The 114960-nt window shown below is 41.4% G+C and overlaps 1 protein-coding gene and 1 long non-coding RNA gene across 5 annotated transcripts in view; both read left to right on the top strand.

Moving 5' to 3' along the window:
• LOC124877258 overlaps positions 1 to 97 on the top strand; it is a 532-nt gene extending 435 nt beyond the window's left edge. Inside the window, exon 2 of the long non-coding RNA XR_007040483.1 lies at positions 36 to 97. This is a non-coding gene — a long non-coding RNA (uncharacterized LOC124877258). The remainder of the gene's footprint in view (positions 1 to 35) is intronic.
• Positions 98 to 6296: 6199 nt separating this feature from the next.
• Positions 6297 to 112422, top strand: adgrd2 (adhesion G protein-coupled receptor D2). 4 transcript variants are annotated; one of them, XM_047380153.1, is made up of 26 exons: positions 6297 to 6436; positions 6659 to 6732; positions 6911 to 6968; positions 7097 to 7336; positions 7417 to 8046; positions 11593 to 11715; positions 14871 to 14965; positions 23180 to 23470; positions 30060 to 30171; positions 45708 to 45842; positions 46110 to 46218; positions 62105 to 62210; positions 62300 to 62355; positions 62501 to 62627; positions 67137 to 67240; positions 67459 to 67561; positions 67833 to 67986; positions 72671 to 72804; positions 73303 to 73418; positions 78130 to 78250; positions 90143 to 90184; positions 90311 to 90364; positions 90600 to 90747; positions 99772 to 99830; positions 100923 to 100953; positions 109032 to 112422. In XM_047380153.1, the coding sequence occupies exons 2-26, from the start codon at positions 6688 to 6690 to the stop codon at positions 109037 to 109039; spliced, it is 3201 nt and encodes a 1066-aa protein (XP_047236109.1). In that variant the 5' UTR covers positions 6297 to 6436; positions 6659 to 6687; the 3' UTR covers positions 109040 to 112422. The 4 variants fall into 4 exon arrangements, 3 of the variants coding, with proteins under 3 accessions (XP_047236109.1, XP_047236108.1, XP_047236110.1); XM_047380152.1 differs by having other exon boundaries at positions 6340 to 6436; positions 6686 to 6732; XM_047380154.1 differs by having other exon boundaries at positions 6340 to 6436; positions 6686 to 6732; positions 62105 to 62204.
• The last annotated feature ends 2538 nt before the right edge of the window (positions 112423 to 114960 follow it).

Raw genomic sequence — 114960 nt, forward strand, 5'->3', positions numbered from 1 at the left:
ATTTTCCCCTGCTTACCTTTCTACTTATTTTACAGTTGCATCCCGGTTCCAGTCCCCTGCATTCCTCAGTATTGTAAATAAAATCCTTGCCGTCGAACTCTGTCTCCTGATTGCTTTCTGCATGTCGGTCAAAGCTGTTAAAACAATATGACAATGTCTCACCATCTGCTGGTCTTCCGCTGTGATTTTACGTGGCTTCCTACTTTGTGGTTGCATTACTGTTCCCAAATGCTTCTAATTAGCTATGATACCACTAACAGTTAGATGTGGAATATTTAGTAGTGAGGAAATTTCACAACTGGACTTATTTCACAGGTGGCATCATTTCACATCATGGTACTATGCTCGAATACAATAAGCTCCTGGGAGCTAATCATTCTTCAACAGATGCTTGTAAATGGCTGGATTTTCAATACATGTGGTCATGAAAGTGACGGGAAAACCGGAATTCAACGATTTGGAGAGGTGAGCAGATACTCTTGGGAATATGCTATATATATATTGTAAATGCAAACCCAAATTTATTTTTTCAAATTTTTATTATGCCAAATCCTAGTAAAATTACTAACACATTCTCATCAAGTATATTAGTCTTAAATATGTACAAACAGTGGCAACTTCTGTTTTAATGTATATATTTTTAAACCCCTAAACCTTTTAAGAAGTGTGAAAAATGTGGGATCTGAAGCTAACGTTGACTAGGAAAAACTGCTTTGCTTGGCAGGTTTGACAACATCTAGTGATGACTGACCCTTTTTATTTATTTTTTTTTTTCTTTCCATTGGGTAAAAATGAAAAATGTTCGTGGCAAAAATCTATTCAACAACAGACCTTCAAAATAACTGTTTGAACAGTTTAACAATGGAACGGGGATCTGAGGACTTTCATACCAGTTGTTATAGTTGAGAACCTTGAAATTGCGTTTTGTGTAAACCCTTTTCAACTTGGGTTGGACACATTTTAACTTTTCAGTATGAAAAAAAGGTTTAGTTCTTGTTGCTGTCACACAAAGGGACTATGTGGCCTCTTAGTATGTTGATTGCCAGGCTCAAACATTGCATGGCTCAGAATGTTGTCTAGGCTTTCTTCACATATGTTTTCTCAGTATGTTTTCAGTAGTTTCTGAAAACTATATTTCAATACACCTAATGGTGTCATTGACAGCTGTTGGAGGGGAAAAAAAAATCTTAAATCAGTTTTTTGTAAATTACATGGTCCCATTGAAGTTGTACATGAGATTCAGCTGTACAAATCCAGAATTGTTTTAATTCTGGATGTGAACATACAGAGCTATGTGAACATACAGAGCTATTGAAAAAATGTTCTTTATGGGACAAATTAAAAAAGCTTAAACAAACACTTTGCAAATCAATCTATTTATCAAACAAGTCAAAGAAGCTCTGGTCCTAATGTCAGTCAGTCAGTCGTTTTCTACCGCTTATTCCATAGTGGGTCACGGGGGAGCAGGTGCCTATCTTCAGCAGTCTATGGGCGAGAGGCAGGGTACACCCTGGACAGGTCGCCAGTCCATCCCAGGGCTGGTCCTAATGTACTACTACAAAACAAATGGCATACAGGTCCTTCTCAAAATATTAGCATATTGTGATAAAGTTCATTATTTTCCATAATGTAATGATGAAAATTTAACATTCATATATTTTAGATTCATTGCACACTAACTGAAATATTTCAGGTCTTTTATTGTCTTAATACGGATGATTTTGGCATACAGCCCATGAAAACCCAAAATTCCTATCTCACAAAATTAGCATATTTCATCCGACCAATAAAAGAAAAGTGTTTTTAATACAAAAAACGTCAACCTTCAAATAATAATGTACAGTTATGCACTCAATACTTGGTTGGAATCCTTTGGCAGAAATTACTGCTTCAATGCGGCGTGGCATGGAGGCAATCAGCCTGTGGCACTGCTGAGGTCTTATGGAGGCCCAGGATGCTTCGATAGCGGCCTTTAGTTCATCCAGAGTGTTGGGTCTTGAGTCTCTCAACGTTTTCTTCACAATATCCCACAGATTCTCTATGGGGTTCAGGTCAGGAGAGTTGGCAGGCCAATTGAGCACAGTGATACCATGGTCAGTAAACCATTTACCAGTGGTTTTGGCACTGTGAGCAGGTGCCAGGTCGTGCTGAAAAATGAAATGTTCATCTCCATAAAGCTTTTCAGCACATGGAAGCATGAAGTGCTACAAAATCTCCTGATAGCTAGCTGTATTGACCCTGCCCTTGATAAAACACAGTGGACCAACACCAGCAGCTGACACGGCACCCCAGACCATCACTGACTGTGGGTACTTGACACTGGACTTCTGGCATTTTGGCATTTCCTTCTCCCCAGTCTTACTCCAGACTCTGGCACCTTGATTTCCGAATGACATGCAGAATTTGCTTTCATCCAAAAAAAGTACTTTGGACCACTGAGCAACAGTCCAGTGCTGCTTCTCTATAGCCCAGGTCAGGCGCTTCTGCCACTGTTTCTGGTTTAAAAGTGGCTTGACCTGGGGAATGCGGCACCTGCAGCCCATTTCCTGCACACGCCTGTGCACGGTGGCTCTGGATGTTTCTACTCCAGACTCAGTCCACTGCTTCCGCAGGTCCCCCAAGGTCTGGAATCGGCCCTTCTCCACAATCTTCCTCAGGGTCCGGTAACCTCTTCTCGTTGTGCAGCGTTTTCTGCCACACTTTTTCCTTCCCACAGACTTCCCACTGAGGTGCCTTGATACAGCACTCTGGGAACAGCCTATTCGTTCAGAAATTTCTTTCTGTGTCTTACCCTCTTGCTTGAGGGTGTCAATAGTGGCCTTCTGGACAGCAGTCAGGTCGGCAGTCTTACCCATGATTGGGGTTTTGAGTGATGAACCAGGCTGGGAGTTTTAAAGGCCTCAGGAATCTTTTGCAGGTGTTTATAGTTAACTCGTTGATTCAGATGATTAGGTTCATAGCTCGTTTAGAGGCCCTTTTAATGATATGCTAATTTTGTGAGATAGGAATTTTGGGTTTTCATGAGCTGTATGCCAAAATCATCCGTATTAAGACAATAAAAGACCTGAAATATTTCAGTTAGTGTGCAATGAATCTAAAATATATGAATGTTAAATTTTCATCATGACATTATGGAAAATAATTAACTTTATCACAATATGCTAATATTTTGAGAAGGACCTGTATGTCTGAGCTAATACGGTTTCCATAATTTTAAATGAGGTAAAATATGTGAATCCGCCCATATTTACACATGTTCCTGTAAATTACAGTCAGAGCAAATAGCATGAAGTTCAGCAGTTGATTTTGTACTTTTTGATTTACACATTGTTAGTTTCTTTCTAAATGCAAAATATTTAGTTTTTATAAACAGAACCTGAACTCTTAAGTTTTTAACACACATATGTTCAACATTGTTCACAGACTTATATATATGCATATGTGTGTAAATATAAATACATACAACAAAATTATTTAATAGGCTTGAAGTTCTAGAACATTGTTTAAAGTTAAGGCCCAACCCCAGGAACCTCTAACATGTGATTATCATGGGTTTCATATGATAGCTTCTCTTATGCAGCATAAAAAGTTTTGTTTGACAGCTCTCATTGGATTAACCAATACTCAGAACCATGGGAAGTCTGAAGAACTCTGGGCAATTTCTAAACAACTGCAAATTCTAGGATAACCAGTCCAAACAATGGTACATACGAATCAGTGATTCAGGTAGTATCGGTCTAAACCTTGCCAAAGTTATGTAAGAACATCCAGTCTGTTATCTTCATGTGAATGAAAAATGGTTAGGATGTGCAGGAACAACCAACAAATTGTCATGGCTCCAGCCTGCTGGAGTACCAAAGTCCAAGATTATGTTGAAGTCAGCATCACACCAACACATACCAAATGCTTTCCAGAAAACAGTGTTTTGATCAGACAAGTCAAAGGGTGAGTTATATGGACACCACCACTGTGTGTTTGGAGTAGTAAAAGGGGAGGCTTAAACAGAAGGCAACTGGACCTTTTCTCTTTTGTCTTTTTACTTCACATGAAAAGATCTTCATATATATATATACACACACACACACATCCTACATATGTAGTTTTTTTAAGTATTCATATATTCAAGTACTCATAAACACGTGTTGCTTTTTTACTGAAATGTCTAAAAGTAATAATAGCATTAATTAGGCATAGATAGCAATAAGCAACAACTGAGAAGGTTTCCAAAACAGAGCACTAAATAGGTTCTCTTTCTATGGACTCTTGTTCATTAGTTCACACTGTGAGCAGTTGTCTATGGGGAATACTAATTGACTGGCTGTGTCTTAGTGGGTATTTTCCTGGATTACAGGATTCTTGGCATTGAGGTAGTAAGCCTTTATTCCAGAAATATGAGTACTCCTTTGTGGAGTCTGCCTGAAAAGAGAAGGATAACATGCTTAATACCTAGACCATAAGACAACAAAATTTAATAACTGTCCTTGAGTACAATTTCCAGATGTCCCCAAGGTGCCACGTTTTTCTGTTCATACAATTACACCATAAGTATAAACAGCCTGGGAATGGCCAGCCATCATACAGTTAAGGAAGGAATTGAGTTTTATGTGCCAGGTATAAATGTGTTTTGGTGCAAAATTTGTGCATCCACAGAACAAAAGCAACAGACCTTGTGAAGATGCTGGCAGAAGATGGTAAGAGAGTTTCATTATCCACATTAAACCGAGTCCATGTTCCAACATGGGCTGAAAAGCCATTAAGAGAGGAAGAAGCCATGTGTCAGAAAGCGACATAAAAGTTCAGAGGAAGCAAAGCATGGTGTGTTTATTTATATTGTACCATTCATACACAAAGCAATGCAAAGTGCTTTATAGAACATGAATGGGGAGACAGAAAGAAAATTACAAAGATTAAGCATTGCATAAGAAAAGCAGAAACAGAAAAACAAATATTAAAGCCATAAAAGAATCTAATGTTTTAAACGTCTCATTTGTTATTGATTCTTTGAACAAAAGCTGCTGAAACCAAAAAAATATATATTTTCAGTCCTGATTTAAAGGAATCAACAGCTTCTGTACGTTTTAGATTTTTGGGGAGTTTGTTCCAGAGCTGAGGTGCATAAAGATTAAATGCTGCTTCCCCATGTGTAGTTCTGGTCCTGGGAACACTATATAAGCAGGTATCTGGTCCATATCATTTATACTTGTCATACTCATGCTAGTTTTTCTGTGTCCTGTTTTAACAGGAAACCCTTTATTCTGGGATTTTTTTTTTTTAATGATTTAAACAGATTTAGTAACAGACTTAATGTGGTTTATAAAAAAAAAATCATCTAAGTCCAAAACACCAAGGTTTCTCACATGCTCTGTGGTATTTAACCTGAAAAAGTCGAGTTTTACACTAATCTCGATCCTAGCATTTTTGGTACTAAAACAATGATTTTGGTCTTTTCTTTCTCAACTGGAGAAAAATCTGGCCCATCCATTCATTTATGTTATGGACATCCACTCACTGAATGTACCGGACTGGGGTCATACACCTACACAGAGATATAAAGTTGTGCGTCATCAGCATACAGATGGTAGGTGTTGCTGCGGTCATCTATAATCTGAGCTAGTAGGATCATAGAGGTGTCAAACAAAAGTATTTAGAAAATGGCCCTTTAGCAGATTAGTTTGCAATATATTCACTGTATTGAAGTGTATGACATTACCATTATTATAGTTGGAGGAAAAACTGAAAAGCACACAGGCCCTAAGAACACCATCCCAGCTGTTAAGTACAGGGGTGGCAGAATCATAATTTGGTGCACTTCACTAAAATTTCAACAGAAATCATTTTGTTAATCCTAACCTAATTTAAAACAGGAAAGGTTTACTCTTATTTTATGCCAGAAAATGCGAAAAAAAAAGGCTTTATCTTTTTATATAGTGTGTGTAAATATCTGGTATCAACTGTACATTGACCTAATTTAAAAATAAATGCAATGAATGCTTTTTATTTTATGCAGCATTTTTATTTTTAAACAAAATAATTTGTTAAAAACCATTGCAAAAGACAAAAATTTGTTTTTGTTAGGCAATATTACAAGTATTACCAATAGTACAGCAATAATTAACTTTAGAGTGTCGTGTTGAAAGCTTAGATACGGGGAAAGTGGTTTGCACGTCTAGCTTCTTCCTGCTGTTCATGAACTCTCTGTGCCGAATGCTTGACAGTGCTTGCGCAAGTGGAGTTCTTTTAAAAAAATGACCCTTTTTGCATGACAAAGGCAGATCGCTTTAGGCTGCGCATGAGGGAAGAAAGCATGAAGGAGGGTTGAAGCTGGAAGGGGAAGGGGAAGGCAGATGGGGACTTGGGCAGATGCACAGGGAGCACTGTTTTTTTCCCTGAGAGAAGATTGTAGACACTGCAGGACATGGTTGACATTGACACCGAGGTACTGTATGAGGAGCCTGAGCTGGATTTATGTTCTACTGTTGCGTATAGTTGGCACCTTTTTCCAGAGTAACATGAAAGGATGGTGCTATCTTAGAGTATAGAAGAAACACTCATGTCTTGTTTTGTAATGCTATTACTAATGGTGGATTTTACATTGTGATGTTTTTGAAACAATTATTAACCAAAGTCTTGTGGATACAATGAAAATACTTTTTTCTAGGTGAACTGATTCATTTCTTCTGCCTAGAAATGACTGGAACCTTGCTTAGAGTACTCATACTCTTCTTGCTGGAGGTAAAAAATTTCACATTATACATTATATTGAGTAACAGAAGCTATATTTTTAGTTTGTTTTCACATTTTGGTAGGTTACAAAAGAATGATATAAAATACATTATAAATCATAAGTGTGAAAACTGTAGAACATTTTTCTTATGAATTATAGAAGTGAACTGGAACTTTTTCACTATAGGTGATATGTGAGGGTGAGCCAACGCGTGTTGGGCCAGAAACAATGCTGCACCCCCATGGTGAGGGAACAGTGGGTTAATTTATTCTTGCATTTTGCCTCTTTAAAACCTGGGAAATGTATGAAGTTATTAAAAAAAATTTCATCATTTTATCTATAATGTGCTCAATTTTGTGTCTAATTTCCCAGAGCAAGACAAGCTGGTCCATCAAACATCAAGATGGGTGCTGAAGCTGTTTAATGACTCGCTTCCCTTTTCCAGAGCTGAGAGTTTCTGCAGAGGTCAGTTCAGTTCTCTCATCACCCTGGAACAGTCAGAGGACAAGGAAGAAACTGTTGAGCTCCTTCGGCAGATTGGATTTCGCTCTCCAGTCTGGGTCAGAGATCACAACAGATCAGCCTCCAAGATGGTAGCTCTCTCCAGGCAATGTGTGTGGAATTAGGGATCTCCAAGCTTTAATTAAAATTTTCCCCAGACTAAAACTATTTTCTTCTCTCTTTGGATTTAGATTTAGAGTTCTCAGCTCTAAAATTCCCAAAGGAATCCCATGAAGGCTTTGCTCGTGTGACAGTGTCCTTTCCTGTCCTGTCATCTATCAGCGTGTGTGTTCGAGTTCAGTGGAACACAGACTGGAATGATGTATCCACAGTCTTCTCCTATGCTGCACCTGTTCTGACCAATGAGTTTCAGCTACGAGGCAGAGTTGACATGCAAGGTCATATCCACCTGGCACTTATAATCCATGGAAAGCACTTTCCATATAAGGCGTCTTTTGCAAATGATGGTGCATGGCATCACATCTGTGTCACATGGAGCCGGATCAGCAATCACTGGGCTATTTATGTGGATGGGGACAGGAAAGACATGGGCTCTGGAACAGACATGGACCGGGATATACATGGTGATGGTATTCTTATCCTTGGCCAAGACCAAGATTCGTTTGGGGGCAATTTCACAGAACCCTTTTTTGGAAACATCACTGACCTGAATATTTGGAACGTTGCTTTGGAAACCATACATGTCCGTGCCTTAAATTTATGTTTGGCCACGATACAGGAAAAGTTTTTTAGTTGGAACCTCAGCCTCATAAACAGCCATCATGTGGTCAAAGAGGTGCAGGCCTCTTTATTCTGTCCAGGTAAGATAACAATCTAACACCTAAAGCTATAAATTCACAAGAAATATGAGCTTTTTATTGTTCACGGTTTATCAACTACATTTTGTAGTTACAAATTTCACATTTTTTCCCCACAAATTTGGAAAAATTTTAATTCATACCAATACTCATTAACTGATGAAGATGAACTAGAATTGAGTTTGATTTAAAATAAAAATTGAAGTAGAACTTGTCTCTCATCACTCTGCTGCTTTTGAAATTAATGTACAGTAAGTCAATAGACCAAAGAGAGCTACATTTTCAATCTCTACCTAAAGTCAAGTCTAGAAATGTCATTTGCCAGTGTCTATAGACTGTATTTGCAACATTCTACGTGCAGTAACATTTGTAGACCTAATCAGAGGCAATGCAGAAAATCCTGATAAACATTATAAAGAGTTTTTATAAAAACTTTTGTTTACATCAGAGTTAAATTAAACTGGTGATACATATAATAAATAATGTCTTGACAGTAAACCTTACAGATATCCAGAAGGAACATTTACTTTAAGATATTGTTTTTCTTTAGATTTTGTTTTTGCAGCAGTAATGGCTGTTATTTTTTGTTATTTGAAAGTAGGCATATAGGAAGTGGGGTGAAGAAAGGAGAAAGACATGCAGCACAGGTTGCCGGGGCCGGGACTTTAACCAGGGACAGCTGCGTTGAGGACTAAAGCCCCCATATATGGGTCATTTGCTCTACCACTACACCAAGCGCTGCATACAGCGCTTAAGAAGAGATCGCTTTAATTAACATCGCTTTAATTGATGTTAATGATGTGTGGCGTATGGTTGGCTCCCTGGCCCTGGGAAACAAATTGTTTTTTATTGTGTTTTTATAGAAATTTTTAGAAACTCTCTACCATCAACCCTGGCTATAGCCTTTAAAATGCATTGATACAAAAACAAACCTTGTTTTCTAAATCAAATCCAAACAATAGTGGAAAATTTTATATATTACAGAGAAACAAAAATGTACTTTTTTGAATTCCTTTTGCAGCATATAAAATATTTGTACATACATATTTATTGTGTATGACATTAGTTCCAATGCTTTCAATTGATTTATTGAGGAAAGTTTCCTATTTACTTTCACAAGTTTAGCTTTAGCATTTGATGAAAGGATTTTCCAGGTGTGCACTGTAGACTGTAATCTATTGATCTTAAATTGGACAATATTCACCTCTAAAACCAGTGAATCAAAAAATCTAGTTACTCCTGATTAACAAGGCATGCAAATTATAACTTATATTTATAGAGAGAGAATATATATATATATATATATATATATATATATATATATTTAGATATATATATATAGATATAGATATAGATATAGAGATATACAGAGAACTACAAAGAAGCCTTAAGGAAAGCAGCAGCATCCAAATAGCATCAGCCAAATACCTCCAACAAGGTCTAAGGAGTCACCTTAATGGCAAGAACAAGTTCTGGGTAATCACCAGTTATGCCCTGTAAGCAATAAGATACCCTGCTGGGATAATAAGTTGACCAAAGGAGAAAATTCAGACCACAGACCTTAAAACATGAAAGCTGCTCACCATCTATGGTTAATTCCAACCCAAATTCAATATCCGCAGGTTATACACTAAGCACACAGAAGGAGGCAGAGTACTAGTGAGAATTATGCCTTGTTCACAATGCAAGATTTTGACATTTCTGGCTGATTTTTAAAACCTGAGAGACCCCACACGTGACAGTAACAAAATCGTAGATAAAACAGGTTTGGTGGTAAAGTGTGTGGTGTCCAGCTACACAGCAAGCACAACAGACCACACACGAAAGGATTTCACTCACGAACATTCAAATGTCAGGCTGTCGGAAATCTTGCAAACTCTTTCGAGATCAAACGTGAGTTCAGAGTAATTCCCTTCCGTCTGTCCCCTCACTTTCTGATTGGCTACACATCACATTCAATAGGCTGCGTGCTCATTTGTCCTCAAGGAACACCCCACCAGATAGAATATCAAACCAGGCATTAGAGCCAAGATGAAGCATCCAAGCTCCAAGAATACTTCAAGAAGATGGCCCCAAGGGAAGAAGCGCTTTGTAAATGTCTCAGGCAATTGACACTGGAAGTGAAAAAGCTGGATGTATCACCGTTAGATAGATTAGACTAAAATCCAATAGCTAGAGAGGCCCAGATCTCCCACACCAGGTAAGATCCCAGGCTATGCAAATCGGCCCCACAAATAATCCAGCATCTTGTGGCAGGGTGTCAGATACTGCCAGGAAAGAAATATATGGAATGCCATGACCAAGAAGCCAGCATAGTATACAGAAACATCTCTGTGGAATGCAAACTGGAGTAAGACTCACCTCCCAAAGTGGTGGAAAATAAGATCCTGTGGGATTTCTAAATACAAACTGACAAAATGGTAATGGGTCACCAACTGAGCATTGTGATCATTGATAAGGAGCACAGGACAGCCTTTGTGATTGATGTGGCCATCCCAAACGATGAAAACATAATAAAAAGAAACACTAGAAAGTGGAGAAATACCAGGGGTCCGGAAAGAGCTAGATAGAGCATGGCAGGTAAAGGTAATACTAGCACCTGTGGTCATTGGAGCACCCTGGACCGTGACCCCCACACTGGAAAAGTGGCACCAACAGATCCTTGAGAAATATCAGAGATCTCAGTTCAGAAGACCACTGCCCTAGGAACAGAAGAGATATTGCAAAGGAGACCTCCATCTCCCAGGACCCGAGCTTGGGATGAACAATGATATCTCTCTCTCTTTCTGTCTTTCTCTCTTCCTCTCATTCTCTCTCTGCAAATGAATGGTGGTTTGGATGGAGCTGAAAACTGCAGGGTAAGAGTGAATTAATCACTTTTCCCCTTGAGAACCATGGCATCGGACATGGAGGAGCCGATCTTCATCCCAGCCACTTCATATTCGGCTGCGAAACGGCCCAGTGCATGCTGTAGGTCTTGGCTAGAAGAGGCCAGCAGGACCACGTCATCGGCAAAAAGAAGAGACGAAATGCACTGGTCCCCAAACCAGACCCCCTCCAACCCTTGGCTGTGCCTAGAAATCCTGTTCCGCTTCTACAGAGTGGACCAGGAGTTTGGTCCGTTTGGTTTGATATATCTAGATCTATATATAGATCTATATATATAGATATATATAGATATCTATATTTATACATATGTATGCATACATGTATACATATCTATACTATACATATATATACATCTATACCATACATATATGTATGGTATAGATGTATGTATATGAAGGTAGATATGTTTCAAAACATCCAAGCTTGTATTTTGGATTTATGCAAATTGTGTATAAATTATGATGAACTTCTAGTTGCTTCTGTAAACATCACTAAAGGACACTAAAGTTTGTTTCCTCTTTTTAATGAAACGTTTTTTTCTGGTTTTATGTTGTGTGTGTGTGTGTGTGTGTGTGTGCGTGTGTGCGTGCGTGTGTATGTGCGTGTGTATGTGTGTGTGTGTGTGTGTGTTTGTTTGTAACAATTGTAATGTATGAGCAGCTGTACACCAGCAGATGGAGCTACAGGGCTGCAGGACATTGCAGGGCTGGTCAGATCAGCTGCCTCCCTTGGGCTGGACAGACTGCTCCGATTTTCTGCCTTTCATCTGCAGGAGCAGCCCAGGTGAGCCTGTTTTCAGATTTTTTGCAGGGTAATCTATGATTACTGAATACTGAAACCAGAACCGTCCAGGTTAAAGAAATTTAAGACCTGGTATACTTTAGAATAAAGTAATGTATACGTAAATACTTTGTTGTTATTCTGGTTTCAAATGAGCAGAAAAAACAGACCTGGAATGGTTTATACAAGCTTTCTTAATTTCCACTACCTATATTGTTTACTTCTAATTATAGTATTTAGATGGGTAATTCAAGTAGGCCACAGTTAAGATGCCTACTTGATCAAACAGAATTTTAATGTGTTAAAGAAATTTCAATTTAGGTTGAAAAAGACAGATTGGACAATATCAAAGTTGTTTTTTTTTTTTTTTGGTTCCCCATAAACATGGTAGGGTGGATAAAAAAAAAACGAACATGAAGGGTGAATTAGTATTTCACTTGCCACCTGCCCAGTGTAATTACCTTGGCCAATGACTACTCTGATGTTAGAAGATAGACCAAAGTAAATTAGGAAATATATTTGTTAGTTAAAGAACAAGAAAACCTGTTTTTTATCATTTTTGTTAACATGTGAATTTGAATTCAGCACCCCTGAGCCAAAACTTCATAGAACCACCTGTTGCTGTAGTCACAGCTGTAAGTGTTTTGGGCTACGCCTACCATCTTTTGTATATGTGGAGACTTTAAAATAGGTCAACCTCAGTCAGACTGAATCGAGAGCATCTGTGAAGATCAAGTTTAAAGTCTTGCCAAAGATTCCTAGTTAGATTTAGGTCTGGACTTTGACTGGGCCATTCTGACATATGAATATCCTTTAACATAAACCATGCCATTATTGCTCTGGCTGCATGTTTAGAGACTCATGCTGGAAGGTAAACCTCTTCTCAGTCTCAAATCTTTCACAGCTTCTAACAGGTTTCTTCATGGGCCTGTATTGAGCTTCCTCCATCTTCACATTTACTCTGACCAACTTGTCTGTTTCTGCTGAAAAAAAAGGACCACAGCATGATACTGCAACCACCAAATATTTCACAGTGGAGATGGAGATCCCACCAGAGTACCTTCTACCACGTGTTTTTTTTTTTTGTGTTTCCTACTTGGTTTTTGGCTAACATTTCATAGGATATTATGTAGTTTTCTTTCACAATGCCAATCTCCCATAACCTACTAATTATTTCAAGTGCACAACCAATGATGCAATACTTTGACATCCAAATGTTTCACTTTAGATGTAGAGTTGTTTTTGGTCTTTGGCTCTGAATATTTTTCCTTAATCAGAGCCAAAGCCCCCTACAGAAACAGACTGGGTTTCCCTGACCCAGCCTGTCAGTGTAGGGTGCGACCACGTCTTTGTAGGTTTGCTGTTGTGCTATACACTTTCCATTTTCAGAGGTCTACATTAAACAGACCTTATTTGAGATGTTTAAAGCTTGATACATTGTTTTGTTACCCAACCCTATTTTATACCTGTCTGCCGTATTCCTTGTTCTTCAAGAGGCTGACGTTCGCTAATAAACCTCTGAGGCCTTCACAGAACAGCTAGATTTATTCTAAAATTGAATTACACACAGAGGTAGTCTGTTTACTAATTCCTCCCCAAGTAGTTCAAGTAGGGTTTATTTCGGGGAAGTGAAGTGAAGTGAGTGTTGTAACATGACAAATCATCAAAAATCAAAATATGGTTGCCAGGTGCTAAACATATTATTTACTACAACTAACTTTGTACACCCGGTGTATTCTTATAATAAATAATAAATAAAATAAAGTTGTTTTTTTTTATTTCTATTTACTTTGCATTTGTTAAACTTTTGCAACAGTTAAATAGTTTTTGTCTTTTTTTCAAGATTTTCTTCAATGAACCAGTTAGAAGTTTGATCACGCTCTTTCTATTTCTTTCTTTTAATTAGATGTATTTTATTCAATAGAACAAATAGGAATTTGTCCAATTAAATCATCAACAGTCCCTTTAAATATATATAAAATTGTATAAACAACATGCAAAACAATTCTAATTTTAACTGACTTTCATATTTTCTTTTATCATCTCTCAAGGTTGCTTCATAGCAACCCAAAATTGCTTTTTTCGTTTTTTAATTTGTGCATCAGTTAAAAAATTACCAAGTGTTGCATGTGTACCGTGGGATCTGGGTTCATACAGGAAAATTCTAAAATTTAGCAATTGGCTGCAAAAACTAAATAAATCAAAACCCCACTTTTAAGACAAGGTTCACACCATCAATGCTAACACATGTAACAACCCTTGGTCCACATACCAACATCTGAACTACTTAATCCAATATTTTTTCTTTATATCAGATTCACCACTTGTCTATGTTTAGCTCTTAAGAACGTTTGTTTTTTAAATCAAGTAATGTTGAAAGCACACACACATTTTATTCTAGTGTTTATAACATAAAAATGATCTGTTCTTCACCACGTTCTAAAATTAATTAAACATGACCTCAAGTGGATAAAAACACACCACAGATTCCAGTATGTCATTTTTTTTAAACAAAGATAAAACCAAATTGGAAAACTTTGTGAAAAACAAAGTGCATTTCCAAAACTTTGGATCAGCTCAAAATACATAAATACATCAAAAAACATAAAACCATAGAATTAAAATTAGGTTTTTGTTTTTTTTTACCTCAATTCTATAAATGATCCATCCTGGACAGGATTTTAGGTCATTATATAACCAACGCAGAGACATGCAAGACAAATAGGCACACCTGATCACACAATGCATGTCTTTTTGGACTATGCAAAAAATCTGTAGTAATTCTTGTAGTAAACTCCTGTCTACAGGTGATATCGTCATCGTCATCTTTTCCTTTTTTTGTCTACTCTTTAATAAACTGTAACGTGCTAATCTTTAACCAGCGATGGGAAGTATGTTATTTTTACCTGATAAAAGCAAGGACATTTAAATTACAAATCTTAAATTCAGCTGTGCTGTAGCTCTGAAGGATTTTATGCACTGCAAATGGATATTGACGCACTGAAAGCAGACCTTTCATAATACAGGAAAATAACTTTCTCTAATGTATTCTTAAGTATTTTATCTAAAGATTTGTTGTTGAATAATGAGTAATCTAAGCACAATAAAAGCAATTTTTGTTAATAACAAACACAGATGCACTGTTTTCTCTGTTGCAGAGCGGCACCACAGGATGGAGCAGATCAGTAAGTCTCAGAGCAGCCAGCCTTCTGCCTTCATGAATCAACTGATGAAGCTTTCCAACAAAAGCCAGGTAGATTACCCCTACATCCCTATACAGCAGCTGATCCTGAGCATGGCTTCCATCAGGCTTGCTGACAGCAGATAGCTGCATTTAACAGTTCCCGGTGTGCATCCAAACATTGTATCATTTAGATGTAAGCTAGGTTTGACAAAGAGTATGAGCCATTGCTTCTATTTTTAAAATCAAATTACTGAATCATCAACATTCTAAAAACTTTGAAATTCAATTAGAAATAATTCACTTTAAAAAAATGATCATGTCAGTCTGCTTCATGTAAAATAGCAGTTGGTGAGGTATTTTGCAAGCCAAAAAAAAAGGAAAAAGAAATTGTGATGTCGCCATAAATTTAAGTTGGCTGCTTTATTGGAATCTGAAACCTAAAAGTAATAAATTATCGAAACTGCAGCCAGCTTACATAAAGAAACATTTACACAGAAAGACAAAAACTAGTGTATCTCTTTAAAAAACATATTGGTATTTAGTCCAAGGAACAACACTATTTTAGCCAATATGTCATCTGTATAATATGTTGTCTGTTCATACCTAACTTTTGTCATAAAAAAGCAATCCTCTGCACCAGTGAGATTACAAAAATACCAGAATTATAAATAATATTTAAAAATGACATATACAAAAATGATGCAATTGTTTTTTGATTGACAAAAATAGCATTTTCTAAAATTTCTGCATTAATTTTAGTAACATAATTGTGACCACAACAAGAGAGATTTGTAAAAAAGATTATGATTTCACTGTTGGAAACACTAACATGTAGTCCAATAACTGCCTAATTACAGTGTGACCAACATGAACAGAATCTACAAGATTATGTAATGGCTGTGGCTGAGAGAGGGAACCATTAAACATAAGTTGAGCAGAACATGACTCAAAGTTCATGGCCATAGGTAAGGGTAGGAACGTAGACCAACCAGTAAATCGAGAGCTTCATTTTTTGGCTCAGCTCTTCACCACAACAGACAATGCCCACATTACTGCAGCAGCCGCACTGATTGTCTGTAGATCTCCCGCTCCATTCCTCCCTCAATCGTGAACCGTGAACAAGACCCCGAGATACCTCCTCCACTTGAGGCAGGAACTCCCCTCCAACCTGAAGAGGACAAGCCACCCTTTGCCCCTCGAGAACCATGGCCTTGGACTTGGAGGAGCTGATTGTCATCGCAGCTGCTTCACACTTGGCTGCGAACCGCCCCAGCATTGCTGTAGGTCTTGGCTAGAGGGGGCCGCAGGACCACGTCATCCACAAAAAGAAGAGACGAAATCCACTCGTCCCCAAACCAGACCCCCTCCGGCCCTTAGCTGGGCCTAGAAATCCTGTCCATGAAAGTTCTGAACAGGACCGGTGACAAAGGGCAGCCCTGCCGGAGTCCAACATGCACCGGGAACAGGTTCAACTTAGTGCCGGCAATGTGGACCAAACTCCTGTTCCGCTTGTATAGAGACCGGATGGCCCCTAATAAAGGGCCCCTGATTCCATACTCCTGGAGCACCCCCCACAGAGCACCATGAGGGACACAGTCGAATGCCTTCTCCAAGTCCACAAAACACATGTGGACTGGTTGGGCAAACTCCCATGAACCCTCGAGTAGCCTGTAGAGGGTATAGAGCTGGTCCAGTGTTCCACGGCCGGGACAAAAACAGGCTGGACTCTCCTCTCCAATACCCTGGTGTAGGCCTTACCAGGGAGGCTGAGGAGTGTGATCCCTTGTTGTTGGAATACACCCTCTGGTCACCCTTCTTATGAAAGGGACCGCCACCCCAGTCTGCCAGTCCAGAGGCACTGTCACCTACCGCCACGCAATGTTGAAGAGGCATGTCAACCATGACAGCTCTACAACATCCAGAGACTTAAGGTACTCAGGGCGAATCTCATCCACCCCCGAAGCCCTGCTACCACAAAGCTTTTTAACCACCTCCGTGACTTCAGCCTGGGTGATGAAAGAGTCTAACCCCGAGACCCCAGCCGCTGTTTCCACCACGGAATGCATGATGGCAGGATTGAGGAGATCCTCGAAGTACTCCTTTCACTGCCCGATAATGTCCCCAGTCGAGGTCAGCAGCCTCCCACCCCTACTGTGGGATTGGGCGGATTTGGCAACAGACAAAGGTGGAGACCTCGGCGGCCCGATCCCCCGGATGCTTAGGCTGGCTCTAGGGACGTGGAATGTCACCTCACTGGGGGGGGGGAGGAGCCTGAGCCTGAGCTTGTGCGGTAGGTCGAGAGACATCAACTAGAAATAGTCAAGGTCACCTCCACGCACACCGTGGGCTCTGGAACCCATCTTCTCAAGTGGGGCTGGACTCTCTTCCACTCTGGAGTGGCCCACGGGGAGAGGCGGTGGGCTGGGATGGGTTTGCTTGTTGCCCCCCAGCTCAGCCATCTCGTGTTGGGATTTACCCCAGTTGATGAGAGGGTCGCATCCCTGCGCCTTCAGATTGGGGACATGTGTCTGACTGTCGATTTGGCCTACCACCCGGGTGGTAATGCGGAGTACCCGGCCTTCTTGGCGTCCCTGTCAGGGTTGCTGGATAGTGCCAGTCCCGAGGACTCCATTATTCTGCTGGGGGACTTCAACGCCCACTTGGGAAATGACAGTGACACCTAGAGAGGCGTGATCAGGAGGAATGGCCTCCCCAATCTGAATCTGAGTGGTGTTTCGATATTGGGCTTCTGTGGTGTTCACGGATTGTCTGTAATGAACACCATGTTCAAGCATAAGGGTGTCCATCAGTGCACTTGGCACCAGGACACCCTAGACAGGAGGTCGAGGATCGACTTTGTTGTTGTGTCGTCAGACCTTCGGCCGCATGTTTTGGACACTCGGGTGAAAAGAGGGGCTGAGTTGGATCTGCTGGAAGAGGAGAAAGCTGGACAGATTTGGCAGACACAAGCACATAGTGAGAGTCTGCTGGGAACGTCTGCCAGAGTCCATGGCCAGGGATGTATTCAATTCCCACCTCCGGGAGAGCTTTGACCAGATTCCGGGGGATGTTGGAGACATACAGTCCAAGCGGACCATGTTCTCCGCATCTATTGTCGATGCTGCTGCCCGTAGCTGTGGCCGTAAGGTCTGCGGTGCCTGTCGCAGCGGCAATCCCAGAACCCGGTGGTGGACACCAGCAGTAAGGGATGTTGTCAAGCTGAAGAAGGAGTCCTATCAGCTGTAGTTGGCTTGTGGGACTCCTGAGGCGGCTGACGGGTACCGTGAGGCCGAGCATGCCACGGCCTCTGCTGTGGCAGAGTAGATTCTGACATTTTTTCGGGAATCCCAAGGGTCACGGGATTCCCATGGGATGGAAGACAGCATTAGTAAAGATCACGTGATTGGGATGGTGCGGGATAAAAAATTAATGGGAGCAGATGGGAGCGGGAGCTAACCCATAGGAGGGAAAACAAATTAGGATCAATTGTCTTTGCAAATGTAAAACTGAGACTTTGTTATAAACTTTAAGAAAAAAAAAATTGGATCAGCACCGCCATTGTGTAGTTTTTTTCCAAGAAGACTATACTATAATGCAAGTCAAACAAACTACACGACCCACAAGCCAACAGTGCTTCTGATCGACATTTTCCACCTGCGTTCAGAATGGAGGGAGCAAACGCATGTGAAGTGGATGTGGTAAAATTGGATTTGCAACATAAAGTCATAAGGTCTTATCTATTAAACTCATTGAGCTAACAGGAAAGTCGCAAATATTACCGAACTTCAGGAGAGTTGAATATAGCTGTGTTAACACGCAGTATGCTGCTTGTAAAACGTGTTTAGTCATAATCAAATACACCAGTGATTAAGGCACACTTGTAAGGAAAATTCTGGATTGAATCAGCCCAGCATCTCTTCATTCGTCAAACGAAAAGTACCATCACGTGTCAACAAAATTGCTCGCATGTGCACTAAAGATTTAAGAGCCTTTGCCACAGTAGAGGGGATAGGCTTCATCAAGGGAAAATATTAAATAAATACGTTGTGAAATAGAAAAAAATTGAATGTACCATTAAATGTGCAATTTATTTAATACATCATTAAATAATTACAGGTCCTTCTCAAAATATTAGCATATTGTGATAAAGTTCATTATTTTCCATAATGTCATGATGAAAATTTAACATTCATATATTTTAGATTCATTGCACACTAACTGAAATATTTCAGGTCTTTTATTGTCTTAATACGGATGATTTTGGCATACAGTTCATGAAAACCCAAAATTCCTATCTCACAAAATTAGCATATTTCATCCGACCAATAAAAGAAAAGTGTTTTTAATACAAAAAACGTCAACCTTCAAATAATCATGTACAGTTATGCACTCAATACTTGGTCGGGAATCATTTTGCAGAAATGACAGCTTCAAGGTGGCGTGGCATGGAGGCAATCAGCCTGTGGCACTGCTGAGGTCTTATGGAGGCCCAGGATGCTTCGATAGCGGCCTTTAGCTCATCCAGAGTGTTGGGTCTTGAGTCTCTCAACGTACTCTTCACAATATCCCACAGATTCTCTATGGGGTTCAGGTCAGGAGAGTTGGCAGGCCAATTGAGCACAGTGATACCATGGTCAGTAAACCATTTACCAGTGGTTTTGGCACTGTGAGCAGGTGCCAGGTCGTGCTGAAAAATGAAATCTTCATCTCCATAAAGCTTTTCAGCAGATGGAAGCATGAAGTGCTCCAAAATCTCCTGATAGCTAGCTGCATTGACCCTGCCCTTGATAAAACACAGTGGACCAACACCAGCAGCTGACACGGCACCCCAGACCATCACTGACTGTGGGTACTTGACACTGGACTTCTGGCATTTTGGCATTTCCTTCTCCGCAGTCTTCCTCCATACTCTGGCACCTTGATTTCCGAATGACATGCAGAATTTGCTTTCATCCGAAAAAAGTACTTTGGACCACTGAGCAACAGTCCAGTGCTGCTTCTCTGTAGCCCAGGTCTGGGGAATGCGGCACCTGTAGCCCATTTCCTGCACACGCCTGTGCACGGTGGCTCTGGATGTTTCTACTCCAGACTCAGTCCACTGCTTCCGCAGGTCCCCCAAGGTCTGGAATCGACCCTTCTCCACAATCTTCCTCAGGGTCCGGTCACCTCTTCTCGTTGTGCAGCGTTTTCTGCCACACTTTTTCCTTCCCACAGACTTCCCACTGAGGTGCCTTGATACAGCACTCTGGGAACAGCCTATTCGTTCAGAAATGTCTTTCTGTGTCTTACCCTCTTGCTTGCGGGTGTCAATAGTGGCCTTCTGGACAGCAGTCAGGTCGGCAGTCTTACCCATGATTGGGGTTTTGAGTGATGAACCAGGCTGGGAGTTTTAAAGGCCTCAGGAATCTTTTGCAGGTGTTTAGAGTTAACTCGTTGATTCAGATGATTAGGTTCATAGCTCGTTTAGAGACCCTTTTAATGATATGCTAATTTTGTGAGATAGGAATTTTGGGTTTTCATGAGCTGTATGCCAAAATCATCCGTATTAAGACAATAAAAGACCTGAAATATTTCAGTTAGTGTGCAATGAATCTAAAATATACGAATGTTAAATTTTCATCATGACATTATGGAAAATAATGAACTTTAGCACAATATGCTAATATTTTGAGAAGGACCTGTAAGCGTGGCACTAATTACATCATGTTGTCTTTACAATTATACTTAATTATTCAGTGGCACATTTAATTGCATAATAGTCCATTTCATGATGTTGGACCACTTGTTTGCTGAGTATTGGACTATCTGCACATTATTGGACGTCACTGTGCCTCTCCAATGGCATCGGCCATTTTGTATCCAGGACAGCCCGCTACTACATATCCCGTCGAGCACTGCGCGACTGATATGACGAGCGTCCCAACTCTGACGTCACAGGACGCTATATATGAAGGCGCCCATTTTGAACATACGCCTTCAGCTGGAGATCGTGACCTGATCACCAACATCTGAAGCATCACCTGGAGAAGAGTCCTGAGTGGATTTCATTTATTATCTCTCGTTGGCCAACGAACAATTCATAACTGAGGTTTCTGGACTAGGAAGGCCAGAAATTTCACTTTGCCGATCGAAGACGTGAGTTTAACACGTAACTAAAAACACGGAGTTCGAGGAAACGAACCGCCACCGTGTTTGATGGTCAGATCATATTTTTCCTTTTTCGTCAAGAAGGCCAAAGGATGGGGACTGACCGCTTTCTTGGAGTTTAACTCTTCAACCCCCCCCCCCCTCTTTCCCTCTCACTCGCTGCCCCAGAAGCTTCACCAAGTAAAACCCATCTTTTATTTTAATCTTTTATTTCTTTATTAGAAGGCCTGGGCATGGTCAGAGGTTGTAGAGCGATCAGAATTGCTAGTTAGAATCTAATGTGTGCTGGATGATATGTGCATGTAACCTTGTTTATTGAAACTTTGATGTGTTGTGTTGATGTCTGGAGCCGCTGCGTTCCTAGCTTTGTGCTTGTTTACCATCTGAGAGTCAGCGCAAGTGCGCGGTAAGACTGGACTGTTAAAATAACCTCATGGTAAAATTCACCATTTTCCTTTGTCTCCAATCTCACTGCTCGCTAGCTTGCCGCCAAAAAGTTTTATAACGCTTTGCTCAGGAGTTGGGGGACGTTTTATGATCGGACATCACTGAGTACAAGGGAGCTGCGCCCCACCTCCACTCGCCACCACACCCCTTTTTCATATTCTCATTCCTTCTTTTTGCCATAACTGCTGGTTGATTCAATACACACCCATTGCTGTTTGCTTTATTTTGCTTAGTTAGATGTGTTACCCTTGTTATGTAGAATTTTGCATTGCTGAGTAGGTGAAGATTAATAAATATTCACATAGATAAAAAGAGAGCGTTTGGTGTTCATTGTGTGCAAAAGTGATTCGTCAGTCAAGATAAGGTCAAGAGTTCCACACGTTTCGGCAGAAACGGTCGATTAAACAGTGGCATCTCCGGCAATAGTTATTAATTATTACGGAGTATTTGACAGTTGTAATTGTCAAAGGCGTTGAGCCACAATTACAACACCAGAAACATCTCTGGTCTCAATTCATAAATGAGGATTTTGGTTAAGAAATTGATTTTTCAAATAATGATTTTTAATTATAATTATTGATCAAGATTAATCAATCAATAATTATAACTCCCAACAATGATATAATGGTACATTTATTGTTTCTAATGATGTATTAAATAAATAAATGGTACCTTTAATTTAATGGCATATTTAATGTTACATTTCTTTCATGTTACGTTTACTTCAATTATGGGACATTCACAACATTTATTTATTTAATGATAATTTTATTGTTTTAATTTTGTCCAGTTTGACCCTCCATTCTTGATGCCATTATAGGAGGTCATGTCAGAATTTGAATCAGGTGTGCTGGAGCAGACACACATCTAAAACTTGCAGGGAAGGGGTCCCTAAGGACCAGGGCTGTGAACCATTGAGGTACAGTTTCTAAATTGTGAAGCTAATGCCTTTTTGCACTTTTGTTCACCAAGTACAGTTTTCTTGCTAGGTGCATTTTTCTTTTGTTTCAGCAACTTGAAACTTAAAGGTAATGTCATTGTTCAAAGGAAACAATCACTTAATAAATGAGTAAAATACAACTATGTACATTTTGTTTATTCAACTAAGATAGGCATGGTCTGTTTCCTTGTTTGATATTTTATTATTTCTTCATTATTATTATTTTTACTTATCTGGCCTTTACTACAGCTAAAAACGTGGACCTAACTGGTCCTTCAAAGAAATTGCCAAAAGACTAAATAAAGAAAACAAAAATGGGAGTGGCACAGGAGTATGAGTCGTTCTAAATGGGAGCCGGATGGGAGTGGGAGTCAATTTACCAGGAGTGGGATGGGACAGAATTTTGTTTTATGCTGGCCTGGGACTGGGATGGGACAAGACATTTTTCTGTTGGAGCGGGATGGGACAGGAGAGAAAATCCACTCCTGTGTCACCCTCTATGGCAGAGGCAAAAACCCAGGCCTGGGAGGAGTTCGGTGAAGCAATGGAGAAGGACTACCGGTTGGCCTCGAACCGATTCTGGCAAACCGTCTGTCGCCTCAGGAGTGGGAAGCAGTGCTTCGCCAACACTGTTGTTCTAATTCTTCATAATCTAATTAATTTGAATCATTTGTAATTTCATAAAATGCTATGAGCTTAAATGCGGGGTCATTTTAGACTGAATCCAGCATTTTTTCTTTCGGTCTCAGCCGGTGCTTGTACAGCAGCCATCGGGGCTGGACAGCTTGGCCCAGGCTTCGGCCCTGCTCAACATCTCTGTCCAGGCACTGGAAGACACGCAGCAGGAGGGACTGCAGCCAGCGGACATGGTGACGCTCATTCAGCTGCTGATGCTGACTGCTGACATTTCCTCTGAACCGTCAATTTGTGCTGGAAACAGCAGCCATGGCAACATCCAGGAGCTCAGTCAGCACTTCATCAGTGTGGCTGACAGCATCATCAGAGAAGACAATGCAGACAAGTGGCAGGCCATCAAAGAGGTAGTACATTATGTAGAAAGTAGATTTGCATGACACTTACTATTGCTGCCTTACTGATCAATATCGATGCTTGAAATGTTTCTACAGCTGTGTAATCCTTCCTTTTGACATCAGAGATTGGGTGCATTCTTCAGCCTTGACCCAGTCACTGACTTCTTCAGGTCAAATCATTCAAAGCAAATATTACAACAAATGTTGAAATGTTCTGCAACTCTTGCTACATTTAAAGTGTCCTAAAACTTTCTTTTGACAGTATGTTAAGTCAAAATTTGGCCATCTTACTATTTTTTTTTTACTGAAATTAACTTTTCTCTATTGTAATAGAGCAAGGCTGGAGTTGCTTTTTGTTAAAGGAATGTCGTCGTTTTCTTTTAAATATCTGCAAAAATATTGATAGTGTACACAGGGTCTTAGCATTGTTCTCTGGTGCACAAAAAGGTTCCAATGGGATCTCCATTATAAGTAACAGAGTGACAACTGTAACATCACTAGCTGCAATGACCCTCCATGATCTCCACAAAGCAGTAAACCCCACATCCTGCTGAGGTCCCTTCCATATTGTATGAACTGCCCTTTTTGCTGCAACAGGGTCCTCACCAAAGGAGAAGGAATCATACCTTTGATTTGCACACAGGTTTGCAGCTGAAAAACTGCTTAGACTGTAGTCAGAACTGAACATTTACCAGTGAAGGGGAACATCAATTTCATCCATGTCATTAATTTCCATTGGACACATCTTGCTAAACAGGACCAAGGCATCACAGATTACTGGACTTCAACCAAGAAGTTTTAAGGTGTAAATTCTTCTGAATAAAGCAGGTTCAATAATCTTTCAGTGTCCCAGGTTTGATTCTCCCTTGTAAAGTCCAAAAAGGAAACTTTGTGGTGTGGGGGACGTTTTTTGTTCTTTAATCTTTCTTTCATAGATACCAGCCACAGTAGGTCGAAGATCTGGCAATGTCTTCACAGGAAAAAGTTTTTAGCTTTGACCACTTTTTGTCCCATAACCTCAGAAATGTTACATGACTGCATTGGTTGTGTAACAATCCTGCCACATTCAAAGGTAAAAAGGTTTTTTTCCTTTTGCCATCAGGAGGACATGACACTGTGAATGCTTAACAGAAAATCACATGAAAACAAGATTTGTGGTCCTTACAACCTGATCCATGACCCAACAGCATGAATTGAAAACACTTGTATTTTTTTTTCCAGTCTTACGAGTTTGATCAGGAGTGTATAACAACAGGATATGGTTCTGATTTCTGTTGTACTCCTGTCTAAAGTCCAAAAAGGCCAATGTTAGGTTTATTTGTAATTCTAAACTAACTGCTGCAGTTAACCCCTGATCAAATAATGACTTTGAGAAGTATGTTATTAATGTATCAACTAAAGCTGAATATAATCCATCGTTGATCTGGTTCTGCTGAGTTGGTCCAAATTAACTGGAAGCATGGGGATTATTGTGCTATTTGTATCTTTAGTTTTCCAATGAAGCGAGATGGGGTGATTGATCCATATATTTTATTCAGAAGTACAGGGGTTGGACAATGAAACTGAAACACCTGGTTTTGGACCACAATAATTTATTAGTATGGTGTAGGGCCTCCTTTTGCGGCCAATACAGAGTCAATTCATCTTGGGAATGACATATACAAGTCCTGCACAGTGGTCAGAGGGATTTTAAGCCATTCTTCTTGCAGGATAGTGGCCAGGTCACTATGTGATACTGGTGGAGGAAAACGTTTCCTGACTCGCTCCTCCAAAACACCCCAAAGTGGCTCAATAATATTTAGATCTGGTTCACCTTCACTTTCATGTTTCATGTTCATCAAACCAATCTTTCACTAGTCTTGCTGTGTGTATTGGTGCATTGTCATCCTGATACATGGCACCGCCTTCAGGATACAATGTTTGAACCATTGGATGCACATGGTCCTCAAGAATGGTTCGGTAGTCCTTGGCAGTGATGCGCTCATCTAGCACAGGTATTGGGCCAAGGGAATGCCATGATATGGCAGCCCAAACCATCACTGATCCTCCCCTATGCTTCACTCTGGGCATGCAACAGTCTGGGTGGTACGCTTCTTTGGGGCTTCTCCACACCTCAACTCTCCTGGATGTGGGGAAAACAGTAAAGGTGGACTCATCAGAGAACAATACATGTTTCACATTGTCCATAGCCTAAGATTTGCGCTTCTTGCACCATTGAAACCGATGTTTGGCATTGGCATGATTGACCAAAGGTTTGGCTATAGCAGCCCGGCCGGGTATATTGACCCTGTGGAGCTCCTGACGGACAGTTCTGGTGGAAACAAGAGAGTTGAGGTGCGCATTTAATTCTGCCGTGATTTGGGCAGCCGTGGTTTTATGTTATTTGGATACAATCTGGGTTAGCACCAGAACATCCCTTTCAGACAGCTTCCTCTTGCATCCTGTTGGATGTGGTTCGTCCTTCTTGGTGGTATGCTGACATTACCCTGGATACCGTGGCTCTTGATACATCACAAAGACTTGCTATCTTGGTCACAGATGCGCCAGCAAGACGTGCACCAACAATTTGTCCTCTTTTGAACTCTGTTATGTCACCCATAATGTTGTGTGCATTTCAATATTTTGAGCAAAACTGTGCTCTTACCCTGCTAATTGAACCTTCACGCTCTTATTGGTGCAATGTGCAATCAATGAAGACTGGCTACCAGGCTGGTCCAATTTAGCCATGAAACCTCCCACACTAAAATGACAGGTGTTTCAGTTTCATTGTCCAACCCCTGTATATCTGTGTATCAGCTAATCACAATACCACATTCTGCTTTTATCTGTAACAACTTTTTGTTACATCCTGCCTAATAAGTGCTGTAGGCCAAGCAGCAATTTCTTTAATGAACAAGCAAACCGTGACAAGAATCTGTGCAGTGCATTGTTTTCTGTTGATCAAACTTTACAATTGTTTTCTCAAGGATATGTCTTACTTTGTGGAATTCAGATGTTAAGTAAAGTAAAGGGAACAAGGGCATGTTGAATGATTTGACAAAAATCTGTGAAACAATGTAAGTCTGAGTTAAACAGGGCTCTCATGACTGCCATGCAAAAAAAAAGTGAGAATATCAGAATAAAAACTAATGCACATCCAGAGTTTGTTACCCTCACACTAACAGTAAAATGTGTAAGCACAAAAACACTTATCCATTAAACAGTCAGACATGATTATTACATTTTCTATTCAGTTTTAGAATAAGATTTCATGTGTGTAACACACAAAAGACTATTGTTATCAGAATGAAACAGTTTATCCTCTTAAGCCTAACCCCCAGTACTGGGGGTAGGATTTATTTAACTCTTGTTTTCTTCTACTTTCTTTACTGCAAGTTCTATAAGTTGAACATTAACATATGTGGTATCCACAGTAAAAGTAGAATCTTGGCTAAAAGCTGATATAAACCATTTCTACAAACACCAAAAACAGTTAAAACTAAAGGCAGAAAAGAATCTGCCATCAGAAAATAAACTCCACAAAATGACGTAACCGCAAAACTCGGTCTCAGCCGTTCACCTCCTAGCTTCTACACACACAACCAGCATGTCTGCTGTAAACAGAGAGCACACAGATTCCAAAAAATACATTTTGTCACAATCCACCCAGGTTTTATTCAACCAGCAGCAAAAGAAGGCCACAAATATCACTCCCATTTGAAAAACATAATTATTAACTAAATGATTGTTTAGGTAGAGTATGTCAATTCTCAGAAAAATTCAGTTAGATTTGCGCATGTTATTTTGGGCTCAAACTTCACAAAACCCCTTTGGGCTTAAGAGGTTATCTCACTGTTTGTCTACTTAACACAGACAAAAATAACCCTCAGAATAACAAATATAGGTCTGCTCCTCTGAGAAGTGCAAAAATGAAGTTCCATGTATTGCATCTATAACCCTTGACATTCACATTTACATTTTGTCACATTATAGGATTGAAATTTGGTTATAAAAAAATATCCAAAACACACACTGTTCAATCCATCATCTCAAAATGAAGAAAGAAAAGGAGAAACTGCAAACCTACCAAGACATGGCCACCCACCTAATCAGACAGGCTGTGCAAAGTGAGCATTAACCCAAGGAACTACCCTATTGTAAGGATTATGATTATTGACTAATTAATATTTATCAAGAATTATAATTTACAATCATAGTTTGAGAAACATTAATTTCTTAACAAAACATCTTTACTTACCAATCGAGATCAGAGATGTCCTTTGGTGTTGTAATTGTGGCTCAAAGCCCTTGATAATTACAATTATTAAATTCTCAGTAATAATTGATAACTATTACTAGATGTCACTGTTTAATCAACCGTTTCACTGAAACGTTGGGGAACTTTGACCTTATTTTGACAGACAAATCACTCTTGCTCAAAATAAACACAAACACTTTATCTTTCTCTACGTGAATATTTATTAAATCAACAGCCCTGATACACCTCGCTATTCAGATTCAATAATCTTCACCCAATCAAGCATGCAAAATTCTACACAAAAGGGGTAAAATATTTGACTAAACAAAATAAAACAGCCTTGAGTTTGTATGAAATCAAACCAGCAGTTATGGCAGTTATGGCAAAATACAAGAGAAATATGGTGCTGAACGAAGCTTTGGGGCGGCTCCCTCCAGTCATAAAACCCCTCCAAAGTTGGAACTCAGCAAACAAAGGATCATAAAACTTTTCGGCGGCAACCAGTGGAAGAACACGAAGGTGAAGACAAAGAAAATGGTTGAGTTTCACCATGAGGTTATTATAGCAGTTCAATTTTACAGTACACCAGTACACCGGGTTTTCACACAGTAAGACACAACTTGCGAAGCTCGGCGGCTTCAGAGTCCAGCAATAATCAAAATTCAATGGTGGGCATCTCCGGTCCCCTTATATAGTCCACTGTGGCATCAGAGCTGCGACGCAAAGCCTGCTGGGAGTTGTGGTTGCAGCTGCAAATCCTACTGGGAGTTGTGGTAGCAGCTGCAATTCCTGCTGGGAGTTGTGGTAGCAGCCTATCTTGGGGTACATAATGGCAGCTGACGCTGGAAGGCATAGTACCGCACATATGGTCCAACATTCAGCAACAAATGGTCCAACACTATGGTAACTCTGGAGGAGCAGCAGAAGTTCAGAGCACAGGTGGGGGAATCAGTTGACAGGACAACTATTAGTCAGTGTGAAGAAGGATGGCGCTAAATACAAGGCCATCTAAAAAGAAAAATGTTAGAGGCTGCAAAAAGACTTGTGTGAACATTTACATCTAGTGGGACAACAACCCTAAACATACAGCCAGTGCTGTATGTTTAGGGTTGGCTTTGATCAAAACATATCCATGTGTTACAATGGTCCAGTCAAAGTCCTGACCTAAATTTAATTGTGAATCTTTTGCAAGATTTTATACTGATTTTACAGACATTTTTCATCCAATCTGACTGAGCAAAAGCTTTTTTGCAAAAAAGAATTAGTAAAGATTCCCTCTCTAGATGATGTTGTAATCATACCCCAAAAGACCTGCAGATGTAGTTGGAGTGAAATACTTTTCCCATCCCCAGTCATGTGCTACTTTGTGGTGGTCTATCACATAAAATGTAAATAAATACAGCAAACGTTGAGCGTGCAATGTGACAAAATGAATAGTTTTAGTTGTGGTAAAAGTACATCAAAGGACGAGTTCTTGGAAGGCAGAAAATATGAAAACTTGGGAGATATTGGGAGATAAATTGTGTGTTCCTGTTTGGTAGAACACTTTTAGATGAAGCTCTGCACATGCTCAGAACTGGTTTCCAGTTAAAACCATTAGCATTGCACTGGTGGCACCTGCAATGTGGTATATCAAGCTCTAAACACTAGAGGGCAGTATGCTTCTGTAAATGCAACTGAAAATGTTCTAAGATCATCTGAAATGATGGACACCCTAGTTTATAATCTTCCTAAAAGATATTGCTTAATCATTCAGGTTTTGCTCTACTTTCTCACTAAAACTGTGAGTCTAATCCAGTTCACAGATGGTACATTGCTTCTTTTTAGTCTGTTTGGTGTTTTGTACTTATGCACCATTGATGTGGGGAGTATATAGATCCATGCAAAAAGTGCCTTATGTGAAAAGTTGTATGTCTCTCAGCGCTTTGCTTTCCTTCACCCTCCGCAACCCCCAAGCCTCTTAGTGCTCCAAGGCCACCTCAACGCATCCTCAATGGATGAGAAGCACTCTGAAATAACCGAGTCTGCACTCACCCACAAACCTCCTGCGCTCTTCTCCCAGCTCTGTCTCCAAGGCTCAGCTTTTAGATGGGCACACTGAAATCAGAATGAGGTGTTTGGAAACAGACAATGGCTAAATCTATGAGGCATGCATTATAGGCCTGTCTGTTGAGCTTTGTGGGTCCTCTTCGGCTAATCTGCAGACTCTTACAAACAGTTAAAAGCACTGGAAGTATTTTTTCATTGTGCTGCAATGAATGGTCATTTTTTAAAGTGTCCTTAGGTTTGATGAGTGTGTAGATCTGGGCAGGTTCGGTGAGGGCTGCTAATGCTGACACACTGGTGCTCTTTGGGTTTCAGGTAGTGAACGGTCCCATGGACGTTGTGAAGAGTATCGACCGGATGGTGACCCGATTGAGCCCGAGCTTGACAGCAGACACTGACCATGTGACCATTCACAGCCCAAATATCAGTGAGTTACACAAATTTCCTGGAGAATTAATAACATTTTTATTATTATCACAGAATTTTGGTTTTGGATCTGGGTCTATCATCAAATAGATTTGACAATGCACAGAAATGCAATTATGTAACAGCTGACCTTTTAAAATGATAAAAATCTATTCACTAATCCAGACAGAAATGCAGCGTTTCAACAACAATTAAAAGACCAATTCACAGGGTTTTCCCAAAAAAGCTATAGATTCTTTAATGCACATTTTATGTTTGCTTTAGTTTCAGACCAAAAGGCATACCGAATGATGCATCTTTTTGCAATAATGGTTTAATGAGGCTGAAAAGTGTATAGTATTTGCTATCAAATTACTCCCTGGATTGTAATCAAACAAATACCTCACTAATAATAATTATTAATCAACACCATAACATAAATCTTATGTGTGAAATATGTTCCACTATATTCCGAGGGATGGAGGAATACGTGTTACCTATCTGCTCACCTTTTCTTATAACATACAAACCACACGCAGATATAGGGCAGTATAAACCTACTATATGTAAGAAGCATATATGACATGTTTAGCTCTGTAGTGATTATGTCATATATAGAACTGTTTTATATTGATAAAAACATATATAGCACAGTGAGCAATAGATCTGGTTCCATTGTCCATGTTGAGTGTAAATGTAACACAAATTTAGATGCACTTTTTAGTCAATGTTAGACCAAATTTACATGGAGCAGCTTTGCCTTTATAAGTTAATTTATATTTCCCCTACAATCAATAAAACAATTTCATAAGGATAAAAAAGTCTATAAATCAAAGCAAATTAGGGAAACTACAAAATAATGAGATATTGTGGTGTAATGAAATGTTTGAAAAACAAAACAGTATTTCCGTTTATTTTATAGCTAAAAATGGAAGACTAATGGTAAATGTCAAGGTTATGTTTGCATATTTGTACCTACAGACAGGTAGAAACAAAGTGCATTTTATCTAATGTGCTGGTGAACAGGCTCGGTCATGACGACAATACACTATTTGCATTTTATTTGGGAACCTAATGTCAATTGTTGAACATGAGTCAACATTTCCATTCCATTCCATTGCTCACTGAGATGCCCTCTTAACATAGACCTGATGCAATGTTAGCAGGATTTATCTCACCCAGAAAAGGAACCGAAAGGAACTTTTTTAATTACTTTTTCTTTGGATTCATCTTAGGTGGGTGGCGCTGTAAATTCAATTTGCTGAGTGATGAGAAGAAATGAAATCTATGGCTTTTTGAAAGAAGCCAGATCATGTGGATATGTTAATTCTGCTATATGGTTTCAGATGATAGGTGGCAACTCTCTTTAGGGTTTCTCGTACATGTGTATTCTAATACTGTCACACATACCTCCCACAGTAGGAGAATGGTTCTGTTCTGTGTTTCTTTACATGACAGTACTCGGTTTTAGTTCTGTATTTGTGTTTTGCTTTACAGTGAAGGAATTCTTAATCTATCAAGTTGCTCTAATTTGTATAAATTCTTTTTGCCCTTTGCCTCACTTGCTTTTGATAAAAGAAACAAATTCTTCAGTTAGTTAAACATGTTACAAAAAACGTACTGCTTAAACATTCTAGATTTGAACATTTATTTTTGTTTTCTATCTTTTAGCCTCTTTCTTATAATTTAACCTAAACACAGTCATGACATTCATGTCATTTTAGTGTTGGTGTGACTTTACATCCTCTAAATAAAATGTATTTGTTCCAGATATGTATCTCCATCCAGAATGAGAGCTGAATTACAATCAGAAATGCAGCAGACAAACAGAACAGGTTGTGTATTAAATAAGCAGAGCTGGTGTGATGTCAGGATGTGCCAGAAATGGTTAGGTGCTGGCTGTAGGGTTCTCCCACTTTAACAGGATTTCTTATCTCTCCACAGGTATTTGTTGGCTTTAGCTTTCCAATGGTAGAAAAATGTGAAAAAATAAGGGCTACTGGCGCCTAAAAACAAACATTTACAAAACAATCACTTACGTATGTCATTTCATTCACCCTTGGGTTAATGTCATATATCATATTTGAAGTCAATCAATTGTAACGTCTAGTATCCTGGAGGTATACATTTGTGTGCACAGTGAACTGTGCAGTTGTGTGGCTCAGTTTGCAAAGACAATGTGCATCCGTTTGTTTTCTCCTGGATCAGGAGAAAACAAACGGGTGAATTTCTTATAGACCTGAGTAGAACAATTGATTGATGTTATCTCTATTATTACAGGTTCTGAATTTGTGAACAGCTGATGTCACTGTGTTTGTTTATCTGCCAAATATGAAAATTGTATAGGACATATATCTCTATTGTACCTGTCATATATACATTTTTCTTCAATATATATGATTCATACTAACGTACATATGGAGTTTAAACGAAAATTCAACATGGAAGACTCACCACCCCCACCACGTCCAATCACTCCTCACTGGCTGCTCCAATCAAGGGCAGGTCCGCACTCCTCCTCAGTCAATCATCTCCCAGGGCATCACTTTTAAAGACCCTCTGCATGGAAAACACTGCTCTTCTGCTGTGCTTCAACCCTCTGCATGGAAAACAACGCTCTTCTGCTGTGCTTCGACGATCAGCTGCGACATGTCCGACTAGTTTCTGGCAACTTGGTGGTTCCTCGTACTGTTTGTGACGAATTCCGCCCTCTTTCCTCCTCCTCCGCTTGTAGGAGTGTTTGACTGGCCTCCTGCCTAATGGCCCCTTTTCCCCTCGTCTCAGCTCCGGGCATGTGGAAAGCGCCTTAAGAACTCCTCCAATCCATCTACTAAGTGTTGCTGAAGTCGCCCTGCCTTCACCGCGGCTCCTGCCGCCGCGTCACCCGGCCCGGTTTCTCCAGTGGTTCTCCTCCGATCTCGTCTCTCAAACCGATCTTCCCGCTCCCCAGGCTCCGACGTCTTCTTCTACGCCGGTCATCCCACAATCTTCCCTGCTTCATTCATCTCGTCCATGGATTTTCTCCAGAGCTTCATATCTTCTTTACCCAGCTTCTCCGGGAGTTCACCTCCAATTCTGCCACATCAGCATTTCCTCCGCTCCAACAACGTTCAACTCGCTCCTGGCTCCTCCCACAGACATTCAGCATCGCAACGCTCTTCTTGGCTCATCTCTAAAGGTGCGTTCACACCAAACGCCAAGCAAAGCGGGAGCGGAGCGGGAGCGGAGCGGCGCGATGGACGAGTTGAAAAATCGGAACTTTTTCTTAAATTCGCGTCGCGTCAACCAATCAGGGACTGGATGTGGCTGTGACGTAGGGTGAAGGACCAAAGCGGAGAGGAAGCAGTTGTCAATGATGGAGGACCAGATCATAGTGGCGGTGTGCGGCAAGCCAGAGTTGTATGACTCAACTAATTACTTTTACCGAGACAAGTACAGAAAGGACCTGGCCTGGTTATGTTTAGGCACAAATATCTTAAATTTAGGAGATGTGGACATTAAAAATCAGCTGTTTTTTTTTACTGAGCTGAGATTTATTTACTCACTGAAGACAGATGGACAGGCGTTCAGCAGCGGGGATACAGCGCCGGTAAACCGCGGTGAAGTTAGTTTGAAGTTGGATGTTCAAGCTCCACGGAGTTAGCGGCATCTAGCTCAGGGTTGATCCGATTCAGGCACTCAGATTTTCCACGATTGTTTGGTACGGAAACTTATTGACGGTCCCTAGTGAACCACCGCGCATCAGAAGAGGGAGCAACAGAGAGCAGCTAGCCGAAATCTGGGTGCTTGACTCGGATCGGCCGTGGGCTGGATGCCGCTGGCTCCGCGGAGCTTGAGTGTCCGGTGTCCGGCTTCGGGCTGGCTTCACTGCGGTCGCCGGTAGTTGGCGTCCCGGAGGCCGATTAATCTCCCAACGCGGGGCAGCAGACCTTCGAACTGGGTCTAGGATAGATGGAAGTACCGCTGAAATCGACCATCATCCAGACGCAGCTCCTGGAGTAGGTGGTGGTAATCTCCGAACTGTTCCCGTCCCTGAAGAATCTGGTGAAACCAGGGACATTGATGTCGGTGGCGTTTTTCGGCTCTCCACAGGTAAAACACCGTGATTATCCGTGAAATCCATGTCCAGCATGTTCAGTTGAAACCAGCAAGTAGCAGATGGAAGCTCCTCCTATTTGATGACGCGGCGAAGCATTGCCGCTTGTTGCCAAATGCCAACGCGAAGTTCACGCGGAATGTGAAGCGGGCAAAAGCACACAAATGAGGCGAAAAATTCGCAGAAATCGCGTTTTGTGTGAACGCACCATAAGGGTGAGATGTATCACTCCATTCTCTTTCTGAACTGTTTCCTCATTCATATGCCCTTTAAGCACGCTGTGTTTCTCACTCCTCGTTTACATTAAGGTAGATCATATACTTCCATGCATTCTAACATCTCACTCAGGCGCCGCTCCAAATCCTGCAGGGGCAGCTCATTCATCTAGTTTCTCTCATTTACTATCTCCTGAGGTTGATCACTGTTTTGCTTTACCTGATGGCTTAACGCTGTGTTTAAATGATCTGCTCCCCACCTTTCTAAGAATCCCTTTTGGCGAGCTTTCGGCCGCCTTTAAGCATTTCAGAGACGTCTTCTGTTCTGTTATCTGAACGTAGAATAAGTGTGATACCTATTCCTCTCTTATCGTCGACCTTTTCAAACATGGCTTCCAGATCATATCACAAAACCTTCTCTGCCAAAGCTGCGTCCAAACTCGCTCAATCAGGAGCTGCCTAGACTGGTTTATTCTCGCCACTGAATTTTGTCATGACGTAAGCTACCTCTGATTCCTGCGGCTCGTTTGCCTCGTTTCAGTTCTTTATGGTCCATACCATCTCAGTTAAAAATGATGGTCTCTCAAGCGGATGGTTCTCAATCCTTTCGTTGTCAGAGCCTTGCAGGTGAACACATCGTTATAGCTAAAAAATATACAGAACGTAAATACCTTAAGTAACTCTATCAATATGCTGCTTAAATCTTTTGCTTCATTATTTACCATGAATTTACCTTAAATATTTACAACCCCGTTTATCCTTGACAGTCTTTCCCTTGAGTGCTTTTACCACGTATATTTATTAAATTTGTAACCATTGCCTTCTATATTTTTTCCATACAAGAAATTAAATGCAATGCAAATTATTTTAATCGTCTGTGACTTAACTTGGCTTATTATATTAAAACTACTAAACCTTCGTATTATCTCTCTCTAGCGGGGGGATGTACTTTTAAAAGCAACCTGTTTTCTCCATAAAACATTTAAATATTAATTTACACATTCGAACATTTATACCAACCTCCTTCCTTTATTAATCAGGCGCTAAGGAACCATTTACTGTTTTAATATACATCTTATCTATATTTTATCCCATCTAATCGTGGAACACACTTTCTTTCTGCATATCAGGTTGGCGCTGTTATTCAGTTTGAGTCAAATGATTTACAGCACCTTCCTGGTTTAAGTGTTTTCAAATTTGAGCATTAACTGCATTACTGCTGCAGCAAAATAACAAACTCTTACTAAACAATCCATGTGACATAATTTTTGACAGTGATCTGACCGACATACAGAAAGAATTCGCAGTAGTTATTCATTGGAGGGTGCCAATGAATAACACGAGAACGGGCAATGGTGGGAACAAAAATCTTGTCTCGTGGACCTGTGCCTGGGTCTGGTTCCTCCCGCTGAGCGCGGGTAACAAAGTCCTCAATCTCCCACCTAAGAGAACCCACCATCCAACTTGGAGGCAGAATGGAGACAGGTTTCTGTTCAGCTTCATCAGCAGAAAACCGACGGGACAGAGCGTCAGGTTCAGTATTCTTAGAACCGGGACAATAGGAAATGGCCAGATTGAAGCAGGAGAAGAATAAGGACCAGCGGGACTTGCGGGGATTTATTCTCTTAGCAGATTGTAAGTAGGCTAGATTCTTATGATCAGTCCACACAATGACAGGAAGACAGGCTCCTTCAAGCCAACTTAATGGCTAAGAGTTCCTTGTCTCCTACATCATAATTGCGCTCCGCATCATTTAGTCTACGGGAAAAAAAGCGCAAGGATGTAATTTTCCATCAGATGCAGAGGTCTGGGACAGAACTGCTCCAACCCCTAAATCAGAAGCATCAAACTTCATGGTAAACTGTCTGGTTGTGTCAGGGTAGATAAGGATTGGTGCCTGGGAAAACTTCAACTTTAGAGTCTGAAAGCTGAATCTGCCTCCGGGGTCCAGGTGTAGTGCAATTTAGTGGAGGTCAGAGCAGTTAGAGGTGCTGCGGTCTGACTGTAATTCCGTATAAACCTCCTGTAGAAATTAGCAAGCCCCAGGAAGCGTAGTTGTTTTCTTGTGTCGGGAATCGGCCACTCAAGGACTGCCTTGATCTTATCAGGATCAGAACGAACCTGTCCACCCTCTAAGATGAGGCCCAGGTAGGTAACAGAGGACTGGTGAAACTCACACTTCTCAGCCTTAATGAATAATCGGTTCTCCAGCAGCCGCTGAAGGACTAGTCGAACGTGATTATGGTGTTCTTCAAGGTTTCTGGAGTAGATCAGAATATCCTCAAGGTACACAAAAACAAAGATGTTTAAAAAGTCTCTTAAAACATCATTAATCAGAGACTGGAAGACTGCTGGGGCGTTGCACAGTCCAAAAGGCATGACTAAATACTCAAAATGACCCAGAGGAGTCTGAAAGGCTGTCATCCACTCGTCCCCCTGGCGGATTCTAACTAAATGATAAGCACTCCTAAGGTCAAGCTTGGTAAAGACAGTAGAACCCTGAACTGGTTCGAATGCAGAGGAAAGTAAAGGAAGAGGGTACCTATTCTTAACTGTAATTTGGTTAAAACCCTGATAATCAATACAAGGACGAAGGGAACCATCCTTCTTTCAAAACAACAAAAACCCCAGCGCCCACAGGGGAGGAAGAGGGATGAATAATACCTGCAGCTAGGGAGTCATTCATGGCCTGTCGTTCAGGTCCAGAAATGGGATACAATCTACTGGTGGGGAGCGGAGCCCCAGGAAGGAGGTCTATAGCGCAGTCAAAGGGCCTATGGGGGGGGCAGAGTGAGAGCCCTACTCTTGCTGAAGGCTAGTTTTATATCATGGTACACTGCAGGGACCCCGGAAAGGTCGGGAATGTCATCACTAAGAGGACTAGACTCAGAGGAGTTCCTAACAGGTAGGGCTGACTGAAGGCAATTGGAGTGACAGTAATTAGACCAGGCTTCAATGCGGAGCTCGGACCAGTTTAAATGAGGGTTGTGTTTTTGCAGCCAAGGAAAACCAAGAACTAAAGAAGTTTGAGAAACCGGAAATACATAAAAAGAAATCATCTCCCTATGATTTCCGGAGAGAACCAGTTCTATTGGTATAGTCTTGTGAGTAATCCCATGCAACCTCCGTCCATCTAAGGCTGAAACTAATCGTGGCGTAGCCAGAGACTCAATCTCAATCTGGGCCTGTTCTACCAACTCGCGATCGATTAAGTTCTGCTCACTGCCGGAATCAATGAGTGCTAATAAGTTCTGAGTCTGCTGACTACCAACTAAGGTGGCTGGTAAGGAAAATCTAGGGGCTACACAATCATTAAACTGGTCCGTTAGCTTCCCCGAATAAACTAACGAACCGTCTTTTGGCCGGGTGGGACAGGTTGGACAAGCAGCAATAAGGTGATTAGATGAGCCACAGTAAAAACACTGGTTACCCTGTCTACGCCGTTGTCTCTCCTCAGGGGTCAGGTGAGTGCGGCCTACCTGCATGGGTTCAGGTTCAGGCAGAACTACTTGAGGAAGAGATCTAGCATTGGGTTGTGTGTTTACAGGAAGAGAAGAATGAGCCATGAAATGCTTAGAACAAGCTCTCCTTCTCTCACGCATACGATTGTCAATCCGTGTAGCTAACATAATAAGCCCATTAAGGGTCTTAGGCTCATCAATCAAGGCTAATTCATCCTTCAGAGGCTCATCTAAGGACTGAAAAAATGCTGTTCTAAGGGCACTTTCATTCCAGCCAGAGGCAGCTGCAAGAGTACGAAACTCTAAGGCTAATTCAGAGACAGGTCTGTTCCTCTGGTTCAAAGCCCATAACGAGAGACGCTAGTCTGGTCAGTCTCAGAGGAGAAAGTCAGCTTAAACTCAAGGATGAAGTCATTAAATAAGCAGCCAAACTGATTACAATTAGGAAAACGAGCCTCTGCCCAACATAAGGCCTTTCCAGTAAGTAATCCAAGTATATAAGAAATCTTAGCATCATCATGGGGAAAACTATCAGGAGAACGATTAAAGACGAGTGTACATTGCAACAAAAAACCCTTACAGTGATCTATGTCACCGGAGAATTTCTCCGGAATAGGGGAAGTGACGTCACGAGAGTGTGGAAGACGTTGAGAATTAGGAGCTGCTACAGTGCCCTCAGTGGACTCGGAGGTCTGAAGATTAAAAGAATGCTGGAGCAAATAAGCAATATGACTTAGTTGCTGATTATTCTGTTGGATTTGTTCAGAAAATGAGCGAAGAGCTGAATCGTGTGAGTGAATCTGGTGAGAATGTTCAGACAAAGTTCTACTGAGACTTTCTGCTGGGTCTGTTTGGCCTGATTGTTCTGACATCATTTTTGACAGTGATCTGACCCACATACAGAAAGAATTCGCAGTAGAGAAATCTCACGGTGAAAAGAAGTCTGGTCTCTCCAACTGTGTGAGGGAAAAGGGCAGATAAGAAACAGTGACAATATACCATAAATAATGATTATTGTTCTTACTAGAGGGAGACGGGATCCGCCAGGGGAGACGGAGTTAAGGAAACTGGGAGCAGAGTTCACAGCACTCGTACTTTCTGTGAGGAGTGAGAGGAAGATGAAGCTGAAGTTGCGTTGGAGGGTGGACAGGTTTGCAGGAGGAGAAAGCTTGTCATTGAGTTGTATAGGTCCAGTGAAAGACTGAAGATTCCTTGGTCCTGGAGAGCACGCAGAATCCAGACAGGGAATCATAAAGCTCCAAGCGCTAGACGAGTGATTGGAGGATTGTCGCACACACTGGAAACAGATACCTGAGGCAAAAACACGTGTCAGAAAAACTGAAAACAGACTGATCAAAATACCAGAATAAGCTGGCTTGAGCTGGTTACCACGTAGGCTCAACACTCAGGTGAAGAGTTGCTGGCAGCCACGGCTTAAGTAGCATTCCCAGCAATCAGAAGATGGAAAACACCTGTCCAGATTCCTCCTGTAGCTCCGCCACCCTCTGCTGGACGAATAAGGTTAGCAGTAAGCAAAAACAGACAGACTCCCAGATCCCGACACCATGTACTGTCAATATTAGTAAGTTCATTTTATGAACGTAGCTCTTACCTCCAGTGAAACTTGGCTGGCTGTAACTCATAACTCCATCATTTCTGCCAGTCATGTTCCAAGTTTCTAATCCAGTTCTCATACCCTGTCTCATTTTAAATTTCCAGGTCTTCCGCCGTCTCTGTCCATCAGCCTACTTTTACCCTACTCCGATTATTTATCTCTCCTTCCTCTTTCGCAATTTGCCAAACACTGCTGTCTCTCAGGTCTATCTCTTTCTATTTTCAAACCTTATTTCTTCGCCTGGCAAACTTTGAAAAATTTTGAGCTTTGGTTTACATTCAGTCCTAGCTTCATCACTCATTGCTTGAACTTCATTGTTTTAAGTCACCCTACAGCCGCAGCTCTTTTAGCAGGCATCAATTTTCATTGAAAGATCATCTTTCTGAGCCACTCCAAGCCTTTTCTCTCATTACGCATTAACTTCTCCTCAAATACATCTCAAAACATTGTATACTGCAATGCACATAATTCACCAGGTCGCTCCTTTATTTCTCGGCCTCTGAATCTGGTTAATTCCATCCCCTTTCTGCTAGATTTGGTTTCTTTAGACAGGTTTGCCGCTCTGACCTGTTTTTCTGGTCCGCTGTTCTGCAGAACCGGAATGGTATATCTTTCCTTTATGATGACGTCGTCACGTCAGCAGACTCCATTCAGTTTTGCACGGACGCAGCTTCGTCCGTGGGTTTTGGGGGATTTCTTCAGGGTCCATGGTTTGCTGCCATCTGGCCACTTTCTTTCCCCAATCCGAACCATCAGCCATTATGAGATGATCTCCATCTCTATTGCATGCTGCGCCTGGGGCAACTATTGGAAGGAACGCATAGCCGCTTTATGCGACAATGCAGCCGTAGTCGAAGTAAATAAAGGCTCCTCTTCTAAGTCAATCATGTTAGATACCACCTTGAAGACCTGATACTCAACTAAATTCATCCCTCATTCCTCTATTCTAGTCAGCTAATTATTATTGTAATTCAGGCTTGGCTCCCTCCGCTCAAGTTTGATTTCTTCGCTTGGCAAACTTTTTCAAACTTTTGCATCACTCATAATACTCCACTTTACCCCATTTGCATTCCTACCTTCTTCACTTAGCCGGCATTAACTTCTCTTCTAAGGGCCACTTTTCGAATCCATTCCAAGCCTTTTCTCAAATCATTCCATATAAACTTTTACTCTAAGGTCTATAAAATCATAGCATTCCTAAGCCAGATCCGAGGAGACTTATCACTCCCCCCATCTTAAAAGTTCTTCTCCTAGTGCTCCGTTCAGGCCCTTCTTCATCTCACTTTAAATTTCTTCTTTCCACCGCCTGGCTTTTAGCTTTTATAGCTTCCTTAGAGTAGGGGAATTTATTACCCCATCAAGCTCATCCGATTCTGCTACAGTCCTAACTACTCCTCATCCAAAGTTCTATCCCGATTATTTTAAATTTATGTTAAACATTCTAAAAGAAAGGTCCTTGCTTTTATCTTCATTGCTCGTTTTAACGGTCCATTCTGCCCTTTTCATGTCATGCTAAATTCGCCATCAAACGGCACAAACTCATTTCGAATCGGGGCGGTCACTTCAGCTGCCTCACCAGGAGTTTCAATTTCTTCTCTACAACAACTCGGCCGCTGGTCTCCTCAGCGTTCTCTTTGTATTTCTGTCCTGACCTCCAATCTGTCTTATCCACTCAACGATATATCAGTTCTTGGGTAACAACTCTCACAATTACTGCTGGTGGTCGGCCTTATCCAATCCTTTCTTCTAGCTAGATCAATTATTAATCTTCCTTCTCTATTCCTGGTTCTCTTATCTAACCATTTTAAATTTGCATATTTTATTCTCCTATTTATTCAACCATGTTTTTAGATAGTTTTATTCTAGTTTTCTCTCTTTCAGATGCACCTGGATCTCTGCCACTGGAAGGCAATTTCAACCAGCTCGTCATGCTCCTCATTTAGCTCTTCAGGCTCATCATTATCTATGCCATTTGTAGGCGTTTCATGCAGCCGTTGGGCTCACACACGCCATTGGCTGGGGTTTCATGCAGCAGTCGGGCTCAATCGCCATTGGTAGGCGTTTCATGCAGCCGTCGGGTTCTCACACGCCATTTGGCAGGCATTTACAAACATGCCTTGGCAAGCATCTCAATCCTAAGCCTTCTCAGGCATTCATCTAACCACCTTGACACTGCCAGGTGCAGCCCATCTTCACCTGACCTGGCATCGGCCATCCACGCATCATCAGTCATAACTCAAGGTAAGCCCATTCGAGACTATTCATTATAATATTTTGGTCTGCGTTTTACTCCACGCTCATCTCAGATAATCAATAACTAATCTCCTTCAGTTTAGCCTCAGCCTGGCCTCGGCCCTTTTGGGGGAAGACGTACCTAATCATAATCCTAAAATGTTTATTCAAACCTACTTCATCCTCAGCATTTACATCTCCCTCAGGGGTCAGAGCACCAAAGAAATAATCTTTCATTAATAAATTCTTTAACCGTCTTCTTGTTGTTTCTCCTTTATGTGAGTCTTTCCAGGTTGAAATTGAGTTTAAACGAATATTCAACATGGAAGACTCACCACCCCCGCCACGTCCAATCACTCCTCACTGGCTGCTCCAATGAACGGCAGGTCTGCACTCCTCCTCAGCCAATCATCTCCCAGGGCATCACTTTTAAAGACTCTCTGCATGGAAAACACCGCTCTTCTGCTGTGCTTCAACCCTCCTCCACCCCTTCTCCACCATGGGCTCCCAACTCCTTCCATACCAAGGCCTACACCACCACCAGGATCGGATCCCAGGGAGGGAAGACGTACCTAATCATAATCCTAAAATGTTTATTCAAACCTACTTCATTCTCAGCGTTTACGTCTCCCTCAGGGGTCCGAGCGCCAAAGAAATAATCTTTCACCAATAAATTATTTAACCGTCTTCTTGTTGTTTCTACTTTATGTGAGTCTTTCCAGGTTGAAATATGTTTTAAACATATTTGTTCATATGTCACATATATGGAAAATTCATAAATGTGTATATGCCTTTTCCTTGTGGGCAGCTTATGCTCTAAGTGTGACATGTCCACATGTTTTCTGTGACATTTGAGTTATCTAACAAATAGGCAAATTAAAACATATACTGTATATTCTGCTACAGCACTTTCAATTTGGGAACACTTTGTGTTCAATAGGTTTTCTTAACAGTCGCTTGCCTAGCATTAGCTTTAGCACTACTATGGCAACCCGGCCTGTTTCTCCTGTTGTTTCTCCGTCTTCCTCAGTTTCCTCACCTTTTTTGCTCTGTCAGACTCTTAAATACTGCTCTGCCTCCTTCAGTGATAATGGTATGTGTAATAAACATAGTATTTTGTAGCTTTGGAGGCAAAGGTGTTGTGCAGTTGAAAAAGTGTCAAATAGTCAAGGACCCCTAGCTAACGTGGAGCCACTGAGGGTAGCTCCCCATAGCAGTCCTACAGCAGAGCCTGTAGACTCTGGACCTCAGGCCAGCTGGGTGGGGATACGTAGGAAGGAGCCCTAGATCCTAGCCCATGGGTCACCACCAACTCATCTACGTTTTCATGATGACAGATTTTCTTCACTCAGCTACACCCCTGATGAGAAGCCGACTGGTAATTGACAGCTCCATAGTCAGAAATGTAGCATTAGAAAAACCGGCGACCATAGTCAAATGTCTGCTAGGGGTCAGATTGGGCAACATCAAATCCTACCTGAAACTCCTATTTAAGTTTAAATCCAGTGCAATTGTTATTCACGCTGACGAAAAGACACCCGGTTCCACCAATCGAAGGTCACTAAAATAAATGTTGTTTCACTGGCTGACTTTGTAATTTTCTTTGGTTCCCTTTTGATCTGACCAGTAACAACATGTTTAGCTGCATGCTGTCATTCAACTGCTGGTTGTCTAGGTGGTATCCTGAAAACAATGTAGGCTGCATTGATAATTGGCGAACATTTTGGGGAAAACCTGGTCTGATTCAGAGACAACATCCATCCCACATTGGACGGAATCTGGTGGAATTTATTTGTTCTCCAAATCATTGACAAGCAAGGATCCAGACCAGGATTTTAAGTCATAGTTTAATGCACCTCTCTGCAGCTTCTATACTGTTACACACCCATTACCCTATTTTGACTGTGTCTTGCCCACGGCTAACATCAAATAGATTAAAATCTAACCTAAAAGGAACATATCAGGAAAACAACAATGTAAACCACTCCCACTGAACATAAAAATTAAACAATAAACTGTGGTTTATTGAACAGGAGATCTCTCAGGTAAATACATTCCAATTAATCCTAACTATCAAACAGTGCAGTTGGATTCAGTTTATTATTCAAATTCGTTAAAAGTTTTTCTATTTAAGGAAACCCAGCAGATTGCATTGAGTCAGAGACTTGTAGCATTCTCTCCTCCTGGATGAGAATGTAGTGACAGTGGACAGTCACTTGCGTTGACTTTGCAGTAATCCCTCATACTGAGCATGCATGTAGCGACAGTGGAGAGGAAAAACTCTTTTAACAGGAAGAAACCTCCAGCAGAACCAGATTCAGTGTGAGCGGCCATCTGCCATGACCGACTTGGGGTTTGAGAGAACAGAGCAGAGACACAAAAAGAACACAGAAGCACTGATCCAGGAGTACTTTCTATAGGAAAGAAAAGTGAAAGATTAATCGTTATGGTTCCTTTAGTGGCTTCATCTAGGAGTCAAAGACAACTAAGCAGATGGAGCCAGTTTTCAAGTCTAAAGAATGAGAGCACATACAGTTAGTCACGGTAAAAGTTCAGTCAGTAGCTATGTCTAGGAGAGAGAAAGGGTTAAACACTGAAAGACAGGGCCAAGTGTATCATCTTTATAAGGTGAGCATTAGGTTGACAGCAGCAGCTTGGCCGATGTCCCCCTCCAGGAAGGTGCCACAGCTAAACACAGGGCCAAGTCAGATGTTGCTTCTACAAAGAGAAAACAGAGAACATAGAGTTAAAAGCTGAAATGACAGCAAATATCGCAAAATTGGAGAGTAGTATGAGAATGTAGCAGAGAGAGTGAAAGTGGCCATTATGTCCTCCAGCATCCTATAGCAGATAACTCAGGATGACCTAAGCCACTCTAACTATAAGCTTTATCAAAAAGGAAAGTTTTAAGCCTAGCCTTAAAAGTCAAGTCAAGTTTATTTATATAGCGCTTTTCAGCAACTAGGCACTCAAGGCGCTGTACATAAGGAAAAACATTACAATGACACAGAAAATCAAACAACAACAAAAACGTAAGTAGTAGACAGGGTGTCTGCCTCAAGGACTAAAACTGGGAGCTGGTTCCACAGGAGAGGAGCCTGATAACTCTGTTAGAAATATATGGAACAATCAGATCTCTGATTTATGATGGAGCTAGACCATTAAGGGCTTTATGTGTGAGAAGGAGAATTTTAAATGATATTCTGGTTTTAACAGGGAAACTAAAATAGGAGAAATCTGATCTCTCTTTTCAATTTTCATTAGAACTCTTGCTGCATCCTTTTGGATCAGCTGAAGGCTTTTAACTGCATTTTGTGAACATCCTGATAGTAATAAATTACAATAGTCCAGCCTTGAAGTAACAAATGGATGGACTAGTTTTTCATTATTTATCATTATTTCTACAAATTCAACTTTCTTATCAAATACAACTACAGTCTTCAATAAACACACGTCCTGCTCCTGCTGAGAATGTTTCCAGAAATTTAAATCCATTGTAATGCATTTAGAAAGTTAACCCTAACCTGATTCAAATCTTTTCCAATAAATTTAAGGGTTGTGGAAATCACCAGGGAATTTTTTAGCTGCCATCAACCCTTCTGACACTTAGAGGTTAGATCTTTAGCTCCTCCCATTTTTGAAGTTTTCTTTGAACCTACAATGAGCCCCTCTCCTTCAGTTTTTCATTTTCAATTTATTCACCTCACAGATGATAAGAGATAGCCTGGTTGTGAATTTTCTTACTTAAAAAGATTGTACCCTGTTCCCAAAAGTAATTTTGCTGAACAGAGCAGAATAAATGTGGTACATTAAAAAAAAAAGATCTATACAACATCAGTAACTTCTAGGCTGAAATATATAAAGATTATGTTGCTGTTTTGTATAAAACATTTTCATGTAATATTTGAAATTTAATCCTTATTGTTAACTTATTTCTAGAACTGGAGTTGCAGCAACAACAACTGAAGGAAGGATCTAAAGTACTGAGTTTCTGTGGGCCTGGGTCAGAGGCAAAGAGCATTCTAGACTGCATTTCTGTTCCGCATCAGAAGATACAGGATCTTCAGAACAATGGTAAGAGATTCTCTCTAAAGCCAGTCTTTCAGCAGTTATTAATTTAGTGTTAAATACCACAACTGAAATCAAAGGAACACACAAAATTTAACTTTTTGCTCTTTCTATACCCTATTACTAAGTGTAGGGGAGACACATTGTCAGATTTTGCAGCAAATCCTGATAGGAAATAAGACATTTTTGATGAATAGTGTTGCTTTGTGTGTACCTTTTTGCTGTAGCTATTTTTTCTGCAAGCTTAAAAAGGGTTTTGTGTTCAATGTGCAGGCTTCTATAAGATCACCTTGATAAGCATGTGGTATGGCTCTCTGCGACCACATTTTAATCCAGAAGAGAACATCACTATGGAGCCTACTGTCAATGATGGCAGCCAGAGGTAAAATTAATGTCTTACTGATTGAATCTATTTACAGCTGATTAAGAAATTATTTATTTGTGTTTTTGGCTTTAAACTGATTCTAAATAAAGTAGTGAGATTTGAATGTATGTATGTATATTACACATTTAAGTATTAATTATGAAAATTTGCAAAATTACACATAATTTACTCAGACCACTAGATGGCAGTAAAATGCTTCTATGAAGAGCTTGGGCATGTTTTGAAAAGACATGAACAGGCATTAGTTGATACAGGACTCTTTCTGAATGGTGGTTTAAGAGAAATTTGGGACAATAGCCTATTATATTCTAGATCTTAATGCTCAAGGTGGCATAATGGAGTAGCTCCGTTACTTTCATTCTGATTATACTGGTTTTTTCTTTAAATTCTTCCTTTTCATGCTGAAATATAGTTTTTTTTATGACTTTGGATAATGATCTGGTCTTGGATGATGTGTGGCAAGAATGATTTTTGCTGATACTTGTTTACTTTTGTACAGTTATCATGATGTGTAACCATAGCAAAAAAGTGTTTTTTATAACAGGGAGCTCAAATAGTACCTCAACTAACAGCACCAAATCCAAGATGAGTTTAAAAGAAGGGATGTGGATGCAGAGATTCAAAGATTAGCATCAAAAGCGAAGGAGGTGGATTAGAAGTGGTGTCAGCAACAGATGTTGTAATCCATGACATGCTACTGTGGAATATTGTGTCTGCAGCCCAGATATTTAAATATTCGCAGTAGGTTTTCGTCCATATTATTTACAGAGAGAGGTCAGCAGTGTTTTTTTTTTTTGGCAAACGCAGACAGTCCTCCATCAGCTGTGGCCGAAACACTATGTGATGTCATCAGCTCAGTTGCTGCTAGCCTACAGACACACTACCCCAATATGTTTATGGCAATATCTGATCAATGTAATCACGCCTCACTCTCTTATACATTTCCAATGTTTCAACAGTTTGTCAACTGCTCTACCAGAGAAAACAAAATGTTGGAGTTGTTTTATAGGATTCATACATCTCTAAAACAAGACCCCTAGAAAAATCAAATCACAATCTTGTCTTTTTCTGCCATGGACCCATCTGCTTCTACATCGTTTTGTTTAACGAAATCAGAGGATGCTGGTCCTCCATTTGCCCCTGTGTTCCACCTGTTTGTCTCTAGAAGTCAGGTGAAGATGCAGTTGGAGAGACTGAACCAAAACAAGGCTGCAGGTTCAGATAGTGTCAGCTCCATAGTCCTGAAGGCCAGTGCAGGGCAGCTCTCTGGGATTATGCAGCACCTCTTCAAACTTAGCCTGACCCAGGAGATGGTTCCAGTGTTGTGGAACTACCAAATAACAGTACCAAATAAAACCTCACCTATCAATCCTCAGTGACTAGACCTGTTGCCCTGACATCATTACTGTTTAGCAAAGATCTGATCTGTACTGAAAAAATGTGCAATGACATTTAAATACACATAAAAACAATTGGGGCAGAGTAGAAAAATGCACCGATCAGAGTTTTGACTTTCCAACACCCCCTTTATCCATTTCAAGTTTCTCTTTAAAAACTAGACCAAAAGAAGATATAAGAACAGCACTGGAAATTATTCTTCTAGCCTTCCTGCCATAAGGGGTCATAAATTATTTATATTCAAAGCAGATACAATATTAAACCACATGTTTGAGAGAGATTTGATTTATCTCTACTGTGATACCTCTTACTTGTTCTAATACATAAGCACGTTAAAACACATACTTTCTGTTGCTGCTTTTAACGTTTGGGGACTCTGTGTTTTACACGTTTTTTTCTAGTAGTTGTAAGAGGTCGCTAGCTTAGCGTTAGCTTTAGCTCCACCATGGCTACCTGTTCTGCTGTTTCTCTGTCTGAGTCTCTTCCTCTCTCCTGCTCTCTCTGTCAGATGTTCAGTTACTCCTCGGCCTCCTTTAGCGATAATGGTACGTGTAATAAATGTAGCATTTTTGTAGCTTTGGAGGCGAGGGTGTCGGAATTGGAGGCCCGGCACCACCGAGGGTAGCTCCCCGTAGCAGTCCTCCAGCAGAGCCCGCGCAGCCAGGACCTCAGGCCAGCTGGGTGACGGTATGTAAAAGGCATAGTCCTAGATCCCAGCCCACAGGTCACCATCAACCCGTTTGTGTTTCAAACAGATTTTCCCCGCTCAGCGACACACCCGCTGAGAAGCCAACTCTGGTAATTGGCAGCTCTATAGTCAGAAACGTGGCACTAGAGACACCAGCGACCATAGTGAAATGTCTGCCAGGGGCCAGAACGGGTTGATGTCATTGGACTGATCCAGGACGGTGACGAGTCTGCATACAGACAGCAGGTGGATCGACTGGTACACTGGTGCAGTCAGAACTACGTTGAACTCAACCCAGTCAAGACTGTGAAAATGGTGGTGGACTTTCAGAGAACACCACCCCCATACACCCCCCTCACCATCCTCAACAACACTGTATCGGCCACGGACAACTCCAGGTTCTTAGGAACCACTATCTCTGAGAACCTGAGATGGTCTTCACACATAGACATTGTTCGAAAGAAGGCCCAGCAGAGACTGTACTTCCTGAGGCAACTTGTTTTTATGTTTTTCGAGCCACAGTACTGTGGTGTAGGGGCCACAATCCTGTGGTCTCATTGAGTAGAGAGGAACTTCTCAACATCAGAGAGTCCTCTCTTGGGATTTTTTCACCATCTTTCATCGATCCGAGGTTCACTGAGCTCCTGGCAAGCAGAGCTGCGGCACAATACGGGATTCTGCGCCGAAAGCGTCGAAGGGGAAAGCATGCTGGCGCGCTGGTAAAGCTCCGCAAAAGAGGACTTCGCACACCACTGCCTTCAATCCACCTGGCAAATGTCCGCTCTCTAAACAACAAGATGGACGAGCTGCTTCTCCTCACCGGTAAAAACACGGACCTCCGTGGATCAGCAGTTCTCTGCTTCACTGAGACATGGCTGAGCGAAAACATCCCGGACCGAGCACTGCTGTTGCCGGACTTCCAGCTGCTCAGAGCGGATTGCAGCGCGGAGCTATCAGGGAAGAGGCGAGGAGGCGGAATCTGCTTTTATATAAATGAAGGTTGGTGCAGAGACGTAAAAGTGCTGGGGAAAACATGTAGTCCGGATCTGGAGTCATTTTCAATAATCTGTAAACTGTTTTATTCACAGAGAGAGTTTTCCTCCTTTATAATAATTGGCTCATATTTTCCACCGCATGGCTGCACTTCTGCCGCGGAAAAACATCTTGCTGAGCTGGTTACAAACGTGGAGAAAAAATACACAGACTCATTATAATACTGGGAGATTTTAACAGAGCAAACCTCTCCAATGAACTCCCCAAATACAGACAGCATATTAAGTGTCCCACCAAAGACAAAAACACACTGGACCATTGTTACACAGCTTTAAAGGACTCATATCATGCTGTTACCAGGGCTGCTCTGGATTTTTTGGATCGTTCTCTTATCCACCTCATCCCAACCTACAGACAGAAACTAAGAGCCTCCAAACCCAAGGTTCACACTGTTAAGAAGTGGACTGAGGAATCAAAGCAGGTGCTACAGGCTTGCTTTGAATGCACAGACTGGACTGTTTTTGAAACCTCAGCCACTGACCTAAACCAACTAACAGATGTGGTGACATCATACATCAGTTTCTGTGAGGACATGTGTGTGCAGACCAAGACCTTCTGCACCTTTGGGAATAACAAGCCATGGTTTACTCCACACCTCAGGAATCTGTGCAGGGAAAAGGAAGAAGCTCACAGCAGTGGAGATTGGGTGCGGTACAGGCAGGCCAGGAACAAACTAACAAAGGAGATCAAAGCAGCCAAGAGAAGCTACAGTGAGAAGCTTAAGAACAGCCTTTCTACTGGTGATGCTTCAGCTGTATGGACCGGTCTGAGAAACCTGACTGCCTATAGGAGCCCCCTCACCCATCCTGAACAGAGTCGTCTCCTGGCCAACCGTCTGAATGGCTTCTACTGCAGACATGACAAGAAGCCATTCACACCTCAAATCATCTCCTCCACATCCCATTCAGGAACAAATCCTCTGCCTGCACTAAAGATCTCAGAGGAAGATGTAAATAGGCTCTTTCAGCGCATGAAAACAAAGAAAGCTGGAGGACCTGATAACGTCTCCCCATCATGCCTGAAAGCCTGTGCAAATCAACTCGATCCGATCTTCACAAGGATCTTCAACAAGTCACTGGAGAAATGTGAGGCCCCCTCCTGCCTCAAACGATTCACCATCATCCCGGTGCCCAAGAAACCCACCATCCCAGGATTAAATGACTACAGGCCTGTAGCCCTGACATCTGTGGTCATGAAATCCTTTGAGCGGCTGGTGTTGAAGCACCTGAAAGACATCACAGGCCCCCTGCTGGACCCCCTGCAATTTGCTTACCGAGCAAACAGGCCGGCAGATAATGCTGTCAACTTAGGTCTACACTTCATCCTGCAGTGATGTGTCTGCATATAGACAGCAGGTGGATCAGCTGATACACTGGTGCAGTCAGAACGACCTTGAACTCAACCCACTCAAGACTGTGGAAATGGTGGTGGACTTTCGGAGAACACCACCCCAATACACCCCTCTCACCATCCTCAACAACACAGTATTGGCCGTGGACCACTTCAGGTTCTTAGGTACCACCATCTCTGAGGACCTGAGATGGTCTTCACACATAGACACTGTTCGAAAGAAGGCCCAGCAGAGACTGTACTTCCTGAGGCAACTCAAGACGTTCAACCTTCCACAGGAGCTGCTGGTCATCTTCTACACTGCCATCATTCAATCTGTCCTGTCTTCATCCATCTCAGTGTGGTTTGGCTCATCCACAAAACAGGACAAGTCCAGACTGCAACAAATAATCTGGAATGCAGAGAGAATAATCAGGGCTGACCTTCCCTCCATCCAGGACTTATACAGGTCTAGGGTCAGGAAAAGAGCTGCTAAAATCTCTGCAGACCCCACACACCCTGCACATAAACTGTTCAGAGCTTTACCTTCAGGCCGCCGCTACAGAGCACTGTTTACTAAAACCAGCCGCCACAGAGACAGTTTCTTCCCCCAGGCTGTTTCTCTGTTGAACATTCAATAGAGTACAAAACAACAGCATACAGATGTTGCAAATGCACCTTTTTATTATATATGTGTATATTGTACATTGTAAATATGTAAATTCTGTAATACAAAAACAAAACCAAAGAGCAAAGTGTACCGGAGTCAAATTCCTTGTTTGTATGTACAAACATGGCAATAAAGCTGATTCTGATTCTGATTCTTAAATATAGCCTATAATGCTATCTTAGACTCAATTGGCTTTGCTCAAAACATTAACAAATCTACCGACCTTTGTCTTCATTCTCTAGACCTTGTGCTGACATATGGCATTGAGTGTAAAGACATAACAATATTTTCTCATAACCCTGTCCTGTCTGACCATTTTTTAATAACCTTTGAGTTTAATTTAACCGAGTACTTCACACCTGAAAGAAAATTTCATTATAGTAGATCATTATCAGACAATGCTGTAACAACCTTTAAAGAATATGTTCCACTTTTGATTTCCTCATTAAAATAGAAAAACAGAGTGGAGGGTAATAATCTTGTTTCTGCCCCTTCACAAATTGTGTTACTTCATCATTGCGTTAGACAATGCAGCCCCTTTGAAAAAGAAGGTAATTACTCATAGGAGGCCAGCTCCCTGGTTTAATTCAGAGCTGCGTACTTTAAAACACAATGTTAGAAAATTGGAGAGAAAATGGCGCTCTACACACCTAGAGGATTCCTATATAATCTGGAAAAATAGCCTACTGTTATATAAAAAGACACTTCGCCAAGCCAGAACAGCTTATTTCTCATTATTAATAGAAGAGAACAAGAATAATCCTAGGTTTCTCTTTAGTACAGTTGCTAAACTTACACACAGTCATAGCTCTGTTGAGCCATCCATTCCCTTAGCTCTCAGCAGTCATGACTTTATGGGATTCTTCCACAACAAAACTGATTCTATTAAAAATAAAATCTTTGACATACTCCTGAAGATGATTACTTCATCCTCAGCAAGTGAGACAACATAGGAAGTAACTGTAGAACCTGATCTGTGTTTGTACTGCTTTGATCCTGTGGAGCTCCCTGAGTTATCAGAAATATTAGCTTCATCTAAACCTTCAACTTGTATGTTAGACCCAATCCCAACCAAATTATTTAAGGAAGTGTTCCCTCTGATTACCAGCTGTAATAAATGGATATGTACCACAAGCTTTTAAGGTAGCTGTAATTAAACCTTTGCTTAAGAAACCTTCGTTAATTGAGATGACTTAATAAATTACAGACCTATATCCAATCTTCCATTCTTATCTAAAATTCTTGAGAAAATAGTTGCTAATCAAATGTGTGAGCATTTACACAGTGATGACCTGTTCGAAGAGTTTCAGTCAGGCTTCCGAGCTCATCATAGCACTGAAACAGCTCTGCTGAAAGTCACTAATGACATTCTTAGGGCCTCAGATAATGGACTTCTATCTGTACTTGTCCTGTTAGATCCCAGTGCTGCATTTGATACAGTCGATCACAATATTATCTTAGAAAGGCTGGAATATGCTGTAGGGATCAGGGTAACAGTGCTAGGCTGGTTTAAATCTTGTTTGTCTGACAGATTCCAGTTTGTTCATGTAAATGATAAATCATCTTTAAACTCCAGGGTTAATTGTGGAGTACCGCAGGGTTCTGTACTTGGGCCGATTCTTTTTACTATATACAGGGGTTGGACAATGAAACTGAAACACCTGTAATTTTAGTGTGGGAGGTTTCATGGGTAAATTGGACCAGCCTGGTAGCCAGTCTTCATTGATTGCACATTGCACCAGTAAGAGCAGAGTTTGAAGGTTCAATTAGCAGGGTAAGAGCACAGTTTTGCTCAAAATATTGAAATGCACACAATATTATGGGTGACATACCAGAGTTCAAAAAGGACAAATTGTTGGTGCACGTCTTGCTGGCGCATCTGTGACCAAGACAGCAAGTCTTTGTGATGTATGAAGAGCCACAGTATCCAGGGTAATGTCAGCATACCACCAAGAAGGACGAACCACATCCAACAGGATTAACTGTGGATTCAAGAGGAAGCTGTCTGAAAGGGATGTTCGGGTGCTAATCCGGATTGTATCCAAAAAACATAAAACCACGGCTGCCCAAATCACGGCAGAATTAAATGTGCACCTCAACTCTCCTGTTTCCACCAGAACTGTCCGTCGGGAGCTCCACAGGGTCAATATACACAGCCGGGCTGCTATAGCCAAACCTTTGGCCACTCATGCCAATGCCAAACGTCGGTTTCAATGGTGCAAGGAGCGCAAATCTAGGGCTGTGGACAATGTGAAACATGTATTGTTCTCTGATGAGTCCACCTTTACTGTTTTCCTCACATCCGGGAGAGTTACGGTGTGGAGAAGCCCCAAAGAAGCATGCCACCCAGACTGTTGCATGCCCAGAGTGAAGCATGGGGGTGGATCAGTGATGGTTTGGGCTGCCATATCATGGCATTCCCTTGGCCCAATACTTGTGCTAGATGGGCGCTTTCTTGAAGACCATGTGCATCCAATGGTTCAAACATTGTATCCTGAAGGTGGTGCCGTGTATCAGGATGACAATGCACCAATACACACAGCAAGACTGGTGAAAGATTGGTTTGATGAACATGAAACATGAAAGTGAAGTTGAACCAGATCTAAATATTATTGAGCCACTTTGGGGTGTTTTGGAGGAGCAAGTCAAGAAACGTTTTCCTCCACCAGTATCACGTAGTGACCTGGCAACTATCCTGCAAGAAGAACGGCTTGAAATCCCTCTGACCACTGTGCAGGACTTGTATATGTAATTCCCAAGACAGTGTATTGGCCGCAAAAGGAGGCCCTACATCATACTAATAAATTATTGTGGTCTAAAACCAGGTGTTTCAGTTTTGTTGTCCAACCCCTGTATATGCTTCCAATAGGTAAAATTATCAGGCAGCATAGGATACATTTTCACTGTTACGCTGATGACATTCAGCTTTACTTATCCATGAATCCTGATGAGCCCAACCAGTTAGATAGACTACAAGCATGTCTTGAAGACATAAAAACTTTTTTGACTTTAAATTTTCTGCTTCTAAATTCAGACCATACAGAAGTTGTCGTCTTTGGACGGGAGTCTTTAAAAAAAAAAACTGCTAAGTCAATCACTTAACCTGGATGGCATTAAATTGACCTCCAGTAATAAAGTAAAAAACCTTGGTGTTATTTTTGATCAGGACATGTCAGTTAAAACAGGTTTCTAGGATTTCCTTCTTTCATCTCCGGAACATTGCCAAAATTAGAAATATCCTGTCCAGGAGTGACGCTGAAAAACTAGTCCATGTATTTGTTACTTCAAGGATTGACTTGTAATTCGTTACTGTCAGGATGTCCATAAAATGCTGTTAAAAGCCTTCAGCTGATTCAAAAAGCTGCAGCAAGAGTTCTAATGAAAATTAAAAAGAGAGATCATTTTTCCCCTACTTTAGCTTCCCTTCATTGGCTCCCTGTTAAATCCAGAATAGAATTTAAAATTCTTCTTCTCACATATAAAGCCCTTAATGATCTAGCTCCATCATACATCAGCAATCTGATTGTTCCATATATTCCCAACAGAGCACTTCGTTCTCAGACTGCAGGTTTACTGGTGGTTCCTAGAGTCTCTAGAAGTAGAATGGGAGGCAGATCCTTTAGTTATCAGGCTCCTCTCCTGTGGAACCAGCTCCCAGTTTTAGTCCGTGAGGCAGACACCCTGTCTACTTTTAAGGCTAGGCTTAAAACTTTCCTTTTTGATAAAGCTTATAGTTGGAGTGGCTTAGGTTATCCTGAGCTATCTTCCTTATTTTTACCTCCGTCTTCTTCCCTCCCTATTGGACGGAGTAAGGGGGAGTCAGGTTCAGCCTAAACTAGCTCAGTTATGGTTGAGGTGCAAACACACCCTCCATTTCTGCTACCTGTATGACCCCTTCTTTTTTCCAATGGTTATGGTCAATCTGACAGAGAGAGGTATCCCAATCGATTTTTAGTATATGTCAAGTGGTTCCCACTTTTTTTGGGCTTACACTGCAGGTTTCCCTCACTTGAGAAGGCAGCTTGGTTCAATAGGATTCAAACTGGATTTCCCTCAATGACCCAGAAACAATTTTTCTTTTCTTTCTTTCCTTTATTTTTAAAGTTCACAGGTGGTCACAATAGGTGAAAACCTTAAACACAAAGAAAACACAAAAGGGTTCAGCAAAAACCCAATAAACCACATTTAACTATGTTCAAAATAATTAGCCCTTTAAATGATTATACATTATTCTTGAAACTAAGTATAACATCCCAAATTAAACACCCAAAAATCAAACAAATATATTTAAAGCATTAAATATCAGTTTTTACATATATTCAAGTACAGTCTGCAGCTCACCGGCTCCTTCCGTACCTTGAAACAAGCTTTCTCAGTCCTGCAGTGTCCATTTTCCAGCACCTCTCTCACACATTGTAAGCAGCTCATGTGTTAGAGAGTACCTTCAAATAGTTCATTTAATCATCTCCATCTGGTGCAAACAGGCTGCTGCCACCAGGGTGGGAGACACAGCCAGACCTGCACTCAGCCAGAAAGGGGCGGGGCCTGAAGCTCAGCTCAACAGTATAACAATGGCCATCATTGGGCTCTAAATGGAGAAACGGTCTACTTTTAAGGCTAGGCTTAAAACTTTCCTTTTTGATAAAGCTTATAGTTATATTTATATTGGCTTAGATTATCCTGAACTATCTCTGTAGTTACGCTGCTATAGGCTTAGGCTGTTGGAGGACATAATGACCACTTTCACCCTCTTCGCTACATTCTCACACTACTCTCCAATTTTGCATTATTTGCTGTTATTTCAACTTTTAACTTTGTTCTCTCTCTTTTCTCTTCCTAGAAGCTATACCTGGCCTGACTCTGTCTACTTGTCACACCTTTCTGGAGAGGGGCATCGTCCAAGTTTCTGCTGGCAACAACTTAATGCTCACCCTCTACCGATGATCCACATGGCCCTGTCTTTCAGTGTTTAAGCCTTTCTCTCTCCTAGACTTGGAAATTGACTGAGCTTTTACTGTGACTAACTCAATGTGCTCTCTTTCAGACTCTAACCTTGAAAACTGGCTCAGAGTTTATCTGTTCTTTCTTTCTAGGTGAAACGACTAAAGGAGCTACATCCATTAACATATACTTTTCCTTCCTATAGAAAGGACTCCTGGATCAGTGCTTATTTGTTCTTTTTGTGTCTCTGCTCTGTTCTCTCAAACTCCCCAGTGGATAGTGGCAGATGGCCGCTCACACTGAGCCTGGTTCTGCTGGAGGTTTCCTCCTGTTAAAAGGGAGTTTTTCCTCTCCACTGTTGCTACATGCCTGCTCAGTGTGAGGGATTGCTGCAAAGTAAACGCCAGTGACGATCCACTGTCTCTACATGCTTATCTAGGAGGAGGGAATGCTGCAAGTCACTGACTGGATTCAATCTGCTGGGTTTCCTTAGACAGAAAAACTTTTTATCCAGTTTGAATAAATAACTGAATCTGACTGCCCTGTTCAATGATTAATTGGAATGTTTGTACCTGACTTTTGTGAAGTGCCTTGAGATGACATGTGTTGTGAATTGGTGCTATATAAATAAACTGAATTGAATTGAATTATAAAAGTGCTGTTTTGAGAGCAATCTGTGAATTTACAGATCATTGTCAATGGAGATGATTGGGCGGGCATCAGTCCATTATTAGTGCCTAGCCATTCCATTGCCTGGTTCTGTGACTGTGCACAAAACGATGGTAAATAACATTATGTTAGAGAAACAACATTCTAGGTTTAGAATACAACTTAACTAATTTCTTATCTTGACTTTTCTTATGTTCCACAATCAAAGAAAGAAACTTGTCTTATACTTAGCCCTTTTATTGAAAACACACTTAAAAACACTCACAAAACAAATGGATGACAACACAGTGCAATCTTTATTTTTCTGCAATTTAATACACCTGTTGAGTTATTTCTTTTTTGTACATGCCTTTCATGGCCATTAGGGTGCTGTATCATGTGCACGATGGTAGCAACTTGGAGGAGTGGTGCAGCGGGTAGGAGGGATCCACATCGATGAGGCTGACTTTCCTCACCACTGATACCTTTACATTTCAGTCAAAACAAATGTTGCTTCTCCAGTTATTTTACGACCTAATTTATTATGCATATGTATATTGTGATAACGGTATGATGGTTGGTGTTTATATTTTTAAAGTTCCAACTACTTTTTTTTTTTAATTGTCTGTTCATATGTAAACTCAAAAAAGAATTTGGGCTATGTCTTACTCGTACTCGTACTCATCGTCTTCCGCTTATCCGGGACCGGTTCGCGGGGGCAGCAGACTCAGCAGAGATGCCCAGACGTCCCTCTCCCCAGACACCTCCGCCAGCTCCTCCGGGTGGAGCCCAAGGCGTTCCCAGGCCAGCCGAGAGACATAGTCCCTACAGCGTGTCCTGGGCCGTCCCCTGGGCCTCCTCCCGTTGGGACATGCCTGGAACACCTCCCGAGGAAGTCGTCCAGGAGGCATCCGGTACAGATGCCCGAGCCACCTCAACTGGTTCCTCTCGATGTGGAGGAGTAGCGGCTCTACTCTGAGCCCTTCCCGGATGGCCGAGCTCCTCACCCTATCTCTAAGGGAGTGCCCAACAACCCTACGGAGGAAGCTAATTTCAGCCGCTTGTATCCGGGATCTCGTTCTTTTGGTCATGACCCAAAGTTCATGGCCATAGGTGAGGGTAGGAACGTAGACCGACCGGTAAATTGAGAGCTTTGCTTTTCGGCTCAGCTCTCTCTTCACCACAACAGACCGGCACAGTGCCCCCATTACTGCGGCAGCCGCACCGATCCGTCTGTCGATCTCCCGCTCCATTTTCCCCCACTCGTGAACAAGACCCAGAGATACTTAAACTCCTCCACTTGAGGCAGGAACTCCCCTCCAACCTGAAGAGGACAAGCCACCCTTTTCCGGTCGAGTACCATGGCCTCGGACTTGGAGGAGCTGATCTTCATCCCAGCCGCTTCACACTCGGCTGCGAACCGCCCCATCGCATGCTGTAGGTCTTGGCTAGAGGGGGCCAGTAGGACCACGTCATCTGCAAATCCACTGGTCCCCAAGCCAGACCCCCTCCGGCCCTTGGCTGCGTCTAGAAATCCTGTCCATAAAAGTTATGAACAGGACCGGTGACAAAGGGCAGCCCTGCCGGAGTCCAACATGCATCGCGAACAGGTCCGACTTAGTGCCGGCAATGCGGACCAAACTCCTTCGCTCGTACAAGGACCGGATGGCCCCTAATAAAGGGACCCCGATTCCATACTCCTGGAGCACCCCCCACAGGGCATCACGAGGGACACAGTGGAATGCCTTCTCCAGGTCCACAAAACACATGTGAACCGGTTGGGCAAACTCCCATGAACCCTCAAGCACCCTGTAGAGGGTATAGAGCTGGTCCAGTGTTCCATGGCCGGGGTGAAACCCACACTGCTCCTCCTGAAGCCTTTCGACTATCGGCCAGACTCTCCTCTCCAATACCCTGGCGTAGGCCTTACCAGGGAGGCTGAGGAGTGTTATCCCCCTGTAGTTGGAACACACCCTCCGATCCCCCTTCTTATAAAGGGGGACCACCACCCCAGTCTGCCAGTCCAGAGGCACTGTCCCCGACCGCCACGCAATGTTGATGAGGCGTGTCAACCATGACAGCCCAACAACATCCAGAGATTTGAGGTACTCAGGGCGGATCTAATTCACACCCAAAGCCTTGCCACCGCAGAGCTTTTTAACCAGCTCGGGGACTTCAGCCTGGGTGATGAAAGAGTCCAACCCCGAGTCGCCAGCCTCTGTTTCCACCACGGAATGCATGATGGCAGAATTGAGGAGATCCTCGGAGTACTCCTTCCACCGCCCGATAATGTCCTCAGTCGAGGTCAGCAGCCTCCCACCCCCACTATAAACAGTGTTGGCGAAGCACTGCTTCGCCCTCCTGAGGCGCCGGACGGTTTGCCAGAATCTCTTCGAGGCCAACCGGTAGTCCTTCTCCATGGCCTCACTGAACTCCTCCCAGGCCCGAGTTTTTGCCTCTGCCACCGCCCGGGCCGCAGCAGGTTTGGCCTCAGGGTACCCGTCAGCCGCCTCAGGAGTCCCACAAGCCAGCCACAGCCGATAGAACTCCTTCTTCAGCTTGACAGCATCCCTTACTGCCGGTGTCCACCACCGGGTTCTGGGATTGGCCCGTAGGCCGAGACGACAGTCAGAGACCTATCCCCAACCCGAAGGCACAGGGATACGACCCTCTCATCCACTGGGGTAAACCCCAACACGAGATGGCTGAGCTGGGGGGCAACAAGCAAACCCACACCAGCCCGCCGCCTCTCCACGTGGGCCACTCCAGAGTAGAAGAGAGTCCAACCCCTCTCAAGGAGATGGGTTCCAGAGCCCACGCTGTGCGTGGAGGCGAGCCCAACTATTTCTAGTCGATATCTCTTGACCTTCTGCACAAGCTCAGGCTCCTTCCCCCCCAGTGAGTTGACATCCCACGTCCCCAGAGCCAGCCTAAGCATCCGGGGATCGGGCCGCTGAGGTCTCCACCTTCGTCCGCCACCCAATCCTCTTTGCACCGGTCCCTCACGGTTCTCCCTGCAGGTGGTGGGCCCACTGGGGGATGCCCTCGCGTCTCTCGTTCGGGCTTGGCCCAGCCGGGTCCCGCGAGGAGCAACCCGGCCACCAGCCGCTCTCAAGCGAGTCCCGACCCCAGGCCTGGCTCCAGGGTGGGACCCCGGCTCCGCCGTGCCGGGCGACGTCACGTGCCTCGATATTTTCGTCCTCATGAGGGATTCTTGAACCGCTCTTTGTCTGACCCATCACCTAGAGCCTGTTTGCCATGGGAGACCCTACCAGGGGCATTTAGGCCCCAGACAACATAGCCTCTAGGATCATTTGAGCACTCAACCTCCACCACGTTAAGGTGGCAGTTCAAGGAGGAGCTGTCTTACTTATATATAAATATATGTCTCAATATTGTTTCAATTATATATTTTGATTCAAAATTGAGAGCATTGGAAATGACAATGTCATGACAACAAGCAGACCTGAACATTTTTTTCTATTTTCTGTGTAAATGCATTTGTTTTATCTTTTTAATCGAGTTAAAGGTACTGATAGGACACTGCACCACTTGCTCAATCAATGTCACGATGTGGAATTTTGGTTCGGGATTGGATCATGTTTTTCCAGTCAGGTGTTTTTCTGTTTATTTCTGATTATGGTAGCTTTAGGTTCCATGATTCAGGTGTGTTTTCCATTTCTTATATATTTGTCTAGGTTCTGCTTTGCTCTGTGTTCTTATGGGTTTGATGATTGTGTGCTGAGATCTGTTCCTCCTGTTTTTAGTTATAAAGTTTGTTTCCTGCCCTGTCCTTCATGTCTCTGTTCTCTCCCCTGTGTTCTGGTTCCCTGGGTTTGTTTACAGTTTGTTTCTCGTCTAGCTCCTCATGTTCCTGTTACTCCTAATTTGGTTCACCTGCCTCTCAGTCTACTAGTCTGTCCACACGTGTCCTGTTCCCCCTAATTATCTGCCCATTGTTTCTGTTTGCCTCCTTCTGTATTTAGGTCTGTTTATGTTCATTGTCCCCTGTGGTGTTGTTATGTCTTTTTGGGTTTTGTCCTTTGCTTCGGATCCTGGTATGTTAGGTTCTGTCTTTTGATATACCTAGTAATCAGGATTATCTTGTCACCCTGCGCCACCCCTGCATTTAAGTGGACTCTTATAACTTAAAGAAGGAGTTTCCAACTCACCCTGCTGCCTCCTCCCTCGTCTGCATTTTCGGTCCAGCCTAAACATGATAGTATCTATGGTTAATAAATACAGGCTATACAGGAATATTAAGTTGTATTATTGCATGTGATACTCTTTTTTTCTTACTGGTTAGATTGACCTAGTTAAAAGCAAAACATAGTTGAAGTTGCATGCTTCCCGGCCCTGCATAAATGATACTTGGCTTTAGCTATGTACACTGGTCATGTCAAACAAAGAGCTGTAGAGGCAAGCAGAGAATGGCCAGAATGTTAAAATTATATTGGTTTAGCAGACTTTACCATAGAAACACACAAACATACAATGGATCGCCTTTTGGCAAGGCAGTGAATTATGATATTCATTGTATTATATTGAGATATTATGTGATATACCAACACAAGGTAGCACATAATTGTGATGTGGACATAATTGAGAAAATTCTAAATATATTTTTAGGTTTTTGCAATAAAGAAATGACTGCTGATTTGCATTTGTGTCCAGCCTCCTTTAATCTCATACGTAAATTAAGAAAAATCCTAAAATATAAATACAATCCAGCACCTTACCTTCAGAAGACAAGTATTTTGAAAATAGAATCCATCTGTGTGTATACACATTCTCCTAAAAAAAATACCATCCAAACAGGGAGCAGCATTTTCTTCAACACAGACAGGGAAGCTAATCAGAGTTGATGTTTGAAGAAAACATGTTAGAAGAATGGCAAGAAAATGTGTCTCTTGATATACAAAGCTGTAAGAGACATACCTACAAAACACTTACAAAAGTAACAGAAAACATTGACTTAGAGAGGCTGAATACAAATGCTTACCAAACTTTCCAGATTTATACATAGAATCCCATTAAAACAATCTAAAGTTTGTGGTAGCAACTTGATAAAACTTAAGAAACTTGAAGATGTTATAAAATCTTTGCAAGGCTCTGTAGATTGTTCCTTTGATGCAGACTTTTTTGTGCACCCACAGGTATCTGGGCACAGTCCTCGGCTCATCTGTTATATCCACCACTGTGCTGGGAGATGACCACCCAGTGAGCATGGCAGTTCACTTCCAGCTCCAGCACAAAGTACAGGTTAACCTAACCTCTAAGATATATCTTCTTTGAAAAAGTAGTGGCATATTTGCATAATATAAATTTATCATGTCCTGATATTTTACCAGAATTCCATTGATGCTGTATATGATCCAGTGTGTGCATTCTGGGATTTTGATCTCACGTAAGTAGGAAATGTTATTTTTTAGACCACAGGCAGTTTAGATCAGTTAGAAGTATTTCAGGATTTGCAAAAGCAGAATTGATTTTATTCTTTGGTATGTCTATGTGGATCATAAGTATATACTGTATCATTTCTGTGTAAGCAGTCCGGAGGCTGGTGGGTGGTGGAATACCAAAGGCTGCGAGGTTGTGTCTAAACATTATGGATACACTGTTTGCTACTGCAACCACACCACCAATTTTGCTTTGCTGCTGCAGGTTTATGAAACTCAGGTAAAATGTCTCTGTCTGCCAACAGCTGTGGATTTTGTGTAGCATCCTTATCAACAACAGTGGTGCCCCCGGAATTTTTCACAGGGGAGCCACATGGGACCATTAAAAATCTTGGGGGGGAACACCAAAATCAAAACTAATGACTAACTTTGAAAAAATGCTGTTATTCTTTAATATTAATTGGAACAACAAAAAACCTATCACAGACCATTTGTCTTTTGTTTTGACAAATTTTAGACTGACTAGAAAAGAGCATTTAAAGTTCTCCAGAACACTTTCCAGTATTTAAAGTTTCACAGCCCTTGACATCAAAAAATCCCAGAAGAGAGTGTCCGACAAGTGCAGATATGTATGTATCCTTTTCATCCAAGATAATCCTTGCATCTCCAGAACACTTTCCAGCACAGTGAAAGCTATAAAATAAACAAAATGGATGCTCATACAGTGTTTGTTAAACAAGGTTCTAAACATAAATGAATGCAATAACTGTAAAGATGATTTCTAAGATTGTTGACCAGTTTACTATGGTGGTGATATAGAGTGTACACTGATTAAATGACTGTATGACCACCAAGTCAATGATCAGGCCAGGTGATGCTTTACATTAATAAGCAGATTCAGGTACCAGGTACGGGTGTTTTTGATTCTACAAAACAGAATGCACAAATAAAACATTTGTGAATAATTCAGTTTAATCACAACTTCCCATATGAGTAGCCTGAACTATATTTGGTTACAAATGAAATATACTGTTTACTCATTACTTCAGTCCTGTCTTTCAATCACTTATAATGTGGAGATCAAACTAGAAAAAGGCAACTAAAAATAATAAAAATCATCAACTTAAGGTAAAAACATATATGTTAGCCATATATTCTATTAAGCAAAATGAGCTAACAGAAAATATCCAGAACAACAAACCTAAATAACAAATTATCCTTGTAGAACAATTTACACAACTCACCAGTCTTATGGACGCACACTCTTAAAGATACTACATAAACTGCTTCTAAACTCAGCTTCTGATGATTTTCACTGCTTTGTTTACATTTGTTCTTAACATTACTCACAAACCGGCCGTGCCCCTAGTGGCGCGCTAAAAAAACTGCATCACAGTCCTGACTTCAGAACATAACTTTACATTGCTATAAAATGCGAAATAAAAGTGAATAAACCAGATTCCAAGCCATTAAACCAAACATTTTATATAGAATAACATGCAAAGTTCCTCAGTATTCTTAAGTACAATATAAATCTATAACATGACATACCTTGCTTTGCTTGGGTGCTAAACTTCATCTTTTAAGAATTGCTCATCCATGTTCTTTCCTTACAGCTCTTCCTTCATTTTTTTGTACTCCTCCAGCAGGCAGTTAATTTCTGCACATGTTTCAATTCAATTCAGTTTTATTTATAAAGCGCCAGTTCACAACACACGTCGTCTCAAGGCACATCACAAAGTCAATTCAATTAAATCATACAAATTTAAACTCAGATACATACATTCCAATTAATCTTAACTATCAAACAGTGCAGTCCGATTTAGTTTATTATTCAAATTGGTTAAAAGTTGTTCTCTTTGTCTCTTTATCCTACGAGCAAATTGGTCAGGAGTTGTCGCTTTAACTTCTGTGTGTCCAAGAAGTAAAGAAGGTACCCAGTCAGGATCGGACACCATAAATTCATAGGCTGGCTTCTCTTAGATAGTATGACATGCTTAGACATCGGTACAGTAGCTTTGCAGTTTATGTACAGTTAGGAAGTTAGGCTTCCGAGCTCATCATAGCACTGAAACAGCTCTGCTGAAACTCACTAATGATATTCTTATGGCCTCAGATAATGGGCTTGTGTCTGTACTTGTCCTGTAAGATCTCAGTGCTGCATTTGATACAGTCGATCACAATATTCTCTAGGCTGGAACATGCTGTAGGGATCAGGGTAACAGGGCTAGGCTGGTTTAAATCTTATTTGTCTGACAGATTCCAGTTTGTTCATGTAAATGATAAATCATCTTTAAACTCCAGGGTTAATTGTGGAGTACCACAGGGTTCAGTACTTGGGCCAATTCTCTTTACTATATATATGCTTCCAATAGGTAAAATTATCAGGCAGCATAGGATAAATTTTCACTGTTACGCTGATGACACTCAGCTTTACTTATCCGTGAATCCCGATGAGCCCAACCAGTTAGATAGACTACAAGTATGTTTTGAAGACATAAAAACTTGGATGATTTTAAATTTTCTGCTTCTAAATTCAGACAAGACATAAATTGTCGTCTTTGAACCGGAGTCTTTAAAAAAGAAATTGCTTAGTCAATCACTTAACCTGGATGGCATTAAATTGACCTCAGGTAATAAAGTAAAAAACCTTGGTGTTATTTTTGACCAGGACATGTCATTTAAATCCCATATTGAACAGGTTTCTAGGATTTCCTTCTTTCATCCCTGGGAACATTGCCAAAATTAGAAATATCCTGTCCAGGAGTGATGCTGAAAAACTAGTCCATGCATTTGTTACTTCAAGATTGGACTACTGTAATTCTTTACTATCAGGATGTCCACAAAATGCAGTTAAAAGCCTTGAGCTGATTCAAAATGCTGCAGCAGGAGTTCTGATGAAAATTAAAAAGAATGATCATATTTCCCCTACTTTAGCTTCCCTTCACTGGAACCCTGTTAAATCCAGAATAGAATTTAAAATTCTCCTCCTCACATACAAAGCCCTTATTGATTTAGGTCCATCATACATCAGATATCTGATTGTTCCATATGTTCCTAACAGAGCACTTCGTTCTCAGACTGCAGGTTTACTGGTGGTTCCTAGAGTCTCTAGAAGTAGAATGGGAGGCAGATCCTTTAGTTATCAGGCTCCTCTCCTGTGGAACCAGCTCCCAGTTTTAGTCTGTGGGCAGACACCCTGTCTACTTTTAAGGCTAGGCTTAAAACTTTCCTTTTTGATAAAGCTTATAGTTGGAGTGGCTTAGTTTATCCTGAGAGATCTTCCTTATTTTTACCTCCGTCTTCTTCCCTCCCTATTGGATGGAGTAAGGGGGAGTCAGGTTCAGCCTAAACTAGCTCAGTTATGGTTGAGGTGCAAACACACCCTCCATTTCTGCTACCTGTATGACCCCTTCTCTTTTCCAGTGGTTATGATCAATATGACAAAGAGAGGTATCCCAATCGTTGTGGTTTTTAGTATAACAATGGCCATCAGTGGGCTCTAGATGGACAAACTGTCTACTTTTAAGGCTAGGCTTAAAACTTTCCTTTTTGATAAAGCTTATAGTTAGAGTGGCTTAGGTCATCCTGACCAATGTCTGTAGTTATGCTACTATAGGCTTAGGCTGCTGGAGGACATAATGACCACTTTTACCCTCTTCGCTACATTCTCTCCAATTTTGCATTATTTGCTGTTATTTCAGCTTTTAACTTTGTTCTCTCTCTTTTCTCTTCCTAGAAGCTACACCTGGCCTGACTCTGTGTCTGCCTGTGACAACTTTCTGGAGAGGGGCGTCGTCCAAGCTTCTGTTGGCAACAACTTAATGCTCACCCTCTACCAATGATCCACATGGCCCTGTCTTTCAGTGTTTAACTCTTTCTCTCTCCTAGACATGGCAAACGACTGAGCTTTTACTGTGACTAACTCAATGTGCTCTCTTTCAGACTCAAACCTTGAAAACTGGCTCAGAGTTTATCTGTTCTTTCTTCCTAGATGAAACAACTAAAGGAGCTACATCCACTAACATTTACTTTTCCTTCCCATAAAAAGTACTCCTGGATCAGTGCTTCTGTATTATTTGTGTCTCTGCTCTGTTCCCTCAAACCCCCAGTCGGTCGTGGCAGATGGCCGCTCACACTGAGCCTGGTTCTGCTGGAGGTTTCTTCCTGTTAAAAGGGAGTTTTTCCTCTCCACTGTCGCTACATGCATGCTCAGTATGAGGGATTGCTGCAAAGTCAACGCCAGTGACGATCCACTGTCTCTACATGCTTATCTAGGAGGAGGGAATGCTGCAAGTCACTGACTGGATGCACTCTGCTGGGTTTCCTTAGACAGAAAAACTTTTTATCCAATTTGAATAAATAACTGAATCTGACTGCACTGTTCAATGATTAGGATTAATTGGAATGTATGTACCTGACTTTTGTGAAATGCCTTGAGACGACGTGTTGTGAATTGGCGCTATATAAATAAACAAAATTGAATTCAATAGGATTTAAATATGACTTTATTAACCTTATTAAACTTAATGGAAATACCGCAACTTAAAACACTATAAGCAGGACAAACTCTAACCATAGTTTGGTGTTGCATTCACTGGTAATCAGAAAAGCTAGGTACCTTCGCTGACACATGGTCAACTCCTTATCATATCTGGGGTGGCAACTGGGATAGCCAATGTTATTCCAGGGGGGGAGCAGAGCCCCCACTGGCCCACCCCTGGCAGCAGTGATCAACTAGATGTGCAGGTATTTAAACAGTATATGCATTTGTGTTGCTTTGTCCCAGAGGACCCCAGAGAACGAAAAAGCTCTGCAGGTCCTCACGTTCATTGGCTGTGGAGTGTCTCTGTGTGGCCTCCTCTTCACCTTCATCCTCTTCATTGCTGTAGGGTGAGTAACAAACATCAGAGAGTGCATTCTGAAAGCACCGAGGGTGAAAAGCATTTTATAAATCCCTACAAGATTCACATCAGTAAGAAAAATTGCTAAATATTGTGTTGATGTATGAGCATTACTACAGAAAAACATTTTCAATAAGTGTGCGAGAACTCACACGTTGTTTCACACATGGTTTTTTAATGTGTGTGTATTGGTGTGTGATATTTTAGAGTCCCGAAGTCAGACCGAACCACTGTTCATAAAAACCTGATAGTTGCCCTGGGCTTTGCAAAGCTCCTGCTGATGTGTAGTGACTGGGCAGCAGAGAACCAGGTGAGACAGTTTAATTTATTGACTTGAGGTGTACTAGCTGGAATACTCCCAATATAAAGTATGTTAGTACAGGTTTATACAAATTTGTTTTGCCACCATATCATAACATGCTTATTTTGAGTATCCATTGCATTATAAGCACCTGACATTACCTGAAAAAACAGATCAGATGTAACAAGGTGGCACGCTGTGTTCATCAACTAATACACTCCACTAAAAATTTTTAATGCTACTTGTATACAATTGTTTCTTTATGTGTTTAATCATACAGGCAGCATGTTTCATGGTGACCACTCTACTTCACCTCTTCTTCATGGCATCCTTCTGCTGGATGCTGGTTGAGGGTCTTCTTCTCTGGAGCAAAGTGGTTTCTGTCAACATCAGCGAGGACCGCAGGATGAAACTCTACTACGTCATAGGCTGGGGTAATCTGATCTTATTGAACAATGGTCAATTCAATTCAATTTAGTTTATTTATATAGTGCCAATTCACAACACATGTTTCAAGGCATTTCACTGTTTCATTCTGCAAGACAATATTTTGAAAGCAGCTATTGTTTAACACAACAGTACTAGGGGGCTGGCTCTAAAAAAAACAAATACCCTGTCCTAGTTCTGCATGTCTGTCTTTTGTTTGAATGACTTGGGAAGGCATTTTGCCATCACCCTACAACATAATTTGATGGTCAGATAAACCAGCTGCCTGAACTTTTTTTAAGTATTGGTAAATACTGCCACATGAGCACCACAAATGTCACAAAGCTCTCAATTTACCGGTCGGTCTACGTTCCTACCCTCACCTATGGCCATGAACTTTGTGTCATGACCGAAAGAACAAGATCCCGGATCCAAGCGGCTGAAATGAGCTTCCTCCGTAGGGTGGCCAGGCACTCCCTTAGAGATAGGGTGAGGAGCTCGGCCATCCGGAAGGGGCTCGGAGTAGAGCCGCTGCTCCTCCACATCGAGAGGAACCAGTTGAGGTGGCTCGGGCATCTATACCGGATGCCTCCTGGACGCCTTCCTCGGGAGGTGTTCCAGGCACATCCCACCGGGAGGAGGCCCAGAGGACGGCCCAGGACACGCTGGAGGGACTATGTCTCTCGGCTGGCCTGGGAACGCCTTGGGCTCCCCCTGGAGGAACTGGAGGAGGTGTCTGGAGAGAGGGACGTCTGGGCGTCTCTGCTGAGTCTGCTGCCCCCCCGACCTGGTCCCGGATAAAGCGGAAGACGACGAGTACGAATATATATATATATATATATATATATATATATATATATATATATATAACCTGACAGAGAGTGTACTTTCTTCTAACCATGTCTGTAAACAACATTTGTATAGCAGGTTTCCATGGAAACGTTGTTTCTGTTTCTAGTAAGGCTTTGTGGAAAAACAAGAAAAAATAAAAGAAAAACAAGAAAAAAATTACAAGAAAAACAGATCACAAGAAAGGAACAGGTTACAAAAAAAGAACAGACTTTGCGCTTGTTTATAGCAATTTAATCAAACGACATACTAAATGAAAATTTTCAGGATATTGTCTATTATACACACAGTACTATGTGTGCAAGTTAAGGTGAAATCATCTAAAATAAACAGGTAAGATAAGCACGGGTAATTTAGGATCACTTGCATGTATATTGATTCACCGGTACAGAAATCAGTTTTCTAAAAAGTTTCAAGGTTGACTTTGCTTTTCACAAGGATCAAGAGTTTTATTTACCTTGCTTTGACACTGCTTGTCACTAATAAGGCTCTTAGGAATCAAAAGCTGTTAGGATTATTGCCCTGTATATGAATATGGGCTCTCATCTGCAATGATAATTTTTATTAAAATATAAATTGTAGACCTACAGTGTCTTTGCAAAAGTATTTGAAATGTTTAAACTTTTCTATTTATACAGAACATACAAATGTTCTGTATAAATAGAACCCCCCTATAAGTTATTGTAATACTATATCTGGCAATGAAAATTGCTGATAAGCAAACTTTTGGGTCTCTTAATTTTAAAGATCAGCGAATGCTTCATGATTTAAAATTAGATGGAAATAAAAAAAGAGGAGACTAGATAATTTATGTCTGAGCTGGATAAGCTACATGAAGGTCTGACCTGCACGGTGTATGTCATAACAAAAACATAAAAACAACATGTTCTTTATTCTGAAATTAGGCAAATGTATGTCTGTTTACTTGCCTGGTAAACTATGATCTTGAATTTATTCCCTTCCTTCTTGTTTGTGCATCATTTTGACAGCAACATAAAAAGAACATGACAGTCTTTTGCACACTATTTGAAATGTCTGTAAAATCTAGATTTAAAAAAAAAAATAAAGCAAAAACACTCTTTTAGAAGAAATGCAGAACAATTTCTTCTCACGTGGAATATCACTGTTTGGCTGAAGGACATGATAATAATCTCACATCAAGAGTAGAAGTGCACACATCTCCAGTTGTTTTTCTACCCAGAAGGAAAATGAGACATGCTGCTGCCTTGTTTGTTCTCAAACAGATAAAGACAGGAGTTCTTTGAGGGACAGAGGGTGAGGAGGCCACGTACAAGCACCTTCCTTTAGACTCAAATGATTAATTGTACATTTGCCTTACTTTTTTTTGCAAGTAGTTTGACAAAAAACAGTAATTGTACCATTGAGATATGTATAGTTGCTTTTAACTTTCTGAAATATTGAGCATGTTAAAATATAGAACTATGTAACATTTGATGACTATTAAGCTAAAAAAAAAACAAAAAAAAAACACATTTCAGTAATTTGAGTCATGGTTTGGCTTATACAGCGAGCTTTAAAAATACAAATTTTCTACCTTAAAAAAACAGTTTTTATAATTTGGATTTGCTGAATAAAGATGCTGACAAATGTTTTGCAATTAGGTAATTCTAGCAACAAAGATGGCTCATAAAGTGATTGATTAAGTATCCCTGATACTGCTGATTATTGTTCACATCACTTTATTGAATAAATAAAAATGAAATATAATTATTAGGATGTTCCAATCCAAATGTTTTGCACCAACGATTCCATCATTTAAAATGACTTTTGATTGTATGCCGATATTTTTTATAACAAATACTGTACTTGTCCTCTACATGCAATGAGTATAATAAGTAGTAAAGAAAGAATAATCTAAATATGTATTATCTGACTGATACCTCTGCAGTTCTAGATTAGTCTGCAATGCTTGAATTGACCAACTATGTACTTCTTGGTGGCCACTATTCCCATGATGCTGTGCTGAGAGGAGTCCTGAGAGATTAACAAACTGAAGTGTGCACAAAGAAGGCCATGCTTATAATTCCTACAACATCCATGCTATTTCTCACATTATCTTATAGAATGGCATGCAGACCATTTTTATCAATTTCAATTTTGTTTAGCATATCTTGGATTGCTTGCTTGTATGTTCTCCAGTAAGAGGTTAATGAAAAAGACATGCAGCACACCATGTATTTCAGTGTTAAGTAATGCCAAGAAGCTAATCAGTGACGTCATGCAAACCTCTGAACTCCAAATGCCTGCACTAAAGCGAATGGCAATCACATGGGATAGTGCCCCCTGCGGGTGAGGGTGAACCTTTTCTTTTTATTTCTTTTTATTTCTTTTTTTTTTTAGGGTGAACCTTTTCTTTCTAGCTCTGATTTGGAGAGGGGAGGATGTACCATGGCTTCAGAAACCTCAAAAGACATTAAAAACTTATATTCTCTATCGTTATACAAAGCGATTAATTTAGTCACTCAATCTGTAATTCTATTTGTCACATTGCTTTTCAGATGAAACTGACTAAGTGCGTAGCTTACTCACTTTCAGAGTTATCTGGGTGCATTTTCTGGTTTATTTTGTTTTTCCCTCAAATATAAATAATTGTTCTAAGTTGGTAGCACTGTTGCCTTGCAGCAAGAAAGTCCTGGGTTCGACTCCCGGCCGGGGGTCTTTCTGCATGGAGTTTGCATGTTCTCCCCATGCATGCGTGGGTTCTTATCAGGTACTCTCGCTTCCTCCCACAATCCAAAAACATGACTGTTAGGTTAATTGGTCTCTCTACATTGCCTATAGGTATGTATGAATGAGTGTGTTGTCCTGTCTGTGTTGCCCTGCGATGGACTGGCGACCTGTGCAGGGAGTACCCCACCTCTCGCCCATAGACTGCTGGAGATAGGCACCAGCTCCCCCATGACCCACTATGGAATAAGCAGTATAGAAGAGGAATGCATTTTTGATGTCCTTTTAATTGTTAAACACTGATATATTTTCTCTTCTAATATATCCCTGTTGCATTCTTTTACCCAACAACATTCCCTGATCCAATTTATTTGCATCTTGTCTTTTTTACATTCTTTGGTTAGTGTACTGTCTATTTTGTCTCAGTATGCATCTGGTAATGTTAAAACAAAGGGGGTGAGAAAGAGAAATAGGGAGCAATCTTTGGAACAGCCTCCGTAGCTCCTCTCCATGCTGAGGACAAGCCCCTAGGAAATAGGTACTGACCCTCGTATTGTTGCTATATATATATATATATGTAGCAAACAAAAAATTGTAAAAGAACTTTAAATGTGATTTATATTATAGATTCCTTAAAGTAGCCGCCTTTTGCTGTGATGACTGAAATATTAGCCTGTGGCCTTCTCTCAATGAACCTCTGGGAAGTTCTTGTAAGACTCTTTGGAGACCTTTTTATATTAATGTCTTCCATTCATTTCTGAACTGAATTGCAGCCTCACAGGGCTGGTTTCTATTCCCAATATTTTCTGTTTATTCTAAATCTTCTTTGCATATCATTACTTACATGATATGTTACACAACAGCCTTAACCCGTTTTTTATTTGTGGCAGCTGTTCTAGTATCCATTTGTAAGCGTGTGTTATGTCGCATTCTGAGCTGAGAACACGATGTGAGTCAGTAGCACAAACAATCTTCAGGTGTTACTCTGGTCTTTAACCCTCAGACTAAATAGGAACAAAGAACAGAAGAGACAAAATATGCAGCTGAACCCAGCTGAACTTTGGCAGTAATTGTTGCAGTTTTATGTTTAAAACATGTTGCGTTGTTGTTGCAGCACAACCACCATTGATTTTATGTCATTGACCTGTTTTTCAGGACTACCTGTTCTGATAGTTGGACTAACATTGGTGATATCAAGGGGCGAATACAAGGCTCAAGATCACTGCTGGCTCAGTGTAAAAACTGATACTATTTGGGCCTTTGTGGGACCAGTTATATTTGTCTTGATGGTAAGTATTCTTATTGTAAGCATACATCCACCTTACAGCTGTTTCTCTGTCCTCTACATGAATACTTTAATCATATGAACATTTCATGTAGGATTAAAAGCTTCATGGTTGTAAAAGGACTGTTTCTAGTAAAGGTCTCATAATAAATACTAGGCTGTTTCTCATTCTCATTTTATTTCTGAAAGAAAGATGGAATATTTGTTCATAATACAATGAATGTACAACGACATATCTGCAGTATAATTGCAGTACAGACAATAGCAGTAAGAAACGAAACTTAGAAAACAGCAATAAGTTAACTTCATCCCAGAATCACAGTAACACCCCTTGGATCCAAAACAACATGAAACATAACAGAAGTAATCTCTGTTTCATGAACACTGCAGTCATGTTACTGTTTGTTGGGATGTATTTTCATGCAGCTGAGTTCTTCTGTCAGCTTAAGGCCAAGTGGCTCTGCATTGACACGTCGTTGTTGCTGTTGTGTACTGCCTGCAGGTCAATGCAGTTGTGCTGTGCCGTGTTGTCATAGTGACCGTTTCCAGTGCTCATCGCCGTGCTAAGATGCTCAGTCCAAGCTTTGCATCAAAAATGCAGACCTTCGACCTCACCTGGTAGGTTACAAGCATCTCTACCTCTTTCCTTGTTTGCCCTCCTTCATGAATTGTTTCCTGCTGTCCACCCACGCTCTTCCACACTTATACACAAACCCACAGGCTTAGTATTTTTGTTTTTGCTTGAAGAGCACTGTACTCAATAGAGGTAGTGAGTGAGACTGGGAGTTTACTGTGGGAGTGTACCAGGGCTTATCAACTTAACACCTGGCCTCAGCACAGTTGTTTGCCTTTTCTTCAAGCCTTTCCTCTGCCATAGCTGTGTTTGTATTGTAGCTTTCATACACCTTGTTACTAGAGATGCTCCAATCCAGTTCTTTTGTGTTTTAATTCAATCTATATTTTTTATGTCTGAATTAAAAACATCCCAATACTGAAACACTTTAATAAACAATATTTGTTATGGGCCCTGATGTTATAAAAGCCTCCTGACCTTGTTGACCATGTGTTTCATTGTAAGCCCAAGTATCTGATATCTGATCCATAAGAAACATGTTTAGACATCTCTTCTTGTCAGTACAGGTACAATTGGTTTTTCTGTGTGCAGTTGCACATTATAATAGAACTAAAAGATGGTGTATCAAAAAAACGTTTCTTGTGGATGTGCATTAAGATGCCAATGAACTTGCCACGTGCTTTTGGGAATCATTGTGGGACCTATACACTATACAACAGTACATTTAACATGTTAACATGTTTTACTGCTTGAAAACATAAAATTGAGAGATATATATTATTATGGGCTTGCATTGCTAATTGTAGTTAGCCTGGTCATTGAGCTTAGCAGTGATTAAATCTAATTTGTTTTCCAATTAGCAACCAGAATGAGCTCTGGACTGCCATATAGAAAACTGATTGTATTTGTCTTACAGCACCAAGAATGTTAGAACAAACTATTTAAAGCACATAAGATTAAAATAAATCAGAGAAATTGTCTGTTCTTATTTAATGTGTGGTTTCCATGTATCCTGAAGATTATCCTACTGGGTCTGAATTCCTGCTAATCACAAAACAGGACAAAAGTCATGTTTAAATGAATTCTATAGAAGTAGGTTGCGCCTGTAGATGCTGGTGGTCCTCTTCTTGCTTTAGGATCAAGAGTGTTTAGACCCTCTTGTCAGGATTTGTGTTGTGCCAGAATGTGGAACGTTAATAAACGATAGCAAGAAAGTTGAAGAAGGAGAGATGAAGAGAACCGAGCATGTATTGTTTCGAAAGCTCGCAGTTCAATCCTGATAACAATACAGTGCAGTAAAGTTTAGTTTATTATGCCAGTTCATAATAAGTTATCTAGCCAAGCCGATTGCAAATAGTTGTTAACTTTGCAGGAATCTTTCATGCAAGCATGTGGCAACAGTAAAAATGAATGACTTCATTTTGACAAGAACAAACCTGCAAAATCCGCCTAAGCATGAGAGTCTATCTGCTGTGGGTTTGGGAAGACTCTTTCTGATTATTATGAAGAGAGTATAATAAATTGTAGAAGTATCTCCCATAAGCCTGCTGGGTAAAGAGTTTTTAAGATCTCACATTTCTGATATTTTCACTTTAATTAAAAACACCTAATCCCCACCATTAAGGAGCTCTTCCACCCTTAACTGTTTTCATGTTTGTCTCCTTGTAATGGAAATGCCACAATGCCATTCCATTCCCTCTGTAGCTGTTTCTCTTCATTCCCTCACAAACAGACTAATGATGTGCCAGCCACGTTACGTCAATTCAGGAGATTCGAGGGAAAACAACTTTCAGAAATAAAAAGAAGAGTGAGTCGGCTTTGTCCTTGCTGACACAGTGCAGCTGAAAAACTCAATCTCTCTATCCAGGTGCAGCAGTGTGACAACAATGGTAGTATGAACAAAGGCAATGTTTTCTGCCTTGCCCCATTAAATGGTTATTGGTCGTATAAGCACCAAGATCATTGAAAGGATGGTTGCAAAGCAGCAGGAGGGAACATCTATAGTTAAGCAAAGATTTTTGATGAGGATTCAAGAAGGAAATATCCAGCAAAAAACTGTCTTTACAATACATTCACCAATGCTTTTCTTTCCAATCACTAGTAGAGGGACCGTGAAGACCTCGAGAAGCAAATGGGAACCAGAACATATAACTTCCATGGAGAGAAAAAACAGATAGGGAGGACATGAAGTTAAAAGCTGAAAGAACAGCATCCATCCATCTATCCATCCATTGTCTTCCGCTTATCCGGGATCGGGTTGTGGGGGCAGCAGCCTAAGCAGAGAGACCCAGACTTTCCTCTCCCCAGCCACTTGGGCCAGCTCATCTGGGGAAATCCTAACGTGTTTCCAGGCCAGCCAAGAAACATAGTCCCTTCAGCGTGTCCGGGGTCTTCCTCTGGGCATCCTCCCGGTGGGACGTGCCCGAACACCTCACCAGGGAGGCGTCCAGTAGGCATACTAACCAGATGCCTGAGCCACCTCAACTGGCTCCTCTCCTCTTCTTATTGAAAGAACAGTGAACAATACAAAATTGGAGAGTTGTAGGAGAATACAGTAAAGTGAGGAAAAACTGGTTTATCCAGAGAGGATTCTGAAAAGTGAAAGATCTGCTTCCCAGTAAGTCTGCTGTTTGAGGGAAAAGTGTTTTCCTAGGAACATATGGAGCAATCAGATCTCTAATGTATGATAGTTTGTCTATGAAGGGCTTCATATGTAAGATAGAGATTTCTCATCATATACAGTATCTTGCTGCAGTATTTTGATTAGGCTGGAGGCTTTTTCCTGATTTTCTTTTGGACTTCCTGATAAGAAAGAATTACAATAGTCCTACCTTGAAGTAAGAGTTTTTAAGGGTTTTTCTTAGATAGGCAATATTGATAACTTTATTTCTGAGTATTTCCTAAAATGTATACGGTTCTATTGGGTAAAGATTGCAAATAATTTTACCCTAAATCCAAAACAGTAGGTGGCAGTGATGTGCCTATGTGTCTATGTATAGGAAGTTGTATGTGGGATGCAAGCATAGGTGTCTCATCTTGCTGAGACCGAAACTCACCAAAGTATAAGGCCTAATACCTTGTCGGGTCACCCCCGTTGTTGGACATTTCTGATCATAACTAATCAACAGAATGGTTTAGACAGCTCATATTTTCTCAAGAATTTTATAAAGAAGAGTTGATTAGAGATTAGTCTGTAATTTATTAAGTCATCTTGATCAAGAGGTTTCTAAGTACAGGTTTAAATTTGCTTTTCTAGCTTAGGTGAGCACAATTTTCTCTCCAATTTCCTTAAGCGCTGCTTTTCAGTATGCAGCTCTGAATTAAACGAGGTATACATCCTCCTATGACTGATTACCTTTTTCTTAAACTCTGGGTAGTGTTTCAGCTTCAATGCAACATGCACTGAAGTTGTAACGCGATCAACAAAACGACCAGTTTGTGAGGGGGTAAAAATTAGGCGTGTTGTTCTGTGAATCAGATTAGCAAAAGAACAAATTATTAAAAGATTGCTACAGCATTGCCCATAAAAAGGTCTACTTCAGTCAAATATTCTCACAGTGTACTCAGTCAAATTGAACTCAAAGGATATTAAGACATGATAGGGCTGTAAAAGACATTTGTCCACACCCAATGCACGATCAATAAGTCTTCAAAGAAGGATACTACTACTCCTCCTCAACCAGTTTATTAAAAAATGTTAAATAATTAGATAATTAAAAGTATATGAGTTATTTACATTGATATGATCTACCTGCTACTACCAGGTTTCATATCTAGTCTTTGAAAAGTGCAATGTTATGTTCAGTAAGCCACATAAAATTGTTATATTTTTAATTCACTGACAATAAATGTTCTTGATTTACTTCTTTATAGTTGGTTTGTAATAAATGTAATTGGGAAAGACACAGCCATGCCACAGCCATGTACTGGGTGGGTAACAGTACAGAAGCTGCAGAGAAGTGTGTTAAAGTACAACTCTTCCTTGTCTGGACCTGGGTTGTCACTGTTTTGGGGTACTAAAAATGAATCTGTTTTTTGTGTGTTTTCTGGCAAAGAAATTGATTTAATTGCAGAAAAGCAACAGATATAACTCTGCTTTACTCAATAAGCAAAGGATATAGACAACAATGCATAATCTACCTGAAAAAAAGTTAGGACACCCTATCTATCCCCTGTTTGTTAATCATGAAATAACTTTTGTCAGAAGCTAGCAGTTCCTCAACTGGATTTGTGCACAGTTTGCCACACTCCTCTTTTCAGCTGTTAAATGTTTGAGGGGTTTCTTACATGTACAGCCTGTTTCAAGTCGCCCCACAGCATCGCATTACGATTAGGGTCTGAGCTCTGGGTTAACCCAGGAGTTTCCATTTACTCATTTGAGAACATTTGGTAGATTCACCTATATGTTGTGGGTAATTTTCATGTTGTGGGGTTCAGTTTTGCTTCAGTTAACATTTTTTTACAGGTGGTCTGTAATGCTGTATGTGGTTTATGCTTAACCATGCTTAGACTATGTCCAAAGATTATTATGCCTGAAGTCCTGTCTTTGTCTATTTTGCAGACTCATATTAGCATATTGCTGTATGCTTTCTTTGCAAACTTGCTTGGACGGCCACACCAAACTAAATATCGAGGTTTAAACAAGCCAAGGACAAGCTTGCAAAGCAAGGTTTTTCACATGACTGTATGTAACTCTCAAACACTCATGAACCTACTCCACGTGGTTATGCAGGTATCTTCTCTGTGTCCTTTTAGGGCTGTGACTCGCCCAGTTCTTATCCTGCTCCCTGTCCTGGGTTTGACATGGATATGTGGAGTGCTGGTCCATCTGTCTGTGGTAGTCAGCTATATGTTCATTGTCCTCAATTCCTTCCAAGTAAGCACGACATAATTAAAATTTGCAACAACACTGTGTACAAATTAACCTAGTATCAGTAATTTTGTGGTTTCATTGTGTCATTCCTCAGTTTGAAATGATTATTGTTTAGATGAAAATAATTTTTTTAATGAAGTAAATAACAATACAGCTGTCTTAATGCATTCGCTGTAAAGCAATATATTTTCGGAAAAGCCAGTTCAACAGTATACATTCATTTTACCCAGCCATTTAAGATAACAGTGAAGTGGGGATATTCTACAGTTTTGGTGCACCTAACTGCAAATTTGCAGCCAGACATGAACGTAAATTAAAATGCTAAAACAAGAATAGCTTTTACTAATTCAATTTCTGCACTTCTTCATTATCATGGTATATATACACTGCTCAAAAAAATAAAGGGAACACTTAAAAAACACAATATAACTCCAAGTAAATCAAACTTCTGTGAAATCAAACTGTTCACTTAGGAAGCAACACTGATTGACAATCAATTTCACATGTTGTTGTCCAAATGGAATAGACATCAGGGGGAAATCTTTGGCGATTAGCAAGACACACTCAATAAAGGAGTGGTTCTGCAGGTGGGGACCACAGACCACTTCTCAGTACCTATGCTTTCTGGCTGATGTTTTGATCACTTTTGAATGTTTGCGGTGCTTTCACACTCGTGGTAGCATGAGACGGACTCTACAACCTACACAAGTGGCTCAGGTAGTGCAGCTCATCCAGGATGCACATCAATGCGAGCTGTGGCCAGAAGGTTTGCTGTGTCTGTCAGCGTAGTGTCCAGAGCCTGGAGGCACTACCAGGAGACAGGCCAGTACACCAGGAGACGTGGAGGAGGCCGTAGGAGGGCAAAAAGCCAGCAGCAGGACCGCTACCTCTGCCTTGCTGCAAGGAGGAACAGGAGGAGCACTGCCAGAGCCCTGCAAAATGACCTCCAGCAGGCCACAAATGTGCATGTCTGCACAAACAGTTAGAAACCGACTCCATGAGGATGATATGAAGGCCCGACGTCCACAAATGGGGGTTGTGCTCACAGCCCGACACCGTGCAGGACGCTTGGCATTTGCCAGAAAACACCAGGATGGGTAAATTTGCCCGTGGCGCCCTGTGCTCTTCACAGATGAAAGCAGGTTCACACTGAGCACATGTGACAGACGTGACAGAGTCTGGAGACACCGTGGAGAGCGATCTGCTGCCTGCAACATCCTTCAGCATGACCGGTTTGGCAGTGGGTCAGTAATGGTGTGGGGTGGCATTTCTTTGTAAGGCTGTGAGGCCCTCCCTGTGCTCACCAGAGGTAGCCTGACTGCCATTAGGTACCGAGATGAGATCCTCAGAACCCTTGTGAGACCATATGCTGGTGCGGTTGGCCCTGGGTTCCTCCTAATGCAGGACAATGCTAGACCTCATGTGGCTGGAGTGTGTCCGCAGTTCCTGCAAGATGAAGACATTGAAGCTATGGACTGGCCCGCCCGTTCCCCAGACCTGAATCCGATTGAGCACATCTGGGACATCATGTCTCGCTCCATCCACCAACGTCACGTTGCACCACAGACTGTCCAGGAGTTGGCGGATGCTTTAGTCCAGGTCTGGGAGAAGATCCCTCAGGAGACCATCTGCCGTCTCATCAGGAGCATTCCCAGGCGTTGTAGGGAGGTCATACAGGCATGTGGAGGCCACACACAATACTGAGCCTCATTTTGACTTGTTTTAAGGACATTACATCAAAGTTGGATCAGCCTGTAATGTGTTTTTCCACTTTAATTTTGTGTGTGACTAAAAATCCAGGCCTCCATTGGTTAATAAATTTTATTCAATTCAATTCAAAAATACTTTCTTAATCCCAAAGGGAAATTAAATGTTGTTGTAGCTCATTATGAAGGTTTCCATTGATGATTTTTGTGTGATTTTGTTGTTAGCACATTCAACTTTGTACAGAACAATGTATTCAATGAGAATATTTCATTCATTCATTCAGATCTAGGATGTGTTATTTGAGTGTTCCCTTTATTTTTTTGAGCAGTGTAGTTGAGGTCTTGCTCAATGTTGTTTAAATGGGCCAATTTCACATTCTGATCCATTTTAACAGAAAGGTTGTTGGCAGGATTTTGAACATCTACACATCTACAGCCAGCTTTCCTCCCCAGATAATATGGCACTCATTTCCGCTGTCTCACTTACTTCCTTTACTTCCTTTTTTGATATAACCCCCCACCACCACCTTGTTTTTCTTGTACTTTTCTGTTATGTCCCTTATTTTTTATCATCTTTTCTTACCTCTCTCATCCCTCTTTGCTCTTCCCCAGTCTTTAATTAATCAAAATGAGTTAGCCCTTGGGTGACCCCCAGAGAGCTGCTAGTTAATTTAGATTTACAGCCAGTGTCCAGTTGAGGCCAGATAACACTACAGTAGGAGTTCTTCCTCATGTTGGTAGGAGGATGAGGCACAGCCAACAGATTTCCTCCTAACAAATGAAACAGAAACAAAGAAGGGCAGAGAGGGGAAAAAGCCAATAATACAACATATGCATAAGTTCCTGTATATGTTAGATGTACTCTACAATATTGTTTTTTGTACATTTTAAACACAGATATTTTAACTCTTTAGAGTGCTCTCTTTAGGGTACAGGCCGAATCCTTGTGAAACGTGAGAACTATCATTTCTGCAACAGAACCTCATGCAGCTATGCGACTTGAGTAAAGTGGTGCATAAAGCAGCTCTGAGGTGGCTTAATGCTAGTGTTAGAATGGCCTTCTTTAAGTTTATAGGTCCAGTTCCTTTACCTGCAGAATGCTGAAGTGGACAGCACCCAGCACGGACATGCAGAGACCTTCAGATTAGCCGGGTACTCAAAGTATAGAAAGGGGTCAACATTTTAAAAGACAAAATGAATTATTTTTGTACTTGTTTCACAGTGTGGATTCTTGAAGTCATAAGGGCTTTATCTTGAGTTTTATATCACTTTGATAACAAACAGTTAATGCACTTTTGCAACAACTGCTATCATTTGTTTGCAGTACCTAGCATTGAGTCTTTAATCTTTCTAAGCAGCAATTACGGCTCACTGTTTTTGCAGAAATATTTTAATTCAGCCACATTTGCTGACTCAAGCCCACAAACAGCAGTGGAATTCAAGGTTCCATCAATTACAGCTAGTAATCCAGGTCCTGAAGAAAAGCCCCAGACCATAACACTACCACCACGTTGGACTGTCAGTATGATGTGCTTTTACTGAAATGCTGTGTTACACCAGTTGAAATAGGACATACACATTGAAAAATTTTCTACTTTTGTCTCAGCCAAAACAATATTTTCCTAAGATATGTGAGAATCGTAAAGTATTTCTGGGAACTGTAAGGCATGCCCCTGTGCCATTTTTGGTCAGCAGTGGTTTTGTCTAGTCTAACTTAGAACCCTGAACGCTAGGGCTGCACAATTTTACAAAACATGAAATACGTAATATTAATGATGAATGTCATGATAAAGAAATCACTTGCGATAAGTAAACAAGTGCTTAACTAAACGGCATTGGTGTCTTTCTGGTTTGGGTTCGAGCAAATATAATTCTCAAATAGTGAATAATATATCTGCCAATAGGAGAAAATAAAATGTTATATCTAAATATAGTTTTATAAAACAAATTTAAAAAAACGTTGTGTCTGGTGACATATACTGTTTTTCCAATGAAACACCTTAACTGTAATTTCTTAGAGTGTCATATTGAGGGTTTACCAACTCTCGAGCATGGACAAACAAGTACCAAGGCGGAGCAGCAAATTAAACGGCTTATTTGAAACAGCAAAGGTGAGGCAGAACACGGACTGGATCTGCCGGAGGGATCTGGGTAGGCACTGAGGAGTAGAGGATAGAGGATATTGTTTGTTCTGGAAAAGATATTGAGAGTTGTGCAGGACAGACGTGAAGTCTGCTTACTGTTGATGGTGGATGATGGTTTGTAGGAGGAGGTAAGCTTTCCCACAGAGGCTAAGCTAGGCAGGAGGAGTGGCACAGAGGTTCTCAGTACTCACTCACTCACTTTGTGACCTTCTGATTGGCAGCGCTTCAGCTGAGCATGTGGTGTTGGAGCGTGGACAGGCAAGTGAGCAATGTCTTGGTGTTTCCAGGAGGTGATCTCTGAGTCTTAGGGCTGGAGACAGGAAAGGAAAGGAGACTCGCAGCTGAAGCTCCAAGAAGCTCATCTGAGCATAACACAGAAAAGGAGAATGGAATCCATGACACGGTTATCAGAGGGATCCAAATCTGCAAAGGCAGAACAAAGAAACCCGAATAGAACTGGCTCAGTAGAGGCAGGAGAACTGCAGAACATGGTCAGGTTACAATGCTGGCAGAGATAACAAGCTGACGCCTCCCTCCAGGTTCCTGCTTCTTCAGAAGCTATCTATATTAGGGTAAACAAGAAGCACCTGCAGAGCTGTACCTGCCAGTCACACCATGTAGGAGGAGAGAATAACAGCACAAACACAAACACCTGCACAAATCCCCTGTGGGTATGACATAATGATCGTAGCAGAACATCTTAATCCACTCCTAAAGCATTTTCTCCTGCATTACGTAATAAACATCTTCCAATATATTACTGAGAGCCTGAGTTCATAGTAGTTATTTAATTAGCAAGTATTTGTTGCAGTCCAGGCAGTTCTTTACAATATTGGAAGTGCGTATATGGATTTTGCAATAACGATCCAGTTGGAAAATATTGTGCAGACCTAATGAACACCTTAACTAAGGCAAGCGAGGTCTCCAATGCTTTAGATGTTCTGTGTTCTTTTGTGACCTCCAGGGTGAGTTGTTGATGCATGCTTGAAATAATCTTGGTTGACCAGTCATGCCCAGGAAGGTTCACCAATGTTCCATGTGGATAATGGTACTGTGGTTAACTTAAGTCCCAACGAAATGGCTTTGTAACCCTTTCTACACTGAAGGATGTCAATGTCTTTGTTTCTTGTCTGTTCTTGGCTTTCTTTAGATCAGGACATTTCTTGTTTTTCAGATCTTTTTGCCTACTTTATACTGTCTGGCAGGTTCTATTTAAGTCATTTATTGATTATACAGTTGAGGGAGTAATCAGTTCTGGATATGTTTCCAGAAATTGAACAAAAATGAGTATGAGTGAAAGAATGAGAAATAAATGTTATTCAATTCACCTTAAATCTCTTTGCTGAGCATCTGGAGTTAAAATAAGTGTGGACAAGCTAATGGTTTTAGAGAAGAGTTTTCCAGATAAAGATGCAACTCTGGATCAACTACAATTGTGTGGTTAAAAAACTACAGTGTTCTGCATTAAACCATGTGAAATGAAACTATGTGTCTGAACCCATTCTTTACAAACAGCTACACATCAGACGTATCAGTTAGGTTATCAGAATTCCTAAACTTGACATAGGATGGGTAAACACACCTGTAGATAAAGGTGACAGCTAACAAAAATCACCCACGCCCTGTTTCTGCTACTTCTCCATTCTCCATTCTTGTACTAACATGAGAACTTAGTTTGCTTTTTTTGTTTTTATGCCATTATGTAAAATAAGGCTCATACTGAGGCTGGATTGTAAGCAACGATCCTGGCTGCCTTCTGCGATTGAACGCACTCTCTGCAGAAACAGCTTCTGAAATCCCGTCTGAAATCTTCCCTGGCATCTGGTATCATCCGCCCATCCACCTCGCCCTTGGGGGCAGGATTTTTTTATGTGTCCAAGAAAGTTAAATCACTGAGACCATACATTGACTTTAGAGAACTTAACATTACCATTAAAAATAAATATCCACCCCATCGTATTGATTCTGTTTTTGAACAACTTCAAGGGGCTACCATCTTTACCAAGTTAGATCTCCGCAATGCCTACCATTTGGTTCGCATCAAGAAGGGTGATGAGTGGAAAACTGCATTCAGAACACCATTGGGACATTTTGAGTATTTGGTGATGCCTTTCGGTCTCACCAACACACCTGCAGTTTTTCAGGCCCTTATTAATGACGTCCTTAGGGACCTCTTAAATCGATTTGTTTTTGTCTACCTAGACGACATATTACCAACATTCACTACATGTTCGCACTGTTCTTCAGAAACTCCTTGAGAATCAACTATTTGTCAAAGCTGAGAAGTGAGATTTCCATGCCTCATCCATATCTTTTTTGGGTCTCATTTTTGAGAGTGGACAGGTTTGGACGGATCCTGAGAAGGTCAAGGCAGTGGCAGAGTGGCCCAGACCAGAGAACAGAAAGCAGCTGCAATGATTCCTGGGGTTTGCAAACTTCTACAGATGCTTCATCAGGCATTTCAGCCGAGTTGCAGCCCCCCTTACCAAACTTACCTCCACCCTCCACACATTCTCATGGAACTCTGAGGCCGAGGGTGCGTTTTGTAAGTTAAAACAACTGTTTTCTTCTGCTTCCATCTTGAGTCATCCTAATCCTCACACCCAGTTCACAGTGGAAGTGGATGCTTCGGACTCAGGTGTGGGGGCGGTCCTTTCTCAATGTTCCCCCAAGGATAATCGCCTACACCCATGTGCATTATTTTCCCGATGCCTATCTCCATCTGAGGCAATTATGATGTTGGCAACCGAGAGCTTCTTGCCATTAAACTGTCATTAGAGGAATGGAGGCATTGGCTGGAGGGTGCAGAGGTCCCGTTCATCATATTAACTGATCATAAGAATCTTGTTTATTTACAACAGGCTAAGAGGTTGAACGCCAGACAGGCAAGATGGTCACTTTTTTTTTCTAGGTTCAACTTTTCTATCACATACTGGCCAGGATCTAAAAATGTCAAGCCTGATGCCCTGTCTCGACAGTTCTCTTCCTCAGATCACTCCAAGTGCAATGAACCCATTCTGCCTCTCTTCTGCACTATTGGAGCCATCACGTGGAAGATTGAGAACGAGATTCGTCAAGCACAACAAGTGGAACCAGACCCAGGAACCGGACCTCCTAATCGCCTTTTTGTCCCCAAGACTGCAATCATCAAGGTCCTCACATGGATTCACGTCTCCAAGTTCTCCTTTGGTATCCTTTTCTAAGCGACATTTTTGGTGGCCTGCTATGTACAGTGACATAAAGTAGTTTGTTTCTGCCTGCTCTGTGTGTGCCCGAAAAAAGAGCTCACATCGACCTTGTTCTTGACTTCTTCAGCCACTTCCCATACCTGGATGACCTTGGTCTCACATCTCTCTAGACTTCGTTACTGGACTACCTCCGTCAGAAGGTCACACCACCATTCTCACCATCATTGACAGATTTTCCAAGGCTGTTCACTTCATTCCATTAACGAAACTTCCTTCCGCCCGCGAGACTGCTCAGCTCATCAACCAGCTTGTTTTCCAATTACATGGCATTCCCAGCGACATTGTCTGTGACAGAGGTCTGCAGTTTGTTTCCCAGGTTTGGAAGTCCTTCTGTCAAGCTATCGGTGCATCAGTGAGCCTATCTTCTGGTTACCACCCTCAATCTAACGGTCAGTCTGAGAGAGCAAATCAGGAACTTGAATCACTTCTTCGCTGTGTCATCAACAATAATCCTTCTTCATGGCCCTCTCATCTAGCATGGGTTGAGTACGCCCACAACACTCATTCCTCCTCTGCCACTGGGTTAACACCTTTTGAAGCATCCTTGGGTTATTTACTACCTCTTTTCCCTCTCAGGAACAGGAGATCTCGGTACCCTCAGTCCAGCATCATCTCTGGCGCTGTAGTAGGTTTTGGAGGCAGACAAGGGAGGCTCTTGGGAGGTCGATGGAACAGAATAAGAGACTAGCGGATTGTCATCGGACTCCAGCTCCTCAATTCAGGGTGGGTCTGAAGGTATGGTTATCCACCCGTGATATACACCTGAAATATTTTTCTAAGAAGTTGGCTCCTCGATTCATTGGACCTTTTCCTATCACTAAAATCATAAACCCCTCTGCTGTCAGGCTGCAACTCCCCAGAACTATGCACATCCATCCTACGTTCCATGTCTCTCAAATTAAGCCTGTCATTCAGAGCCCTTTAAACCCCAGCAACCACGACCCACCACCTCCTCGGTTGGTAGATGATCAACCAGTGTACACCATGAGACGGATCCTTAATGTCCGTAGGAGAGGTTGTGGACACCAGTTCCTGGCCGATTGGGAGGGCTACGGATCTGAGGAAAGAGCATGGGTTCCCAAATCTTTTATTTTGGACCCTAGTCTCATTACGGACTTCTACAAGGCCCATCCGGAGAAGCATTCTGGTTCGCCTAGAGGCGACACTTGAGGGGGAGGTACTGTTAGGATTGTGTTCTGTTTGGTGGATCTGTTTGTGTTTACTTACCTTCCAGGGTTAGAGTGGCATGGGCGGAGTTTTCCAATCTACGCACCTGTCCTGGATTCTGCTGATGAGAGCAGCTAGCGTTTAAGCTCCTGGAAGTGATTCATTCCTCGCCGGATTATTCAGTGACACTGGTACTGAGTGAGACAGCCAATAATTTTTGTTTGAGACTTTCTTGAGTAACCTGGTGAAATTTGTGTTTTTCTAAGGACACTTATTGGAGTGTGGAACTCGCCTTTTGCTGGAGCTTAAGGACTTGTGTATTTGGATTCCTCTCCTGGAAACTCTCATCTGGAAACCAACCATCCTCCGTCCTGCCACTCTCTCTCTCTCCCTCGGACCTGGAACACAAACAGACACCGAAACCTGGAACACTTACCTCCTGGAATTCCCTCGCCTCCTCCTCCAAGCTGACCTCCAAGAGCCTGTAAGAAACAAAGAGACAATCTCCTCATTATACTCACCATTACTCCTGTGGATGACCAGCTAACTTCTTCCTATTCCTTTGCAGGACGAGCCCACTGTTTTGCATTCACTGTAAATAAACATCATTTAAATGTTCATCTTGTCTCTGTGTCATTGTTCTGTTTTTGCCTGAACTTGGGTACTCCTCTAGTTAAACCTCAACATGTTTGGGCTTCACCAAACATGATGCTTTACATTTTGGCAAAATGTCTGTATTGTGCTTATTGTTACAGGAGTCACATTGTTGCACATGCATCTTTGCAAACCTGGGTCATATTATTTTAGTGGTAGGAGGCTTTCTTTCTAAAATTCTTTTGAACAAGGCACACTTTTTCTAATTGTACTGTTTTAACATTAGCGTGCTGACTGAGGTCTGCAGAGGCTAAGATTGAGTTTCTGTGCTTTTTGTAATTTTTTGGTGTACTCCACTCTGTCCTTTGAGGATAATTTACCAGAAACATCTGGGAAGACTGGCAGCTGACCAAATAGTTGTTTTCATGTGAACGATCTTTGAAGAACGATGGTCCTCAAAAATTTGGAAATCACCTTGTAACCTTTCCTAGATTCATGGGCTGCAATTATTGCTTCTCTAAGATGATTGCTCATGTCTTTCCATCATGGCATTGTGTTAAAACACACGTGTCCAGACAAATTCTCAAAATTCCTTCAATAAAGGTAGTCACACTGGCTGGTGATCAAATGTAGAAGTGAATTACATTAGCAGCACCTGGTCACTACGTTTCCTCTTACATTCTATGGAAGCAAGGCCATACTTACAACCTCCTTTTTGTTTAGTAAATAGGGAAATTTGGAATCTGTTCAGTGTTTTTATCCTGACATTAAATGAAAATAATTTGAAAACTTAGTAAAGGCCATATAATTTTTTTTATATTCATGAAACATAAAACTGAAAGAGGGTGAACTTTGTTTTCACTTTGGCTGGAGGTACAAGTTACGAGATTCTTGCCCTTTGCCTTAACAAGGGCCCCTGTATTATTATCCAACATCAAACTTGGGAGACAAAAGGTCCTTGAGATGAACATTGTAGATCTATCAGGGAATACTACAACATATGATTCTTATAACAACAGGTTATACAAATCGCAATAGGAAAGACTTGGAAATTAGTTCAAATTTCTCTCCTGTGACATAGTTGAATAACTTGCAGACAGCATAGCATTGTTTTTTTCAAGTTAGAGCCAACCTTGATGCCACTGCAGTTGCATAGCATCGATTGTTGGGTGAAGGGACAACATTTCTACTGATCTACTGATCTACTCATCGCAAATAATTTGTCTGCCAAAGGTTTTGTCTTTAATATGTAAATGCAGGAGATTGTGGACTTTTTATGGGAAGAAACTTGTGCCATCAGAAACTGAATTTGAATTGCTCAGACTGAATCTGTATTTGTGTAATTTGAAATTAAAAGCATTGGTTTGAAAATGAATTACACTAAACTGAAACTGAATATAATAGTTTAAAACTGAATTTGTTTGCTTTGAAAATTTCTTTGCTTTGTATTGAAAATTCAGTTTGATTACTTTCACTTTCAGGTCTGAAATTCAATTTCAGTTCCAAAATTCAGTTTTTTGTGTCACACATCCGGGTCCCACCCTATCCCATGATTCCTTGCAGGTCGAAGTAGATTGCTCAAAGTAGCAAAGGCCGGAGGAGAGAGAAAAGTTGTGAATAAAATTGGATATATTGCGCATTCTGTGAAATAACTGAACTTTTACAATATTTTTAGACGTCAATGTAGTTGTGTAAACCTAAAATATCTGATCAGTTTATGAAGATATCGCTTAATTACACAAATGCGCTGATGTGTTCGTCCGCTGCCCCAGCAGCCGGCTCACCTCTGGCCGGGTGGTTGAGGTGCGCTAAACCCCAAGAAAACAGCTGACTCCCGGCACATTGTTTTCAAAATTCCACTAGGTTTCCCCAATAGGTGGAAGTTAAACAGATATAATTCAGTCAGATGAAATCTAATATTAATGTTTGGTTTATTTATTATAATAATGATATTATTATTGTGCTCTGCAAATAAACTGATTTAAACTTTGTTCCTAAAGTTGACATGTTTAAAGTGTTTAAAGCTTTACAAATAAATTAAACAAATGGTATTTGTCATCAATATATTTTATCAATATTTTCAACATTTTAAATGGCTGAATAATGAACAAGATCATAAAACAATAATATTTTAAAACAAAACAGCATTATAAGCCATCAGCAATATGTAAATAAAAGGGTAAATAAAAACCGTGTAGTTATTTACTGTAGAAACAGCGTTATTAACCTTCAGGCTCCATTTGTTCGGCTTCACAGCTCTGTGCTTCACACTAACATGGTTGCTAGGCAAGAGAAACGCAGACCGACGTAACACCGGCGGTACACTATGCTAATCTGGCATGTTTAGCTAATAGCTACAGTTAGCATAAGTGTTACTGTTTGACCATCATTTGTTTACAAGACGCTTCTTATAGATGTTTATTTGACTCGGTGATTGACATCCGCCAAGCTTAACATGCTCCAGTTCAACATGCCGTCAAGGAAGTTTAACATGATGTGAAATGTAAATCAATGAATCTGTGTTTGATTAATCTGTGACTATCCTGAAGGACCCGGATGTGTGACACAAAAAACTGAATTTTGGAACTGAAATTGAATTACAGACCTGAAAGTGAAAGTAGTCAAACTGAATTTTTAATACAACGAAATACATTTTAAAAGCGAATGAATTCAGTTTGAAACCATAAAATTCAGTTTCAGTTTGGTGAAATTCATTTTCAAACCAATGCATTTAATTTTAAATTACACAAATACAAATTCAGTCAGAGCAATTCAAATTCATTTTCTGATGGCACAAGTTTCTTCCCATAGGATTTAGCTGTGGTTTGAAAACCAGCCGCCTCTGAATCCAGCTGGAACACACAGTTGAAGGAAGCAGAAATGAATAGAAGTGAATTTGCAGTAAATCCTTTCCTTTTGTTGGTGGAGAGAAATACATAGCTTTTCAGAGGTTGCAAAGTGGAGCACTAAATAGAGACATACTGTCAATAAAAGTTTGTTTTCTCTTGCTTGTTTTTTTATTTCTCCTTTCCACAGGGCCTGTATATCTTCTTAGTGTATGCTGTTTACAACAGTGAGGTAAGAAGGTATTCGAGACCATTGTTAGAGCTCCTGCTAAATCTGCAACAGAATATCAAAATGTGCTCTATAGTTGTGCAATGTGTATGGATAAACAAGTGGGAATAAAGCCTGAATCTTATTTAGGTGAGGAATGCCATAAAGAGGATCAAGGAAAAGAGAAAGGCCCTATCTTTCACGGTAAGGGGGCACACCTCCATCCACATACAGAGCTGAGAAAAAGTACATATATATATATACATATATATATATATTATTATTGTTATTATAAATGAATTGAGAGCAGCATTTTGTATTTACTTTGGTAATCTTTGTTTAATATTAAAGTTAATTTTGTGATCTGAAGCTTTTGAGGTGCAACAAAACAAGAGAAGAAATCTGTAATTGAGAAGCTGGGTTCTGACATGTTTTGTAGAACTGCTCCCAGCCTACCAGCTTCTTACCCTCCCAGAGGGCTCCAATAACCCCCTGGAGCCGGAGTCCCCCAACCTCCTCCAGCCCAGAAACAAGTGAGACCTCTGGACCCTTCAGTTCCACTTCCACATCGCTAGTCATCAAGAACGGTAGGTTGCAACAAGCTTTTGGTTCAAATATTAACCCAGTCTTTCACTGGGAAAGGAACAAAGATTAAAACACAAACTCTTTGGGTGAAGAGAGGGGCTGAGCTGTCCACTGATCACCACCTGGTGGTGAGTTGGAGGAGGAGAAAGCCGGACAGACTTGGCAGACTTAAGCGCATAGTGAGCGTCTGCTGGGAACGCCTGGCGGAGCCTTCGGCCAGGGATGTGTTCAACTCCCACCTCCAGGAGAGCTTTGACCAGATCCCAGGGGATGTTGGAGACATAGAGTCCGAGTGGACCATGTTCTCCGCATCTATTGTCGATGCTGCTGCCCGTAGCTGCGGCCGTAAGGTCTGCAGTGCCTGTCGTGGCAGCAATCCCAGAACAAAGTGGTGGACACCGGCAGTAAGGGATGCTGTCAAGCTGAAGAAGGTGTCCTATCGGCTGTGGTTGGCTTGTGGGACTCCTGAGGTGGCTGACAGGTACCTTGAGGCCAAGCATGCTGCGGCCCCAGGAGGGGGAAGCAGTGCTTCACCAACACTGTTTATAGTGGGGGTGGGAGGCTGCTGACCTCGACTGAGGGCATTGTCGGGCAGTGGAAGGAATACTACCATCACACATTCTCTGGTGGAAACAGAGGCTGGGGACTCGGGGTTGGACTCTTTCATCACCCAGGCTGAAGTCACCCGGGTGGTTATAAAGCTCCACGGTGGCAAGGCTTCGGGGGTGGATGAGATCCGCTCTGAGTACCTCAAATCTCTGGATGTTGTGGGGCTGTCATGGTTGACACGCCTCTTTAACATTGCGTGGCGGTCGGGGACAGTGCCTCTGGACTGGCATACTGGGGTGGTGGGCCCCCTTCATAAGAAGGGGGATCAGAGGGTGTGTTCCAACTACAGGGGGATAACACTCCTCAGCCTCCCTGGTAAGGCCTACGCCAGGGTATTGGAGAGGAGAGTCCGGCCGATAGTCGAACCTCGGCTTCAGGAGGAGTAGTGTGGGTTTCGTCCCGGCCGTGGAACACTGGACCAGCTCTATACCCTCTACAGGGTACTCAAGGGAGTTTGCCCAACCGGTTCACATGTGTTTTGTGGACCTGGAGAAGGCATTCGACTGTGTCCCGCGTGATGCCCTGTGGGGGGTGCTCCAGGAGTACGGAATCGGGGTCCCTTTATTAGGGGCCATCCGATTCCTGTATGAGCGGAGCAGGAGTTTGGTCCACATTGCCGGCACTAAGTCGGACCTGTTCCCGGTGTATGTTGGACTCCGGCAGGGCTGCCCTTTGTCACCGGTCCTGTTCATAACTTTTATGGACAGGATTTCTAGACACAGTCAAGGGCCGGAGGGGGTCTGGTTTGGGGACCAGTGGATTTCGTCTCTTCTTTTTGCAGATGACGTGGTCCTACTGGCCCCCTCTAGCCAAGACCTACAGCATGCGCTGTGGCGGTTCGCAGCCGAGTGTGAAGCGGCTGGGATGAAGATCAGCTCCTCCAAGTCAGAGGCCATGGTACTCGACCGGAAAAGGGTGGCTTGTCCTCTTCAGGTTGGAGGGGAGTTCCTGCCTCAAGTGGAGGAATTCAAGTATCTCAGGGTCTTGTTCACGAGTGAGGGAAGAATGGAGCGGGAGATCGACAGATGGATCAGTGCGGCTGCCGCAGTAATGGGGGCACTGTGCCGGTCCGTTGTGGTGAAGAGAGAGCTGAGCCGAAAAGCGAAGCTCTCGATTTACAGGTTGGTCTACGTTCCTATCCTCACCTATGGCCATGAACTTTGGGTCAGGACCAAAAGAACGAGATCCCGGATACAAGCGGCCGAATTGTGCTTCCTCCGTAGGGTGGCCGGGCACGTGAGGAGCCAGTTGAGGTGGCTCGGGCATCTGTACCGGATGCCTCCTGGACGCCTTCCTCGGGACATGTTCCAGGCACGTCCCACCGGGAGGAGGCCCAGGGGACGGCCCAGGACACGGTGGAAGGACTATGTTTCTCGGCTGGCCTGGGAACGCCTTGGGCTCCCCCCGGAGGAGCTGGAAGAGGTGTCTGGGGAGAGGGACGTCTGGGTGTCTCTGCTGAATCTGCTGCCCCCACGACCTGGTCCCGGATAAGCAATTACATAGGGTTTGTGTAATAACAGAAAATGTGAACATTGTTCACATTTTGAAATGTCAGACCTGAAACTTCAGAATCTTTGTGTGTGATAGACCAACACAAAGTAGAGAATTGTTGATAACTGATAAGTGATTCATGGTCTACAAAATATTTTACAAATACAAACCAAAAAAGTGTTGTGTGCATTTGTATTCGCTCCCTGGGTAAACACCTTGTAAAACCACCTTTCAGTTGTGGGGCATGTTTTCACAGCATTGCATGTCAGAAAACGTTTTGCACCTTCTTCTGTACAAAACAGCTCAAACTCAGTCAGACTGGATGGAGAGAATCTGTTAACAACAATTTTCAATTCCTGCCACACATTCTCAACTGCATTTAGGTCTAGTTTGATTGGGCCATTTTAACACATGAATATGCTTTGATATAACCTGCTGTTATATGAACCTCTTGCCCAGTCTCAAGTCTTTTGTAACATCTAAGAGGTTTTTCACCAGTATTGAGCTTTATTTAGCTCCATCCATTGTCCCATTAACTCTAACCAGTTTCACTGTCCTGCTGAAGAAAAGCATCCCCACAGCATGATACTGCCCACTCCATGGTTTACTGAAGGGAAGGTGTGTTCAGGGTAATGGGTAGGTTTTTTTTCTCATCAGACCAGAGTGCCTTCTGCCATATTATAGTTGAGTCCCCTACATGCAAACTCCATGCAGGATCTCTGCAACTCCTGCTGAGTTTACCAGGGCCTCTTGGCTGGTTTTGTCAGTGTAGGTGGATGTCATGTGCTAGTCGGTTTGCAGTTGTGCCAAACGTTTTTCAAATTACCGATGGTAGATTAAACAGAGCTCTGTGGGATGTTCAAGGCTTGGGATATTGTTTTATAGCATAACTGCTTTAAACTTCCTCAACCTTTTGGGACCGTTAATAAAACAACTGCATTTATACAGAGACTGAATTACACACAGATGGACTATATTTACTAGTTAGGGGACTTCTAAAGCAAGATACACTGGATATTATTCACTAGGGTTGGGACCCAGCCATGGGGTTATAACAATAAAGGCCAGTAAGAACTTTTCCGGAACTTTCAAAATAAATTACATAAACCTACTTCCAGCACAGCCAGGAACAGGAACAGAAGGGAGTAACACCAGACTTCCCATGACATCACTGCTTCAATAAAAACCCTGCGTTTTGACAAACAGATCTATTTCCATGCGGATTCCATATGGGAATCAGACAGGAGACGTATCAAAGAAGTATGTCTCTTTGCTGGCAAGCAGACATAACTGGATCCAAGAGTGTCATACGATCACACGATCATATGCAATAAAGTTAAGTAATTACTTGCTGTTCGAGGATCTGGCATTCATTCATAAGGGTGTACAGAGACAAGCGTGACTTGACTTTTTTTCTGAGGCTTCCAGAAGCATCCCCAATCGAAGTGGATTTCCCCGCGGCCTTGAAAAGAATGCCGGGACCGCATCGCACTCCTTTCTGCGTGCACGTCAACCCCGCATCGCAGCCATTCAAGGAGCCGAACGTGCCTTTGTTGCACGGTTCGATGATTGCTAGCTAAAAGCCCTTCCCCACAGCTACGGAGGTTAGCTGCAAGTTAACCCTTTGTTTACCCACACCTGGATGTTTTCCTCAATGTCCAGGACAACGTCTCTTTATCACAGTTCATGTAGGAGTAGTAGTAGTGTTTGGACAGAGAAGATTAGTTTAGAGTTAAATAATCTTAAAAATGTTCACTTAATGACGTTTCCTTTTGTTTCTGTGGAGAAACCCAGCTACAGTAAGTGCTAGCAGACTAGCACTCCTCTAAGGATGTGTTCTGTGTTGTTTTTTTAAAGTTAGAACAAACTTTAATTAAAGGGTGGTTTTTAAACACAGAATATCAGCCAAAACTGCTATGAATCAGAAAAAGGCGGACCCAAGATTCAGCCAGACACAGTACTGAAAGTTTAAAAGGTTTATTCAGCCACAGGAAAACGTCACACAGGTAACACTCCTCACAGCTTCCAGGAATCACTGAGGCAGAAAGAGGGATTAGTGACTTGTAGTCTCTCCAGATTTTGCAGGGATCAGAAAAGCCACTAACCTGCTTTTGTCTTGAGTGGAACTTGAAACCCAGAGGGGAAACCTCAGTGGGCGGCAGGCGGTGATCTCCACAGCACAGGTAAGAAGTTACTCCAGGCTGAATAATCCGAGGGCTAGGCTGGCTCAATAATCCAAGGACAGAAACAGGGTCAACGATCGGAACAAGAGGCGTCAGGCAAGGGGCAGGCAGAGGCATAAACCAGATGCAGGAAACTAGGTCGACAACCAAAATCCAAATAGTCCGACAGGGAGCAGGCAGAGGCATAAATCCAAAAGGCAAGGCAAGGTCAAGAACAATGATCAGACAGGAAGGAACGCTGGATATCTACTCACACGAATGGCTTTCAAAAATCTGGCACCGTCTGCTTGTCAGAGTCAGTATATATCAGGGAAGACACAAGTGCTTGACATTCCACAGATTGCACTACACTGCAGCAGCCACCAGGTGCATCTAATCTGCTGATTGCAGCCAGGGAGACAGGGTAGAGCAGACGTGCCAGAATCATAACAAAAACGCGCTCTCCACGCTTATGCATTTCAATCCTTTTATTAGTGGTATTTTAAAGGTATGTGTTTGATTCTGATGACAAGCTATATGCTTCTTTTGTTAGCTCCAACCGCTAACCTCTAAGAACACGTGCTCGCCCACTTTATGAGTCAGCTGAAGATCATTTATCCAGAAAGGTTGTTAGTCTCCAATCTAGGAAATAATATTTCCCTAAAAATTATTTTACTAAAAATAATAACTAATTAAGCACCTTTGAGACCCAAAAGGTCTGGTTCTTATTCAAAATAATATTTCCTTAAATGTTATTTTAAGAAATATCGGCAGCTAATTAAACACCTTAACAGGCTGTAATATTATTTAATAAAATGTTAAGTATTAATATTAAATAAGATTCATATTCACAACACTAGAAATATTATTTGCCAAACTTTGGTAAGCCATTCATCATTCTGTTTCACAGTTATGAACATCTTTGTGTTGGCTTGTCACATAATAACCAAATGAATGACACTAAAACTTGTGGACAAAAACTTAAACAAGAATAGTTTTGCATGGCACTATTTATTGCATTAATTATGTAAGCCACGGCAGTTAGCTGAAAAATGTAAATATATCAGTAAGCAAATCTAGAATCAAAGGTATGTTCATCAGCCGTTTTATGGACTAGCTGAGCTAAGATTTTGCAATATGTCAACCCCCTAACCTCCCCCATACTGCTGGTTGTTCATTCATAGTTCTGATGAAGCTCTGAAGCATATCTGAGCGCTAAATTATCTTCTTGGCACAGCTTAGTTTTTGACAGCACAAAGGATTACTACTCATAATATAAAATCATATTAGTCTGTGCATGGCTTTATATGACTACTCTGCTACAGAACAAACATTGTGTGTATCTGTGTTGGATGTGCATATATTCACTGGCAGCTGTACGTTTCAGTGCTTCATAACATGGTCCAAGAGGTAAACTTTTAACCTAAATGTATTTCGAAGATTCCTTAAAAGTTTTCACTTCTTTTGTACAACTATATAACCAAGCAACGAGACAACAGACCTTCAGCTCTCAAAGCCAAGATAATAACAAGGAAAGGTTTTCTTAAACACCAGTATTGTGAGTTTTGAAAGTTCATAATTTCTATGCACAACCCTGAATCATCTTAAAGTTAGACTGCTGTTAAAGAGGACATAAAAAAGCCTTGCGTACTGCAGGAATAAAGTATGACTCATTATTGAACTTTTGTAGCATCCAGATGCTTTTCTCTGGTACAGAAAATGTCTCTAAGATAAAATTCACCAATTACTACATTTAATTCTGCCATAGGCTTTATTTCATGTAATAATATGCATTTATTTCAGGCTGGCCAAACAATCCAGAAATTTTTGAATAGTAAATCTCCCACTCCTTTGTAATGTCACCATTGCTTGTTAAAACACCTCAAAGGTGTCGTGGCCTCAGGGATACCGGTATATAATTTGTTCAGGACTTATTCTTTTCCATTCTTCCTGTAAACAAAAGGTTTGCAAGATAACAAGTTTTTTCACTTTCATTTTTAAATCCAAATTCTTCACAAATGTTCTTCTTTGGACAGGTCAGCAGTTAAAGGTTGGCCAGTCTAATACCTGTGCCTTATTACCCTATTTGCCTTGAGGGTGTGCAGAATTTGGTTTTATAGTTTTTGCTGAAAACTCCTCTGATGTTCCTCAGTGGCAGAATAGCAGCCCTTCTTACTGTTTTCGTGTCATTTAGATAAAAACAGAGGCAGCATGGGGGAGAGGCCAAGGGAAACAGTCATAGACCTAAGTTGGTGTTGGTGTAAGAGGGGAGATATCTACATGAATGGTGCCATGGGCAAACCTGAGATCAGGACATTTTGATTTTAAACCTGAGTTGATCAAATCCATCCTGAGTTATCTCTGTAGTTATGCTGCTATAGGCTTAGGCTGCTGGAGGACATAATGACCACTTTCACCCTCTTTGCTACATTCTCACACTACTCTCTAATTCTGCATTATTTGCTGTTATTTCAGTTTTTAACTTTATGTTCTCCCTCTTTTCTCTTCCTAGAAGCTACACCTGGCCTGACTGTGTCTACCTGTGACACCTTTCTGGAGAGGGGCATCGTCCAAGCTTCTGCTGACAACAATTTAATGCTCACGCTCTACCAATGACCCACATGCCCCTGTCTTACAGTGTTTAACTCTTTCTCTCTCCTAGACATGGCAATTGAGTGAGCTTTTACTGTGACTAACTCTATGTGCTCTCTTTCAGACTCTAACCTTGAAAACTGGCTCAGAGTTTATCTGTTCTTTCTTTCTAGGTGAAACGACTAAAGGAGCTACATCCACTAACATTTACTTTTCCTTCCCATAGAAAGGACTCCTGGATCAGTGCTTCTGTGTTCTCTTTGTGTCTCTGCTCTGTTCTCTCAAACCCCCAGTCGGTCGTGGCAGATGGCCGCTCACACTAAGCCTGGTTCTGCTGGAGGTTTCTTCCTGTAAAAAGGGAGTTTTTCCTCTCCACTGTCGCTACATGCATGCTCAGTATGAGGGATTGCTGCAAAGTCAACACCAGTGACTGTCTACATGCTCAACCGGGAGGAGGGAATGCTGCAAGTTACTGAATGGATGCAATCTGCTGGGTTTCCTTAGACAGAAAAACTTAATATTCAATTTGAATAAATAGCTAACTTTGATTGCATTGTTCAATGGTTAGGATTAATTGGAATGTATGTACCTGACTTTTGTGACGTGCCTTGAGACATGTGTTGTGAATTGGCGCTTTATAAATAAACTGAATTGAATTGAATTGAATTGAATTGAATTGAATTGAATTGAATTGAATTGAATTGAATTGAATTGAATTGAATTGAATTGAATCGAATCCAGTCCAGATTCTTAAAAAAAATAAAGGTTTAAATGATTATTTAATCTAGCATTGGATAAGGTCTAAATCAGATACCAGTCTCAGTATCATTAGCTATTCCTGGTCTATGGCCATATTTTATCTTTCACCGTAATAAAACAAATAAACATTTCAATGTCCAGTCAATGGGCTGGGGGTCCTCAGCCCATTGACGGGGGAAATGGTTAAAACTAGAAAGACCTTCAGTGGGTGAATAATTCAACATCATTTATGACATTTGTAAGATGGAAAGAATAACTTATGCCATATAACTACAGAAGGGTCTACTTTTGAAAAGATGGGAAAGATGGATTAGATATGTTACACCACTTCACCCTCATTTGTCTAATTTGTGTCCAATTGTATCTGTTTGTTTTCTGTTTTCTTTGATATCACAAATGTGCATCCCACTCTTCCTGTTCTAGAAGGTTTTACTCTTAATTGTATATTCCACTGATGTAATCCTTTATATGATGCAGGGAGAACCAATCATCCTCCTCTGTAACATTTGTGAAATTACGTTTGTAAGGCGACGTAACTTAGTGGTATGTGCAGATGAAGGGATGAGAATGTTGAATTATTATGTGAACAAACATGTACACCGTAAATTATTATAACAAAAAGAGAATTTAAAAAAGGACAGGAGCCTTGACAACCCTGTACAGTCAGAAGACCTGTTTTTTGGATTTTAGCTGACAGCAGTCTGGATATTACTATGAATCGTGCTTCACTTCATGTAACCATTGAGTAATCATAGAGTTCTGTAAGATGTTCATGCTGCCGCTTAACAAGATAAACACGAACCTTTTGGTTTTGTGCGATAAAGTAACATAGATGAATGTATTGTAGGTCTTGAGATTTTTTTATTATGTTTTTAAATAACTACTTATTTTCGCCTTACTGAAGCTAAAAAATGTAATTTGAATCTCATCTTTTTTTTAATCATTAAAAAATCTAAAATCCTTTAATCAGTCTTGAATGTGTTGCAGGCCTGAAATATTGTAGTGTTTATGGAAAAATTAAGAAAATGAAGAAACATCTTGTTCAAGCTATTAAAAAGTTACTGCACTGAGAACTGTGAATGAAAAATGTCATGGTGGACACCATTCATGTGGAGTGCTGAGAATGTAGTCAGTTCACTAAAGCATATCTCACGAGTAAAGTGACATGAGGACAATAAACTTTAGAACCAAACAAAGCAATGTATTGGTAAATGAATGGTGAATTGACAGATTTCTTTTTTTTTGTTTTAACTGTTTGCATTTTAGCTTCTCTTTGTGTGTTCTAAAAAGCATTTTTTGTATTTCACTCAGACTGACTTACTTTTCATTGACCTTGCATAAACAAATATGTGGATCCTTAAGGACAAATCTAAACACCTAGCTGAAATACATGTTTTCTTCTGCTTCTTTCAGAGAGTTTCAAAAAGGAAAGCTTTGTCAGTTTCTCTTTGAGACAGGCATCAGGAAACCAAGTGAGTAACATTCGGGTCCACATGAATGAACCATGTTTTCTAAAATCCTAAAAACAGCACAAAAAGTAAGAAAATGCATGTTTTGGTGATTATTTCTTTGTTGAAACAATGCTTCTGATAATACATCTTAAACTATTAGAAAACCTGTTTGTTTCCCTTTAAATGGTGTCAAATTTGCAAGAGTCAAGAGTTACAGAGTTGAGTTGTCAGTTGCGCCTAAGAAAAACATGCCAAACTGTCCCTGCCAATGCCAAAAGGCAATTTCTGCAACTGACTAGTTTTGTCTTTTATTTTTATGGAGAACATTTATGGAGAACTAAAGCTGTTACCCTATTGGTGCAGCAGTTAGCACCCCACAATCCGATGGTTGCAGGCAGAATGTGATATTATTGCTGAATATGACATTGCTCCATATGTTCAGGTTCCAGTGTAATGTGCATATCCATCTGATGGTCCAGGACACCTGGCAACCCTGTGAGACTGAATACTTACTATGCAAAGTCTGCTCCAGGTTGTCTGGGGATACAGTTTTCTTGTGATGTCATGTGTTTGTGAAACTCACTTCTAATTCTGACATCTACCATTATATGAAGGTTAGTTTTCATTTGGAGTTGGCACTTCCCTCCAAATTCTGCTGCAGCTTGGTTATGCAGAGCACCAGCCCTATCCATGTCAGTCAAATGTGGCATGGTTAGAGCAGACACCAAATGACCACTGTAGCAGGGTCCATGCTAAAAGAGGCTGCTGTTTAAGAACCAATCAGGCACCTGATTGTCTGCTCCTGAGGTATACCTGAAGCTTAAACAGGGGTCATTAGCAGAATTAGCGGTTTGGCAATGAAAGAAAAAGATTTGGCAAGTTTTTCACACTCTCAGCTCTGCTACTCAACCCACAAAAGTGTTTTCCTTACAATTGTGTCACCATTTAAAGAAAAATAAAGAAACTTTTCAACAGTATTGATTTATTGCCAAGAAGCCTTGTTACAACAAAGAAAGAATTGACCACAAAGATGTCCTTACTTTTTGTACTAAGATATGAAGTTAGATATGAATATAAAATGAATGTATGTTTGTTTTGTTTATTTATTTACAGGTGGTGCAGCTGACTGGGTTTAAGTCATCAGGTACAAAGTTATAGTGTGCTTTAGCAGAATTTCACATATTACAAAAATTTGTTAAAATTTCAGTTCTTACAGATTAAAAGTATCTCTTTATAAAGGTTTGAATTAATTTTGTTTTATAATGATGAACCACATCATTATGTCAATTTTTCATGTGCTAAAGTCTTCACTGCAGTGACTTTAGATCCAGTTATGAGAAAATAGTTGCTGAGTGCTTTGCTGAGTGTAGGCACACTTAAAGGAAAAACTGAATTCAACTACCTTCAACTGAATTAGTTGTTTTGGACTCTAACATCTCTCACATTACATTAGAGCCTCCCACACTGCTATTATTCAATTAACAGAAATTAAGCCGAATGTAAGGGGAAAAGAAAGTACATCTTGCTGCCTTCATAGGATTTAAGATGGTAAGTAGCAGCCAGATCCAGCTAATGAAATGTACATAATTAAATGATCATCATCATTCTAACAACACTTTAAAAGAATGTGTGTTGTTTGTTTGTTACCACAAGGCCAAAGAGGAAAGACATTAATAATAACCATTGAGGAGCAATTGTCTCTGCCCTTTAATCTGAAAAAGGTTCAGGTCAGTTTCTGAAATATAAAATTCATTATTGTACAGTGCGAATAATTGGTTTCAAGAGCAAAATATTGACAATTATTTGTCTTTCCATTAGTCCCAGTGACTGCACTATAAGGTGAGGGCTTCATCTCTGTAAAGGCCTCAGTCAGCATCTTAAATGCTAAAGTCAGTCACATTATGTCCCTTTTCCTTGGGCTGTACTTTAGCTGGCACCACTCCGTGTGACCGTTTCATTACTGGCTTTTCCAGCCCGATATCTTCTATTTTGGTACTAGCTTGCCATCAGGTCCCATTGGGGCTGAGCAGGCTGAAATGTGAAGTGAACAGACTGCTGTTTACTGATTGGCCATGGGCATGGTCAGCCATAAGAGTCTGTGAGCAGAAAAACCATCTTCCAAAATCGCTAGACAACAGCCAAGCCATGGAATCATAACAAGTAAGCAGCAATGGGGGGTTTTCAATGACGTCACTGAAGTCGCCAGTCCGCCATCTTGGGTGTCTCCGTATCGCTTCACGCTTTTCACAACATTGCAACATTGCATACCTTTTCGACCATGGATAAGTATTTAGAGTCATTACATCCTCCTTATAAGGCTATATACCGCAAGAAAATGATGTGGTCATCAACAAGGTGGATCCATATGTATTGCCCGTCGGTTTGTTTACCACTACTATTTTTTCACAAATATTTTTTCATTGCCACAACATAGGCAAAAATTCATGGTAAGTTCAATATGACCTTTTATTGGTTAATTACATAATAGTTATATTACTAGATAATGCATTTACAGTATAACAGTAAAGGTAAACTGCAGCCCACATCTAGCTGGTCAAGGCATGAGAGTGCAGGTTACTTAAGTAGGTCACAGCACTGAGTGCTGCTCACGGTCTTACCAGACAAATTTCCAGAATATTATGGCAATACATGTAGAGAAACATTATTTATTTACCTCTCACCAAATGTGCACTGCAAACTGTTAGTGAGGTTCAAGGCGTCCAAATCCGCCGTGGATATCCGATATTCAGCCACAGTGGTCAACGTTGTGTACCCAGTGTTTTTGACGATAGAATGAACGTTGGGCACAACCCACAATTAAACAAGTTTTCTCCATAGTTAAATGGATGGTCTGCAGTTTTGCTTCACTGCTCATGCTAAAACAACAAAAACAGGCTGATCAAATGATCCTAGAGGCTATGTTGTCTGGGGCTTAAATGATCCTGGTAGGGTCTCACATGGCAAAGAGGCTGTGGGTGATGGGTCAGACAAAGACCAGTTCAAGACACTTTCACAAGGACCAAAAAAATCGAGGCATGTGACGTCGCCTGGTACGGCGAAGCCGGGGGTCCCACCCTGGAGCCAGGCCTGGGGTCAAGACTCCTCGGAGAGTGCCTGCTGGACGGGTTGCTCCTCGCGGGACCCGGCCAGGCCAAGCCCAAACAAGGATTGCGAGGCTATCCCCAAGTGGGCCCACCACCTGCAGGGGGAACCATAAGGGAGTGGCCTGCAGGAAGAGGCGGCAGGCTGGGGTGGGTTTGCTTGTTGCCCCCAGCTCAGCCATCTTGTGTTGGGGTCTACCCTAGTGGATGAGAGGGTCCCATCCCTACGCCTTCGGGTCAGGGACAGTTCTCTGACTTTCGTTTCGGCCTACAGGCTGAGCGGTAGTCCAGAGTACCCGGCCTTCTTGGCGTCCCTGTCGGGGGTGCTGCATAGTGCCCCTCCATTATTCTTTTATTTATATAGTAACACATGCTATAAGGCACTTCACATTCTTCTAGGAGACTTCAACGCACACGTGGGAAATGACAGTGACACCTGGAGAGGCGTGATTGGGAGGAATGGCCTTCCCGATCTGATTCCGAGTGGTGTTTCATTATTAGACTTCTGTGCTAGTTACGGATTGTCCATAATGAACACCATGTTTAAGCATAAGGGTGTTCATCAGGGCATTTGGCACCAGGACACCCCAGGCAGGAGGTCGATGATCGACTTTGTTGTCGTGTCTTTAGACCTTTGGCCGCATGTTTTGGACACTCAGGTGAAGAGAGGGGCTGAGCTGTCCACGGATCACCACCTGGTGGTGAGTTGGATCAGACAGACTTGGCAGGCCCAAGCGTATAGTGAGGGTCTGCTGGGAACGTCTGGCAGACCCCTTGGCCAGGGATTATTCAGTATTCAACTCCCACCTCTGGGAGAGCTTTGACCAGATTCCGGGGGAGGTTGGAGACATAGAGTCCGAATGGACCATGTTCTCTGTGTCTATTGTCAATGCTGCCATCTGTAGCTGAGGCCGTAAGGTCTGTGGTGCCTATCACGGCGGCAATCCCCAAACCCGGTGGTACACACCAGCAGTAAGGGATGTTGTTAAGCTGAAGAAGGAGTCCTATCTGCTGTGGTTGGCTTGTGGGACTCCTGAGGCAGCTGACAGGTACCATGAAGCCAAGCGTGTCATGGCCCGGGTTGTGGCAGATGCAAAAACTCGGGCCTGGGAGGAGTTTGGTGAGGCCATGGAGAAGGACTACTAGTTGGCCTCAAAGTGATTCTGGCAAACCGTCCGGTGCCTCAGGAGGGGGAAACTGTGCTTAGCCAACACTGTTTACAGTGGGGGTGACATCGACAGGTGACATTATTGGGTGGTGGAAGGAGTACTTCGAGGATCTCCTCTATCCTGCAGTCACCCAGGCTGAAGTCACCGAGGTGGTTAAAAAGCTCCATGGTGGCAGGGCTTCGGGGGTGGATGAGATCCGCCATGAGTATCTCAAGTCTCTGGATGTTGTGGGGCTGTTATGGTTGACATGCCTTTTCAGCATTGCGTAGCGGTCATGGACAGTGCCTCTGGACTGGCAGACTGGGGTGGTGGTCCCCTTCATAAGAAGGGTGACCAGAGGGTGTGTTCCAACTATAGGAGGATCACACTCCTCAGCCTCCCTGGTAAGGCCTATGCCAGGGTATTGGAGAGGAGAGTCAGGCCAATAGTCAAACCTCGGCTTCAGGAGGAGCAGTGTGGTTTTCGTCCTGGCCGTGGAACACTGGACCAGCTCTACACCCTCTGCACAGTACTCGAGGGTTCATGGGAGTTTGCCCAGCTGGTCCACATGTGTTTTGTGGACCTGCAGAAGGCATTCAATTGTGTCCCTTGTGGTGTCCTGTGGTGGGTGCTCCAGGAGTCGGGGGACCTTATTAGGGGCCACCCAGTCTTTGTACAAGCAGAACAGGAGTTTGGTCCGCATTGCCAGCACTAAATCAGACCTGTTTCCGATGTTCCCCTTTGTCACCGGTCCTGTTCATAACTTTTATAGACAGGATTTCTAGGCACAGCCAAGGGCAGCAGCGGGTCTGGTTTGGGGACCAGTGGATTTCGTCTCTTCTTTTTGCAGATGACATGGTTGCACTGGCCCGCTACAGCAAGCACTGGGGCGGTTCGCAGCAAAGTATGAAATGACTGGGATGAAGATCATCTACTCCAATTCCGAGGCCATGGTTCTTGACTGGAAAAAGGTGGCTTGTCCTCTTCAGGTTGGAGTGGAGTTCCTGCCTCAAGTGGAGGAGTTCAAGTATCTTGGGGGCTGTAATGAGCTTCCTCCGTAGGGTGGCCGGGCAATCCCTTGGCCGGGTACTCTACTGAGTCTGCTGTCCCCACGACCAGGTCCCGGATGAAGTGGAAGACGACAAGTACTAGTATGAGTAATCATGCTAAAACAACGAAAACAGGCTGCAGCTCCCACCCAAGATGGTGATCATGAAGTGCGGTTACATAACCGTGACATCACGTGAAAACCCTCCATTCTAACCCAATGATAAGGTCAGGCTTTTCTGTGCATCATAGGAGACTGCAATATTCAGTGGCAGCACAATGGTGTCTCAAAAAATGACGGCACACATTTTGGTCACACAGTAATGAAGCACATAACATGACGCTCATGGCTGGAGGTGGAGCTGGAAGCCAAGTTGAAACTCAACAGGTTTTGTGCTGAGCAGATTGAGATCAAGCATAGTGGATCCTGAAAACTCCTGAAACTCAGGAGTTTACAAGACATGGGGAAAAAATATATATATAGCGAGCGCACGAAATACTAATTTGTTCCCACGAAATAGTAATTCCTTCCCACAAAGTAGGCTTCAAGTGACCTGTGTTGCAGGAGATGTGTAACTAATTAGTGATAGAGCTCAGTGTACGGTTGGTGTGTATGTGTGGATACATGCGGTGGCGCTGTCAGACTAGGACCACAAAGAAGAGTGCTGAGAGGGAAAAGTGTGCATGTGGTTGTGTGTTTTGGCAGTATGCACAACGTCGACCGGGGCGGACGTTCAGCTGGCCACGGTACATTTAATGTGTAATCAGTGTGCAGTACAGTTATTAAAAACTCCACTGCTTCAGCAATCCGGTCCCTTCATTATTGTAGAAGTCTCACCCCCGTGACAGGCAAGTACAGGGACTGAACCCCGAAGTAAACAAACGTTTCGGCCCTGGAGGAAGCATCTCCTCTATGTTTCCCGACCACAGTCAGGAGACAGAAGCAGGAAGGGTTACACCTGGCTCTCAATATTCTATTTAAATGCCTATCAATAATGAGAATTCCTTGCGGTGCCGGGCTTTTCAGAATTTCTTTGTAGCTCCTCCCCAGCCTAAAATAAAACTCGATCAGACTATCCCTGTCCATCCAGTTGTTGTTTTGTTCCTCAGTATGTTTGAGAACGTGCGCTGTTTCAGTATTTTGTGCGCACGTTATATATACACTGCCTGGCCAAATACAAAGTCGCCACCTGGATTTAACTAAGCAAATAGGTACGAGTCTCCCATTGGATAATTACTGCATAGGCGATTATGTTTGAGCTGGCAACAAGTTATTTAACCTCAGCTGGTGCAATGAGTTGTTTCTCATTTCTTACGCAACCATGTCGAAAGACATCCCGTAGTCGTGGAAAAGATCTCAGTCTGTTTCAGAAGGGTCAAATCATTGGCATGCATCAAGCAGAAAAAACATCTAAGGAGATTGCAGAAACTACCAAAATTGGGTTAAGAACTGTCCAATGCATTATTAAAAAGTGAAAGGATAGTAGGAACCCATCGTCTTTGAGGAAGAACTGTGGCCGGAAAAAAATCCTGACTGATTGTAATCGGTGAACACTTAAATATTTGGGTAAATCGAATGAAGAAAAACAACAGTAGAACTCGGGGCTATGTTTAATAGTGAAAGTAAGAGCATTTCCACAGGCACAATGCAAAGGGAACTTAAGGGATTGGGACTGAATAGCTGTGTAGCCTTAAGAAAACCAGTAATCAATGAGGCTAACCAGAAAAAAAGGTTTCAGTTTGCTAGGGAGCAAAAAGATTGTACTCTGAGACAATGGAAGAAGGTCATATTATTTGATGAGTCCAGATTTACCCAGTTCCAGAGTGATGGGTGCATCAGGGTAAGAAGAGAGGCAGATGAAGTGATGTACACATCATGCCTAGTGCCTACTGTACAAGCCTGTGGGGGCAGTGCTATGATCTGGGGATGCTGTAGTTGGTCAGGTCTGGATTCAACAACAGTATATGTTCAAAGAATGAGGTCAGCTGACTACCTGAATATACTGAATGAATGGTTATTCCATCAATGGATTTTTTCTTCCCTGATAGCACGGGCATATTCCAAGATGACAATGCAGGGATTCATGTCCAAAACTCATTTTGAGAATTGTTTTGTGAACATGGATCGGTGCAGCAGCCGCAGTAATGGGGACGCTGTGCTGGTCCGTTGTGGTGAAGAGAGAGCTGAGCCGAAAAGGGAAGCTCTCGATTTACTGGCCGGTCAACGTTCCTACCCTCACCTATGGCCATGAACTTTGGGTCATGACCGAAAGAACGAGATCCTGGATACAAGCGGCTGAAATGAGCTTCCTCTATAGGGTGGCAGGGCACTCCCTTAGAAATAGGGTGAGGAGCTCGGCCATCCGGGAGGGGCTCGGAGTAGAGCCACTGCTCCTCCACATCGAGAGGAACCAGTTGAGGTGGCTCAGGCATCTATACCGAATGCCTCCTGAACGCCTTCCTTGGGAGGTTTTCCAGGCACGTCCCACCGGGAGGAGGCCCAGGGGACGGCCCAGGACACGCTGGAGGGACTATGTCATTTGGCTGGCCTGGGAATGCTTTGGGCTCCCCCCGGAGGAACAGGAGGAGGTGTCCTGGGAGAGGGACGTCTGAGTATCTCTACTGAGTCTTCTGCACCCGTGACCCAGTCCCTGATGAAGCGGAAGATGACGAGTACAAGTACGAGTACTGGTACAAGTACCGGTTTTGTGAACATTAAAGCTTCTATTTGTAAAGAATTCAAAGTCGAGTAGGGTTTCAGAACCAATGTTAATTCTTCTTTATTTTGAATAATTGAATGACCTTCAGTTCAGCAAGATAAATTTTGAAGACCCCCAGAACTGTCCTATCTCAACAGAATCACATTATGGCAGCAGTCTAAATAGAACTTCATAAGGCATAACATTTCAGTTCACATCACATTTAAGTAATCAATACTTGGTGAAACTGAATCAAAAAAAGTGGTTAATCAAAGTAATTTCTAATTGCATAAAACAAGCCAGGTGTGATTACTTTTTTTTACATCGGGCCAGGTTGATTTAGATAGCTTTCTTTCATTTATTAAATCAAATCATTATTCATGATCTAAAACATTAAACAATGACCAAAAAGCAAAACAGAAGAAAGCTGTAATTTATCAAATATTTTGTCACAGCACTGTACATTAATGTGAGGTTCTAGAAAGCTGCTGGATGTTCCTCATAATAATAATGATGTTTTGAACCTATCCCTATTCTTCTAATTGGGCCCTTAAACCACACGGTTAAAGAGACCTGAAAATATAGAATATGTGAGCATTTACATCTGATATTTGAGCAGAGTGCATTGGTCATTGTAACATATTAGTGCATGTTGATTTTAGCTATGCAAGATATACATCGGCCCCAGCGTTTTTTTGTAGTAAGGGAACTGCAAAGCCTCAGGTAGGGAACAGTCACATGTGACATAAAGAGCTGACTGGAGGAAAAACAAAAATTGGCTTTTATTTCATGCAGCACCAGTTCTGTGTGAAACCTGTTCCCTGTGTTCTTTGTTGAAATGAATTTAGAGACATAACAGATGGTCTCCATATTTCCAGATTGTTAAATCGCTGTCAAATGTTCTAAGTGGAGGCAGTAGGGAGGAGGAAATCTTTCATAGTTTCGTTAAATGTTGGGACATCTGCAAGAAGAACCTGATGGACAGTGTTTGAGTGCTGCTGCTCGCTCAGTTTGGAGACAAAGCAGAGGTTTATTTCCTTAATCAGGATGGGCCAGCAGCAGCCATTCACACTATCAGCCATTAAGCACTCCAACACCTGCCTTCTTTCATTCCACCTTTCATGCCCCTCCCTTCTTCCGCCCTCCTTTGTACATAAAAAGCAAACATACGACACATGAGACAGAGCCAGGAGTCGCTGCTAATGCCTTTCACTTTACTTCACACAGGTTCTTGAGCTGCAGATGGGGAGGATCGCCTCTGTATGCCACACACATACACACACCCACACAAACACACACACAAACACACGCACAATGGATGAAGACCAAGAAGACAAGAATAAAAAGAGGAAACTCCACCTCCATCCACTGTCATCTATCCAATTGATCTTATCAGCTCATTCCTTATCTAATAACTCACTTGTGCAATATTTCTCATTTCTTGTGTATAGCTGAAGTAGTGAAGAAGCTTAAATTCTCAGTGAGGAGTTCTGTTAATCTTTCAAACCTGCAGAAATATTATCTTTTTTTCACATTCTTCAGTTAAAAACAGGAACCTTTCACTATTCTAAGCTGGGCCCAGATTTGGATTATCCCATCCCAGTAACCCTGCAGTGGATGTGAGCACCATTAGCCTGGCAATGAACCTGGACTGATGTACAACTAACTGATTTTAAACTGTTTTATCGTTTAATGTCTTTGTTTCTACATATTTCTGAGGTCTTTTTAAAGAGAGAGGGTTTTCAAGGTTTAGCGAGGTGAATAATCCTTTTTTACCAGCAGTCATTGGCATCTTTGCTACCCTTCCATTCAGTTTTTAACATATTAATTATCAGCATCAATGTCATATGTATTTTGGAGCTTTATGATGCAATGCTTTGCCAGGGTGGAATGATTCTGCAGCAAACAACTTACAACAATACATGTTAAAAGCAGGAATTGGGTGCACAAGTTTGATTTTAATTTTGGTTTTTTTCATTATCAAAGGATCAAAATTAAGTAACAGGCTTAACTTCCACCACTATTTGAAATGTCTTATTGGCAAGTTACAATTCAATCACACACTTCATGGAGCTTTATCCACTCAAAAACCAGTTTTCATTTCTGTTTGGGATCATTGTCCTGTCAGAACCTTCAATGTGTGCTCTTGTCTCAGCCAATTCCAGGCACTTAGTGTGATGTCACCAGCACCATCCTCAAAAGTTTACATAATGTTCTTAGGTTTGAAAGCCCCATGTTGACTCATCCAAACATATTTCTTATGGGTAAGAAGAGGCACACCTGTGGATGTATTTTAAGCCATTATCACCTAAAACACATTGCTTCCCTGTGTGACATCATGTGAAATCAAAATATATCAAGCAAGATTTCAGATACACAATTGTGGACATGTTCATCTATTCAGACAATTACTATATACACAACTAAACAGTACTGAATTTTCCAGCCATCAGCGTGTTCAAGAAGTTGGGCTCTGTGTCATACAGATGAATCTATGTGATGGGGGATGTGCAACTCAACCTCCGAACAAGGAAAAAATACTTTATGAAGATACTGCTGAAGCTAGGAAGTGTGTCATCTACAGTCAAACGAGTCATGTACCAACATGAGCTGAAAGGTTACTCAGAGAGGAATAAACCATTACTGTCAAAGCAACATTTAAAGCCAAATTACAGTTTGAAAATGCACTCAGAGACAGAGACCTTAATATTTGGTGTAACAAAAAAAATTTAAGAGTTTGACCATAATGATCAATGTTACATTATTACAGGAAAAAGTGGAAGCTTACAAGCCTTAGAACTCCTTCCCAACTTTGGAATATGGAGGTGGCAGCATCATCTTGTGGATGTTTTGCAGCAGGAGGAACGGGTGTATTTCACAAAATAGATGGAATCATGAAAATTAACACAATGTGGTAGTATTAAACCAAAATCAAAAGACATCAGCCAGGAAATTAAAGTTTGATCACCAAAAGGACTTCCAAATGGACAATGACCCAAAGCATATCACCAAATGATCTACAAGTGGCTTAAGGACAAAAAAGTCAATGTCTGGATGTGGCCATCATAAAGCTGTGATCTGAGTCCCATTTCTGGGCAGAGCTGAAAAGGTGTGAGGAAGGCAGCCTACGAACCTGACACAGTTATTCCAGTTCTGTCAGAAGAAATGGGCCAGAATTCAAGCAAAGTATTGGGAGAAGTCTGTGGAGGAAATCCAAAATGTTTGACATAAGTCATTCAATTTAAAAGGCGAATAATAAGGAAATGAACTTCTGACTTTGAAGAACATAAATCAAAATTCTCTCTTTCTCTCAACATTCTGGCATTTATCAAACAGAAATAATTTCTGCAATCATAACTAATCTAAAATAAGAAAAGCGAGGAAAGGAAGGTTATGTGTCTCCTCATGCCGTGTATGCACATATCTGGCTTCATCAATACAGTCCAAATTCATTTCAGATCACTCCAGCTCATTGCAGTCTAATGTAATCATAGACATAAATCCAATAAGTCCAGTTCAATTCTAATTATAATACAAAAATATAAAACAATTTGACCTTCCTTCTAAGTCTATTTACTCCTTGTTGTGTTTCAATCTTGACAAAATTGTTTTTCAAAGCAAAAATATAGGTTATTCTGTAGAATCAGCAATTAGTTTATAGATGTATGTACATCTCTGAATTCAAATGTTAGCAGTATTCTCCACTCAAGATGTTACAGAGGAAGATAGCACAGTTGGATTCTCATGGGTTTTGGATGAACTCTGCTTTAATTATTTTCTCAGTGTCTGAGCCTGAAGTCACCAGTGAATTTTGACATTAGACTTGTATCTTCATACTTTAAACACATCATAAAAATGTCATGTTAAATATCCTGTATGCAACAAGACCTATGTTTTTAATGATTAGGTTAGATCTGAGGCAGAAAGGAAATAACCTGTAAATAACCATTAAAATGTCATGTAAAATCTTCCCTGCCAATATATTTATAATACTTTTATTCACACCAGATATCTGTAAAAAAAATAATAAGTTAGTTCACAAATTGAGTAATATGTAAAACACTGATATGACAAATTAAATAAGTATTAAACATTTAAGAAAAGGATGTGCAAAAAAGCATCAAGAGCTAAGAAACATCCTGAAATCTGTCTTCATTTAGAAAGCATGGCTGCTGCTAAATCAATATCAGCTGGTTTAATAAAGCTCTGCACATAGAGTATTATGATTGTTAAAAGAAACAGGCTGTCATAGAAAAGACCTACTGTTGTAAAACTTACTATTGGCAATGGTTATGCATTTCTAAATGTCTGAAAGTTCAAATGAGCACCATTGGATTTATATTCTGGGAGTGAAAATTAATCTCACCACAAACCAGCCCAGTCTGGTGCTCCTCACAAAATTTCTGACAGATGAGTCAAAGCAACAGAATAGCAATATAAATAGAAATATCCTTTATTGTCCCACTGAGGGGACATTCAGGTATATCAGCAGCAAAGTAAAAGTACACACCAAGGTCAAATTTATTACAAAAGAATTCTGTATGGTACAGGAAAACAAGAAAAAAGGTTTACAGTTATTAAAAATGGCATACTCTGATTAAATGAGATGTGCAACTGAGTAGGGTGATATTAAAACTGTACAAAAAGTGCATAAAGAAAAACAACAGACTATAAGAAATGAAAACTGTGCAAAATCAGGAGGGATGTACACACTTATTGAGTTTGTTGGGAGCAGTGATGGTCATAAAGTCTATCACCTGCCTGGAGGAAGGATCTGTGATAAAACTTTGAAAAGAAAAAAAAAAACTCCTTTGTGCACCTAGGATGCAGCGGTCTGTCACTGAAGGAGCTCTCCAGGTCTCCAAAGAGATTCATGCATGGGGTTGGGAGATATTGTCCAACAGTGACGTTATTTTGGTTAGGGTCCTTCTGTTTCCCACCACCTGCACTATGTCGATCAGAGCATCCTAAGACAGAGCAGGCCTTCCTGATGAGCTTATCTAACCACTTCCTCTTAGCTATAGATGAGCTGCTGCTCCAATAATCTATTCCATAGAAGATGGCTGATGCCACCAGCGAATCAAAAAAGGTCTTCAGGAGCACCCCCTGTACACTAAAAGAGCTCAGTCTCCTTAGCAAGTAGCGTCTGCTCTGACCCTTCCTGTAAAGAGCATCAGTGTTTAACTGATAACTTAGTAAACTATAACAAAAGAGCTGTCCAAGGGCCAAGGAGCACTCAGAAAGCTTCAGAAAGACCAGCATTTCCCATGAAAACCACACCTAATGCTCTGAATTGCAATGGCCTCTATAACTCACTGCACATAACTACACTGATAAGAAGGAAATTAAAACTTGTTTCAAGTTTGCAGCAGAAGATTTGGACAAGCCAGTGAAATCCTGGGGGAATCCTCTGGTTAGAAGAAGCCAATGGTGAACTCTCTGGATGTGATCGGACCAGTATCCAATTGACAGTCTATGGAAATAACTGAAGATCAGAGAGCATAGTACCTGAGAACCTTCAAGATTTGAAGGCAGTTTGTGTGAAAATATAAGTAAAGATCCCACCTGAGCAATGCATTTGATTAGTTTTTCCATATAGAAGACATTTTTAAGTTGTTATTAACAACGGCTTATCCACAAACTATTTAGTAAGTTAAATAAATACAATAAAGTGTTAAATATTTGTTCCCTTTGTCAGTCCAATATTTTACCCATAATTTCATTTGTGTACAAATTTATTTGGATTTCTTGGTTCATAACCGACATCTGGCGTGAATTTCACAACACTGGAATTTTTTTTTTTTACAGAAAATGTTGTTCAATGAGATACTACTATAGAAAATCTTAGTCAAATTGTTCAGGAAATAGCATTACAACCCTTTTCATATTGATAGAAAACAAAGGTTCCTCCTCCAAGGTCAATACTAATTGGTTTCCTCCTTTTCATTGTGTTAACATTGCTGTTATGGTTCAAACCAGCAAACTGTTAAAATCGCTACTAGTCAGTCACTGTTCCTGATAATCAGTTAAAGAAGTGTATTTGATTACCAACAGCTGGCAGCTACTCTCCTTTTCCATTAAAACCCTCTGGAAGGAGCCAAGGTGTACATAATTCTTTACATACAGATGTTTTAGCTTTAGCTTTGTTTTATAATGATTGTGTCATAAATAGTGAATTTTCTGTGCATTCCATACACATAAAGACAAATTTATTGAATTTTAGAGCCTAGTGAGGACCAGTTTATTTATGTTGGGTCCTGGCATAAAAAAACATTACTTATCCAAGAGTACTTGCTTTTTTACTATGACTGTACAGGGCTTGGACAATGAAACTGAAACACCTGGTTTTAGACCACAATAATTTATTAGTATGGTGTAGGGCCTCCTTTTGTGGCCCATACAGCGTCAATTCGTCTTGGGAATGACATATACAAGTCCTGCACAGTGGTCAGAGGGATTTTAAGCCATTCTTGCCGGATAGTGGCCAGGTCACTACGTGATACTGGTGAAAGAAAACGTTTCCTGACTCACTCCTCCAAAACACCCCAAAGTGGCTTAATAATATTTAGATGTGGTGACTGTGCAGGCCATGGGAGATGTTCAACTTCACTTTCACGTTCATCAAACCAATCTTTCACCAGTCTTGCTGTGTGTATTGGTGCATTGTCATCCTGATACACGGCACTGCCTTCAGGATACAATGTTTGAACCATTGGATGCACCTGGTCCTCAAGAATGGTTCGGTAGTCCTTGGCAGTGACGCCCCCATTTAGCACAAGTATTGGGCCAAGGGAATGCCATGATATGGCAGCCCAAACCATCACTGATCCACCCCATAGCTTCACTCTGGGCATACAACAGTCTGGGTGGTACGCTTCTTTGGGGCTTCTCCACACCGTAACTCTCCCAGATGTGGGGAAAACAGTAAAGGTGGACTCATCAGAGAACAATACATGTTTCACATTGTTCACAGCCCAAGATTTGCGCTCCTTGCACCATTGAAACTGACGTTTGGCATTGGCATGAGTGACCAAAGGTTTGGCTATAGCAGCCCGGCCATGTATATTGACCCTGTGGAGTTCCCGACGGACAGTTCTGGTGGAAACAGGAGCGTTGAGGTGCACATTTAATTCTGCCGTGATTTGGGCAGCCATGG

This window comes from Girardinichthys multiradiatus, chromosome 12 (genome assembly GCF_021462225.1).
Source record: "Girardinichthys multiradiatus isolate DD_20200921_A chromosome 12, DD_fGirMul_XY1, whole genome shotgun sequence".
Lineage (NCBI taxonomy): Eukaryota > Metazoa > Chordata > Actinopteri > Cyprinodontiformes > Goodeidae > Girardinichthys > Girardinichthys multiradiatus.

Excerpts from the sequence above, each read along its gene's own strand:
- adgrd2 (XM_047380153.1), top strand. The coding sequence starts at position 6,688 with ATGACTGGAACCTTGCTTAGAGTACTCATACTCTTCTTGCTGGAG. Across the intron at positions 8,047-11,592 it reads GGCCTCTTTATTCTGTCCAG|CTGTACACCAGCAGATGGAG; the intron begins GTAAGATAACAA and ends ATGTATGAGCAG. Across the intron at positions 14,966-23,179 it reads AGCTTTCCAACAAAAGCCAG|CCGGTGCTTGTACAGCAGCC; the intron begins GTAGATTACCCC and ends TTTCGGTCTCAG.